The sequence below is a fragment of the Lagenorhynchus albirostris genome, chromosome X (genome assembly GCF_949774975.1).
Source record: "Lagenorhynchus albirostris chromosome X, mLagAlb1.1, whole genome shotgun sequence".
Taxonomy (NCBI): domain Eukaryota; kingdom Metazoa; phylum Chordata; class Mammalia; order Artiodactyla; family Delphinidae; genus Lagenorhynchus; species Lagenorhynchus albirostris.
This window is the reverse complement of record NC_083116.1, coordinates 130,151,908-130,296,086: the sequence shown is the minus strand read 5'-3', so window position 1 is coordinate 130,296,086 and position 144,179 is coordinate 130,151,908. Positions and strand designations below refer to the sequence as shown.

General features: G+C 47.4%; 1 protein-coding gene across 5 annotated transcripts; it reads right to left on the bottom strand.

The window, feature by feature from the left end:
- Positions 1 to 31,417: 31,417 nt before the first annotated feature.
- PRKX (protein kinase cAMP-dependent X-linked catalytic subunit) lies at positions 31,418 to 114,675 on the bottom strand. Of its 5 annotated transcripts, none has more exons than XM_060137438.1 (9): positions 114,457 to 114,673; positions 82,898 to 83,066; positions 65,733 to 65,996; positions 57,036 to 57,155; positions 50,401 to 50,496; positions 45,227 to 45,284; positions 41,795 to 41,872; positions 37,965 to 38,112; positions 31,418 to 32,280 (listed from the first exon to the last, which is right to left on the bottom strand). In XM_060137438.1, the coding sequence occupies exons 1-8, from the start codon at positions 114,620 to 114,622 to the stop codon at positions 37,987 to 37,989; spliced, it is 1,077 nt and encodes a 358-aa protein (XP_059993421.1). In that variant the 5' UTR covers positions 114,623 to 114,673; the 3' UTR covers positions 31,418 to 32,280; positions 37,965 to 37,986. The 5 variants fall into 5 exon arrangements, with proteins under 5 accessions (XP_059993421.1, XP_059993419.1, XP_059993424.1 ...); XM_060137436.1 differs by lacking the exon at positions 31,418 to 32,280 and adding an exon at positions 35,312 to 35,446 and having other exon boundaries at positions 114,457 to 114,672; XM_060137439.1 differs by lacking the exon at positions 31,418 to 32,280 and adding an exon at positions 35,916 to 36,185.
- Between the last annotated feature and the right edge of the window lie 29,504 nt (positions 114,676 to 144,179).

The following is a 144,179-nucleotide window of genomic DNA, read 5'->3' as shown; positions in this document are numbered from 1 at the left end:
ATGGAAGCCACCTAAGTGTCCACCAACAAGTGGATGGTTAAAGAAGATGTGGTACATGTATACAATGGAATACTACTCAGCCATAAAAAAGAATGAAATCATGCCATTGGCAGCAACGTGGATGGACTTGGAGGGCATGATGCTCAAACAAGTCAAAGACAAATACTGTATGATCTCACTTATACATGGAATCTAAAAACTACACCAAACTCGTGAATATAACGAAACAGAGGCAGACTCACACATACAGAGAACAAATGAGCGGTTCCCAGTGGGGAGAGGGAAGGGGGAGGGGCAGGAAAGGGGGAGGGGAGTAAGAGGTGCAAACTATTATGTAGAAAATAAATAAGCTACAGGGATCTGTCGTACAGCACAGGGAATACAGCCAATATTTTGTAATAACTGTAAGGAGAAAGTAACCTTCAAAAATTATATAAAATTTAAAAAAATTATTAGAATAAAAAGTGAGGTATTCAAGGGCATTTAGCGCGCTCACAGTATTGTTCAGCCACCACCTCTTTCTGGTTCCTGAACGTTCTCATTCCCCCAAAGGAGACCCCATCCCCGGGAGCCGTCACTCCCCGTTCCCCTGCCCCCAGCCCCTGGCAGCACAAACCCACTTCCTGTGTCTGTGGACTGGCCCGTTCTGGACGTTTCCGGTCAATGGAATCGCACACTGTGTGTCCTTCTGGGTCTGGCTTCTCTCACTAAGCATCATGGGTTTGAGGCTCACCCACATGGGAACACAGATCCCAGCTTCATTCTTTCTGTTTACGGGGCTTCGTAGGGAAAGGGGCGCTGGCTGCTCTGAGCCTTCCAGGGGAGCGTCTCTGGATCCCTCTGTGGACCTATCATCCCCACATGGCTTGACTTAACGTGGATGGTGAAAAGACTCTCATCTCCACTTTGGAACCATGGATTCACGTCTCCACCCACTCATGACAATGAACAGAAAGGAGGAAGCTCTCGTCAGATCATAGAACACTCTGCTCCTTTCCCCTAAATATATCTGGAGGTTTGAACTGGTTTCAGCACATCGTTACATGTTTCCCTTACACACGCCCATCTGTTCTCTGCATATTTTCCCTTAACCTGCCACATAATAAATTATAGGACTCTTGAAAACTTAGGAAACAGAGGGAAGCACATGTGTGAAACCTCTGTGTGAAACCTGATTTTGCATTACGTATTGCTGGGAAGGGAGAGGCTGGAAACCAACCGAACCAACAGACTTGCAGTCTTCCCAGGTTAAGGGAAAAGTGGGAAAATACATGCAATATCTTCCCCCAGTGATGATCTGATTGCCAGAGGGTTTATAGGAACATACAGAGAGAAGCTCAGAAACGTGAGGAATTTCTGTAAGGATGTCAAGGCAGGTGTCTGGAGTTCTCATAATATTAGGATTCTGCGTCTACACAAAAAAGCATCGAGGAAAATGCAATGTTTTCACTCTCTTTTCACTCCGATTTCGTTATCCTACTTTGGAGGAAATTAACCACGTTTTAGGGGAAAAAAGTATTTCCAAAAATAGGGGCCACGAATGGCTATCTGTGCCTTCAGCGCTGCCCTGAAGATGAGCGGCAGTGCTTTTAGGGGTGAGGATGGTGGAGGATGTCATGGAAACAACTGGCGAGGACAAAGCAGCTGGGGCAGGTTTCCGGATTGTCAGAGTTACGGTAGAAACTCATCTACCCCCTGTTTTATTGTTGTTTGCCATGTACTGGAAAGGAGATGTTTTAGATAGATAGATAATAGATATAGATAGATAGGTAATCGATGAATAGATAGATAGATAGATGGTAGAGATGACAGATTGATAGATGGGTAGGTAGATAGATGATAGGTAGGTAGATAGATGATAGATAGATAGATAGATGGTAGATAGATAGGTGATAGATATAGACAGACGATAGATAGATATAGATAGATGATAGATACATAGGTGATAGATAGATGATAGATATATAGACAGATAGATATAGATAGGTGATAGATGAATAGATAGATGGTAGAGATGACAGATTGATAGATGGGTAGGTAGATAGATGATAGGTAGGTAGATAGATGATAGATAGATAGATGGTAGATAGATAGGTGATAGATATAGATAGACGATAGATATAGATAGATGATAGATACATAGGTGATAGATAGATGATAGATACATAGACAGATAGATATAGATAGGTGGTAGATGAATAGATAGATGGTAGAGATGATAGATTGATAGATGGGTAGGTAGATAGATAGATGATAGATAGGTACATAGATAGATGATAGATATAGACAGATGATAGACAGAGGATAGATAGGTGATTTAGATGATAGATACATATAGATAGATAACAGATAGATGATAGAGATAAATGATAGATAGAGATAAATGATAGATGATAGATATAGATAGACAATAGATATAGATAGATGATAGATAAACAGATAAGTGATAGATAGATGATAGATAGACAGATAGATATAGACAGACAGGTGATAGATGAATAGATGGTAGATGACAGACTGATAGATACATAGATTGATAAATACATATAGATAGGTGATAGATGAATAGGTAGATACATACATACATAGATATATAGATGACAGAGATGACAGATAGAGAGATATTTACATGTATAGCTAACACTTTATCCCCTGTGGCAATGGCAGAGGTATCAGCCTGCTTATTTTCTCTCTCAGTATAGAAGCTGACGGTAACATGGGCACATTGCTATGGTGGTAACTTCCATGTGTTAATAACACACCGCAAGGCACCTGCACAAGACAAGCACACACTGCGTCTTCCTTCCTGAGTTTAAGAGAATTTCTCTCTTTTTTTTACTTTTACTTCACTGTGGTAAGAACACAACTTGAGACTCACCCTCTTTAACACATTTTTAAGCATACGATTCGTCAGTATTGACCACAGCCATGACGTTGAATAGCAGATCTGTAGAACCCAGTCATCTTCCTAATTTTCCCCAAAGTCAGCGGTTTGGAAACCTAATTAATAGGTCACCAAAATATATATACAATGGAATACCACTCAGCCATAAAAAAGAATGAGATTACGCCATTTGCAGCAACATGGATGGACCTAGAGGTGATCATACTAAGTGACAAGTCAGACAAAGACACATATCCTATGATATCGCTTATATGTGGAATTAAAAAAAATGATACATACGAACTTATTTACAAAACAGAAACAGACTCACAGACATAGAAAACAAACTTATGGTACCAAAGTGGAAAGCGGCGGGGGGGGGACAAATTAGGAGTTTGGGATGAACAGACACACACTACTATGTGTAAAACAGATAATCGATAAGGACCTACTGTGCAGCACAGGGAAATACAGTCAATATCTTGTAATAAACTATGATGGAAAGAATCTGAAAAAGAATATATATACATAACTGAATCACTGTGCCGTGCACCAGAAACTACCGCAACATTATAAACCAACTATGCTTCAATTAAAAAAAATAATTTAGAAAAAGGTCGCCAAAGACCATATCCTTCAAGGTGGCCTCCACCATGGTTTTGTGTCAGTGAATAACCTAACAAAAACGCAAATGATATCCACCCGACTGTATTCATTCTGCATTAGTCATAACTACATTCTTCAGCTGCATCTGTCGGGGAGAAAACAGTGTTTTATGACCTAAAGGGTTCATCAAGGAGTGGTCTCCAAAGAGGGGTGATTGTTTTCACCAGCGGACACTCTGCAATGTCTGCAGACATTTTTAGTTGTCGCGCTGGGGGGAGGGGTGCTCCTGGCACCTGGCGGGTGGAGACCAGGGAAGCTGCTCTGCGCCCCACAGGGCACAGCACGCCTGCCAACAAGGAGTTCCCTGGCCCCAAATGTCCACAGCACTGAGACTGAGAAACCGTGACCTGAAGAATACATTTAGAAATAACCGGAGCGTGACATTTATGCAAAGGACGTTAACAGGATGGGCAGCCTTAAAACTTCCTTTATTTTTTGAAGTGAATGTTATTCTCAGAAAGGCATCTCAGATTTCTCTGCAAACGTACCTCAATTCTGGAGAGTTAAAAGCAGAAGTTAAGTACTCAAAGGAAATGAAAACAAGATCTTGAAGAGACAGCTGCACCCCGATGTTCATGGCGGCCTTATTTATGCACAGTAGCCGAGATATGGAAACCACCTAAGCGTCTGTCTCGAATGAATGGATAAAGAAGATGTGGTCTGTATACAATGGAATAACACTTGAGCCATTAGCAAGAAGGATATTCTGCCATTGGTGACACCACGGATGGACCTCGAAGTCATTATGCTAAGTAAGATAAGTTAGGGAGAGAAAGACAAATACTATCTGATCTCACTTACGTATGGAATCTCAAAAAGAGCTGACCTTGTAAACATACACAGTACAACGGCGGTCATGAAGAGCTGGGAGGGTGGGTGAATTGGGGAGATGGTTAAGAGAATAAATGTCTGACCAGGAGATCAATAACTCCCGGAGACCTAATGCAAAACGTAGTGATTACAGACAATACGGTGTTATAAACATCAAACTTGCTAAGAGACTAGATCTTAGTATTTCCATCACATTATATGATGTGATAAAGTCACTAACTGCCTACACGGGCAGAACGTGCGATACATGTGTCAGGTCAACATGTTACACACCTGAAATTCACACAATGTTACCTGTCAAATATATTTCAATTTAAAAAGTGTGAGTTGAAAGGCGGGAATGAAAGCATCCTGGTCACCAACCTGGAATATTAGGGAATTTGGGGCATGGTACACAGCAGGCAGCACGTTCCTTCTTAGAGAAAACTGAGAAAGTTATGACAGACACATCTGATGGCGCAGGGAGGGTCCCTCGGACCCATGCAGGTCCCCATCATTTCCAGAAGGAAGCTGGGTTTCTCACCCAGACCCCGTCTGTCCCCGCAGGCCACAGCCCCACCATTGATTGCAGCCCTCAGAACGGCTGCCTCTGACCTGCCCCATCTTCTCGTCCCCTCCTTCCTGGCCTCACGTCAATGCTCCAAAAGCCAGTTCATCAGAGGATCGATTCCTAGGAACGATCTGTTTTACTGGCTTACCAAAAACATGTTCCTAGGGTAGCCCTCACCCCCGGGAAGCAGAGCTGCAGGCTGGGCTGGGCGCTCATTCACCTGACTGTCTGTCTTTCCTGGGGCAGAGGGACGGTCTGCCCCAGCTCACTGCTTGGTAGCAGCTGACAGCTGGGACACAGATAATCAGACATCCCTTAGAGAGCTTTTAGGAAAATAAAATAAAACCGGTCAAGGAACAGCTACTGGGCTTCTTTATCTTAAATCATCCGATGTGATAGGAATTGCCGTACACTTCATGAACAGTAAAAATGCTCAAACATTCACCAGAATCTTTGCGAGCTGTTAAAATCATCTATCTATCTATCTATCTATCTATCTTATTATGCATCTATCTACCTATCTACTTGTTTCTATTATCTAGGTAACTAGACAGCTTGCTACCTAGCTAAAATCTGTCACCAATCTGCTATATATCTATGACTATCTACCTATCTACAATTTATCTAACCTAGCTACTCTCTTTCATATGATATATTATGATCTATCTATTCTATTTAACCTTATTTATTTTTCAATTATATATATTTATAGATAGGTAGATAGATAGATAGATAATTTGTAAAACGTACAAGTACTTAAAATGCAACATTTTTGGGGGGTGAAATGGGTGGCTTGGTAATTGCCGAAACGGCTCTTGGAGGACTTAGTGATGCGTCTGATTCCCTTTTGATTCACTCCTGCACCCAGCCCTGCTGGGGGCATGCCTGGGACGCCTCCCCCACTCGCTCTGCCCACCTCAGCCTCCCACCCCTGCACCCTGGCCAGCCTGGCTTTGCAGAGCCCCTGCTCCCTCCCTGTCCCCCCAACACCTCTGGCTCCATCCCTTATCCTGTCCACTCTGGTTGGTGGTCGTCTGTCCATCCCTCCCAAGCCCCTGGAAAGCACCCCAGAGGCACACGGGTTTTCCTCAACTTGTTTTCCCCATACCGGGCCCGACGTTGTCAACAACGACCACGCCGTAAACGTCCAAGTAAATGCTCTCACTGCTTAGTTCTTTCTACAACTGCCACTGAAGGAGTCATAAACGACGGTGCTAATTTTTAACTCCTATGATCCAATCCACAATACACAGGGAGTATACTTCCAGTTCCAGAAAGTGGCTTTCAGGCAGTCCACTCCTAAAAGTCCCTTGAGCATAATGTGCAATAAAATATAAGTCCTGCAGTGTTTTTTCAGCCAGACCTTCCCCCACCATGAATTCAGTGCATCTGGTTCTATTTCAGGGCGAAGGAATTTAAGTGTGCTTTGTTAGAAGGCTTCACGGCACACATGTGCACGTATCAGGGTGCTTTGGGGGACTTTTCTGATATTTGCTAGTGGAGGGGGGGGGAACAATTTGTGTCCCTGATTCCGCAGGTCTCCCCCATTGACATATGTGTAAAGAACTGGATGTAAATTTCATTTTCATATCTCTGTTTTTCCTTATTTTGTTCAATTCCTACTTTCTCATTGGAAGAAACATGATCCAATTTTCCTGAAAAATCATCACGAGATTTAAATCCTATATATCTTTTAAGTATCTGCTTACGTCTGGGGGAAAAAAAACCCTGAAAATTATGATTGAGATTATTTACATATTTTTGAATGTTTTAATGAGGTTACACATGATTGGTAGGAAAAATCAATGCCTCTTGTAACAGGGAATCATATGCAGATTTTTGGGAAAAAAAAGCGTGTACATTTCGTGCAACGCCAGGGAGTCCAAATCTGACTTTCTCCTAAAATAAAAGAGACTCCAGAAATTCTTTTCTCCAAGTTTAGAAACCATTCTAAAACTTCATGAGTTTGCTGTTTTGATCATAATTTAAATTTCTTCCAGATTTGTACCCTTAGAAAAAAAAAATATGGCTTCATGCTTTTAGTGGAGAAAGATCAAAATAGTACATTAAATGCTCTCAGAAGACTTTCTGTACAGAGAAAAAATATTCAGTGAGTTAATATAAAATAAATTAGAAACAGATTGATTCTCCCCGAGATTACACAAGCATTTCAGTGTTAAGAAGACGAAGGATAAAAATGAGAAGATTAATGAAAAAATATCAATTAACCAAGAGGAACATTTAAAAAGCTTTAATTACGGTTCAGACACCCAACTCCCAATGAAAGCCAAAACGTCGCGACTCTGTTCTTTACATAAGGTGGAATCTTAACCAGGTACATTTTCAGTGCTTGGTTGGAAAGCCTAATGCGGGGGAAATTGGCTGGGTCACCACCTTGGATTAGGCAGCAAAGTCATTTTACAAATTCCAAGTAATAAACAAAATCTTGTCTAAAACAAATACTTTCTTTTCCCTCTGTCCAACTTCCCCTATTCTAAGGGAATTCCCTTCAGAAACCCAAGCTGACCTTGGTCCAGCTTTGCAACTGAGCCACTCTGGAGGGATGTGCCCACCCGTGAATGTACAGCAACTAAAACGAGCTTCCACCTGCCCCAAATCTCCCCTTGACCCTCGTGGCATTTCCAACCCCACGAGATCCAAGGGTGGCTTCTCCTCCATCTTGGAATTAATTATAAACAGAAGGCATGAGAGCTCCCAGGCTTCCATGAAACTAGCTGCTTGTTCGTTAAGGATCCTTATGAGATCACCGGGTAACAACCAACCCCAATGCTTTGTCACCAAAGATGACCCACCATTTTCCTTGCTCACGTTTCTATGGGTTGGCCGTTTAGACTGGGCTCAACTGGGTTGCCTCTCTCTTGGTCTTGTCTAGGGTGTGTCACATGGCCATAGTCACCCGGCAGTTTTAACCAACGATGGATGACCCAAGCTGGAGCCCCTTGTCTGGCTGACGGATGGAATCACCCAATAGGCGTATGGGCGCATCTACTCTAGACCATCCATTCCCATCCAGACCATCCAGAGGATGGCAGCTCCAAAACTGACCCCAGTCCGACCAACACAAGGGCGTCCCGGGGGAGCCCAGACCCAGCGGCTGATTCACTGCATTACAAGCAAGTCCAGGATTTGTTATATTGAGCAAACTGGTGCTCAGGGAATTTAAGTAAGTGGCCCACACTCACCAAGACCAGAAGCGATATTAGCTTCTCAGAGCTGCTGTGAGAAATGACCCCAAACTTTGTGAGTTTAAGCAACACAGAATTATTACTCTGCAACTGCAGAGGTCAGAGGTCCGGGACAGATGTCACGGCGCTAAAATCAAGGTGCGGGGAGGGTTGCATTCCTTCTGGGGGATCCAGGGATCTGTTCCCTTGTCTTTTCCAGCTCCTGGAGGCTGCTGGCTGCTTGCTTTCGGGCCCCTTCCTCTGTCCTCAAACGCAGCAGTGGGGAGTTGAGCCCTTCTCACCTAGACTCACTCTGGTCTCCTGTCTCCCTCTTGCCCTTTTAGGAAGTGGTTCCGCCGAGCCCACCGGCATGATCCGTGATCATCTTCCTATTTTAAGGGCCAGTTAATGAACAACCTTCATCCCATCAGCAGCCTTTATCTGGCCACATAACCAGATATATTCACAGGTTCTGGGGACAAAAGGAGGTAGACAAGTTCGGTGGGGAAAACCATCACCGCACCCACCACAAAAGCAAAGGAACGCAACAAACCACCAGACCGTGAGCTGTGTTATTGGCAGGCAGGGCAGGGGCAGGGATTCGGGTTACAGCTGGGAGAACCAAGGGTGCCCATCTGTCCCCAGCTCCCTGTTCCATGACGTCACGTGGGTATCCTGGAGTTGGCCATGGTGCAGGGAAATTGGCATGAGCTCTCGACCCCAGTTCCCCAGTACCGGCTGAGAACAGCTCCTAGGATATATCCGCACATGACTGGGTGTGATACAGAACAGGAGAGCAGTGTAGTGTTCCGGGGAAAGGTTTTATCAGAAAGATGAGACTTGCTAAAGAAACCCAAGGGAGGCTTCCAGCCATGCACTGGGAGGCTTGGTGGAAGAAGACAAGAGCGGAAGGAGGGCAAGGGGTGAGACAGGTGGAGGGGTTTGTCCAGACAGGAGATGAGAACACTGCACATTTGGAAACACGGTTCATAGATGACAGAAGTGGCTGGTAAACGGGGAGCAGAGGGGGAACAGGTAAAGTCGCCCTCTTGAGGAGTCTGGGATGAATGAGCTGGAAGTATGCACTTTCGTCACGGTGACCTGAACGCATGTATCTTAAGAACTCATGGATACAACATTAGATCAAGTGTCCTGCAAAAAGGAGGCAGGAAAACCCAAAGGTAGTCGATTACGTCTTGTGGTTTTTCCATTAAGATGTGACAGCTCATCGCGCCAACTCTATTCAATTCACGACGGTCCTGAACACGAAGGCAGCGTGGTTCCCCGTGAAGAATTCGATTTTGCTCAAGATACAGAAGATGCACACAGAGTCTGGTCTAGATTTTAGTCCACTTTTTCTTGACCCTGAGATTCATGATGCCACAAAAAAAGGAGAAAAATCCCACAACTAAATCTAACACAAAAGCCAGAAAGCTCTTGAAAGAGAAAGGAGAAGGGGTGTTGTATGTTTTGTCAATACAGAGGGTGCTTCTTCTTGACAGGAGGCTTGTCTGGGTCTGTCAGGGAAAGGGCCCCAACAGGGCAGAGGAGGAATCCAGCGGCCGCTCTGCCGTTCTCATGGCTTGGGCGGGACACGTAATGGATCAAATCGCCTCTCTACATGGTTGAACCCACACTGTTGGCGACAAACAGGCTCCCCCTACGTTTCAACCGTCTGAACGTTCATCTCTGCCATGAAAGCAAGTTTTAAAAATGGAAGTTCAAGGTGCTGCATCTGGACCCCACGTGTCCAGAAGAATGACTGTTCTTAGAGATGAGTTATGTCTTCAACGGCTTCAGCTGGTGGAATGTTTGTCCCAATACTCAGGTACCTTTGGGATTCACAGTCCACTGGGAAATAAGGTACTAGAAGTTGGCAGGTGATAACCTGGGTACAAGCTATATAAACCACGCATGACGGGAAAAGGAGAGAGCTTCCTAGGAACCCAAGATGGGTCTATGGAGGAAAACCCATTTGTACCCGGTGTTGAAAAATAGATTTTATTTGCGCACAAGACACGGAGAATCAGTACTCTGAGGAAACTCATGGGAACAAAGCAAGGAATGAAGCATGTGTACAGAAAAGCAAAAACATCGAATTCAGGTGTCATGGAGGGCTGGTTACTGGAATAATAAGTCAATAATAATGATGAATGGATAAAGATGTGGTGTATATATACAATGGAATAGTACTCAACCATAAACAAAGAATGAAATAATGACATTTACAGCAACATGCATGGATTTGGAGGGCATTATGCTAAGTGAAATAAGTCAGACAGAACCTAAAAAATAAAACAAACTAGTGAATATAACAAAAAAGAAGCAGACTCACAGATAGAGAACAAATTAGTGGTTACCAGTGGGGAGAGGGCAGGGGGGAGGGGCAAGATAGGGGAAGGGGATTAAGAGATACAAACTACTATGTATAAAATACGTAAGCCACAAGGATACATTGTACAGCACAGGAGATACAGCCAATGTTTTCTAATAACTACAAGTGAAGTATAACCTTTAAAAATTGTGAATCACTACATCGTACACCAACTATACCTCCACTGAAAAATAATAAAAAATTTAAAAATAATTTTAAAAGAAAAAATAAGTCAATAATAATACGTGTAGGAAGGGACCCATTTTCGAAGGCTTTGTCACTGAAACTAAGAGGTACATACTCGATTCTGTTGAAACCAGAAGCGATTGACGCATCTGGACGGAAACCTTGTCTTGATCATGTGAACTTCTGAGAGATGAAACTCTTTCCACTGTTTCTCACACTGAATATGTGGGAACATATGTGTATGTATAGCTGATTCACTTTGTTATAAAGCAGAAACTAACACACCACTGTAAAGCAATTATACTCCAATAAAGATGTTTAAAAAAAAAGTATTTTAATTTTAATTCCACTCCAGATGTTAACGTACTGCAGGTGGGTTTTTTTTTGTCTTGTGTTTTGACCGTTAACAGGATTGTCCCTGATGCATGAGATGTCATTTGAAGGAGGAAGGAGGTTACAGCACATCCAAGTCCCCAGAGGAAGTTTTAGGTCCACATCATCCTTATGATGCCTGATGTTCAAAGCATGGTAGCATTCATGCCTATATGCCTGCACAGAATTAAGGAAGAGATTCCTCAGCTGGAGATTCTTTCAGATCCTATAAAGTGATGCAACTATATTCGATGTTATGATTTTAGGGCAAACCCAATCTCCAATGAGGGATTCACAGCTCACGCCCACGCTGATTTTAGTGAACGTTGCTAGAGAACCTTGCAAGATTCTTGGCCACACGTTGGCTGAATGGCCCTCCAGCCCTATGGCTCGAGAAGTTGATGGACCCATAGCAGAAAATGCAGGCTGCCCTTCCTGTGTCGGGCGTGGCGTGCTTTGTGGGCTAAGGAAAGGGCCGTGTGTGTTCCCTGTGGCTGAGCCGGACTTCTGGTTTCCACCGGCCTCGGGGAATGAGACTCAGAGGGTCATATCTCAAGCATTCCAGCTGAGGGGTTTAATACATCATATATTAACATTGTGCTATCACGCGAGAGATGATGTGGAAGGAAAACAATAGTATTCCAAGGAAATCTGATGCCCACATACAACCCTGTTCGAGTCCGTTCTCCTTTGTGAAACCCATACCCTACACATTCGTTGGTGCAGACGGATCGTGTGACTGTCAGTCCCAAACGCACACACTCTATAGAGATGAGGCAAAGCGCAATTCGTATCAGCTTCTTAAATACATTTTTTTTTCCTGCGGTACGCGGGCCTCTCACTGCTGTGGCCTCTCCCACCGCGGAGCACAGGCTCCGGACGCGCAGGCTCAGCGGCCATGGCTCACGGGCCCAGCCGCTCCGCGGCAGGTGGGATCCTCCCGGACCGGGGCACGAGCCCGCGTCCCCTGCATCGGCAGGCGGACTCTCAACCACTGCGCCACCAGGGAAGCCCTTAAATACATTTTTAATATGTCAAAGTCTTCAGCAAATGTTACCTTCTCGAAAGCAGTGAGAAATGCGCTGTGAATATCTCCAGCATGACCGATAAGGGGGTTATCGGATCCTTGTGCAATCTGCCCCTTGAAATCTTTTAGGGGATGCTGTCTAGCCACGCGTGTTTCTCTCTGCAGAAGGGGATCCACATTTTCCAGAGACGAGGATCAACTCGGGTTTTCTGTGCAATGTGGAGCCTCCTTGAGCATCAGACGAAGACGCCTGTGGGATTCACGCCCGGATGTTGCAGCTGATGGGGAAACAGATGGTGGGACTCAAGCCGTCCTTTGGAAAATATCGGTACAATCGCTGCAAACACCACAAAGCGAAGTCGGAGAGATGTCTGCAATCTGTGTCAGATACTGGGTCCTTCTAGCTCCATATGGCCTTTGCCTTTTCCCAAGAATAGTTTATAATGAAGTCAGCACGATGCCTTTTTTCTGGACCAACCACACCTAACATTTGCAAACTGATGACCACCGCCCAGTGGTCTGAAAAAGGACAGCTGTTTGCGGTTAAAGGCATCAACGGCATTTCCCCGGGGGGCATCATTTTCCCCGGGCTCCCTCCCTGCAGCTCATTTTCTCAAGTTTAGGGACCCAGCCTTTATGTTTCAGGTCCCAGCCCACACAGGTCGCCCCGTCGGACACGAAAAATTACATTAACATGGGATCAATTTTGAGAAAAGAATACTCTTTCAAAAAAAAAAAAGACTTTTGATTTTACTCTTTCTTTAGCAAATGTCTTACTTGAGGTAATCCACCCTCCCCTACCCCCCTTGCTTTTGTTCACATCAGCAACTTTTCACCCAGAAGGATCTCATCAAGAACGTGCTGCATTTTCTCGAGTGCAAGGATGAAGTGGAACATCTGGCTGGGTTTTTGTTTGCCTGCTGTTAACAAGAAAATTAGTCTTTTCTAAGCCAAATTTAGAGACAAATAATTATTTTTTTCTCTTTTTAAGAAATTTTTTATTGCAGTACAGTTGATTTACAATGCTGTTCGTTTCTACGGTACAGCAAAGTGAATCAGTTATACATATATATCCACTTTTTTAAAAGATTCTTTTCCCATATAGACCATTACAGAGTATTGAGTAGAGTTCCCTGTGCTGTACAGTAGGTCCTTATTAGTTATCTATTCTATATATAGTAGTGTGTATGTGTCAGTCCCAATCTCCCCGTTTATCCCTCCCCCGCCCTTACCCACAGTAACCATAAGTTTGTTTTCTACGTCTGTGACTCTATTTCTGTTTTGTAGATAAGTTCAAGAGACGAACAATGATTAAGCCTTGCCTTATCTTGGGCACAGTGTGGAATCAACTTAAAAATAGCAGAATGCTATTATGTTAACACATAAATATGGAATCTAAAAAAAAAAAAGGTTCTCAAGAACCTAGGGGCAGGACAGGAATAAAGACGCAGAGAATGGACTTGAGGACACGGGGAGGGTGAAGGGTAAGCTGGGACGAAGTGAGAGAGTGGCATGGACATATATACACTACCAAACGTAAAATAGATAGCCAGTGGGAAGCAGCCGCATAGCACAGGGAGATCAGCTCGGTGCTTTGTGACCACCTAGAGGGGTGGGATAGGGACGGTAGGAGGGAGACGCAAGAGGGAGGGGATATGGGAACATATATATACGTATAGCCGATTCACTTTGTTATACAGCAGAAACTAACACACCATTGTAAAGCAATTATACTCCAATAAAGATGTTTAAAAAAAAAAAGCTTTTAAGACCTCATCCTGTAGCTGAAACTCCGTAGCATGCGTCTACCGTGTTTTACGAGCTTCACGGGGTGATGACCACCTAGGACAGCCTGGAATGCCCTAAACCACAGGAAATACCCGCGAGGCGTCACCTTACACACTTCTGTAAGAATTCCTCTGGGATTTACACCTACAACGGATAGGGCTGGGTCATGAGATGTCCACGTACTCAGTGAGCACCTAACGTCTGGCCAGACGCTCTTCACAAGGGCAGCTACAGAAACTCAGTATCCTGCTGGCCCCCAGTGGTGGTCGTCTCACACAGGCGAGCGTTTCATACTATTCTGTACTGTGGCATCACCCCCCCACACACACACACACACGATGAAACATACAATATATGCACGGTTGCTAACATTGTAATTAAACCTTTCATTCGTTTTTTCAGTCATTTTGAAACTATACCATCCCTTCCACCCATATATGAACTTACGCTGCGCCATCTCTCTTCACAACGTATTTCCCAAAAGGGTAGAGACGTAATATTATTATTACCTTCCTCCCGCAATAGAGGTTTTCTGTGGCATGTATGTTGGGTACCGATGGTCACGATGGCATCGTCTCAGACCAGCAAAGGAACGAAAAGGAAAAGGTGGGGTTCACTAAACTAGGGCGGGGCAACCTCCCCACCTGCTCCTCTGTGGGACTCATGGCTTCTGTCCACCTTTCTCTGTCTTTCCTCCTTGGCTTCCTAAAAACGTGCTTCTTTTCTGGGCTCACGGCTCCCCCTGCACATAAGGTACCGTAATATAAATCCTCGAAAACCCGGTGTCCTCTGGTCCTGAAATAGCAAGAATCTAAGGTAACCAAAAGGAGGACGGATCCCATTACCCCTGGTTCAAGCTTCCTTTCCATCAATTAAAACCACGTGTGTGTGTTCCAGCCATGAGCTCCAGATGTCCCTGCGGGAGGGGATCTCTGTAAGAGCCACGCAATCCGCTATAGTCCCCGACGTGGTATTGCAGTGCATCCGTGTCTACACAAAACCGCCACAGGGGATGGTCAGCTGGGAGGACTTTGTATGAACACGGAGCCGTGCCCTGGACGCAAGGTTCCAGTGTCCTGAACCCATAAAGGCAAGTTCTCTCAGTGGTGACCCAAATGCCCCCTTAGCCCATTCACCTGACACTTCGTCTGTCCATCCGATGACTTTTGGAAGTCTGTGAACCACCATCATCCCGCCAACTGGACCCTGAATACGTCACACCAATATTCATCTCCTTTCCATCTTTTTTTAAGAGCAGGAAAGCACGCGACAGTGGGAAGACACGTACTATGGCTTGCCTTCTCTCTTTTCTAGAATCTCGAGGAAAATCTGGTTGTCCCCGAAGTCCCGTGGATACACACATTTTAAACCGTTGTAACGATTTTGTCTGCAAAGCACACTTCACCCAGGTGTCCTACGTGAAACAGGAGCCAGTGCCTAGTGCGCATCCACTGTGTTGGTAGCCACTGCGCTAGCTTCTCGTTTCAAGGAAAAACGTTAAAGCACTTGGATTACATGTGGACTTTTGCTTTCTAGGTCATTGTTTCATGAAAATAAAATGTCACAGAAGACAGAAAGCCGCTGTATGCATTCTTTCAAAATGTTTTCCTCTGCCCAGAGAAACAAGCTCCACCTGTATAAATATTAGGCGGCCAGGAAGTAGCTGTTTACTTATTATTATAAAGCCTTAAAGGCAGCAGGAAGAAGAATGTCGTGTTTATTTTTCCAGACGAAATAACATTTAAAGCCACTGCAATGGCAAGGGGAGATGGGAGAATCTAAGTTGATAGGAATAGTTATGAAACTGTTACAATCGCCCAGATGTATCATCTGGGAGTTATTTTGCATAACGTTGATTTCACTTAGGGCTTCTCATGGGTAGACGGTCAGTTCAGGCACAAACTGAAGCCCAAAATATTTTTTCTCTCCAAGGCTCACAGCGTTGCCAACCGGGATGAATGCCAACCCGAAGAAGAGGATGACGTTCTTAGCAAAGAACCACGACGGCATCCTGGGCGGACTGACGGACGGTGTCATTCTTCAAGCTATTTCAGACGATCGTTTCTTTTTCTGCCAAGCCTCTCCCTTTCGTGAAGGAGAGCCTTGTTCTCTTATTTGTTAAGGTTTGTTTTCTTTAAGTCGACCCTATTTAGACTTCTTTCTGAGTGAAAGCATCTGGGGATCGCTAGATGATTATCCCTCTGTCACAAACAATTTGCAACAGTGCCCTTTATGGACGGCTGCTGCTTTAGCAAACCAAATTACAGGACGCCCGCAAGTATAAGGATGTCCCAAATACTGCGTTGGACACACTTAACAGTTACCACTCGTCTATTTACCAGCTACATTTGAAGCTGGGGCAAACAATGAATAGTTTTTTTAAGTACGTACGTTAATTGGGGACATGCTGATGCTTTAAATAATCATTCAGCATTTACCCCAACTTCAAATGTAACTGGGCTTCCTGTATTTTATTGGGCTACCCTGCCTTTATAAGCCCTTTCTGGGGGCGGTGGGATGTGCATAGCAGATGGTACTATAATAATACCATTTTGGTCTTGAGGAAATAGTTAATCCTGGTCCTTCCAAAGCTACTTTTGCAAGTCAGCCAGGATGCTGCATTAACTATCTTTTACTTTCTAGCAGCGATAATTTGCTCGGGGCGTGGATGCGGGGGGGTCACCCGCAGCTTTGAACGTTCACGCCAATCACCTGTAACTAAACCAATGACCATCTGAGCGTGGAGTACAACCTGCAGCTGTTTGAAGTCCCTGAGACAGGAGACGATGGGCAACAATAAATCTTTCGAGGCCGTCCACGGGCTGTCCCGATGCGTACGGAAATCCTGCCCTGCATTCCTGATACCTTCCTTCCCAAGATGTCCACGGCTCCGCCCCCCGCCCCCCAATCCACCAGCAACCTCTTCGCAAGCTTGCCTACGCGGGTCCCAGACAACAGCAGGCTCAGAACATCGAGTTGTTCTACCGCGGAAAGAAAAACGGGTGCTGGACTCAGACCCAAGGTTAACAGCCGACCGGGTCCCATCCTCACGCTTTGGGGGCGTCACCTTCATTCTCTGCGACTGGATAAAGGTTTGTGCCCTTTCCAGAGCGGGCGCTGGTTACCGGGGATGCTGCAAACAGGCGAAAAGAACCTTGCTGGGAGTGTGGGCACTGCTGAGGCTGTGGACTGCAGCCAGCTTGGCGACCTAAGCTACACATAAACGCCAGTCGGGTAACAGTCCCTACCCGAGAGGTTCCTGGTTGGGGCAGGGGGCTGTGACGCAAGAATAAGGAATTTAGAAAATGCCTTGCCCGCCCCCCCTGAGCTCGGAGGCCGTGGCTACCCACTCACAGCGGAGGCGTATTTGAGGCATAAAAGTGGCCCGAAGCCAGCCTGACATGGGACAAGAGAAAACAGAGCTACTTCACGGGTTGGTTCTGACTTCTCTTCTTGGGTCCGGACACGTTAAATGACTTTGTTTCCGTCTGTGGCAGATCAATGAAATGCAAGCGATACACCTAATAAGGTTCTCACCCCAGAATGGTGAAAATTGGTTCTGGCATTCGAAGGGCGAGCTTTCCAGAACTGGATCCGATGAGGAAGCGGCACCTTTTCGAATAAAACAGGAGAAATGAGGCTTCGGTTCCTGCTTTACATTCTCGGATAACAGCACGGGCAAGGCGGTGGGTACGTGCGTGCCCTGCGTGACATTAGTGACCATACAATCGCTAATGGACGAAATATGACTCTTTTATGGATCCCCAAAGGCACCGGAAATACCAACATTCCGCCGCCATTATAAATAATTATAGGATGTACTGGTGATGCTGAAATTACTTATTTACAAGTCATCCTAGCAGCCTGGGAGTGTCCGTTCCTGGTCATGGCTAATACTTTAAAAATTTACTACAGAGACCTCTTCGGACCAGCCCTGTCTGTGAACTACACATACAGTACGGTGTTTTGTTGTTTTAATAATTATGGTTCTGGTCTCTGTGATTGATGTTTGGTCTTTATTCTCTGGTATCCATTGTTTTTCAATGAATAGGGCAGAAGAGAATTTCAGTTAGGAAGGTCTTTTACCTAATGAGAGATGAGAAATGCAATCGTGGAAGGGTTTGCCTATTCCTTTCGCTGGTAAATACTCTTTTGAAGTTGTGTTCATTGTCTATTAACTGTTAAATTGCTCAGCTGGGTTCGGCTTAAAAATTAAGGCTTTACTATCTACTTCCCTAACGAGAGACACTGTGGCCCAATTAAATACTGAGAGTCTTACATTTCAGCCCATTTCTCCAGAAACAGTAGCTCACAGTGTGATCTCACGTTTTTTGGTTTTTGACACCTGAACAGTGTGTTCCCCTCATTTGCAGGAAGGATGGAATTTAGGATCCGCTCCAGCCCAAACCCATGTCAATTTTTAACTCAAATCTCTGTTGGCTGGCCTAACCACTGTGAAAAGAACACATCTTTGAAACACACGAGTGCATACTTAGGATGGAATCACAATGTGTTTTAGAAACACACATTGCCTTCAAGTCCCAGAAGTTTCTGAAATAAATTCAAACATGAGTTTGTCAGATGCCACAGACACCACATTATAACCCCAAAATAGATCCTACAACGATCTGGCATGAGGCATTTATGAAATAATGAACAGACCTCAGATCTGATAGCCCTATAAAAAAAAGATATCGTAAAAACCGATAATAATAATCATAATAATAAGCATTCTCCCTTTTCATGAGCCAAAATCAGGATGGAATCACCCCTGATCATCTGTAATGAGCTGGTTATAGAGCAAAATGTTACAAACTTTATACTGTTGCTCGGAATCTGTAATTATTTGGACTGAAATGTTTAATAATAGTCATTTTCCAATGATTCTGATTTAAGAGGAGTCCTATGCCTACGTGTAAGGATTGTAATTTATCCTTTTCCTCAATAATTCCCCTGCGTCTGCATGATTATAATGCTTAACACGTGTGCCTCTCGCCCAGTGACGAAGACAGGGCCGTAAAAAAAAGTAGGCATTCCATCTAAACTCTGCTGACATCAAACAAACAAACCATCAAAGTGAACGCACAGGGTATTTTTAGAACGCACAAGGGGTTCACAGCACCAGGCGGGGGCCACACAGCTAAAGAGCAGGTGTGATATCTTCCTGTAAAAAGTCTGCAAGATCCCTCCACCCAACTGGAGACCGCCTGGCATGATGGTGATAAGGGAGGGGCAAAAGGCAGGGGAGGTGTTTCAAGGCGAAGAGAGGCTTCATCGAAAGGCGCTACCAAGCAAGCTACCTACCCAGATGGCCACGCATGGGCAGAGCTGCACGTTGGAATCCGACACGCCAAGACAAAGGGAGCCACCAGATAAAAACAGATGTGAAACCTCGGGCACTGCGAACGCTACGGTCGTTTCAATTCTGCCAGTCATATTTAATTCGGGGCTTGGTTTCAAAACTCAAACCATGGAGGAATAAAAGGGAATAAATCCAAAGTTCTTCTTTACAATCTCCCTCAATTTCCCTCAGCTGTTATCTGTTTGATGTGTATCTTTCTAGACCTTTTCTATGGATTTGGGTCCATAAACATATGAACATGCTGAAAAATGTGTAGTTTCCCGAGGTGCATCATTTCACCCCCCAAACGAAACACAACGGATTCGCCTGAGTGAATTCTGAATTCACTTTTCCACGTACCAATATATCTTAGAAATCTTCCCTTGACCCAAAATACAGGCCTTCCACAGCTTTTTGGTTTTTTTTTTAAACTCCTGAAGCTTATTCTGTACATTGGCTGTACTCTGGTTTATTTTCAAATCTTGCCCTAGTTTTATGATTCTTTCTCAGGCCACTTTTTTCTTGCTTTGGTTGTTAGTTTATTTCTTAGTACTTTAATACAAAAGACTCAAAGAACCCAAACTATCTGGTAATTCCAGCACACAGAAATGTGTGTTGCCATTCTCTAACATAAGTTATGTACGCCCATGGCAAGAAAACTCAAACCACATGGAATTCCCACTTTATCGTATGTTTTGCATATATAAATTATTAGGAAAAGATAACCGATGGAAGGGGCAGATGGTATAAGTTATCTCACCCATTTCAAAGCAACATGAAGAAAATAACATATAACAGATGGTCAACTTGGTTCATTTAAAAATGCACATCACTGACTTGGAGGGCACTGTGCTTGGGGAGATAAGTCAGACAAAGGGAAATTCTGTATGACACCCCTTACACGTGGAATCTAAAAAAATACAAGAAACTAGTGAATATAACAAAAAAGAAACAGACTCGCAGATACAGAGAACAAACCAGTGGTTCCCAGCAGAGAGAGGGAAGTGGGGAGGGGCAAGATAGAAGGAGGGGATTAAGAGGTACAAACTAGTAGGTATAAAATAAATGAGCCACAAGGATGTATGGTACAGCACAGGGAATACAGCCAAGATTTTGTAATAACTGCAAATGGGTGTAACCATTAAAAATGGTATAAAAAATAAAAATTGAAAAAAGAAAACCAAAGAGTTCACCCAACAAAAAACATTTTTAGGGCTTCCCTGGTGGCGCAGTGGTTGAGAGTCCGCCTGCCGATGCAGGGGACACGGGTTCGTGCCCCGGTCCGGGAAGATCCCACATGCCGCGGAGCGGCTGGGCCCGTGAGCCATGGCCGCTGAGCCTGCGCGTCTGGAGCCTGTGCTCTGCAATAGGAGGGGCCACAATGGTGAGAGGCCCACGTACCGCAAAAAAACAAAACAAAACAAAAAAACAAACAAAAATTTTGAGATGCATATCACGGTGAAATAGATTTTACCTATATAGCTAGCAAAAAAACCCTTAAAAGTAACTTTAAAGTACGCGGCAGTAAAGATCTGAAGAAAAGTATTTTTTTAAATGACTGAATGAGTAGAAACAGGAAGAATATTTTCTGAAGGCCAATTTGCCAAGCTGTACCAGAATTTAACATGTAGGTAAGCAGGAAGTTTGGAGGAGAGATGAAGAGTGAGGCGTTTTTCTATTTCCCATTCGTGTGTTCATGGTTCAAATTAAAATCCTAGAGGTAGAAAGAGAAAGAAAGGGTGGGAAAGCCACATTTCTGCCCCAGCCCTGGGGCTCCTGCACTGGGGGGGGGGAAGGTGCAGACTGGCTCTGCCGCCCAGCAGGTGGGACATCTCCTCCATGGGGGGAGCAGGCAGACCCTACGTGGAGCCTCAGGAGCTCCTAGACCCACCAGGAGGACAAGCAGAGGAAGACAAGTGTGGATGGAGGTTCCTCTTCCCTCCAGAGACTCGAAGCCAATCCAGGACGCCTCCTTCTTGGAGCACTTGTGCCGGAGACAGTAAGAGCTGGCTTCTTCCAGCTCTGGGAAGTCCACCTTCCCCCCCAGTTGCCACCATCCGGACAGTAAGAGCTGGCTTCTTCCAGCTCTGAGAAGGGGACTTAAATTCTGAAGAACTCTGTGAGCCAGCTCTTCCACCGTCAGCAGCTTGAAATCAGTCACGGCGGGATTAAGTACTGACACCATGGACGTCGGCAGAAGCTACGCGTCGGGGCCTTATTTCCCCCGGGAGAACTGGTTTACAAAGCACACCACCACCTAAGACCTTCTAAGCCTCTGCGGCACTGACACGGAGCAAGACCCTACGTGGCCTTCTCAGGACAGACACTCCCCCACCCAATGTCCTCCACCTGCCTCTTTTCTGTAGAAAAACTTTAGCCAGAGAATAACTTTAACCAGAGAAGTGAGAAAATGCAGAAGCAAAGGAAAGCAGTCAAACAAAACCAAATAATAACAGTTGAGCCATTACACAAAGTCAAGGACGCTTAGTCCCTCCTCAGGGACTCTCGATCGTATTCTGAGCCACGTCCTGTGAGCTGCTCTGCAGATACTGAAGACCCCGCCAGGTGGAAGAAGTGAACTGCACGGTGACCGGGCTGTAGCCATGTCATAAGCTGCCACCATTCTGAGAACTGGCCTCAAGGAAATGGGAACCAACTGACCTCGGAAGCGAAGACCAACCGTACTGAAAACAATCAAGAGGATACAGATCAGACCATCACAGGACCAATTTCAAGACGACGATCACAGCTGACTGTGCTGTTTCTGCATGTAGCCCCGTCCCTCCGCCTTGACACTCCCCTCCATTTTTTTTTTTTTTTTTTTGCGGTACGCGGGCCTCTCACTGCTGTGGCCTCTCCCGTTGCGGAGCACAGGCTCCGGACGCGCAGGCTCAGCGGCCACGGCTCACGGGCCCAGCCGCTCCGCGGCATGTGGGATCTTCCCGGACCGGGGCACGAACCCGCGTCCCCTGCGTCGGCAGGTGGACTCTCAATCACTGCGCCACCAGGGAAGCCTGAAACTCCCCTTTGAAAGCTCCTGTCCACTGATCAGCAGGGGAGAGGTGCCTTTTAGACACGAGTCCACCTTCTCCCCCCAGTTGCCACCATCCGGGATAAAGCACACTTTCCTTTCTACCAATGCCTGCCTCTCGAGTATTGGCTTGAGAGCGGCGAGCAGCGAGACCCGAGTTCGGTAACATGCCGACAGCTGAATTCTGTGTTCTTGGTCTCAAGGGATTAGAGCAGCAGGCTATATATGGGATTCATTACGCCTGGCAAAGCCACTAAACGGTTTTCTAAGTGTGATCAGGATACCGATGATGGTGGGGATTGACGGGAAAACAGATGTGGAATGAAAATCCAGAAAGGTATATTCTGAGCTACTACATGGTGCTTAGAGCAAACGAAAAGACCCAGGAGCCTAGGTGCAAATTTAGGAGACAACTGCCTTCCACTGGCAGCTTTCGGTTAAACAGAAAGCAGAGTAAATTTGAGAACAGGAATATTCTCAGTGCAGAAGCAGAATAGGCTGCAACCCCCTAATGTTCAGAACAACTGGCCAGAAGAACAATCACAGGCTTCAAAACCCGTTAGGGCTTCCCTCGTGGCGCAGCGGTTGAGAGTCCGCCTGCCGAGGCAGGGGACGCGGGTTCGTGCCCCGGTCCGGGAAGATCCCACGTGCCGCGGAGCGGCTGGGCCCGCGAGCCATGACCGCTGAGCCTGCGCGTCCGGAGCCTGTGCTCCGCAACGGGAGAGGCCACAGCAGTGAGAGGCCCGCATACCGTAGGAAAAAACCCAACAAAACCAAAAAACCCTGTTAATTTACTTTCAGATGTTAGAGAAACATTGTAGATCTACATCTGCTAATGTATACGCAAACACTACACATCGATGGTAAAACAAAGTATACAGTGGGCGCTAATAAAAAAATAAAATGAATACAAGTTTCATGTGGCCTTACCAGCCTAAAATAATAAGAAAACCCCTTTCAATGGGATTATTTGCTGAGTTCAGAGGTTGAAGAAATGGTGCAGGGTGATTTATAATGGTTTGCTAAAAATTAAGCAAAGGACAGGCAATTCAGAAAAAAAGAAATGTGAAAGTCCAAAACATGTGGCTATGTGCAAAACCTCACTCATAAATGTGGACTGAAAATACTGAGATATGACTTCTTTAAACCAATCCAGGTACCAAACACTATAAAAGCTGGCCTGTCCACTTGCTGTGGACAAGGCTGTGAGAAACTTCTCTTCTCTGTTGATGGGTATAAATTTATAAAAGTGTTTCTGGGTTGCAACGGGCAGTGTCTGATCATAATTTAATTGAGCAAATCCTTTGGATCCAGCATTTTGTTTCTAGATCCTTTTCTAGAAACGACTGCTACACACACACACACACACACACACACACACACACCAGATACACACACACAGACCCCAGATATACACACACATACACACACCAGATACACATCCCACACCAGCGGTCCCCAACCTTTCTGGCACCAGGGACCGGTTTCGTGGAAGACAATTTCTCCATGGACCAGGGGTCGGGGGTGGGGGGCGATGGTTTCAGGATGATTCCAGTACATTACGTTTATTGTGCACTTTACTATTATTATTACGTTGTAATATATAATGAAATAACGATAACAACTCACCATAATGCAGAATCAGTGGGAGCACTGAGCTTGTTTTCCTGCAACTAGATGGTCCCATCTGGGGGGTGATGGGAGACAGTGACACCCGACGTGAGGGCTTATGTCCAGTCTACTCCGTAAGACGCAGCTTAACTGTCACTTGCCACTCACTGATAGGGTTTTGAGATGAGTCTGCAAGCAATTGATTTATGATGGTCTCTGCGCCATCAAACCTCTCTGCTAATGATAATGTGTATTATCACATTAGCGCTCCCCAGCGCTAGCATCACCGTCTCAGCTCCGCCTCAGATCACCAGGCATTAGATTCTCACAAGGAGCGCGCAACCTAGATGCCTCGCATGCGCAGTTCACAGTGGCGTTCGCGCTCCCGTGAGAATCTAATGCCGCCGCTGATTTGGCACGAGGCGGAGCTCAGGCAGTAATGCGAGCGACGGGAGCGGCTGTAAATACAGGTGGAGCTTTGCTCACTTGCCCTCCACTCACCTCCTGCTGTGCGGCCCGTTTGCTAACAAGACACGGACCAGAACCGGTCCATGGCCCAGGGGATGGGGACCCCTGCCCCACAACACACACACAAAGATGCAACCACATGGGTATATACATGTACACTATTTTATATAAAGCATGGTTTGCGTTGTACAAAATGCAAAACAATTCTCTTCTTTTCAGCAATTCAATACATAAATTACGTAAGGGCACCTTGCCTACAGTAGGAGACCATCTCCTCATTGCAAAGGAAAGTGCAGTAAGTTTCTCTACACTTAGTGGCAGAGAAACTACACATAACAGAGTTTTACATGAGGATGTCCTTGCATGTCCTGAGAACTGTTCCAGGCACCAGACATACAACAGTGAACAAAACCAGAGACCAACTTCCCTGCCTCCATGGAATTTGCATTATAACGGGGAGAGACAGACCATAAATATAAGTAAGAAAAGTGGACATAACCCATTAGAAAGTGCTCAGTGCTATGGAGAAAAATAAATGAAGGAAGGGGTTGGTGAGTAGGGGCAGGAGAAATGAGTTGAAATTTTAAATACGATGCAGGAGGGACCCCTTTATGAGAAGATAGTTGAGCAAAGTCTTTAAAGAAACGGTGCAAATGATGGATAGACAGACATAGATAGACAGACAGATATAGATAGATAGGTGGATGGACAGTCTTATGCTAAGGTCCAGGGTCTCCGAACTTCAGTGCTACTGACATTTGGGGCTGGAGGACTCTGATGTGCGGCGTCCTGTACCCCATCGAGTGTGGAGAGCACACCTCTCCCCTGAGAGATCAGCACACCTTTCTTTATTACATTTATACTCTTAATGAAATGTTGCACGATCTAAATACTACAATTCCAAAACTGTTTTAAATAATTGCTTTACATATGCAACATTACCCATTTGAGGGGTTAAACAGACGCCTCGAAAAGTGGTGAAAATCTTTTTAAAGTGGGTTATCAAATTTATCTTGCCTGGGTAGAAACAGTACATCTATCGGGAGCTTGGAAAGAGGATTATCTGTCACGACTGAAAGAATATTTTTACAGGGGCAGAAAATGAAGCCGATTTTCAGTGAAAACCAGTAGAAAATGTCAAAGGTAAGAACCAAATGAGAACAAGGAAATAAAGTGAAAACTGGGGGATGGACACATAGGAAATGGTTACACATGTCGGGGTCTTCCACACCTGACGAGGACACGCTGAATCCTGGAGCCAGCTTTGAGAGAGCTGAGAGCTTTGAGAGCTGACAGAGCACCGGTAAGCATGCTGTAAACCGCACAGATGAAGACAGAGCACCGGTAAGCACGCTGTAAACCGCACAGATGAGGACACAGCACCGGTAAGCATGCTGTAAACCGCACAGATGAGGACAGAGCACCGGTAAGCACGCTGTAAACCGCACAGATGAGGACAGAGCACCGGTAAGCATGCTGTAAACCGCACCAATGAGGACAGGGCACCAGTAAGCACGCTGTAAACCGCACAGATGAGGACAGGGCACCGGTAAGCACGCTGTAAACCGCACAGATGAGGACAGAGCACCGGTAAGCATGCTGTAAACCGCACAGATGAAGAGACAGCACCGGTAAGCACGCTGTAAATCGCACAGATGAGAACAGAGCACCGGTAAGCACGCTGTAAACCGCACAGATGAGGACAGAGCACCGGTAAGCATGCTGTAAACCGCACAGATGAGGACAGAGCACCGGTAAGCATGCTGTAAACCGCACCGATGAGCCAGAAGGCTGGTGTGCACCGTGGTGAACGACGGAAATGAAGGGGTAGAAAAGAGGATCACCTTTTAAGTTCACAGACGTGATGGGAAAGAGAGCCGCAGCTTTCTTCTAACCCCTCCCTAGTATTCGGTCCCCTGTGAAATCAGCAACACAGAGCTTGGAGTTCATGTGAGGAAAAAAAAAGCGGGATTCAGAGCAGTCACCTATGGGCTTCCCACAAAAGACCCAAGCCTGAAATGTGGTTTCATTTCTGGATGGTTCTGCTAAATATGCCAAATAGGTTTCCCACCATGACCACAGTAAAGGCTTGAAAAGCACGAATTAGGGGATCTCTGCTAAAGCCCCAATTCTTTAAGATGACATTCTGAAAGTGGCATAAATTCCCCCGAATAGGTCACGGGGGCTCCCTCCCTTAGGAAGGAAAAGACAACAGATTCCCAAGAAAAAGCCAAGGATCTAAACATCTGGCCAGGGACTTCCTGGTGGTGCAGTGGTTAAGCATCCGCCCGCCAATGCAGGGGACACGGGTGCGAGCCCTGGTTGGGGAAGATCCCACATGCCGCGGAGCCACTAAGCCCGTGCACCACGACTACTGAGCCTGTGCTCTAGAGCCCGCGAGCCACAACTACTGAGCCCACGAGCCACAACTACTGAAGCCCGTGCTCCGCAACAAGAGAAGCCACCGCAATGAGAAGCCCGTGCGCAGCAACGAAGACCCAACGTAGCCAAAAATAAATAATAAATTTTTTTTTTAATAAAAGGATATCAGTTTAAGAAAATAAACAAGCATCTGGCCACCGGGAAATGGAGAGTTCTCGGGTATTAGAATGTACTCTGCACAAGGTCAATCCTCCCCCTTTGCCTTTTAGGCATTGGGTCGTGCTTCTCCACCTTGACAAAAATAAGCACAGTGGATAAGAACTGCCCAAATTCAGACCTCCGTGGGCCAAATTAACCTTTGTTCTTTCCCACTCACTGGAAGGACGTCGCTTTAAAAACTCTGCCTTTTGTGGATTTTTTATTTTTCGCTTTCTCTAAGGCACTGGTTTTAAACAGCCTGCACACAAATTCTGATTCATGAGAAAGAAGCATTGTTCAGCCAGTGGCTTTCCGAGACATCGCCCTCCCTGGGGGACTATAAAAGCTGACTGTGCAGCGGGTTCCAAGCCAGACCTTTCTAACCAGATACCAAAGCCAGTCTATTCTCCAGGATGTTCTTGAGAACTGGAAACATTTCGGGTGAAATTCGAGACCCAGCCCCAAAGGCGGCTGCCAGGGGCCAAGGGCAGTGGGGACAGGGGAGCGGTGGGAGGCAGTCACTCACTGTTCAACGGGGATAGAGTTCGGTTACGTGAGAGCAATACATCCTAGGGAGCTGCTGTACTTGACGGTGCCTACGTAACAGGGGAAACCAGTTACCTGTTCCTTTGACCTTTGTGCTCTGTCGCCTGTGCTCAGTGATGCTGGCTCTGCACCTTTTGTAAAAGAATGTTGCCTGTGGCCTGAAATATACATAACGGCACATGCTCCGGGCTCTGACCTTTACCAGTAAAACACTTTTCGGTTCACATAGAGATAAAAGGTTGCAGAACAGAGAATAACGTGTGTCTTGTTGGAGGTTTACGTGAACGCGGTGACCTGACCTACATGGACAGATGGAAGAGCAAAGGATTCCAGCATCCAGAAGGTGCCACAACCCCAGCCCGCCCTCCCCATGCCTTTAAAAATGCTTTGCTGAAACCCTTCAGGGAGTATGGGATTTTCTGAGCACGGCCTCCTGGCAAGCCCTGCAATAAGCCTTTCTCTGCCGCAAACGCCGACGTTCCGGTTTGTTTCGCCTCACTGTATGTCGGGCACACAAACTTGCGTCCAGTAACACCTATACTTGACGATACTGTACTTCGCACTTAAAATTTTATTGAGGGTAGATCTCCTGTGATGCACTTTTTAACCACCATTTAAAAATAAAAGTTTATCTGTGCTCGTAGCTTCACAGGTCTACAGAAGAGTCTCTCGCCTGCATTTCTGGAAGGTAATTTGCCTGTTAATAACTCTGACTTTCAAAAGGGTTCAAGTAGATCATGGTTTCCTGCCTTAAGACAAAGCAAGGCATCCAGTTGTCAATGCTCTTATCAATCCACTGACTGGAGCTCTTCAGCATTTGACAGTTTGCCCGGCATCCAATGTTTTCCTCCAAATATAGAGAATCTGGTTCTTTCTTTCTTCAATGACGGTCCTAATATTTTTATTACTGAAATGTCATGTGGTGCACTGGAATGAGCAGGAGTCAGGTGGAGTGTGAATCTCAGCTCCATGATTTATTAACTAGGAGACTCTGGGTGAATCACTTAGTTTTTCTCGGCCTCAATTTTGTTACCTTTAAAGGAGGGGGCGGATATCTCCTATTTTTAAATGTTAAATGGTAGCCGCGCCCAGGAGTGGGATTGCTGGATCATTTGGTAATTCTGCTTTTAATTTCTGAGGAACCTCACCTCCATGTGGCTTTCCATAGTGGCTGCACCAGTTTATATCCCACCCACAGTGTAGGAGGGTTCTCTCTTCTCCACACCCTCTCCGGCATTTGTTGTTTATCTTTTTGATAATAGCCATTCTGACAGGTGTGAGGTCGTATCTCACTGTGGTTCTGATTTGCATTTTGAAGAGGTATCTGCACCCCCAGATTCACGGCATCATTACTCACGACAGTCGAGACACGGAAACCACCTCAGTGTCTGTCAACAGAGGAATGAATAAAGGAGATGTGGCGTACAGATACATACGACGGAATATTACTTGGCCATCAAAGAGGAAATCCTGCCATTCTTGACAACACAGATGGGCCGAGAGGGTATTATGCTTAGTGAAATAAGCCAGACAGAGAAAGACAAACAGGGTATGGTATCACTTATCTGCAGAATCTAAGAAAGTCACGTTCATAGAAACAGAGTTAAAAGGTGGTTACTGGGGCTGCGGGGTGGAGGGGTAACAGGAGAGATGTTGATCAGGGTATAAAGTTGCAACTAGTAGGTAAATAAGTCCTGGAGATTTAATGCAGAGCACGGTGATTACAGACAATAATATTGTGTACTAAACGTCACCCTCACTAAGAGACTAGTGCTTAACTATCCCCACCACATACACACACACACAAAAATGATAATTAGGTAACCTGATAGAGACGACAGCTGTCGCTACAAGGGCAATCCTACTGCAATATATAAATGTATCAACCAACACGTGGAACACCTATCAGAATGTTATATGCCAACTATATTACAATAATAATTTAAAAAACAAACCCTGTAAAGCAGGTATCTTACTGTCCTGTATGGAGGGGAGCTCCAAAAACAGAAGAAAGATTTTTTTTCTGCAGGCAATACCTGAGGCAGCCTCGGACTGAGACCACACCTGTTCTTCCTTAACTTCTTGAGACAAGGTTGTTGGATTCTTTAACAAGAATGCAAAATGAGACTGGCTTCCAGACTTCCATGAACAGAGTATGGTTACGGAAAAAAAAGGAGAAAGAAAAGAAAAGAAGCCAATGAGGGCAACCAAAACGGCAGAGGAGACAGAAGAACTTAGCTGCTTCGCAACACAGACTCCGTGGACCATCTCCAGCAGTCCCTCAAAAACCCTTTCTCATTTTCTCCCGAAATATGCATGGATGTGCACGTGCATGTACACACACACGTACACCACACACACACGTCCACGCACGTACACACACACACACACTCTCTCTCTCTCTCCCAAACCAGAATGTCACCCCCTAAGCACCTACTCTATAGAAATTCTAGACCGTCACTCCCAGAAGGTTTGCAGCCAGACCCTAAGTTGCCGTGCCTGTCTGTGGAGACGCTCCCAAAGGAATTCCATGAGCAGAGGTGGACAAGGGTGGCCACCAAGTAATAAACAGGCTCGTACGGGACCCTCGTTTTGGTGTGATGCTTTGCTACCTGGCTGTAGCAGTGACCTGAATGCTATAAATCACACACACGGGTTGACTTACAGTGAGGAAGGGCGCATGTTTCAGCAAACTGCAGAGGTAGCATGGAAAGCCGGGTGCCAAGCTACGTGAGGGATGAGAATGAAATTTTAAAATAGTTCAGTTTTTGATGACAATGATGGAGGTACATTTTGAACAAACCGCAAAGGCGACTGGCAAAGACACCCTCGGGTACTAGATGAGAGGTGGGCAAAGCTTGGCCAAATCCAGCCGCCCAGCCTCTCTTTATAAATAAAACTTTATTGGAACACAGCCACGCCCCTTCATTTACATATAGTCTAGGGCTGCTTTTGCACACAGCTTGTCCTGCAGTGCCAAAAATATTAACCACCTGGCCCTCTGCAGAAGAAAATACTGTATAATAATAAAATAATACTGTATCATATGTTTGAAACTTGTTTTAAGGGAGAATTTGAAAGTTCTCAGCACAAGAAAAACATTTTATAACTATGTAAGGGGATGGATGTTAAATAGATATACTGGGGTGTTTTTCTGCTATGTATACATATATAGAATCATTATGCTGTAAACCTGAAACAAACATAATGTTTTGGTCAATTATATCTCAGTAAAATATAAAAAATTAAAAAGGAAAAGAAAGACTTCCGACACCTAGGCTCGATGAAAGCAGAAAAGCTACAGCTTTCCCTGTGACCAAAGAACCAGACCGGAGACAGACTTTATCTTAAAAGATACAAAGTTTTATTAAACAAACCTGGAATCAATAGTATTATTCCATAAATTAGACAGCAGTAAAATTTTCCTAGGGTATATATACAAATCACAGTGATTTTCATTGTGCAAGGAATTGACAGGGTTTTTTAATCCACATGAGAAGCTGGGATGACCCGGCGGGGCTCCCAGTGTGACTCACTGGGGATGTGCCACACTGGCCCAGGAACTTCATCCCGCAAGAAAGAAGGAAGCTCTGACGGCCCTGCAGAGCTGGAAAAGCATCTCAGGGAACCAGGAAAGACGGCCTGCGAGCAGAAAGGCTTCACATCCCAGTTGCAAAAACAAACATGTAATGACTTGTACTTAAATAACAAAAGTCCACCATGGAAGATCAACAGAACATCTTAAGACACAATAATTTAGAGGAAACCGTTACAGAGTATTTCCTTTTGATTATGAAGCACTGCTCCTTGGATGCAACCCCACAGGGTCTGCAAAAACAAGCTTGATATGAAAACATTATGCTTGGTGAAAGCATCCCCCCCCATTCCACCTCCAACAGGACAGACAGACAGACACACACACACACACACACACACACACACAACTACTCAAACATATTAAGACAACTGTGCCTGTGTTTTTCTCTTTGTTTTTGGTAACTCAACAACATCCAGGGAAGTGGAACTCATTAGTCAGAAACAGGGCTAGAGGGTACATACAGTACGTAGGATGTGCCCAACAGGTGTAAAATACATGCCAGGGAGACGGACCCCTGGAGAAAGAATAATGCAGGCATGTGTCCCTTCAAATCTTAATTGGGAGCCATCAAGGGCTCCTGTGATGGTGTAAATTTCGTGATGCAAAATCAAAGGGCTGGAAAAAAAAAAAAAATCCAATCTTTCCTGCACCTGCAGCTAACGTGAGGATTTTGATGTTCTGATGGGACCTGCTGCAGCCTGCAGCGTTCACCTGGGTGGGCGGCCCTCGGTGCCTACAGGGCGGTGCGTCGGGGTCTCGCGGGAACAGGATGGAGCTGTATTTCACAGTTCAAGTGGTTCCGAACTGAGAGGCAACTTAGGTTGTACGTAGACAGGGCAAATGTGTGTCACATCACCCAGCTGCTCAGCGCTACTGGTGACGCTGTGGCTGGCAGCAGGGGAGTCCCGACATACAGACGGACAGAAGGAAACAAAACACTGCACGAGACCTTTATAAACAGCTGATGGTTCAGCTGCCCCAGGAGCACAACAGGACGTGGTGTTTTAAAGCATCGTGACGGTGTGACGTGGACACCTGTTACCTAGTGACTGGAGTTTCTTTTGCGTATTTTGACATGTGGAGAGCATAAATCACGACTTTTCCATTGCTGGCAAACGATACATTTCTGCTGAGGGGGATTCCAGCTTCTGTGACCATGAACATTATGCCGTATGGTCAGCTGCGATTTCGTCTCCTTCTCAGCTTTACAGATGCCTATCAAAGCAGGCTGGCGACAATCCCCTTAGGAAAACAAGACCCGCCTCAATCCACCTCTTGCAATACATGTGTGTCCTAAAGACTTTTTAAATAGCATTGTCATTTACCAACTTGTCAAAATTGCAGAAAACAAAAATCAATCTGTCCTTTTCCGGCTCTGAATGTTGTGCTGATGGATGTGAATTTTCTCCAAAACTTTGCACCCTGATTATTTTTGATCCGATATGTGAACGCGGCAGAAGGCCTCCAGGGAGGGAACAATTTTTCGGTCATACACGGGGAGCATGCCATGTGCTTAAGACTCACTTTGATCACACCCATCTTTGCATTACGTCAGACCATGTAACTTATGCCCTGGTCACCGGCAGGTAACGCTTTGTATAATTAAATGGGCCCGAGGGTCTGGAAGGTGAGACAAACACCATGTGGTACTCTTGGAATTCCTCTTCACTTTCAATGTTCTGCGTGGCTGACGGTCAGTGACAATGTTTTTAAAGAACCAAGTCATCAATGCATTTGAACTTTTGTCTTCCCTGCATATTTGTTCACAATTAAGGCAGTGTGTTTTCATGCATTCTTGGACTCTTTTCGTCTCATAAATTAAATCCTGGACAGGAAGAGCGAACCCAAAAAAACACGCATAGGGATCGTGTGTGTGTACCATTCTGCATTGTGTTCAAGAAAGGTGTTTCATTTATTGTGTATTTTTTTAAGCATAAGCCTCCAAATAATAATTTTTTTTTTCTTTTTTGCAGCACGCGGGCCTCTCACTGTTGCGGCCTCTCCCGTTGCGGAGCACAGGCTCCGGACGCGCAGGCCCAGCGGCCATGGCTCACGGGCCCAGCCGCTCCACAGCACATGGGATCCTCCCGGAGCGGGGCACGAACCCGCGTCCCCTGCATCGGCAGGCGGACTCCCAACCACTGCGCCACCAGGGAAGCCCTAATTGTTTATCTTTATAGTCGGAAGACACAAGACCTGTTTTTCCTTGTGGGTCTGCATCTCCGTGCAGGTTTGCTTTGCTCATTTAACCTTCTGACATTCAACGATGAAACAGTGCAGAAATTACATGGTAAAATTTTAGCCCCTGCTGGCCCATGGCTTCATCCAAAGAGCACGGCGCCTGAAAAGTACAGACTGAAAACACAGTTCTGTGGGAACATTTATCCAAGCGCACCCTTGGAAAATAAATTTTTATTGAGCTACTCCTTGTAACGGGTTTCTTTTACTAAATTTTGGACTCACTCTCACCTATGGAGTTGGTTTTTGAAGACGAGGTCATTTATGAGAAGGGGGTGATTTAGTGTCTTCAATTTAAAGCTCTTATAGGTGTAAGCTAGCTGCCTTCATGTCACCTTCAGATACACACAGCCCTCGTCTTTGGATTCGTGAGTGGAAACTGGCCAAATGGGAGAGGTGACTGCATCTCCTTGGACCTTTTTTGCTACGGTAAAAAAAATGTATGAGTTTTTGCAAATGGCAGCTCTCCACAACCCCAGATGTACCTGCAGAAGAGACAGAGGTAGGCAGGGGCTATAGGAAGAAAAGCCTTCCTGGCCCAGCCCAGGAAAAACAGTGTTGATGGCCAAGAACCTGCCCGGTAACCCAAGAACACATGAGCTGCAGAGGCCTGGGAGGGGGCCGAGAGCTCAGGGGGCACCCAACACTTGACACCAACACACCTGTGGGGCACACTCTGCCCCATGCCGGCTGCCCAAGGAGCTGGACCTGTCTTGGCAGGAAAAGGGAGGATGCAGGAGAGGCGATCTCGGAGATCTATCGGGTGCATCCCTGCCGCCACTGAAGGCTCTGGAACCTACTTCTTAAACGCACAGACCTCCACGGAGAAGGCCGTGGTTGGGCCCTACGATCGGATACGTGACAGGTTTGAGCGATGCTGTGTTTTCAGCTGACTCACAGCCAACAGAGTATGGGCGGCGCCTTCAGATTTTCACAGCAAAGTTTGGAATCGGAAAGCAGAAGCAGAGAGGAGAGGAGGAAATGCACGAGGGACCAGACAGACACCGAGGACCTCCGCCCGGGCACTGCTTCTGGGAAGACCCATATTTACACAGCAACACACTCATGGCGACCCACTCAGCACGTGGCTTTCAAGATCAGTGCTAAGGGGAAGGCACAGCAGAGCACTCCTCAGGGGACCCTCACCATCACGTCCAAAGAGAAACGAATCTCACCCAACAGGTGAGACTCTGCACAAGCCAACCAGGTCTATGACACCAGATGGACTGAACATTGACAAGAAGAAGCAAAACTAAGCAGAAACGAGGGAGGTTCAAACACTTCCATCGTACCCGTTTTGTTTCTTACTTTTCCTAAAACCAAAGGGGAAAGAAAACATTTGCGTAAGTTCATTGAGCCAATACAGAAAGCTACGAGTTTGCTTTGGGAGATGCAGTTTGGTCCACGGATTTAACCTGGAATATTAATAGATAGCCATCCCCCTACAGAGTATGAGATTTTTTAATGCAATAGAGAAAATTCCTTGAATAGCAGTCATGGCCAATGGCTAGCCTTGCACTAAAGTCCAAACCCACATCTCCTTCCCTGTCGTCCTGGATTCATGACCCAAGGCTACCAGACACAAAGCATTGAAGATATTGGATATAGACCGTCGTATGATACTTTCTTCACATATAACCATAAAAGGCATATAAGATGGTAAAAAATGCACATATCATACTTTTAAAATTTGTCCCCAAGAGAATAGATGCTTGAAAAAAAATCAGAAACGTGAAACACCATAGGCTCTGGAAAGTAGGAACATTTACTTCACTGCACAATTTCCCTGATCCAGGCACACCGTCCTTTTTATACACACACAGACACACGCACAGGCTCACACACGCAATTTGTGGTTGTATCTGAACAAGTTCAGCTCAAACTTATAAAGTCGATGAGAAAAAAACCCCCAGGATATCCCAGTAGGAACACAAGCCTAAAAAGAAGATAAAATCTACAACCAAACGATTTTTCAAAACGTCCTACTGTGCAGTCGATTTCCAGTTGCTTAAATAATTCTAGGTCCACAAATGTCAACGGCTCTGCAATCTCTTTATACACATCCGGGTGTATATAAATGTGGAAAAGTCCTTATCCCATTAAGAAGATGCTTCTTCAGGTCTGCCTGGGGGCAGCCATCTGTCCCAGGCAGGCTCAAATCACCCTGTTTCTGGCATGAAATTAGACAAAGGATTTCGTTAGTTTTTAAACACCTGGGTAAAGTTTGTCATCCTAAGAACAACAACAACAATAATAGCACGAAAGAAACCCAACTTTCCTTTGGAATTCTTACTGCAAAGACCCACAAGCCTGAATTCTAAGGAGAGAAGATGCCTAATAAGAGACATGGAACAATATTTGAAAGGTGGGTTTTTAATGTTCTACGGTGTTGACATGCACAGAACTAGCCTCTCCTCACCCACGATGAGAAGGGAGATTCATCACTCAAGCAAAAACAGATCCTAGGGCTTCCCTGGTGGCACAGCGGTTGAGAGTCCGCCTGCCGATGCAGGGGACACGGGTTCGTGCCCCGGTCCCGGAGGATCCCACATGCCGCGGAGCGCCTGGGCCCGTGAGCCATGGCCGCTGAGCCTGCGCGTCCGGAGCCTGTGCTCCGCAGCGGGAGAGGCCACAACGGTGAGAGGCCCGCGTACCGCAAACAAAACAGAACAAAACAAAAACAGATCCTAGTTTCAATGTGCTTTGCTGTGGGATTATACAACCAGAAAAAACATTTTATGATGAAGAGAACTACAAGGCACAGAGAGCTGAGAGGTCCCCTGCCAGCTGTCTTAACATCCATCTCCACCTGCTGAGAAGCAGGAGTCCACACACAGATGCACGAGTAAGTCCCACAGCTGCAGAACAGAGCTCCGGAATCCTGTAACGAAGCTGAACTCGGGTCTCACCTGTGGGATGAGATTTCGCTTCATGGAAGAGTATCTTTTCGCATAGCATCATCACACCTAATCGCTCAGCGGAAAACACCAGCCGGTAAAATGACTGAGAGAGATTCAAATATGAATGTGTCTGGCTTTTAGAAGAGCAAAATGCAAGCTGGTTGCATGAACAGGAAGCAATGAGATCATGAAATGGTCTCCTGACTCCCAAAGGGTCACCAAGAATGTCATCAAATACGGCCCCTGCCATTGGCCAAAGTACATTAAAAATAACTCGACTATAAATCTGGAAAAAAAAATTGATACAAATGAACTTCTTTACAAAACGGAAACAGACTCACAGACACAGAAAACAAACTTATGGTTACCGAAGGGGAAAAACGGGGAGGGAATATATTAGGAGTTCGGGGTGAACAGATTCACATTACTAGGTATAAAATAGACAAACAACAAGGACCTACTGTACAGCACAGGGAACTATACTCAGTATATTGCAAAAACCTACAATGGAAAACAATCTGAAAAAATACATATACATATATACAATGGAATCACTTTGCTACCCCTGAAACTAACACAATATTGCAAATCAACTACACTTCAATAAAAAATAAAAATGAAGAAAATAAAAACCAACCCCTAGATACCAGAGAGAAAAATAAAAGGCAATTAAACTAACTCAATAACTAACTAAATAAACTAGACCTTCAAAGTCAGACAGTCATATAGACCTTCAAAGGTTCGTGGAAATAAGAGACTCAAAGTCATTTCTTTTCAATCTCAAATTAACTTTAGCAAATTTCCTACAAGGTGTTCTCAGATGATTCCTTTCTAACAAAAAGAGACCCAAGAGCCCTTCTGAAAATACTTGGGAAGTATTGTGGTCTGGACCTCGGGGATTCCAGGAAGCAGCCACAAGAGCTATGCTTCTCAAATGTGTAGGCGCACCGGTCTCCTAGGAGCCGTATGTATTGGTACAGACCCTGCCCCGGCAGGTCGGTCCGGGGAGTGAGATCCTGGTGGTGAGGCTGGTGCTCTGGCCGTGCGGCCCACACACACCGGCTGTTTCTTCTGCTGCCCTGGAAGGGACTAGGGCTGGTTCTGCTCCATCGCTCGTGCCCGAAGGGGGGAGAGAAGCCCCACTCGGTCTATGCAAGACCTCCTGCACATGAGGTTCTGTCAACCTCGCTGATTTTTTTTTTTTTTTTTTTGCGGTACGCGGGCCTCTCACTGCTGCGGCCTCTCCCGTTGCGGAGCACAGGCTCCGGACGCGCAGGCTCAGCGGCCATGGCTCACGGGCCCAGCCGCTCCGCGGCATGTGGGATCTTCCCGGACCGGGGCACGAACCCGTGTCCCCTGCATCGGCAGGCGGACTCTCAACCGCTGCGCCACCAGGGAAGCCCCCTCGCCGATTTTTAACTACTAAAAATAAAGATACACCTTGTCGTTTACCCATTTTAAATACAGCAGTGTGTACGTATCAATCCCGAACTCCCAATGTATCCCTCCCCCCTCCCCCCGACCCTCCCCGCCTCGTAACCATAAGTTCGTTCTCTGAGTCTATGAGTCTGTTTCTGTTTTGTAAATAAGTTCAACCAACGAGGACCTTCTGTAGAGCACAGGGAACTGGGCACAGTGTTATGTAACAACCTAAATGGGAAAAGAATTTGAAAAAGAATAGCTACATGTATATGTTAAAAAAAAAGAAAGAAAGAAACAGAATTCAACTGATAAAATTAAGGCATGAAATGAGATTCCTTGATATTAACAAAAAAAAAAAGGATATACCTTCCAGGTGGGGAGCCCATGCTCAGAAATTCTTGAAGACTTCCAGATCTTTCTGTGACACCGGAGGGGCCATGTTCCAGTCGTTCTCGGGATAAGCTTCGAAGTTGGAGGTGTCGCCCTCGCTGCACACTTTGGGTACGATGGGAGGCTGGGGGATCAACAAGACCCAACACCGTGTTACAGAGGAACAGCGCGCGCCAGGATGTTATTACGCTCAGGGCACATTACTGCACTTTGCAAAGACTGTGTTTTTTACAAACGGAAGCTTTGCAGCAACCCTACCCTGAGCAAGTCTACTGGGATCCTTTTTCCAACCACACTGGCTCCCTTCGGGTCTGTGTCACATTTTGACAATTCTCACAGTTCAAACTTTTCCACTATGATTATATCTGTTATGTTGATCTGTGACCAGGGATCTTTGATGTTACTACTGAAATTGTGTTTGTTTTGTTTTCTTTTGTACTTTGGAATTAAGGTACGGACACTTATTTTTAGACACAGTGTGACTGTATGCTTAATAGATTACAGGATAGTATATATTGTACATAACTTAATTTTTCTTTTTTTCTTTTTTAATTTTTGGCCACGCCTTGGGTTGCGGGAATCTTAGCTCCCGGACCAGGGGTCGAACCCTCACCCTTGGTAGGGAAAGCACACAGTCCTAACCACTGGACCACCAGGGAATTCCCTATACATAACTTTTATATGTGCTGCGAAACCAAAAAATTAGTGTGACTCGCTTTATTGTGGCACTCTGGAACCAAGCTTACAGTGTCTCCGAGGTCTACCCATACATCCCTCTATGTCTACAGCTTTCTGTGAAAATGTAAAAAGAACTGGAAAACAACAGAGCTGCTTTTCTTTGTTTACGAACAGGGAAAGCTTGGAATTAAAGATATTGCAAGTGAGGTGTCAACTATCAGATTGATGAATGCTTACACAGTTTGAAGAATTTAGGGAAGAAGGAAGGTACCCAGCACTTGCTTCTTAAATTCTAGAATTGAGGACCACCTGGACTGCTTGTTAAATTGAGATTCCCAGGCCGGGGACTTTCTGATGTAGCTGGTCCTGTAGCCATACTTTGGAAAATTCCAGAAAGATGGAAGGAACTCCAGACTTGGGTTTTATTATCTCAAGAGGCCATACCACAATCCTGCATTGATAAAAATGAAGGCATTGGGATTGAGAAGAGGGTCAGCAAACTTTTCCCATAAAGGGCCAGTTAGTAAAACATTTTGTTTTTCAGGCCATACAACTTCTGTTGCGACTACTCAGTGCTGCCATTGCAGTGGGAAAGCAGCCATCGACAATCTTTAAACAAATGGATGTGGCTATGTGCCAATAAAACTTTATTTATAAAAACAAGCAAGGGGACAGATTTGGCCCACAGGTTGTACTTTGCTGATTCCTGCATGCATCCAACTCCAAGATTCTGTAACACACACAGACACCAACTAGTTTTCTCTAATCCTATGAAACTGTTACGCTTTGTCCAGAGCCTTTAACACACGTGGTGAGCACCACCCCTCTCTCCCTTCCTCTGCAGGATGGATCCTAACCTGGATGTTTCACAAGACACTTGAGGCTCATGATGCTCGAATCCTCAAGTCAAGTCCAGGACGAGGACCTAGATTTGTCCCTGTCCCAAAGCTCCGTGCTTCCTAACAGACCACAGCAAAGCAGATGCAGCTGGAGAATCCTGACAGAGCATGCGCTCATACGTGGATCCCAGGGGGAACATTTTAACTGCTATGTGGACACAGAAATGAGTCAAGTAAGTTAAAAATTATTCATGTAAAAAAAAAAGAAAAGAAAACCCTCTTGTCACTTGTATATTTCGGTGAGTGTATCAAAGTGCAAAGAGCATGGAGTGGTCAGCATCTCAGAAACATCAAGGAACTTCAGGTGAAGGTGCCACGTTCCTCATCTGACTCAGAAGTCTAATTAGTGAGGTTCACGCTTTATACGCACAGCAGACAACTCCCATCCCCAAATGCGCCAAGCCACACGTGAATAGATCATAGGTTGGCTCCATAAAAGAGGCTGAGGATTTACAAAGATTTTAAAAGTCACAGAGTAAGTTTAATGGTGACTTTTCCTTCATTCTTTCTCACTGCATTCAATAAATGAGCTATTTCTATAAACCAGGCACCACGTGGACAGAAGGTGCATGATTCTGGCTTTCAGAAACCTTCCAGCCCAGTCAATGGCTCCAGGGGAGTATCTCTATCTGGGTGGCATATTTGGAGTCACTTGATGAGCTTTTAAAAAGCTATAAAAATAAAGTTGCACAGAGATACCTCTTTTTAACCATCAGTTAGGCAAAACTGCAAAAGTTGTATAACTCACCACTCTTGAGCTGGGGGAAAAGAGGCATTTTTCAGAACAAGTCCCCTGGGAGCACAAAAGGATGCCATTTCTACAGAGGAGTATGCTGCAAAAGTACCTAGATTTCAAACGCATTTACCCTCTGACCCAAGGATCTCACTTCTGGAAAGTCATCTTCAACACAAAAGAAATGTACGCAATTATTCCTTTTAGGAGACTGGAATCGGCATTAAGGGTCTGTCAGTTGAGGTCTGGTTAAGTAAACGATGGTAGAGACATGTAAAGGAGTTCCATGCGGTTTAAAAAGAATGAGAAAGCTATTCAGGCATATGGGAAGATCTCGAGGTTGTATCGTTAAATGAAAAAAGCAAAATTAGAATAGTGCACGTATAACTGTAGGTTTTCTGTTTTTAAAAAAGGAAGAAGGACTTCCCCGGTGGTCCAGTGGCTAAGCATCTGCCTTCCAATGCAGGGGACATGGGTTCGAGCCCTGGTCAGGGAACTAAGATCCCATGTCCCCAATGCAGGGGACATGGGTTCGAGCCCTGGTCAGGGAACTAAGATCCCACGTGCCACGGGGCAACTAAGCCCGTGTGCTCTAGAGCCTGCGTGCCACAACTAGAGAGCCCGCGTGCCACAACTACTGAGCCCAAGTGCTCTGGAGCCCTCGCACCACAACTAGAGAGCCTGCGTGCCACAACTAAAGACCCGACACAGCCAAATAAATAAATAAAAACAAATACATTTTTTAAAAAAGGGAGAAAACAAGAATATGTGTATCCACCTGGGTTTACATTAACCTAAAGAAACTTTTAAAGGATACACAGAAGAATCTAATAAAAGTGGTTACCTATAGCCAGCTGGGAGGGGACAGCCTGGCCATGTATACCTATTAATATTGATTTGGTTTTTGAACAATGCGAATATGTTACTTAGGCAATTTTGTAAGTCAGTGTAATAGAATAAAATACATAAAAGTTAAAACCTTGAACAAAATGAATATCGGTTCCACCCCTAGAGTCTGGGCTGGGGGCGAGGCATTAGCATTTTTTAAGTCTCTCCACTGGCGTCCAAGTGCAACGTTGAAAACATTGCTGTTGAGGATACCCGTCAATCACATATTAAATTCAAAGATGGGCCTCAGAATACTTTCCATCTAAGCTACCACCATCACTGTGCCATATCCGTCCATAAGTATGAGACATGCGTCCTACCTGTGTTATTCCCCCTTAGAAAGGGAACAGATGAGATTCATCATCGTCTCAGAGCCAGGGACGGATGGAGCCAGTTCTCCAAAAACCCAACTGCAAAAGTGGGGTCTGAAGCCCCCATTAGGTGACTCTTTAGCTGAGCTCCCCCCTGAATAGGGAACTTGGCTTGTTAATGATTTGGGATGGTTGCTTGTACCGAATCAATTCATTATGTGTCCATCCTAAGTGAATGAGAGCTCAGGAGAGCTCCAGGCTGCCCAGGGACGAACTGCCCATTTAAATATGTTGTACCTTCAGTTTCCTTTCTGGGACAGTCTCCCAGTCCATGGTCCGGAACCACCGATGCCGTTTCACATCCTCTGCTCCATTCTGCAAAAGAAACATGCATCATCAGTGAACAGAAGGTGGACAGGATAGGAAAAGAAAATATTCCAAGAGAACCTCTACGTGATGCCCTACGGAGAAAAACAAGAGTTTGCTATGTTTGCAATCACTGTGCCCAGAGTGTGAGCTATTAGGGAAAACGACAGATGAAGGCATCTGAGTTTCATTTGCTTTCTTTTGTCGTAGAAAGAAATCCGGTCACGAGGTTCACGTGTATGCCGCTCTGGACCAAAGACCGAAGTATAATTATGATTCAGCCTCTTGACATAAAACTAGACTGACGCGCGGTCAGGTCTGAGTTTGACACCTGTTTTCATCTTGATAATTTCCTCAGGTGAAATTACGCTCATTTTAGAAATGTATAAACTGAGATTCATTAAATGATGTCATTTGCTCTGTACTGCCCAGCGAGTAAGTCTGTAACTCAAACTGAGCATGTCAAACTTCAGAGACTTTAACAACTACCCAACGTTGCCTCTCAATTAACAATGTGTACAGCACAGGGAATGCTACCCTATACTCCGTCATAACCTATATGGGAATAGAATCTAAAAAAGAGTGGATACATGCATATGCGCTCACTTTGCCGTACAACTGAAACTAACACAACACTGTAAATCAACTCTACCCCCCAAAAAATTTTAAAAAAACAAAACACAAAAACCAATGTGTACTAAGGTCTGTCTAATTCATCCTCAGCTGTGGTGTCAATAGCTGGACGGAGGCACCACCAGTACCAGGGCCTCTGAAAATCCCTTCCAAGTTCTCAGCCTTCAGCTGCACCCTTCTTCTCCTTTTTTACGACACTTGTAGCAACTTTTTAATCAACTAAATGCGTGAAGTTATAAGACAGAAACATGTGATGTCTGTGACACAGGAGCCAGTGCATCTGAAGTTAACTTTTTAAAACGTGTATCAGTTCATATTTTTTAAAGTTTTAAATGATTTATCCTCAAAAAAGAAAATTCTCTGTAACCATATCTCCAAAAGGTAGGAGATGGGGTGTCAATGTTTTCTACTTTTTTCCAGTCCTATTATTTTGAAAACTCTTTTTCTTTTCCTATGTCTTACCATCCATATGTAAGTCAAATAATGACATCTGATGAGTGTTACCTTGAGGGATGCTGAGAGAAGGTAAATGGGACTGAAAGTTTACTCCCTAAAAGTTCAAACTCAGTATGGATACTAAGGTTTTATGGTATCTAGATAGATGACAGAGAGAGAGATGTAGATGACGGTAGAGGACAGAGGATGAGCTATTTAGATAGATACATTTATAGATGATAGATGAAAGTTAGGTAGATAGGTGTTCAATAGATAACAGACAGATGATAGATGACGGAAGATAACAGATGATAGGTGATAGGTACATAGGCAGATAGATGATAGATAAATTGACAGATAATGGAGAGATAGATGGATGAGATATCTAGATAGATGATTGATAGATGACGGATATATAGGTAGATAGATGATGGAATATGACAGACATATAGATATAGATGATAGACAGATAGATACAACAAATAGACAAAGAAGTGAAGGAGAAAGTAAGTGCTAGAAACTTTCCAAGTGTGGAGGACAGAGCAGTGTCCACAGAGGATGAAGGAGTTAAACACAATGGTCTGTTTGGGAAATAAAAAGAGAAACACTGCAAGTGAGGGAGCGCCAGGAGGAGAAACACAGCCCGTTACTGGATGAACAACCATGCTGTTTCACAGATCTGTTCCTTTCACCAGTGATATCCAACCACTTAGCGTTTACTCCCCTCCCTTAAGGACCTCAACACATGAGCCAGTCTCCATGAGTAGCCTTAACTAGCCAACCAATTTAACTCGTTATGTATTGAGCTGTGCTCCCCACGAAAGGACATGTTGAGGCCCTAGTCCTCAGCACCTGTGAATGTAACTTTATTTGGAAACAAGGTTTCTGTAGATGTAAACAAGTCAAGATGAAGTCATTGGGGTGGACCCTAAATGCAATGACAGTGTCCTTACAAGACACAGAAGAGGAGAGACACGGACACAGAGGAGAAGCCCCGGGAAGACAGAGGCTGAGACAGGAGGGAGGCGGCCACAAGCACAGGGACGCCTGGAGCCCCCAGGAGCTGGAAGGGGCAGGAAGGACCCTCCCCTGGAGCCTCTGGAGGAAGCACGGCTCTGGGACACCTGGACCTCAGACGTCTGGTCTCCAGGATGGGGGAGGATGGATTCCTGTGGTTTTAAGCTCATGGTTTGTGGTCCTTTGTTACAGCCGCCCCAGGAAATGAACACACCCACATAAACAGAGGGCCCCACGAGACCTGCGGGGTTCAAGTCTCACACACAGGTCTCCTTTGTCCCTCAAGACTGCAACTGACAGGGTCAATGCACTGGTCCGCGTCTAAGTTTATCCACAGACGTCCAGAGCTAGAAACAGCTAAGAAAATGTCCCTGGTTTGTCTCAAATTCAGCAGTGCCAAAACAGAACCAAGACAGGCATATACAATATCACAGTTTATACAAGTCAGTTCCTTCCACGTGTTTCCCTCCAGATGAAAAGTTTGACAAAAGCACACATGGTGTACAGCTTCTAAAATGACGATGAATTCACACACCAACCTGCACATGCATGCTTACAGCAGCACTATTCATAACAGCCAAAAAGGGGTAACAGCCCAAGTGTCCGTGGACGGATGGACGGATACACAGCACGGGGTCCATCCACACAGTAGAAGAGGACTCAGCCAGGACAAGGAGAAAAGCTCTGACCCAGGCTACCACGTGGATGGACCCTGAACACACGATGCTCAGTGAGAGAAGCAGACACAAAAGGTCATGTTGTGTATGATTCCATTTTCATGAGAGCTCAGAATAAGACAATCTATAGCGACAGAAAGTAGCCCAGCGGTTGCCTACCACCAGGAGGGCTAGAAGGATAGAGAGGTGGTAGACACAGGATACAGGATATGGGTTTCTTTTGGAAAGGATGAGCATGTGCTTTACAACGGTGGTGATGGTCGCACAATTTTGCAAATACATTACAAGCCATCGGACCGTCCACTTTAAAACGGGGAAACTGGATGGTATGTGAATTATACCTCAACAACGTTGTTTAAAAATACAAAAGTAAATAAAGTCATGATTCGTAACCTACAGATCACTGCTGAGTCACTGGCTCCTTTGGAGAGACAAGGAGATGGGGTGTAGACCCAGTTTGGTTCTGCAGGCCCCAGAAACCCAGATTTGGAATCTGACCAATGACTGAACACGAATGTTCTGCCTTTGCTGAAGGGTGTGAAGTCAAATGACAGGCACTTATAACGAATACCACTTAACATATACGGACGGAAACACTCACCTTCATGTTTCCCAATCTCCTGGTTCTGTCGACAACAAGCAATTTCTTAATGAGGTCTCTGTTTGGGAGACGGAGACAAAAACACAGACGTGTTGATACGGACCCAGGCAAACACAGCAGGTCAACAGTAGTAAAATCCACACCGTACAACGTGGACAACGGGCGCAGCGGTTCACACTGGCTGAACGCTTTCTGACGCTTCTTTCTAACCATGATCTGTTCCTCAATAATTTCTGCGGCGCAGAGCTGCGAGAGGGACCTAGCTAAGGGGAAGAGGTTGATTAAATCATCGTAGAGAAGAACAGCCCCGGAGCGAGAGAAAATGTGCCTGGGGATGGGGAGGCTTCATTTCAGACATACGAGTCAGGCCATCCCCGCCGACCACACGACATGCGCTTTCACCAAAATCGACGGTCTCGCTTTGCCCTGTGGGTCTGTTTATCTGTGAGATTCTTGTCTGGCCATCCTTGCCTTCCCGTAAGCACGTAAACTTACTGGATCCCTTTCGTGTGTGCCGGTTCACTGAGATCCTCCCTCTACATAGCAGACGGGGGACTTCCCTGGTGGTCCAGTGGTAAAGAATCCACCTTCCAGTGCAGGGGACACGGGTTTGATCCCTGGTCAGGGAACTAAGATCCCACATGCCGCGGAGCAACTAAGCCTGCGTGCCGCAACTACGGAGCTCACACGCCTCAACTAGAGAGCCTACACCCTTTGGAACCCGCGCGCTACAACGACAGAGCCCACGCGCCCTGGAGCCTGCACGCCACAACTAGAGAAGAGGAAATCCGCACGCCACAACTAGAGAGAAGCCTGCACGCTGCAACGAAGAGCCCGTGCACTTCAACAAAAGATCCCGCGTGACGCAACTAAGACCCGACACAGCCAAAAATAAATTAAATAATAAATAAATAAATCTCGTTTAAAAATAAATAAATAAATGGCAGGCAGTATCAGAATACAGCAGGACGGTCAACTATGATGGCAAACTGGAGATGGTTTTCAAGACTTCCAGAAGATGGGCTAGCTCTCAGAGTAACAGTTAAGGAAATAAAAAGTATAATGTGTGTGTCTAAGTATCTAATACGCTGACTATGTTGTGTGTAAATTAGTATCCAGGGACTTCAAGCATATAAGGATGTTTTCCAGGACAATCAAACACCCCCGACTCAGCTTTAAGCATCTCAGCTTTCCTGAATCCAACGATGCCCCGGGGTAAGCAGCACAAACCCAGGCTCCAGCTACGCCCTGGGCGCTGTGGGACCCGCTAAGGAGGCTCAGATGCGTCAGGTGATAAATGAGGGACCGGGGACCCAGGGCTCCTCACATCTGCACTGTGAAATCCCCCAGGTTCCTACTGATCCAACTCTGTTAAGGTATAACTGTAACACAGTTTCCCCACACTGTGTATCCTTAAGTAGCACTGGAGTCCTTCTAGACGTTCTCCCAAATCCATCTCAAAGAGAAAACCCAAGAACACTGGCTCACCTAAGGCTAGGATGTAGCCTTAAGGCTAGGATTTTGATGTGTCCATCGAAAACAGAGGAAATGTACTCTTGTGCAAGGCAGAGGGATACAAGAGCACTGAGAAATGAAGGTACCTTTCCCATACTTAGTGAGTCCCCCCTTCATTATTTTGACATACCAAAGAAACACACTAAAAAAAACAAGGTCACCAAACACCACACTCCCCAAACATCCCCAAATCCATGTGTTTTTTTCTTCTTCTTCCCTATTATTTACAGCACCCTCAGGCCTATGAGTGCATATCCTTAAAGCTGCCAGTCCCAGGATTACAAGAAAATCAAAGATTTATTTAATATATAAAATCAGATCTTCGCGGAACAGTTCGATCCTGAAGGCAGAAGGTGCAAAGGAAAAGGGGCCACCCGATACGGCAACGCCACACAGGAACTCTGCAGGCATCCAAGACGCGGCAGGTGGGCACCTCCATCCTGGAATGCCTGTGAGTCCACTGGCAGGCCCTTCATTCACCGAGGCTGAAACTCTGAATCCTGCTGACTCCCCGGATGCCAGCTGGCTTCTCCTCAACACTTTCAGACACAGAGAAACACTTGTAAATAAATACGAGTTCTACCAAGTCGGCACCAAGCCCCCAAGCTTCTACTTCCTTTTCCATTAAACATACTCCTGCAAGGAAACCCGAAGCTTCATCCAAAGAGACATTTGCCCAGGCCAACATGCCGACACGGTCCAACGCTGAGGTTGCAGGAACCCACAAAGGACCTGAACAACTTCAGTCAAAATTCTACCCTCAGGGCCACCTGGTGACAGCCACTTGGGTAGGAAATCACTCCCTCGGGCTCTGCTTCTCAGCCAGCTCATGAAGATCTAGGCAAAAACGTGAAGAAGTAAAGCTTTACTCAACTATGGTCTGCCATCACCAAGGGCAGCAAAGGGTCCCAGGTTCCTGCCCTTGCTGAGCCCCTCACGGGGGACGTGAGAGCAAACGCCTGGAGCTGCGCACGTGAGCCCTCGCCCTCGCCCTCACCCTAACCAAGGATTCCAGAACAGCCTCTGCTGCTTCTCTCCTGAAAGTAAACTAGGAGAAAAAGACGGGGAGTTGGCAGGAGACCGGACGGAGATTACGCTTAGGTCTGTTCTCTTTCTATAACATCTTCTTGTTCACGAAACGTTGGAAACGTACTCTATATACGAACGTGAGTGTAAAAAAGAATGAAATTGTGCCGTTTGCAGGAACGTGGATGGACCTGGAGGGGATCATACTAAGTGACGTCAGTCAGAAGAGAAAGACAAATATCATACGATGTCACATGTATGTGGCATCTAAAAAATGATACAGGGACTTCCCTTTCAGTGGTGAGGGCTCCGCACTTCCAATGCAGGGGGCATGGGTTCAATCCCTGGTCGGGGAACTAAGATCCTACATGCTGCGCTCATGGCCAGAAAAAAAAAAAAAAAGACACAAGTGAACTTATCTGTGAAACAGAAACAGACTCACAGACACAGAAAGCAGACTTATTGGGAAAGGGGGTGGGGGGAGATAAATTAGGAGTTTGGGATTAGCAGATACACACTACTGTATATAAAATAAACAACAAGGACCTACTATATAGCATAGGGAATTATATTCAATATCTTGTAATAACCTATAATGGGAAAGAATCTGAAAAAGAATTTATATGTATATATAATATACATATATATAATATATATACACATATATGTACATATGTATATGTATATATAATATATATATACACATATATATATATGTACATACATGTGTATATGTATAACCTAATCACTGCTGTACACCTGAAACTAACACAATACTGTGAAGCAACTACGCTTCAATAAAACAAAATGGATAAAAAAATGGGGGTAAAATAGAAATAAAATTTACTATTTTAACCATTACAAATACATACATTAACATAAGCAAATAAATGACCTAAGATTTATGGATCTTCCCTTCTCCTGGGGAAACACCTCCTGGAAGAATTTAAGTCCTTCCTTGAAAGAGGAAGGGGATCCAGTCTGATGATGTGTGTTGCCTGAGACCGTCACAAGTTTACAAAAGAAAGCAGCAGGCTATGAGGACACAGGAGATAGTTCATATTTTTATCTGGCTTGGAGCACGCGCACCCACGGCAGCAGCGAAGTCACACCCATCGCAGGCAGGTCCCACCAACAGGCAGCAGGTGTTTACAAGCCGCAGGTGTACCAGGAGAATTCCAGGGAGTCTACAGGGGCCATCGAGTAGCAGCGCCCATGGGTGTGAGTAGGCGCTAATCTGACCATATCATCGGTCAATCGTTGATACATTTATAACTCAACTTTATTTTTTTCTCTTTATTTTGTCTTCTCTTAATACCCTCCCCCGATCCTTCCTCATCCCTCCCCACCCCTCCCCTATAACTCACTTTTTAAAGTGTTTTGCCATCCATTCGAAACATTGTTTCGAATGGATGGCAAATCTCAATGATCAAAAATAATTGGCAAATCTCAATGATCAAAAATAATTCTCGTGCTGATTCCAAATCAACTCCTCACATCAACACTGATGGGATCTGGAGCCTGGGAGAGAAATCCTAGACCATATTTCTTCATTTCTTTCTAGAGCAATAGACTTTTGAGTGCTGTATGCATTCCCCTTGTCACCTTACTGTTGGACCATTCAGGACTCAGAAGTCTCCCGGATAATTTACGTCTAACTGGAGCCTCCTTTTCTTGCTAAAATCTTTTGAAACCTAGCTGGTGGGTCAAACGCGACACAAGCTCCAGCCCACAGGAACCAAGAAGAACACCATCCTTGGTCCATACGGAGCATCGCTGTTTAAGGTGAAACAAAACTAGATGCAGCCAGTGGCCCCAGGATCACAGCTGATCACTGTCATGAAATAAGTTTTCCCTGAACTTAACAGGTTCCTTTAAAAATACGTAGCAAAAAAAAAGAGAGAAAAGTGTAGTTGTCAACTAAACACAATGCAACCCCATTTGGGGATCAGAAGGGGTTTGAAGCACCTATCAATGTATCTGGGAAATACAGTAAAACAGCTAGAAATTAGGACTCACGACGGTGCCGGTGGCTAAAAGCTGACACACAGAGCAAGGTCGTTGGAAAAATCGTTGGAAAACCTAAAGCATTCTTATCTTTTAAAAAATTTAGCTTTTCCTCCCACTGACACAAAAATGCACACCCAAAGTTTAACGCTGAAGCAATGCAACAGTTCTTGAAACAACGAGGGCGTAACTCAAAATTCTAGCAGGAGAAAGGACCTTAAGAATGAAAATAATTCAAGCAGGAGAGAAAAGATAAACTCTGCTAAAGCCATCAACACTTGTGCCAACCGCAACACTAGCTGGGAGGAAGGACACCCTTCTTGTCAAATAACAAAACGGCTCTCGTATTAAATATGATAACAAACGCCTTTATTCGCTAACTGTAAGTGTCATTTATTTTCAACGGTATAAAATAGGGCTGAGAGTCGTTAAAAGGTGAAGTCTCATCCCAGCAGAGTCATGAAAACCTCTTCCCTTTTGGTGGAAAAAAATGACCGGTCAAAACGGCTTCAGCCCAGCACAGAGAATAACACAGGATGGTACCCCGCTCGGCAGATGCCATAACTGGGGTTTCTTAGATGCTTTAAAAATAAACACACCCGATGAGGAGGGAACGGTTTACTTACTTGACACTGAAGTCCAAATGCCTGGGGAAATCGATCTTGCCTGCGAGAATTTTTTGGTAAATGCCAAATGCGTTGTCATCAAAAAACGGAGGAAACCTGTTAGAAACATAAACATCTATTTTTAGTGCCGAGCAAGTGTGGAAAACATCCCTGCTGGGTAAGGATGACTCTTTCCGCCTGACCCGGGCAGAACAGAATTTATTTCACGGCCGCTCTTTCCTCGCATCCTGGAGTCCACGGATGGCTCGAGACCAGCTTCGAAGACATGGTTGCAAGAGGCCAAGCGTGAAGCACTGCAGCTCGAGGACAGAGGATGGGCCGGCAAAGAAAAGGCAATGACCGTGAGGCCATCTGACCAACTCTGAGGTCACTAGGGTGCCATTAAAAATGTCTCCCCAACTTGACCATGAGTGGACCTCTTTGTATCCCTCCTGCGTACGGGAGTGTGGAGCATACAGTAGGTGCTCAATAAGTGTACACAGGCCAAATGTAAGAGGAGAGGTTACACTGTATCATACTTTTTTGGCTCAAGTACTTCATAACTTTACAGAAGCCAATATGTAAATCTCCACGGTCGATGAATTCACCTCCATCCTACTTTGGGAGGTGAGTGACAGCAAGGCTGGTTTCCAGTTTGCGATTTTAGGCACAAAGATCTACACTAGGGGTTGGCCAATGATGGCCCACAGCCTCTTTTTGTCAAGAAAGTTGTACTGGTACACGCATGCCATACACGTATGTATCCTCTGCGGCAGTGTTACCACAATTAAAGACTATAGTCTAGTTAGAGAAACTAACAGACCTATCCTTTCTAACATCTGGAAACAGAAAAACAACACAACGTGACATAAGCTAAAGAAGAAATATACTTCCAACTGTGAGGACCACGAAAAATCCAAGAAACTCTAGAAGTAAACCACTAAATGCGTACCAGATAGCCACATGTCCCTGGGCACAAGGTATACTTCTGATACTTCCTCAGAGTGTTCAAGGCAAAGACCTTCTACTCGAAAGCAAAACCTCTATTTAGTCTCTTTAGAAGGAGGTCTTCTAATTCAGTAGAATAAGCAATGGAAATATGAAGGGGAGGTTTCAAATGATGGTCTGATTGATGGCAAAGCTCAATGATCAACAATAATTCTCGTGCTGATTCCAAATCAACTCCTCATGTTTTTTTAAAGAGAAACAGTGTATCACGGGTGGAATGGTGGCCTCCAGAGTTACACCCGTGTCCTCACCCCGACTACCTAAGTGGGACCTTATACGGAAACAGAGTTTTTGCAGATGTGATGAAGTGAAGGGTCTGAGATGAGGTCCTCAGGGAGAAAATGTGTCATACACCCACGTGCGTGGAGAATGTGGCACGCAGTACTCTGGGGGAGCTGGCATTACACGACACTATCATGGGAAAGGCATGTTAGCAGTAGTTTAGCGAGCGGAAAAAACAATAATAAGGGAGAGCACTAACACATCTTGCCTGAAGGAAAAAGCACGGAGAGGGCGTATCGGAGAACTCGGCGTGTGCAAAGCGGCCAGAGGAAGTGCCCTCAAGTCTCTGCCTTTAATCCAACAGAATCCTTCCAATTCTTAATAAACGGGTGCTTGTCATACAGAAGTGGGTGTTATGTGCACCTTGCGTTGTCCATGGTGAGATGTAGTCAGAAGGACAAGCTGCCCATCCCCGTGAAGGCAGGCTCGAGACTTTCGTCTGAAAAATTCATGCCAATTTTGTCATTTTCTCCATCATCTATCTGGATTCTTTGTATAGATACCGTCGACCTACCTAAATGTCCCAGTAAAAAAAATGGATTGTCCAGAAACAGGCGCCATTGTTGTGACCTTGCGTTTCTCATCAGACCCCAGAGACCCGTTACAAAATGATGCTCCTGGGACGGCCCCAGTGGTCCAGTGCTTAAGACTCCATGCTTTGGACTTCCCTGGTGGCGCAGTGGTTAAGAATCCACCTGCCAATGCAGGGGACACGGGTTCGAGCCCTGGTCCGGGAAGATCCCTCATGCCGCGGAGCCACGAAGCCCGTGCGCCACAACTACTGAGCCTGCGCTCTAGAGCCCGTGAGTCACAAGTACTGAGCCTGCAAACCTACAGGCCGTGCTCCCAACAAGAGAAGCCACCGCAACGAGAAGCCCGCGCACCACAACCAAGAGTAGCCCCCGCTAGCCGCAACTAGAGAAAGCCCGCGCACCGCAACGAAGACCCAACGCAGCCACAAATAAACAAACAAATACACAAATTTATCTCAAAAAAAAAAAAAAAAGACTCCGTGCTTTCACTGCAGGGGGCACGGGGGGTTTGATCCCCGGTCCGGGAAGTTCCGCATGCCACAGGATGTGGCCAGAAAACAAAAACAAAATGATGGTCCCACACTATGAGCCCATTGTAACAGGGAAAGTACCTTGGAAGGCAGGTACTTTGGAAATGGCTTCAAGGAAAAGAAGAGTTTCTGGAGAGAGAAGTGAGAGATGGCCTGCTATAGTATCGCCCTATTTTGACTTCTCCCTCCAAGGTCCTCGGCCTCATACGTTCCTATAAGACAAATACCTGAGATCCTCAGAAAAAGGGGCAAGAACAAAGTACTGGGCCAGGAAACACCCGGGCAGACTGGAGCGTGAGAGAGAGCCCCGGGGCACCCTATCTTTGGCATGGCAGCCGTGATTCTCAAAGTGGGGTCCCAGGGAACCCTCGGGTTCCTCGAGGCCTTTTCAGGAGATCTGTGACACCCTTTTTCTGTCTATAAATCTGAATGTGGCTGCATTTTCGTCATACACCTCAATCTAAACAACGAATCACACCAGACAGAGTGTGAGAGAAGGGAAGAACGCAGTGGCCCGCAACGAAGCCGGACATAAAAGAGACTAGTGAACATGTGTACAACGTCACTGTTTTCTCTAACTATTTTTAATACTAGGAAATAGTTATTTTTTTCCATTAAAAATTTGATTTACGTTCATCATTAGTTTATCACCTTCTGCTTTTACGTATAAACTTACATACTTATATATATCATCTCAGTTTACTTTCCAAATGTGGTAAACGTTGACAGATAGAACCTGCATCCCTGAGAGCTCTTTGGGGTCGATACTAACATTTAGGGGCGTTTTCATAACTTTTAGGAAGGGAGTCACTTTTAGGACAGATGGTTACTGAAAACTTTTAGGGTCCTGCGGCTGAAATGTTTTGAGAACCACTGCACCGCAGCTAACGTTCTACACGGACGCAGCTCCAAATGCAGACTAGTTCCATCTTCCTGAAAAACAGGCGTGCGACTGAAACTCTCCACATGGGTGGATATGAAAGGAACAGATGATGGAAGACATCAGGGCTGAGTTGGGCGCTCCTGGAAAAGCCCATGAATGGGCCACCTGTTTTCAATCCAACCGAAACATTTCTCACTCGATGAAAATAAAATCCCAGTTAGGACATGCTCTCATACCTAATCACGTGGCTGGTTGTACCCAGCAAATGTACTTCCTGTACTTCATGAAACATTTCACCCACCAATGAAAGCAGTAAGCAAACAGACAAGGCAGAGTCTAGCCTGATCTTGCTAAAGGTGCCAAAACAGAAAATGGAAATCCAACAGGCACGCGGGAGACGGGAACCTGGAAGAAAAGGCCACCTCCGCCATCTATATGAGAACTCCCTCCCACTGGCCACCAAAGGCGTCTGGGTTCAAGGGGGTGAGAAGAGCAGCTTGCACCATCCAGTGATCTCGTGGGCAACGAACACACGGAACCAGATGGTTTCAGACCCACTGAGCGCTCCAGAGAGAACAGAAAGGGGTGCTAGGGCGGAGCGTGGCTGGAAGCAGCGGAGGAGGGCTCTGAGGGCAGGTTACAGGTGAGCCTGAATCGGAGGACCGGAAGAGAAGGGAGCGGCCGGGGGGATGCCCTCAGGCGGCTGGCAGAGAGAGGGGCAGCAATGCCGCATCGGGCGCTGGAGGCGCAGCAGGAAGGCCCGCGATCCCAGGAGAGCGGCCAGGCCTCCGTCTAAGGTGGGCAGATCTTCTACAGACCGACTCAGAGCCTCCTATAACGAGGAGCTCCGGGTCTGTCCCCTCGAGGGCTGCTAGGGAGAAGGACGTGGCCTGGCGGGTGTCGGTGAGGGACCCCTCCGGTGGCTGCCAGGGGAACGTGCCACGGGCAGGGGCAGCTGGAGGAGACGTGAGGACACTCGGGACGGGTCCAGGCGAGAGCAGAGGCTGGCCAGACTTCAGGGGCAGCCCCGGGGCAGCCAGGCGTGCGGTGTGGGCAAGGACGGGTGTCTCTGGAAATACCACCCAGACAAGCCTGACTCTAACTGAAATGTGGAAAACAAAAATATGCCGACTGTGAACTAACAGTTCCCTTTTATGAAACGCAAAGTTCAGCTTACGGGGTTCTGGGTTAGGAGAGGGTTTGAATTATTAACCTCCAATTATTCTAATAATAGGACCTAGTAATAGATTCTAATTACACTATTTTCTACTGAATTCCTAATATTCTCTGAGAATACTAGAACTACCGTATGGCTAACCTTCTACTGGAACAGAATATTTTCTCTTTTCTAATATTCTAATATACTACATCCCAATAGTAATGAGAATATTATTTTAATATATTATATCCTAATAGTATCTTAGTTACTATTAAAATAGCATATTAAATTATTAGAATTCTAATAATTATGTTTATATAATAACCCTCATAATAATTCTAGTATATCCTAATATTATATTCTAATTCTACCCTATCCTACTCTATTTTAATAATTTTCTATTGTAGTCTATCCACACCGTGTTCTAACAGTGTATTATATTCCAACCTTGCCTCTCCTAATGATATTCCGCACTACTGTGTTCTGTACTATTAGAGTCCAACCGAACAATAAAGACAAAACAGAGGACACGTGGACCCCATTCTGCTCAACATGACTGGGCGCCGGGATTCAATTCTCCTCGGACAAGGCTGCCCTCTCGTGGTCAGCAATGCACAGGAGGGAAGGTATGTTGCTGGCTTGAGCGTCGAAGCTGGTCAAGTACAGGTGCAGAAAGATGTACAGTTTCTATACCTTCTTGGTGGATCGACCGTACATGCCATTTATTTCAGCGTGCTGCTTTGATGAGGACTTCCTGGGCTAGGGTGCATATGAAGAAACTTGGGTCTATGTGATTTGCTAGAGGTGTTTGACTAAAGAGCAATGGAAAACTGAAAAGATTTGATAGATTGATAGACACTGATCTATGATTGATAGATGTTGATCTATGACTGACAGATATTGATCTATGATTGACAAATATTGATCTATGATTGATAGAAAGGCAGATAGCTAAAAATTAATAGATATACAGTTAGAGATAGATATAAATAGACGATAGGTAGATAAAAATAAATAGAGAGTTAGAGATCGACACAGGTAGATGATAGAACAGGTAGATGACAGATGATAGATACATAGAATAGATGACATACAGATGATAGATAGCAGATATACAGTTAGAGATAAATAGGTACAGATAGTAAGACAGACAAATAGGTAGATAGATGATGGATAAAAATGACAACCTAGATGATAGGTAAATATGATGATAAACAGGTGACAAGAGTGGGCAGATAGGTATATTATGTAAATAGATACCAGAGCTGACAACAGATACAATAGAGAAGATATACAAAGACGACAGATAGATACAGATGACAGACAAACAGACGATAACTAGATATAAACGACAGACAGATCAGATCATAGGTAGACGATGAAGAGAGGGACGACTGATAGATGAATACGGACAGGTTTGCAGAGATTCCCCCCTGGTTGCTCACACACTCAATGCAGGAGAAGGCCTCTTTCCATCTTTCTCTCCAACTGAAAGCTGTGGACCAGCCCTGCAGGGAATCACACAGGCATGGAACAGGCTCCGGGTTTTATTAAAACCAGAGCAAACTCAGTGTCTGCAAAACTTACCAGCAAAAAGCACAGCCGCCAAAGAAGGCAGGACACAGGGAAGGGGCGGGAGTGTGGACGGAGCCTCGCGTTCACAGGACGGGGGAGAATCCCCAGGTCCACGGTTTCTACGAGGGGGAGGCCCGCTTTGTGTGTCCATCCTGCACGTCTCAGGCAGAAGCCACACACTTCACTATTTAATCATGCCGACCCCGAGAAACAGTCCGACTCTCGGCTCTCTGGACGAGGGGCAGCGTGACTCCTAACCTCCCCCGAGGCACGTTTGGGATTCCAGGGGAGAACACCCTCTTTCCCCTCCGGCACACTCTCCGTTCATAGCGTCCTCAGTTGCGTGTTCCAACACGTACGTTACCCAGCTCCGGGAATCACTCCAGAGCGTCCGTGCGGGAGACGAACAGCATTTTCTTGGGAGACAGGGACACTTACAGACAGGACGGAAGACCTCGACAGCTGTGCCCTGCTGGTCCTTCAAGCCTCCGCTTTCGCTCTTTGGAAATCAAGCCGGACGGTCCGTTCATATCACCGTCACCAGCAGCGGGAAACTGCCGTGCGACCCGACCCCGAGAAGCTGCCCCCGACCCCCAGTGCCCCATCCTGGGGGCGGGCTGAGCACCCCAGGGCCAGCGAGGGGGGCAGGGACTCGCCGCAGACTTCTCCGCGGAAACCCGACTCACCCCGAGAGCATCTCGAATATGAGGATGCCGAGCGCCCACCAGTCCACGGCTCTCCCGTGGCCCTTGCTCTGGATGACTTCGGGGGCCAGGTACTCGGGGGTCCCGCAAAGGGTCCACGTCCTGTGGGCAGAGAAGGGGGTCCACAAAACTCAGCTGTGCTTGGCCAGTGCGTGCGTCTCAGAAGCACTGAAGGTTAGTCACTGAATTGATCGACAAGATGCCTTAAACCCTCGCCCGGTAAATAAAGACAGTAACCTCGTCTTCCCTGACTTTTGTCCTTTATAATAAACACTCTGTAACCAAGAAAGAATCTGAGTAACGGCCGTGTTATCACGGCTGTGTCTTCTTCTTGGTGCTTACCTTTGCTGCTCAGAAGCAAAACCCCCAGTCCCTGTTTTCCCATAAAATGATGGAAAAAAGGATTCAAGGATTGACTCAAGGGAACGAACCTCAGAAACCCAGACGTCTGCTTTATGAATAAGTGAGCTGGTTCTGTGCCCCCAGAGGAAACACCAAGCGACAGCTAAGTGCCTTTTCCACCTGCTCTGTAAAAGGCCTGAAGTGCTTTTGTGGGTTCGCGGTCATTTTAGTATCCGTGGTGGCTTTTGGAAATCCTCAGGTTAAGGGGCTCTGGGATGTTTGGGGTTTAAACGGGGCGGACAGCTTGGGAAAGGATTTTCTCCCCAGGAGTTGAGACTTGCAAAATAGTTAGCTTTTAGCGCCACCTAGAGGACAGCTGGCTGAAAGCAAGAGATTCCAGCCAGGCAAGCCGGACCCAGCTCAGAAAGCGGAGATTTCTGATCGCGTGGGAGGTTGTTTTTTATTCGGGTCGTCCCTTCCCTGTGCTGCCTTAGATCTGTCTTTTTCACAACAGATGGGAGAAGCAGTCTTCTTCTCCTTTTAAGAGAATTCTATTTATACTTTAAAAAGCCCCATGTTTAATTAAAACTTATAATTTGTAACATTTCTGCTGAAATATCTAAATTTTTGTGCCCTATGGAAAATAAAGACTGATTTTCCTAATTTTCTCTTTATTTGTATATCTCAGTATGGAGGATTTTGCTAACAAAAGTTCACCCGTGAAAAGATAAAAACAATACAAACTTCCAGCTGAAAGATTAGGTCCTGGGGTTGTAACATATGTCGTGGTGACTATATAGTTAATAATACTGTATTGTACATTTGGAAGTTGCTAAGAGAATAGATGTTAAAAGTTCTCATCAAGAGTAAAAAATTGTAGGGCTTCCCTGGTGGCGCAGTGGTTGACAGTCCGCCTGCCGATGCAGGGGACGCGGGTTCGTGCCCCGGTCCGGGAAGATCCCACATGCCGCGGAGCGGCTGGGCCCGTGAGCCATGGCCGCCGAGCCTGCGCGTCCGGAGCCTGTGCTCCGCATCGGGAGAGGCCACAGCAGTGAGAGGCCCGCGTACCGCAAAAACAAAACAAAACAAAACCAAACCCTGTGTCCAAAGCATAGGAAAATAACACGCTATGGCCATGTTCACGTTTTATATGACAGATCAGCGATAGTGATTAATATCCAAAAGGGAAACCACGGACTTCCCTGGCGGCCCAGTGGTTCTTTGCCTTCCTATGCAGGGGGCGCAGGTTCCATCCCCGGTCGGGGAGCTAAGATCCCACAGGCCTGGTGGCCAAAAATACCAAAACATAAACCAGAAGCAATATTGTAACAAATGCAATGAAGACTTCAAAAAGGGTCCACGTCAAAAAAACTTAAAAAAAAAAAAAAAGGGCAACCAAAGGAGATGCCAGGGAAAACGCTGCTGTGACACGTGAGCTATGAGCTCCATCGGCGCCTTTAGGCAAAGTCTGAATGGTGACTTTCTCTTCCCCAAAGCGCAACTGACACAGCTAGGCTGTTAAACCACTAAGAAGATCTGGAAACCGCCTGGTTCCAGCCCATGTTCTTACGTTGGGTAAAAGTCCAAGGCAATCAATGTCATCTGCCTGTTTTGTGTTTTTGGTGTGTGTTTGTCATCATGATATACGCTAAATCCCCAGAACATATTTATCATATAACTGGAAGTTTGTACCTTCACCCATTTCCCCTTCCGCTCATCCCCTGCCCCTGGCAACCACCATGCTACCCTCTGGTTCTATGAGTTCAGCTGTTTTTTTAAAAAATTAAAGTATAGTTGATTCACAATGCTGTGTTTGTTTCAGGTGTACAGCAAAGTGATCCAATTAAACACATATTTTTTTCAGATTCTTTTCCATTATGGTTTATCATAGGATATCGGATATAGTTCCCTGTGCTCTACAGGAGGTCCTTGTTGGTTATCTATTTTATATACAGTAGCGTGTATCTGTTAATCCCAAACTCCTAATTTATCCCTCCCCCACCCTTTCCCCTTTGGTAATCATACGTTTGTTTTCTAAGTCTGTGAGTCCGTTTCTGTTTTGTAAATAAGATCATTTGTATTATTTATTTAGATTCCACATATAAGTGATATCATATGACATCTGTCTTTCTCTGTCTGACTTACTTTGCTTAGTATGATAATCTCTAGGTCCATCCATGTTGCTGCAAATGGCATTATTTCATTCTTTTTCATGGCTGAGTAATATTCCATTGTATACATGTACCACATCTTCTTTATCCATTCATCTGTCAATGGACACTGAGGTTGCTTCCATGTCTTGGCTATTGTAAATAGTGCTGCTAGTAACACAGGGGCACATGTATCTTCTCAAATAAGAGTTTTTGTCTTTTCTGGATATATGCCCAGGATTGGGATCTCCAATTCAGCTTTTTTAGATTCCACACGTAAGTGAGATGCTACAGTATGCGTCCTTCTGTGACTGACTTATCTCACTTTAATGCCCCCAAGGTCCAACCACGTTGTCCCAAATGGCAAGATTTCCTTCTTTTTTATGGCCGAATAATATTCCATTTTTTACACATCTCCTAGCTTCTTTATCTACAAGCCAAGAAACACGTGAGGCTACTACCGAAAGCTAGGAGAGGGGCACAGAACAGATGGTTTTCTAGAGCCTTTACAAGGAACATTGCCCTGGCAACACCTTGATTTCCTACGCTGGCCCCCAGAACTGTGAGGCCGTAACATTCTGTTGGGTTAAGCCCCTTCGTTTGTGGTACTTTGTTATGGCGGTCTCAGAAGCCAAACGCCCACCCCATGTGGGCCATATCACATCAGCCCTCACCCAGTTCACCTCTGCTTCTAAAGCACCTGGGGTTTTCACTCCCCACACTGGGTATTATAACTTGTGCTACGTGACGGGCTACAAGCTAAATGATGGCCAGGGAAACAAAACATTTGGAAACACAGCTTTGGAGGTCCAGAAAATTGTCATAATGATGTCCATGTTTATCTCTTTAAAGAGGCTGACCACCCAGTTGCCCCCTCAGGCTTGGAGAGATGACATCATGTCACGCAGACAAGGAGCTACAGCTCAGAAAGGGGATGCGATGGGGCTTCCGTGAGGAAGAACTTCAGGTTCTCCTTGTGACTTTGCCCTGGGATCGGCGAGAGGAAAGAGTCGAAAGTGCAGAGGCGACCACTTCACCCCACGCAGATGGCTACCATCAAAAAAACAGAGAACAAGTGGTGACGGGATGTGGAGAGAAGGGAGCCCCCCTGCACTGTAGGTGGGAATGTAAAATGGTGCGGCCACTGTGGAGGGGCCTCAAAAAACTAAAAATAGAACCACCGTTACGATCCAGCAATCCCACTCCTGGGCATATACCCACGGGACATGAAAGCAGGGTCTTGAAGAGGTATCTGCACACGTGTGTTCATTACAGCACTGTTCACAACAGCCAAAAGGGAGAAGCAACCCCAGTGGCCCTCACGGATGAATAAACAAAAAGGAATATATCCAGACTATGGAGTATTCTTCGGCCTTGAAAAGGAAGGGGACTCTGACACCTGCTACAACATGGAAGAACCCTGAAGACATTATGCTCAGTGAAAAGGAAAACTACCTAATGATTCCACTTACATGAGGCCCCTAGAGGAGTCATGTTCATAGAGACAGAAAGTAGACGGTGGGTCCAGGGGCTGCGGGTGAGGAAGTAGGGGGGCTAGCACGTTTTAACGGGGACAGAGTTTCAGTTCTGCAAGAAGAAAAGAGTTCTGGAGATGGATGCTTGGGGATGGCTGTACCACGTACTGAATGTACTTCATACGCTGAATTTCACGCTTAAAATTGGTTAAGGTGGTATCGTGGATGCTATCTGTATTTTGCCACAATTAAAATTTTACAAAGTGCAGAGACAGAAGAGGCTAAGAAAGGAGGGTGTCCCCGTGGGCGGGAGATCCAGGAACAGGTGTCTGATACCCAGAGTCAAGGTAAGGTAGCCAGGACGTCGGCAGAAGCTGGACCAAGGGCGGGTTTGGAAAGGCTCCGGGACCAGTAAGTCCAGACAGAGCTGTGTGGGAGCCACGTCCAGCTGGCATGCTTCTGCCAAGGAGCATGTCTCTGGGGCAGCCACTTAAAAACTCTGGGCTGCAGCCCAGGGCCAGACCACGTGTGCCCGGGTTGCCTAGTGTTGCCGTTCTGTCCGGCACCTGTCTGTAGACGGGTAGAAAGGAACGGCATCTTAGGAGGGAGAAAATATCCTTTGCAAAGAACTCCTCCAACAAGAGATGCAATGATGAAGCACTGATAGAAGAAACCCCTATCTTGCAGGTTTAATGTAAAGAAAGTAACAGTGTCTGCTCACTGATACGTTTGTCCACTCTCTCTGTTTCTCTGCCCATCATCGAGCTCACGCTGACCCTGCTGTGTAAGCAGTGCATCTGGTCCGAGCCCTCCCCAGGTCCACTGGAGTGTCGGGGGTCTTGGGCGCGAGTGTTCAGCTCTCTCCAGGAACCCACCCAAAGGTGCTCTTGGGTCCCTGCTTCCCTTCTCCACGACACCTCTCCATTCCCAATCTCTGATTCTTTTTTCACACGACAGACTCTTTCCCATTTCCCTAGAACCCCCTGTGATACAAAGTACCATTCCACTTTCAAATCCTATGGAAGGAATGGAAGGTCACGTTACGCTGGTGCAGATAGAAATTGTATGGCCTGGTAACCAGCCAGGAATTTGGGTGCAGAAGGTGGCCGTAAGTTCAAGGAAGGAAAGGAGGTGGGAGACGTGGGTTCTTCCCACACGGAGTCGAGCGGGAAGGGGCTCACACTACCTGCTGGGCTTTTTCAAGTGACAACCCGTCAGGGTGCACAGAACCACCTGGCGGTCCAGCTGGGAGTTTCTTGTCCCCAAGACTTAAGCTTAGGAGCATCTTTCTTCCCGCCACACCCAGCTGAGTCAACTCAAAGTCAACCGTCGTTGCTTTGGCTCATGAAATTCTTGAATTCTGCTGAGAGATCCAGGTACTGGCCCGTGAATGCTGTATTCCCAGGTGGGGCACATCCACGGTGGCCTGAATCTAGCTGGAAGCCTGGCGCCTAGCTGATGTCCTCACCAGGTGCAGGTGGGTGCAGATAATTGTATCTGTGTTAGGTGTGGTGTCTCCGCTTACATGTGGAAAGGTGAGTCTCTCCCTGGCTTCATCCTGGGGTATGGGGCACAGATGGAAGGCTGTACGACTTTCCAGTTTCTCAGTAAACTCAGGTAGCCTGACCCCCTCATTCAAGGAAAAGCTTTCTCCGAAAAGCCCCCAGGCTTCTTGGATGTAGAGAGGCATAAACGGCTAGAAAGAGCTTCAGACTGCAGTAAACGTCCTTAAAGCCTTAGATTTCAAACAGTACTGCAGTTCCCTAAAAAGTTAAAGAGAATTTCCGTAAGTCCCAGAAACTTCAGTCCTTGGTTAAGGCCCCCAAAGAACTGAAAGCAGGGACTCTAACAGACATTTGTACACCCAGGTGCATAGCAGATGATTACTGTGCAAGCTGGAAGCAGTCTTCTCCTTTCAAGAGAATTCTCTTTATACTTAAAAAAGCTTCCTGCAAAAAGCCCCCAGGCTTCTTGGATGTAGGGAGTCACAGATTGCTAGAAAGAGCTTCAGACTGCAGTAAATGTGTTAAGACAAGACAGACAGTGGGGGATGTTACTGGGAGAGTGTGCCGGTCCAGGCTGTGAATTATCGATGCCCCTGGTCTTATCGTTTCTGCTCACTGGCTCTTGAAGAGAGGGCCAAGTGACACCCGCCGTTCTCAGTTTTCTCACTGTTATCAGGTCCACCACAACTGGGGGTGGGAGACCGTTATCCAAGTATGCTCTGTGAAACAGACGTCCAATTGCTCATGTGTTCCGACTCCCCCACTGCCTTCCATGGCATCCCCACTGAGTTGAATTGCGTTCCCCCCCAAAAGTCCTAGACTCCGGTACCTGTGAATGTATTTGGAAATAGGGTCTTGCAGATGTAATCAGGTTAAGGCTGGGACTAATCCAATGACTCGTGTCCTTAAAAGAAGAGGAAGAGAGAGAGAGATCTCTCTACTGTATTAGAAGGAGGCCATCTACAAGCCAGGAAGAGGCCTCACCGGGAACCAACTCAGCCAGCATCCTGACCATGGACTTCCAGAACTGGGAGAAATACATTTCTCATAAGGTCACCAATCCTATGGGATTAGGACGCCCCTGTCATGACCTCATTTGACCTTAATTACTTCTTAACAACATGATCTCCAAATACAGCCACACAGTGGGGGTTGGAGCTTCAAGACGTGAATTTTGGAGGAATACAAGTTCAGTCCAGAGCAATGAAGGTGATGGTGATGGTGGTGATGGAGGTGATAATTATGGAGATGATGGTGGTGATGATGATGATAGTGGTGATGATGGTGATGATGATAATGGTGATAATGAGGGTGATAATGAGGGTGATGATGATGGTGGTGATGGTGATGAAGGTGATATCTATGGGATGATGATGGTGATGACAGTGGTGGCGATGGTGGTGGTGACGACGATGTGAGGGTGGGCATGATAAAGTGAGAAGCACCTACTGTCTACTCAATGCTTACTACATGAGAGGAACCGTTCTTAGGAAATACTTTCCATTGAGCAGACCCATCCACTGTTACCAATCACCCTACAGGGTAGGAACAATTCTCATTACACAGACGAGCAAAACCAAGGCACACGGGGTGACGACAACATACAACGTACTCAATCTCTCCAGCTGGAGAGTGGCAGACACAGGGGTCCAGCAGAGGCAAGTGGTCCCCATATCCACTCTTCATTCCTAACTGCCCCTCTGAGGTGCTTCCGTGAACAGAGGCTCTTGGTAAGGGAAATAAATTTAACCTGGAAGCCATAAGGTACTACCACTTGGCAATTGTGGGGATACACGCAAACTGCCTTACCTCTCAGGGCCTCAGATTTCTCAGCTGTAAAATGATGGCAGTTGGCCAAACTTATCACCGAGTGAATTTGTGAAACATTTTATTGGTTGTTTGTTTGAATCAGGGCTTCCAAATAAAATGATTAAAAAAAACCCCCCAAAAAACTAGCAGGTGGACTATATACCACATGTTACCAATAGGGGGCAGCACCAATGCCATAAACCAATTTTTAAAACTATATAAAGTCTTCTCACCCTTCTACGTAAAACCTTCCCATTTTATTCTTAGCCGTGAAATAGATGAAATTCTATAGGGGAAAATCAGACTGCATTTAACAGCAGCCTAGAACGAAACTGGGTCATTTGTAGAGACATGGATGGACCTAGAGACTCATACAGAGTGAAGAAAGTCAGAAAAACAAACATCGTATATTAACGCATATATGTGGAACCTAGAAAAATGGTACAGATGAACTTACCTGCAAAGCAGAAATAGAGACACAGACGTAGAGAACAAATGTATGGATACCAAGGAGGAAGGAGGGGTAGTGGGATGAATTGGGAGATTGGGATGGACATATATACACTATTGATACTATGTATAAAATAGGTAACTGGGCTTCCCTGGTGGCGCAGTGGTTGGGAGTCCGCCTGCCGATGCAGGGGACACGGGTTCGTGCCCCTGTCCGGGAGGATCCCATGTGCCGCGGAGCGGCTGGGCCCGTGAGCCATGGCCGCTGAGCCTGCGCGTCCGGAGCCTGTGCTCCGCCACGGGAGAGGCCGCAGCAGTGAGAGGCCCGCGTACCGCAAAAAATAAAAATAAAAAAGAAAGACAAGCCGTAATATGAGTTGGTGACGGTGTGGAGAAAAGGGAAAGCACGTCCACTGTTGGTGGGAATGTAAACTGGTGCAGCCACTATGGAGAACAGGATGGAGGGTCCTCAAAAAACTAAAAATAGAGCTACCATGTGATCCAGCAATCCCACTCCTGGGTATATATCTGGAGAAAACTCTAATTCGAAAAGATACATGCACCCCAATGTTCATTGCAGCACTATTTACAATAGCCAGGACATGGAAGCAACCTAAGTGTCCATTGACAGAGGAATGGATAAAGATGTGGTGTGTGTGTGTGTGTGTGTGTGTGTGTGTGTGTGTGTGTGTGTGTGTGTGTGTAGACACACAATGGAATATTACGCAGCCATCAAAATGAATGCAATCATGCCATCTGCAGCACCGTGGATGGACCTGGAGATTGTCATACTGAGTGAAGTGAGTCAGACAGAGAGAGACAAATACCATACGATGTCACTTCTGTGTGGAATCTAAAGAAAAAGGAGGTCACAGCGCAGAGGACGCAGAGCACGCTGCCAGAGGCAGGGGGCGGGAAGATGGGAAAACGGGGGAAACGCTCACGTACTTGTCCACCAGTTTCTTGGCGAACCCGAAGTCAGTGAGCTTGATGTGACCGTCTCTATCCAGCAGGATGTTCTCCGGCTTCAGGTCCCTGTAGACGATCTCCTTGGAGTGCAGGTACTCAATGGCACAGACGATCTCCGCGGCGTAGAAGAGCCCGGTGGAGCTAGAGAAGCGGCCCTGGTTGCGCAGGTAGCTGAAGAGCTCACCACCCGGCACGAACTCCATCAGCATGTACAGGAAGCGGTCATCGTGCCCCGTCCAGAACCTGCGGGACCAGAGCGGGAGTGAGGGCTGCGCCTCGGAGGGACAGGAAGGGACAGGGACGGACGGATGCTGGGATGGCACTTAGACGGAGGTCGCGTTACATGAACAGGTCATGTTAAGATATATCTCTCGGTAAGACATGATCATACGAAGTGAAGTAAGTCAGACAGAGAAAGACAAATACCATATCACTTATATGTGGAATCTAAAATGAGACACAAATGCACTTATCTACAAAACAGACACAGACTCACAGACACAGAGAACAGACTGGTGGTTGCCAAGGGGGAGGGGGTGGGGGACGGATGGAGTGGGAGTTTGGGGTGAGCAGACGCCAACTATTATATAGAGAATGGATAAACAACAAGGTCCTACTGTAGAGCACAGGGAACTGTATTCACTCTCCTGCGATAAACCATATGGAAAAGAATATGATAAAGAATGCATATATACGTATAAGGGAATAACTTTGCTGTGCAGCAGAAATTAACACGACATTGTAAATCAACTATACTTCAATTAAATCTTAAAAAAAACGATATATCTCTAGGTCCATGTTAGGATACTCATATACACGGACAGGTGCAAGACGTGTGTGGACAGATGTTAAGATTTGGTAGAGGGCTTCCCTGGTGGCGCAGTGGTTGGGAGTCCACCTGCCGATGCAGGGGACACGGGTTCGTGCCCCGGTCTGGGAAGATCCCACGTGCCGTGGAGCGGCTGGGCCCGTGAGCCATGGCCGCTGAGCCTGCACGTCCGGAGCCTGTGCTCCGCAACGGGAGAGGCCACAACAGTGAGAGGCCCGCGTACCGCAAAAAAACAAAACAAAACAAAAAAACAAAAAACACGATTTGGTAGAGATCGATGTTAAGATATGTCTATAGGTATTAGAACAGAAAAACCAACACATAAGCAGATGATTATTTTGTAAGAAAAGATACATCCCTAGGTAGATGTTAAGATACTCATACAGATGGACCAATGCCCACATTTGTGTGTGCGGCGATGCTAAGATTTGGTAGAGAGCGATGTTATTGGTACAGATACATGTTAAGACATGGCATAGACAGATGTCACGTTATGTGTATAAATACACGTTAAGATCGATCTCTAGGTGGATGTTAAGATACTCGTATAGGTGAACAGATGTCGAGATATGTGTGTGGACACATGTTAAGGTTTGGCAGAGATCCATGTTATGGGTACAGGTACCCATTCGATGTGCTAAGATGTGGCACAGATGATGTTAACGTTACGTGTACAGACACACGTTTGGACACGTATAGGTAGACGTTAAGATTCAGGTGCACGCAGATGTTAGGGTACAGGGAGACACAATGCTAAGGGATGGCTATCCTGTCGACGTGCAAAGGTCTCAGAATGGCCAAGAGTAAATACCAACTTCTGACGATAAACTGGTGAACAGCTTGTTATGGGCTGAACTGTGTCCCCAACCCCCAAATTCCCAGGACCTCAGGAGGTGATTCGATTAAGAAATACGGTCTTTAAAGAGGGGATGAAGGTAAATGAGGTCACTAGGGTGGGCCCTGATCCCATAGGACAGGTGTCCCTATAAGAAGAGGAGATCAGGAGACACAGACACACACAGAGGGACGACCCTGGGAGGACACAGGGAGGAGAGACGGCCGTCTCCACAGTCTCAAAGGGCACCCACAAGGCCGACATCCTGACCTCAGACTTGCAACCTCCCCAAACATGCGCTAATAACTCTGCTGCTACAGCCGTGCCATCTGGGGCGCTTGTCTCACAGCCCCAGCAGTCTCACACGGGGTGGGCACACCTCAGGGATCACACCTGGTTCAGTGGCCCCAGGGTCGTCATCAAGACTGCAAATTTCCAGTCCATTCATGATGGCCTCCCAGACACCTGCTGGGAAAGGTGGCCATTAACAAAACCCCAAAGCAAGAGACTTCTAAGCAACGACGGGTAGGAGACGTCCCCAGAGAGTCAGAAGAGACGCATCCCCTTTAGAAAGGCGCTGACTGGCTCTGTTCACGGGAGAAAAGGCAGCAGCGAGAAACTGAGGAGAAAAGAAGAATCTAGATGCGAGAAGAGGCAGAGTCCTGAATGAATTTTAGAGGTCACGGCAAAGAGGGAAAGCAACAACTACATCCTGGGGAGATAAGCACTGATGGAGAAGAAAGTTTGCCTGTAAAGGAGATGTGGCTACGTATGGCTGATTCACTCTGTGATACAGCAGAGACTCATACACCACTGTAAAGCAACTGTACTCCAATAAAGATGTTAGGGAAAAAAAAGATGTAGAAAAAAAGAGAAACGCTCTTTGGAAGTAAGGGCTCTGTTTCTGAGCGGACTTAGGACACAGAAGTGTGACTCACGCACAAGCATATAAAGGTCCCCCCGCAGGATCGGGACACACAGACGACGATGTGAAGCAACGCGAGGCTACCGTGCCGGCGGTGCCCGATCCCCGAACCCCCGGCCCGGGCATCTTCTCTGCTCAGGACACTGTGCTCCCCGCCAAGGCTGGTCCCAAGGGGCTGCGTCCCTCTGGGCTTCCATGAAAACAAAGGATGCTCGGAGGAGCCGGCGTCCTTGGGTGAGGATGCGCAGGGCACCACGCACCGGATGGTCCTGGCTGCTGGGAGGGGCTGTTCCAACAAAATAAAGAAAAATACAGGAACGCCTCGTTTCACTGTGCTTTGCACACACCGCATTGGTAACAAATGGAAGGTCTGTCACAACCCTGTTTTGCAAGCAACGCTACGGGCACCATTTTCGCCACAGCATTTGCTCACTTCGTGTGTCTGGGTCCCCTTTTGGCAATTCTCGCGATACTTCAAACCTTTTCGTTATTGTGGCGATCTGTGATTTGGGGTGTTTCTATTGCAAAAAAGCAAGTCACGGAAGGCTCCGAGGTTGGTGAGCAATTTTAACCAATAAAGCGTTTTTCACTGTGGCACCCACATTGCTTTTCTTTAGACATAATGGTACTGCACACTTAACAGACTACAGTCCAGCGTAAACGTAACTTTTAGATGCGCTGGGAAGCCAAAAGCTTCGTGTGACTCGCTTTACGGCGATATTTACTTTACTGTGGTGCTCTGGAACGGAACCCACCGTTCTCTCTGAGATCTGCCTGTAATCAACCGTATCGATATATACACAAAGCACTGGAGGAGATAGTTTGCAATGACCCAAAAAGTAGCTGGAAGGAAAATCATGAAGCAATAACCAAGTGTGGCAGTGGTCAGGAAGGTGTAAGTTTATGCAATAACTAAAAAGATGGGGGACTTCCCGGGCGGTCCGGTGGTCAGGACTTGGTGCTTTCACTGCCGAGGGCACGGATTCAATTCCTGGTTGGGGAACTAAGATCTCCGTAAGCCTTGCGGTGCGTGCGGTCAAATTTGAAAAAAAAAAAAAAAAAAAAGATGGGCTGCAGAGAGGAAAAACGCCCCCCCGTCGTGGATGTGAAAAACTTTTCTATGCCCAAGGGAAGCCTTTTAAAAAGAAAAAAGGACAACATACTCTTCTGATGTTCAAATGAATGGCTTTTTTGTTCAGCCCTATGGTTTATATGTCTTCGCACAATATGGGCCACGCGTTACGAAAGGGTTTCTCTACATGCGCGTTTCCACGTGCAGACTCTTTGCACGACGGGTGCGGTTGGGGGATGACGGCTACCCTCCGATAGGGGTGCCATACATGCCATTCTTTCTCGGTGTTCCCCGTTGATTTCTGTCTCTCAGAGTGAGAGACGGCCCGGGGTCCTGTCTGTAAGAAGCACAGTGGCAGCCCCGTCTAGGCGTTGCTTTTCCCCCAGTTCCCGATAGCCGTGCATCTCTGGCCTGTTCCCCTTCTCACATCTGACAGTTCAAAGGCTCGAGATTTGCAGTGTTGAAACTTGAGGGCACACAGGACGCAGGAAGAGTGCTTTGGGGTTGTGGGTTGTGGCTATTGCTACTGGAGTGGAACACAACTTTGCTCCCCCCCCCCCCGCAAAGTATCTCTTGGCATGCGGATTATTTCGACCTGAAAACAATCAAAGACTCAAAAGAGAAACTTTGACCTTCTCGCTAATAGCCTAAAAGAATTTAGACGGAGGAGCTGTTCCTGGGACCCCTATCCTCACCAGAGATGTCTGCCCGTGATATGGGCCACCCGTGGTGGGGAAACAGCAGGGCCTGGAGATCAGGGTCCACTCTGTGTCCCACTGTCTCTGCAGGCTCAGCAAACACTTGTCTACCAACTTTTTCTTTTCCGTCTCCATGTCGACGGCGTTCCTCCCCTTTGAAGTCCCAAGCCACTACCCCAACAGGCTCTTTTGTCTTTAGCTGAAGATGATAGCATTTAAGATGAGGATTTGGACCATGTTTGTGAGTGACTCCGTTTTCCTGGGTCTCTCCCGTGTGTCCAGGGGATTCAACTTTCGTGTGACTTTCTCCTGTTCCTCTGTCTCACGTCCATTTCATTCTCAGACCAGCCAGAAGAGCCTGGAAGGATAAGGAAACTGTCTTCCTCCCCGACATGGCTTTCTGGAGAAATCGTCTGAGCAGACGCCCATCCTCCTTCCATCATTTAAAATCGAGATGAGTCTTTATCTTTGGGCCGCCCGCCCTCCTCCTCCGGTCCACATACCTACGTGTATGGCAAGGACGTTCCGTGCCGTGACGCTTGCATAGAAGCGCACGGTACCCCAAACGCGTGACAGCCTCGCTGTGTTTTGCGGGCGAGCTTAGAACCCAGCAAGGGCTTTGCGGTTCTGATGGGGAGATGTGTTCTAGGGCAGGGGTCCCCAACCCCCAGGCCACGGTACTGGTCCGCGTCCAGTTAGGAACCGGGTCGCACAGCAGGCGATGAGCCGCCGTTCCGCCCCGCCCCCCCCCCACCGCTCGCATTACCACCTGAAGCCCACCATAGACACACACCTTCCGTGGAAAAACTGTCTTCCACAAAACCGGTTCCCGGGGCCAAAAAGCTTGGGGACCGCTGTTCTAGGATCCTGACACCTGACTGGTGAACTTGTACACCGAACCTCTGCGTAAACTGGTGACTTGCTGAATTTCTCTGGGGCAGGGCGGATGGCCAATCTAGCTAGCACTCATCTGGGAAGGCCTGGTATTCTGGGATTTCGGGGCCGAACTGAGCCCTTAAGAAGACGTGAAACAGTCAATAATATCTAAGCAAGGGCACGACCATTTTCTACAGCTGTGAATTGGGTTGAAAAGGTAGGAGAAATATATATAAGCCTATCTCTCTGCTGCTCCAATGCACGCACGCACGCACACACACACACACACACACGCACCTGGAGGGCATCAGTGAGCTGCTAGGCAACTCACTCTTTGCGTAACTTCTGTAACTGCTCCCACAGACCCACTACCAGGCTAAGAAGCTGCCCTGACGTATTCCCAGCTCCGGCAAACAATGGATCACAAGGTTCCAAGGCAAACTCATCTCAAGTCTCAGGAGCATCAGATAATGAACAACGTGGGGAGGTGAGGACAGAACCCAGATGGGGTTAGGAGCGAGGAATGAGACGACTTTCAGGGTTGAGCAAGTAGGTGGAGTGCGTCAGTCCCCAAAAATAGCGTGGCTGGACACCAGGTGATTCGGGAAGGAGGCCGGGGTCACAGTCTCTCTTTCCGTCCCCTGGGCTCCAGGGGAACTGCAGTTTCATCCACGGGTAGGTCGACCGACACAGGAAGCAACTGAGGGTGAAGTGTCTGTTATCCGGCTCCCAATTCCTCACACGTCAAGCCCTTCTCGGATACCAGCTGGGTGTCCTGGAATTCAACTCAGTTCTGGTACTATGCACCCAGAGGTAGCATCAGACCCCACGGGGTAAGGGCTCAGTCCCACAAGACCCCAACGGCAAGTCCAGGGGGCCACCTGTGCTTCTGACCGACCGGCTGTAGGTGGAAGGTTGCCACGACCTCTCCTTGGGTTTCATCTGCTAGAACGGCTCACAGAAGTCAGGAACGTTTACGCGCTAGATCGCCTGTTTATTATAAGAGGAGCTAACTCAGGAACAGCCAGATGGGACCAATGCAGAGGGTGAGATTTGGGGAGGGGGCAGGCTGCACTCTCCCCAAATCTCTACATGTTCACCGACACGGAAGCTCTCTGAACCCTACCTTCTTGGGGTTTTATAGAGGCTTCATTACGTAGGTCTGATGAACTCACTGGCCACTGGGAAGTGAACTCAACCTCCAGCCCCCCTCCGCTTCCCAAGGTCAGGGTGGGACTGACAGTTCCAACCCTCTAAGGGTTGGTTCCCCTATAACCAGCCCCCAGCCACAGGTGACCCGGGGGCTTTCCAAGACACCTTTATGGCTCTCGACACTTAGGAAACTGCAAGCGTTTTAGGAACTCTGTGCCAGGAACTGAGAAGAAGACCAGATAAATATTTCCTAGGGTAAATCACCGTATCACAATCTCAAATGTCACAAACAAGGGATCGAGTGGGGAGAACTATACCGACCGACCAAGCTGGATGAAGATGTTCGTTCCACAAATATCTAGCGAAATCAAACAAACCTTCAACCAACCGCCATACCTACGAAAGCCACCGTATATTAAGCGGGTAAGTCATTTTTGCCTTTGTAGATCACACGCAGAAGTGATCCGTCATCAGCTTGCTTAAGAAGCAATACTTTTCAAATAAAGGCCCCCATAACGAATAGAACTTACGGCTATAAAACAAACAAAAGTCCTGAGGGCCCTGACGCCACTTTCCTCCTCCAAATCACGAAAATCAGATACATTATCGAAAGGAAGAAAAGAAATTCCTCCGATACATCTTTGCTTCAAAGCTCCACCAGTTAAGAGGTTTCTTGTATGGAAAGAAGTTGTAAAGAGTTGGGTATTATTAACGATCGGAAGTAAACGAATATTCAAACAGTTCCTGACATCACGATTCCAAGAACAGTTACAGTCATCGCTTGGTGCTTGTGGCTGACAGGAGGCAGTCCACGTGACCACAGAGGAATTCAACTCTTGAGTTTAGAGAATCAGAAGCGGGATGAACTGCAGGAGCTAATCTGTTCATCCCGTCATTCTCATCAACTGCAGGACCGAGTCTATAAAAAAAATAGAAGTTCGAGGGCCAAAAGCAAGGTTTATCACGTCGCTACGAGAAAAGCACGCATGCAGTGGATCTAAAAGGCGTGGGACCCACGGTTAGCATCACCAAGCAGCATCTCCAGTAACTCATGATCGCCCGTCTTTATTGACCTCACCACCCACTGGTTTTCTCTGTTTAATGGATACATCTGGACAAGGACCCACTTCGGGGACTTCCCTGGTGGTCCAGTGGTTGAGACTTCGCCTTCCAGTGCAGGGGGTGCGGGTTCGAGCCCTGGTCGGGGAAACTAAGATCCCACATGCCTCACAGCCGAAACACCAAAACACATAAAGCAGAAGCAATATTGTCACAAACTCAATAACGACTTAAAAAATGGTCCACATCAAAAAAAAAAAAAAAAAAAGAAATCTTAAAAAAAACCAAACGAAGGACCCACTTCAAACCTGGCAATGTCCTATCTTGGACACACTGGAAAGGGCATCTCCCGTTTGGCCTGTCATGAGCCTTGTGGGAAGCAGGGGAACCAGCTCTAAACACCGAACACAGAAGGGGGTGTGTGTCCCAGCAAGATGGGAAGGGTTGCCCAGGTGTATCCGTGGTCGAAGGAGGCTGGGGACAGACATACAGGGAAGTTGGAAACTGAGGCACCAGTCAAACCCTAGAGCTGTGGATGCACCGTAGGGAGTCTGCATTTTGTTGACGGCAGGAAGGAAAGTCATTGACGGGACTGGAAAACAAAGGATGACAGTTGGGTTTTCATGTCAGAAAGAAGCCCCCGTCTCCAATCAAGAGTGGACAAGCCCTGGGGAGGTGACTGAGAAGAAAGAGAGGGGACCCAGATGAACAAAGGTGGACGGACTTTGGAGATGTGACTTACAAGAGGAAAGGGCAGGTCTGGAAAAGATGAAAACTCTAACTCGAAAAGATCCATGCACCCCTGTGTGCACAGCAGCAGTAGTCGCTACAGCCAAGACATGGAAGCAACAGAAGTGCCCATCGGCAGAGGCCTGGATAAAGAAGATGTGGTACGTGTACACACAGTGGAATACCACTGAGCCATGAAAAAGAATGAAACAATGCCGCCTGCAGCGGCATGGATGGACCTGGAGATGATCATGCTACGTGAGGTCAGTCAGACAGAGAAAGACAAACGTTATACAGTATCACTCCTATGTGAAATCTAAAAAGTAACAGGAATGCATCTACGTACAAAACAGAAACAGACTCACAGACACAGAAGCATGGATGGACCTAGAGATTATCATATTGAGTGAAGTAAGCCAGAAAGAGAAAGACAAATGCCATACGATGTCACTTAGATGCGGAATCTAAAATATGATACAAACGAACTTACTTACACAACAGAAGTAGACTCACTGACACAGAAAACAAACTTACGGTCACCCAAGGGGAAGCGGGGGGGGGGGTTAAAAACTAGGGGTTTGGGGTTAACATATACACACCACTACATATAAAATAACCAACAAGGACCTACTGTACAGCACAGGGAACTGTGCTCAATAGCTTATAATAATCTATAATGGAAAAGAATAGGAAAAAAGTTTTATATAAATATATAAAACTGAATCACTTTGCTGTACACATGAAACGAGCACAATATTGTAGATCAACTATAGTTCAAAGAATTAAAAAAAAGGAAGAGGAAAGGGCAGAAGCCCTGGTGAGAGTGAACACAGCAGCAAAGAAAAGGAAATCAAAAACAGTGCCCGGGGGGTGGGGGGGGACCCAGGAGCTGGAAGGGCCATTTGGGGGGAGTCCAAAGGAGGAACTGATTGGAGGTGTGGGGCAAAGAGGAAGGTCAAGAATTCCTTTCCAACATGAGGACCCTGAACTGCCTGCAGAGACATCCGGGCAGAAGGGACCAGACGCCAGGTGGGTGGATGAGTCTAGCTTGGAAGGAGCAGGTGTGAGTGAGAAGCTGAGCTTAGGAGTCTAGAGGGTCTAGTGTGCAGCAAGTATGACTACAGTGCATGGTTTTGGGAGCACGTGCACACGTTCACACACGTCCGTCCCCTATACCACGTCCGCTCCCTGGTCCTCCCACCTCTACCTTGCATGGCCCATGGCCCAGCCTCTCTCCAAGGAAAAGCTAAGAGACCTCCCTCCCTTTCTGTACGCCCTCACGCCTGCCCGGCCTCCTGGAAAGCGTCCACCCAAAATGCCCAGGAGGGATCTCTACGAAGCAGAGTTAAAAACAGTGAGAGGCAAAAAAAATAATATGCTGTAAGAATGCCACACTCTGCATGTGTGTGTGCGCGCATGCCCAGAGCTCTTTAAGCACGGGGAGAAGGACAGAAGGCATCATAGCAAACTGTCCACGTGGTGACCTGGTGATGATGGAGGGACAAAGGAAGAAAGAAAAGGGAATGAGGCAAGCTGAGAAAAAAAAAATAAAAAAGAAAGAAAAGCAGAGAAGAGAAGAGAAAATGCTTAAGCACTCTCCACGGGCAGGAAAGAGAAAGAGACGTCGAAAATGCACTCAAGGAGTTGAGGCTGGGACTGAGACGCCTGTACACCTGTGTTCACAGCAGCATTACAACAGCCAAGAGGTGGAGGCAGACCAAGTGTCCGTGGATGCATGATGGATATAAACAAATGTGTTCCAGTCACACAATGGAATATTACTCAGCCATGATAAAGGAAGGACCTTGTGATACAGGCTACAATGTGGATGCGCCTTGAGAACATGATGCTTGGTGAGAGAAGCCAGACCCAAAAGGACACACAGTGTGGGATTCCACTCAGAGGAGGTCCCTGGGGTTGTCACACTCATCAGAAAGTAGATGGTGGGGCTGGGGGAGGGGGACGCAGTGTTTCATGGGCACCATGAGTTCCAACTTTGCAAGATGAAAAGGTTCTGGAGATGATGGTTGGGATGGCTGCACGATGTGGATGGACTTAATGTCACTGAATTATACACTTAAAAATGGTCAAGATGGCAGACGAATGGATAAAGAAGATGTGGCACATGTATACAATGTAATATTACTCGGCCATAAAAAGAAACGAAGTTAAGTTAGTTGTAGTGAGGTGGATGGACCTAGAGTCTGTCATACAGAGTGAAGTAAGTCAGAAAGAGAAAAACAAATACCGTATGCTAACACGTATATATGGAATCTAAAAAAAAAAAAAAAAAAGGTTCTGAAGAACCCAGGGGCAGGACAGGAATAAAGACACAGATGTAGAGAATGGACTTGAGGACACGGGGAGGGGGAAGGGTAAGCTGGGACGAAGTGAGAGAGAGGCATGGACATATATACACTCCCAAATGTAAAATAGATAGCTAGTGGGAAGCAGCCGCATAGCACAGGGAGATCAGCTCGGTGCTTTGTGACCACCTAGAGGGGTGGGATAGGGAGGGTGGGAAGGAGAGACGCAAGAGGGAAGAGATATGGAGATATATGTATACGTATGGCTGGTTCACTTTGTTATAAAGCAGAAACTAACACACCATTGTAAAGCAATTATACTCCAATAAAGATGTTTAAAAAGAAAAGTCAAGATGGTAAATTTTATGTGAGGTACATTTTACCACGATTAAAAAATTAAAATTGAAAAAATGCATTGGAGAGAACATATTAAACAATTATTCCATAAACAGCAAAAAAAAAAAAAAGTGGCCGTCATTGACAATGAGTAGGAACACACTGGCAGAGACGTCAGCTCTGAGCTCAAAGAAGCACTTTGCACCTTTGATTATTGTCTTTTATTTGCAAAGTCCGCAGTGAGCAGCTCCCTTGTGGCATTTTAATTAACTTAAACGTCAGCCTCATCTAGCTGGCGACACCTAACTTTAAAGTTGGTCACAATTTCTCCAGATGCTGCCGTAAAGCTGGACTCTGCCATTCAAAAGGAGAAAACAGAAAGCCACTCACGTCACCCTGAGCCCCATCGCACGGCGCAATCTGAGGTTCTGGAACAGCCCTTCCAGTTTCCGAACCGGCTCCACGGTAACCAGTGCCCCCCGCCCGCCCCGCCGAGGGGACCTGAACTTGTTTCCCCGTCCCCAGCCCAGGCTCCCCCTGTTGTGGACCCCAGGGGCCCCAACGCTCGGTGGCTACATCTGATGCCTTCCCAAGGACGACCGTTCGCTCTCTCTCTCTTCCCAGATGGCTCCCTGGAAACTGCCCCACCTGGAACCCTGTCTCTCCCGTCCAACTTCCCAGGCGTGTGCCATGCCAGTACGCCGCTGTGGAAGGCGGGGACGGGGTGACCTCGTGCTCCGTCCTCGCACCCAAGTCCCCAGCTGAACGCACAGGGCAGCGCACCCTCCGAGGTGCCCGGGCGCACAGCGTGTCCATCTAACCTCCCCAGAAGCGCCCTGGGGGCCCGTTCCCATCTCCTACCCCCGCTCCTGAGTTACACACCAGCATCGATGCTGGAGCTGCCCCCCACGTCCAGCCTTGCGTCCAAGGCGGACTCAGATCCCTCCCCACGTCCCAGCCTCCTGGCTGACCCGTGGCCCCTGCACCAGGCATTCCCCCCACCTGTCAGCCACCAAATGCCTTCTCCTTCTGCGAGATTCCGCTGCAGCATCCTCAGCGGCTTAGGATCTCCGGCCCCAGAGGGCTGACGATTGCGTCCTTACCAACCACGCTGGGACCTACCAGAGCCTCATCGGGAACTTCACAGTTTCCCTCCATCAGGAGAATTCAAACCTCCCTTTTATAAGCATCCACCTTGCCAGACCCCCCAAAATTCAAAATGGACATTTCGTTACGTTCGGACAAAGCACAGAACAAGGAATTGGGAAGTGGCCGTGTTCCTTCTGTCACAGCCGTCCCTTGCAGGCGATGGTGAAAGAGGAAGGAGAGCTATTTCTGGAGTTTTGCTTCTGAAACTCAAGTGCAGAGGGGTCAAGGGAAGTCAGAACAGGGTGTTCTTTCCTCCTTAACTACCAGAAAAGCCAAGGAACAGTTTTACTAACTACCCGTCCATGTGCCATGGAGATGCACACGAGACTCAAGTCTGTGGGCAGGAAGAAAGACCTTTCCTTTAGGCTATGGGCTCGTCCTCTCCAGACTAAGACCCAAGTTCCTCTACGTGGAGATCCAAGCTGTCACTTCGCCAATAATGAGAAGGATGTGCCCCATGCGTGATGGACCTCTGAGCTCTTTCATACCCAGATCTGTAGCGGAAAGCCAATGAAACATGGCTGGCTAGCTGGGTCTTCTACTGCGCAATGAGCGACACGGCACTGGGACTGTTATTGGGTCCACAGGCTCATCACCAAGACGAAATGATGGAACTCCACGTGCAGGGGCTGGGACAGGAAAGTGAGAATGCACCCACACCCACCTAATCTCTGTGTGTGCCCCTGTCACAGGTGTTATCAACCAACCATCCATCCATCATTCAACCCATCCATCCATCCGTCAACCTATCTAATCATTTGTCTACCATCTGTGTATCCATCCATCCATCCACCCACCCATCCATCTACCTAAATATCTACCTATCAATCTATTTATCTCACTATTTCTATATCACCTGCCTATTCATCCTGTCTTCCTTTCTTCCTTCCATCCATCCATCCACGCATTCTTTCTTTCTATCTATCTATCTATCTATCTATCTATCTATCTATCTATCTATCTATCTAGGCAGTGGTCTGTAATCAGGACTATTTCACTCCCTGGGACATTTTCTGTCAACGTCTAAAGACATTTTTTGCCATCACACCCCGGAGGGAGTGTGCTCCTGGCATCGAGTGGGTAGACACCAGGGATGCTGCTAGACCTCTCTACTACACAGAAGAGCCACCACCACAAAGAATTTCCCGTTCCCAAAAATCAGTGGCGCCCAGGTGAGAACGCCTGTCCTGGATCCCCCCAACTCTAAGACGCCAGCGATTTCTATACGCACAAAGGGCAGGGAGCAGTCACAGGGTCCTGGTCTAGGGGCGGGACACAAGCCTTCCTCCCCGGGACACCTTGACTGTAACACAATCCTTCTACACTGAGTTTGTCAGCCCTTCTGAAATTATCTCTACGCTGGCTGAACCGGCCTTCAGGATGGCTTTATCCCAGAACAGAATGCATTCTCTGATGTGGACGTAATGAACGTCCTGGCCGACTTTCAACAACGCACCCAGTAGCACTTCAAATACCGCACGCTAATGACACCGTGGGCGAACGTGCCACACCGTTCACGTGGAAGTTGAAACTTGAGTCTTTGTGCGGCGTGATACCCGGGATCACCGGTATTCCACGTGGCTTCACGGGAAGGCGAGTAAGGCTCACTCAACACTTCTGGACGGTATGAAAGGCAGATGTTGGGAGAAGCAACTCATTTCCAAGAGAAACTGCACAGCTGGGGGGATTCGGTACCTGCTTCCCTCGTGGTCTCTTCCCACTAAATCTGGTGCCCCATCCAGTGGCCCTGGGCACCCCACTCCCCCCGTTCGCGGGGCTGGTCAGATACAGCGCTCTTCCCATTACGTGTGGGGCACCTCTAGAGTCTGCTGACCCTGGATCAATTTAATCCCAGTTTTCAAACACCGCCGGGTCCCTCAAGTGATAGTGCACAGAAAACTTCCAAAGGCTACAAGTACTTTATAATAAGACCCCTGTGCACTGAAAGACCTGCACTTAGCAAGTCACTAAGTAGTAGTGTCCACCCCAAAATCTATATGCTGAAGTCCTAACCCCCAGGACCTCAGCATGTGGCTGGATTTAGAGATGGGGTCTTTAAAAAGGGGATGAACGTGAAATGAGGTCACTAGGCTGGGTCCTGATCCCGTAGGGCTGGGGTCCTTATAGGAAGACGAGGCCAGGACACAGACATGCAGAGGACAGCCTTGCGGACTAAGGGACCAGGAAACGTTCCTGCCTGCTGGCCGTAGCACAGTTGGACCTGACATATAAAAGGACTACACTGAGGTGTGCCCGCACCCAGTGAGCTGTACGGCAACAGGAGTATCAAGGTAGCAAAGAGACTGTCAGATTACAGAGCCGCCACAGTGCAGAGAGATCCCACTCTTTAAAATTAGAGAAAACCCGATTTAGATAACCTGGGGTCAAATTCCATCCCACTGAAACTAGGGCTTACAGCCTTTGTGATGGAAACAATTCAGGTACTCATCCAAAAGCACGGAACGTCGGAATACACAGTCTGCGTCCCTCTGGATTCGGCAGTCTACCCTACCTGAGGAGGAGACCGCCTGATTAGCTGTCCAGGAGTCAAGGAAGCAGAGTTGTCTGACTAAAGCTCTGTTTTTCACGGTCCTCCTTTTCCCTACTCCCTTTTAACTTCCCAAAGCTCAAGGATTCTATCCTGGGGACTCCTCTGACGTAGTTAGAAAGCAACCCCTAGGCTGGTGCCCACCCCAGGAGACGACGGGGTGCGTGGTACTTTGCTGGGGCCGCCGTAACAGAAGACCACAAACTGGGTGGGGCTTAAACAACAGAAATGCATCCTGTCATAGTTCTGGAGTCTAGAAGTGCAAGATCAGGGTGTTGGTGGTTCCTTCTAGAATCTCCAGGGAAGGATCTGTCCTAGCTTCTTCTACAGCTTCTGGTGGTTGCCAGCAATCCCTGGGGCTCCTCGGCTTATGGCCGCATCACCCCAATCTCCACCTCCGTCTTCACGTGGCCGTCTCCTCTCTGTGTGTCTTCTCCGCTTGGTACGAGGGCACCCATCACATCGGATGGAGAACCCACCTTACTCCTATAGGACCTCGACCTACATCTTGATGACACCTACAAAGCCCCAACTTCCAAATAAGGTCACATTCACGGGTACTGGGGGTCAGGACATCAACGTATCTTTTGCAGGGGTGGGGGGGGACACGACACACAATTCAACCCACAAGGTGGAGTTCCCAGAATGGAAGCCATCCCCCAAGGTTCCCTATAGCATCACCTTAATGTTTCCAGGGGGACATGCCTGATCCCAGAACATATGCGTTGAGGTGACCTCAGCAACCCCGCCAGCCGCCGGGCGGCATGCCCACCACCCACGCACAGCCCTGGGAAGCACTCCTCCCGCTGCCTTCTTCCCTCTTCTCCAAACTTGTGTCTTCTCGACGCCAATGTCTCAGACTTTTCGTTTTCACCATCAATTCCACCTGCTTCTCTTCCGTGTTCTCCTAATTTCACTGCAGACACGTAACCGATCACGCCACTTGGTTTCCAGAGCAACCCGGAACCCAGCGGCCAGGTGCCCCGTCTTCCTGGGAAAACTCAGCCGCAAAGCACCCTCGGGGACACACCCTGGGGTCCTGGCTTGAGACTTCCTGTATTTGGTAAAAGCCCAAGACCGTTCTCCCAAATCACGTGAGGATGACTTGGCAACAGATGAAGGCGTCCATATCTCCTGTACAGAACGTGTACTGAACACCCGAGCCAACTGAAGTCGTCATCCAGAATCACTATTTCAGTTTCTAGAAGAGACACCAGAAGTAGAAGCTCTTCTTCTTTCCAGAAGAAGATCTACACGCATGAGATTTTCTACCCATCTTCCCACCACCTCCCAGCGAAGAGGAGACTCAGACCTGAACAGGGAGGGGTGGTGGCTCTGCTGTACCGGCTAAGTTCTTTTTTTGTTTCGATTTTAATGACTCAACAGCATGAGACTCTACTGACCCGTCCACACTGGCCCAACACAGCCACTGGGCTTCATAAAAGGAAAGTAAGACAAGAAGTCAGCTGCTTCCCTTCTGTCACCCGTCAAACATGCCGCCCGTCCCTGCTCCGAGTGACACGCTGTTTCGGGCTCTGGGGACACTGCTCCGGTGGCTGTGAGCCGACAGGTGTTATCTCCCTGCACTGGGGCGCATGCAAGGTGCTCCAAGAGCAGGGTGCAGGCGCCTGTCTCTGTGAACAGGCAGGTGTATCGCAGAAGAAAGGCAGGTGAGGGTGAGGGGGGAGAGGCAGGGGGTGGGGAGAGGCAGATGAAGGGGGCACCATGGGGGGGCGGGTGGCCCTGCGGTGACAACATAGATGGTACCTCCCACCTCCTCCTGCAGGTCACTTTCCTGGGATGGAGGCAAGAGCGTCTGAAAAGAGCCAGAGGCAGAGGCAGAGCCCGGGATGAGCCGTTTCTAGGCCACTGAGCCCCTGGGGTCATTCCCTGAGGATGTGTCAGCAGAGACGCAGGTCATCGGAGGGCCGTGCGGGTGAAGGGATCACTACGGCTGTAGTGAAAGCAAAGAACGCCTTGAAAGAGGCATGTCTGGGAGGCCAAGAACAGCTGGGCACTCAGGCCAGAGAGGGGGGCCCACACCAGGCTGGGCTGGGAGGGGTCGGGGGCTGCGAAGGGGCGTGAGGAAGGCGGCGGAAGGGGCAGGCCCCCGGGGATGGCGACGGAGAGCCCTCTGTGGACGCCCACACCTGAGGCACCTGAGTGGGAAACGGCCTTACCCTCCGCCAGCAAAGAGCGTGGCAGAAAGAGGGATCCATTTGGTCCACATTGGGCACCTTCAACTGGAAGGTTCTATGAGGCATCGACATGGGGCCACTGAACGGCCAGCTAGAAACCCAAGGAACGATGTGAGTGAGCAGAGGTGAGCAGGTGACTGAGGTCCCAGGAAGACCGACTGGACAGGCTGTCCAGGGGGCTGGGGGTGGGAGGAGGGGACAGAGCCTCTGGCGGGCCCCAGGTGGCCCTGTGGACACGCGGCTGGTGCAGGGGGGGCAGCGCCAGGCGTGCCACCCTGGCAGGCACTCGTGGGAACGGCGCCTTTCTCCGCGAGACCGGGAGCTGAGATGTCTCAGCAGAGGGTGACCCGCTATGACCGCACCCCATCCCACCTCCCGCAGGAAAATCCACCTGGGGGCCGGGAGGGTGGGGCCCCGGCGAAGGGGACTCACAGCTTGACCAGGAACGGGTGGCTGACTTCCTTCAGCACGGATTTCTCGTTGTGCACGTGCTGTTCCTGCTTCAGGCGGATGACGTCCGGGATACTCATCACCTTCAGGGCGAAGAAACGTGTGCTCTGCTTCTCGCGGACCAGCTGCACGCGACCGAACGTCCCCGTACCTGCAGTGGGGAGACGCGGTGTCAGCAGCCATGGCCCCCAGGACGGGAGACCAGCACCCCGACCTCAAGGCAACCTGGAGGCTCGGACAGCTCAGTAATGGGCGATGCACCTGGTGCGAGGGCTGGGTGACGGGCACCCGTCTGGAACGGTCAACTGAACTGACACACACACAGGATCACTTGCCCCCGTTAATAGGGGCAACTGGCCATCCTTTCTGCAAATGAGTCGTCCCAGAGGAAACGCGCGCGCACACACACACACAGGGAAAGGCAGAATGGAAAAGGATGCTAAATACATTCCTTCGACGTGTCTTTTTCTTTAGGTTTTCTAAATCAAGACAAGACATAGAAAATAAACTTACGGTTACCGGAGGGGATAGCAGGGGGTGGGGAGAGATAAATTAGGAGTTTGGGATTAGCAGAGACACACTACTATATATAAAACAGGTGAACAACAAGGACCTACTGTAGAGCACAGGGAACTCTACTCAACACCTTATAATAACCTAGAATAGGAAAGAATCTGAAAAAGAATAGATAAGCATATATATAACCGCATCACTCTGCTGTGCGCCTGAAGCTAACACAACATCGCGAATTAACTCTACTTCAATTAAAACATTGGATTAAAAAATAAAAAATCAGAAGATAACTCTTGCCATGAACACTTGTGAGTATCCCTGCCAGGTTCCTCTTTATCCCACAAAGCACTGTATGAGAGGCTAACGAACTCAAAACTCTAGTACACGTGTTGGTGATGGCCACCGTCCTGTTAAAACAAAACAAAACAAAAAAGGCTAAGTGGAACACACCCCTCCTCACAAGCTGCTGCCTTTAAGCCATTAACGCCAGCTAAACGCACTCAGTGTTTCTGTGAACACTTGCCAAGGGTTAGAACCAAGTGATGCAGATACTCACAGAGAGAAAAATTTAAAAAGTGCAACCACTGCAAACATGAAAGGAAATCAACAGCATAAATGTAAAAGGAAATCAAACCCTCCTGTGTACCATAGGCTGTGACACTGTCAACCCAATGTCTCCTCCTCTGTGGTCTCCCACCAGCCCTTCTTCATCCTCTGAGCCTCACTGTGGGGTGGGGTCCAGCTGCTACCCCTCCCCCCGGCCGGCAATCACTTAGGGCACCTCTGAGATTAAAGCTCCGAAGGCATTTTACCTACGGCCAGAGAAAAGGTAAAGTTGGGGGCAGAAAAATGACATCTGTCTGTGTGAGCCTCTGGAAGCTTACCCAAGACGGCTGTCCTTTCCGCCCCTGTTTATCGAAGAAATAACGCAGAGGAAGGGCTCTCCCAGGGGAAGGAGGTGTGGAAAACGGCCAACGAACTGGGGCTCCCTGGCTGGAAAAATGGCCATCAACATGATGAGAAAGCAGGAAGAAAGGAATTCAAGGATGGCTCGAAGACGAAAAAGACCTTCAACGCAACCACGCAGCCACCTTCTCCTCTTTTTCACAGAGTTGGGAACGCCATTTACGGCACATGGTAACATGGAGAGGAAAACAAAGTTACACCTAAGCAACACACTTGGGGGGAGGGCCTCTTCTACAAATCGAAATTCTCAAGCTGCAAAATAAGTGAGTGCCTCTACTGGCTTACGCAGCTGGGGTGAGGGACATGGCTACGTCACCTTGGCTTTTAAAGCAAGTTCCCGATCGTGACTATTTTATTACTGCGCAAGTAGAAAGCGATGTACACACATGAAGGAAAGAAACCATGCCAGAAGAAACCAATGATGAGCCCCAGTACAGGTTTTAAAAGTCCGTCCTCATCAAAAGATGATTCAGAAGTAGAACCAGAATTGTGTCACAGTGAGGCAGCGCTGACAAAGTTCTGCGCAAGCAGGTTCACAGAGAGGCAAGTAGGGGAAGGGCCCCGAGGAGAGGGAACGGACACAGGTTAGGGGTTTTCAGGAGATCGCTTGGTAAAGGGCGCAGGAACGGGAACTGAGGACACTGGCATGGCTTCTAGTGCAAGTTGTGCCTTCGACTTGTTCTGTGAACCCAAGGCCAACAAATGAACCCGTCTGGACTCATACTGTTTTCATCTCTCTGGTAGAACAGGTAGATGACTAGATCGACGTGATCAACGGTCTCGCCACACGCTAAAATTCTAACGATGAAAAGAAAGACAACACGGCTATGACTCAACAGATTTTTTTTTTTTTTTTTTTACCTTTCTGCCTGCCACATCTTTTAAGCTTTGCTCTGAGCTGTGTGTGCTGTAAACACTGAGAACTCAAAGCAGAGTGCTTGCAGTGCAGAGATGGGGGAACTCCCTCGGCACCACGGTCAGATTACAGGATGATACGGGGAAACCGTCTTGTTGACGGCAGGTGAAACCAGCATGCTGTAATTTTTAAGGTGACCGGCTTTAACGCGCTAAAGACCAAACCAACATTCAACGGTGCTGGTATGAAGTCGTTATTGCAGTGGAAAGAAAAAGGACAAACATCTTTTCCTGCTCGCTGTTGGCAGGCTCTCCAATACACATCCCCAGCTCTCCATATCTCCCGTTGGAAAGTAGAAAAGTCCCCCTTTTAGCTTTGCTGCAGGTAAGGATGGTTACATGACCCACCTCCGCCCAATAAGAGACGAAATGGAATATTATTCAGCGTAAAAATGAAGGAAAGCCTTGTTGATTATCTATTTTATATATACTAGTATGTGTATGTTAATCCCAGGTTCCTGACTGATTCCTCCCCCTCACGTTTCCCCTCTGGTAAACATAAGTTTGTTTTCGAAATCTGTGAGTCTGTTTCTGTTTTGTAAGTAAGTTCATTTGTATCATTTTTAATTAGATGCCACAGATGAGTGACAGCATACGATCTTTGTCTAACTTACTTCACTTAGTGTGATAATCAACTATACTCCAATAAAATTAAAAAACGAAGGAAATCCTGCCACTTGGGACATCACGGATGAGCCCCGAGAGCATTAGGCTAAGTGAAATAAGTCCAACAGAGAAAAACGCACACTCTATGATCTCATATATATGAGGAATTTAAAAAAGGGCAAACTCATAGAAACAGAGTCGACGGTGGTCGCCAGAGGTGAAGGGTGAGCGATCGGGGGAATGGATGAAGGGGGTTAAAAGGTAGAAGGTTACAGTTACAAAATAAATAAGTCCTGGGAATGTCAAGTACGGCATGGTGACTACAGTTAGTAACACTGTATTGTTTACTTGAAAGCCGCGAAGAGAGTAGATCTTAAAAGTTCTCATCACGAGAAAAAAATATGTAACTATGTGAGGTGATGGATGTTAACTAGATAGACTGTGGTGATCAGTTTGCAATATATACGAATATCCAGTCATTGCGTTGCACACCCAAAACTAATACAGCGTTATACATCAAACACATCTCAAAAAAACGGGGAAAAAAACAAACAAACCTATTTCTCAACTACACTCCGGTAAAGATTTAAAAAATAAATAAAGGGGTCACCTTGAACACAAGGTATCACTTTACTGTGAAGTCACAACAGAGGGGGAAAAAAAAAAGAACTGCAGAGTGAGGTGTGGGAAAGCACAGAAAATGCATTTCGCAGGGTCAGGAGGGACTGACCTGCCGTCTTCCTCAGCCCCAAACCCACAAACTGTCCCGAGAGGAGGGAGGTCACACAGGGACCATGGCAAAGCCTTTGCCCTGCAGACGCCAGGTAAAAAAAAGCGACCACCTTATTTTGTCTTTGAAAACCCATAATGTAAATGAAACAGGTGGAAAATCAAAGCTACTAGGATTTAAGTTTGTGTGGGTCATTGTAAGTTTGCTGGAACTGAAAACACTTGGGGGGAAATCCACACAGAATGGGGACCGTAAGAGCAGCGCGGAAGGCCAGGGAATTACAAAAGGAGAAAACGGAAACCACTCTGGGTTTTATCTCGGGGTATGGGGATCACAGGGGTAATGACAGAAATGATAGGGAGGCCACTCCCTCTGATTTCACCCTCCATCCCCCTCTGGTCTCCCCCCTTTTCCCGCACCACGTGCTGCAGAAAAAATCCACTAATGGACCAACACACCAGAACACCGACATCACCCATGTGGACCCTACGCAACCTCTGTCCTGGGAGGGGACCCACAGTGGGCCTGGTCCTGCTTGGCTCACCTACACACAGTTTTTCTAACCCTCCTCCCACCAGTTGAGGGTTGAATTGTGTCCCACAAGAGACAGATTCAATTCCTAACCCTGGAACCTGGGAACGGGAGCTTATTTGGAAACAGGGTCTTTGCAGAGGTGATGAAGGGAAGGGTCTGAGATGAGGTCCTCCTGGATGAGGGTGGCCCTAAATCCAATGACAGGGTCCTCAAGAGACAGAAGAGAAGAGACCCAGACACAGAGGAGAAGCCCCGTGAAGACAGAGGAAGAGACGGGAGGGACGCCTGGAGCCCCCAGAAGCTGGAAGAGACAGGAAGGACCCTCCCCTGGAGCCTCTGGAGGGAGCGTGGCCCTGGGGCACCTTGACTTCAGACATCTGGTGTCCAGGATTCAGAGAGGATGAATGCCTATGGTTTTAAGCTTCCCAGTTTGGTGGTAATTTGTTACGGCAGCTCCAGGGGTACAAATTCAACCAAGCAATGCAAGGATTCTTCTAGCATCCTTATTATCTAATCACCTAATACTATGTGTTCATGTTTCTGCATACAGAACCTAACAGGATTTTTACTTATCTTCCTCCTGTTTGAGAACACGTCTGGAAAGGAAAATTTACGTTTTTCAAACACCCCAACAGGGATCTGCTCAAGTCTTTCGAGACACTGATGTGGTTTGGGAAATCCGGGGAAATTTAAGGGCCAGCACTGAGGACACCACACTCAACTGTCTTTGTCCAGACAGTTGATGAGGAGATACTCAACGAAAACTCTAAAATTCATAAAATGAAAAGCCGGTCTGTTCTGGAAAAGTGATGAACTTTCCAAAAGCTTATCAAAGGAAGCATGCAGGGGCTTCCCTGGTGGCGCAGTGGTTGAGAGTCCGTCCGCCTGCCGATGCAGGGGACACGGGTTCGTGCCCCGGTCCCGGAGGATCCCACATGCCGCGGAGCGGCTGGGCCCGTGAGCCATGGCCGCTGAGCCTGCGCGTCCGGAGCCTGTGCTCCGCAACGGGAGAGGCCACAGCGGCGAGAGGCCCGCGTACCGCAAAAAAAAAAAAAAAAAAAAGAAGCACGCAAACCAGGAGTCTGCTTCAAGACAGAATAGGATGCTAGCTAATAATAGCAACATTTTCTGGGCAAAGGAAACACTGCTGGGTTTCTGCTCCGGTGGGGTAAGCCCCGTGGCTGTCCTCACCAGGAACACGCCCCCGCCAGAAAAGGGAATTTCTCCTGGAGACTCTGACACAGGCAGTTTCGCCAGAAAGACAGCCAAATTCCACATTCCCTTTCATGAACTGCATTTTCATTTCATGTTTTAATTACTGGAAGTGAGAAGATTCCTCCTCTTACAAAGGATTTTGTAAAAGTGTATACGCATAATGTCTCCTGCGAAAAATGCACATACTTAAGCTTACCGTTATGACACAGAAGTCTGGCTTCCCAATGACGGTTTTTTTAATCCTTGAGACTGCAGCAATCCAATGATATATACAATACCCCTCTATCTATTTCTAGATACCTTACAAAATTTAACCTTTAAGAAACACACTGCTTTTTTATTACTTCACATCGTGGAGACCATCGGCAGTGACTTTATGTTACACGCTTCCGTCTTGTGCTTTAAGGAAAAAAGACTCCACAAGAAAGGACGTATCCACGCTTTGATGATGAAAGGAGTAGAAACAAACGCTTTGAGGACACGTTTAAGGAGAACATTTATTTCACAAATAAAGGAAAAGACAACGTGAAATAACAAGATCATTGTAACAACGCGTGGAGCAGAATTAAGATAGAAATTCCACCAAGGTAGAAACTAACAAAGCCTGGTTAAACGTGCAAAGGGAGTCCTGTACATAAAAACCGTATTTCCTGTGTTCTGTTGAAAATTAGGGAACTGAACCAGTTTTTAACCTGACGAGAAATCACCTTTTCGTTTCTTCCTGTTTCAGAGATTCAGAAATAGTACTGGTTCCCTAAAAATGACTGAGTTCATGCTTTGAAGGGTCTGCTCTAAACAGGATGAGCTCTGGGGGGAGGGATAAATGGGGAGGTTGGGATTGACACACACACACTATTATATATAAAATAGATAACTAATAAGGACATGCTGTAGAGCACAGGGAACTCTACTCAATACTCTGTAATGGCCTATATGGGAAAAGAACCTAAAAAAGAGTAGATATATGTGTATGTATAACTGACTCACTTTGCTGTACACCTGAAACTAACACAACACTGTAAATCAACTAGACTCCCATAAAAATTTCAAACAATAGGGGCTTCTCTGGTGGCGCAGTGGTTGAGAGTCCGCCTGCCGATGCAGGGGACGCGGGTTCGTGCCCCGGTCCGGGAAGATCCCACATGCCGCGGAGCGGCTGGGCCCGTGAGCCATGGCCGCTGAGCCTGCGCGTCCGGAGCCTGTGCTCCGCAACGGGAGAGGCCACGGCAGTGAGAGGTCCTCATACCGCAAAAAAAAAAAAAAAAAATTCAAACAATAAATCAATGAATAGGATGATGTCGTCCACACAGCAAGGGAGGGGCAGTTATCTGAATATGCAAACAATTCTTAAACACACACACACATTTTCCATTTTGGGTCCATGCTGGGGATGAAACAGTTCTGAACAGGAGGTACCACGGCTGTGGGGATGGATTCGGGGGTCTGAGATGTCAAGGCCTGTCTTTCACATCTGTGGGCCTAATCCAGCAACGAAAGACATCAGCTTCATCCTTCTAATCCATTCTTTACCCAAAGATCCCAGGGTGGCCTCCCGGGTGTTACCTTCTTACAAGGGACCCAGAATCAAAGCTCAGATTTCGTGCAGAGAGTCTCTCAGTTGCCTCCACTCTTACCAAAGGAGGCCCACTCGGCAGATTCTGTAAAGCCAGGTCTTGGTTTTAACTTCGTCCTGGGTTTACGGAGGATGTTATCACTGGGGGTCCCGGAGGAGGACTCAGGGGGACTCCCCCCTGTGGGCTATTCTACAACTTCTCCTGCGTCTTCAACTGCTGAATGAATCGTCTTCAACTAGTTCATCATAAAAAGTTCTTGTAAAAAATCGCGTCTGTCGTACACCCTGGAGGATCCTATGCCCCACGAGATCATCTTCAAGAAGCCCTGTGTCCGAAATCCATAGATTCCAGGTTCGACCAGAGACACTTTGCTAAAGGCATCGGTAGAGAAGGACCGACTGTACCAGCTCACCTGCCTTCTTTTTCTTAACCTGACTGTATCCCCCCCACCCCTGTCAAAAACAGGAAGGAACGGATACACAGATACGTGGACAGATAGAAAGAATGGAGAGATGGACGAAGGAGAGACAGATGACAGATAGATACGGGCTTTGTAAGCCTATTTCCAAGAGAGGAGACAAAACCTCATCACAGTCCACCTGACAATTACCTGTAATCTCCACCTTCATTTAGTAACAGCCGACGCAACTTTAGGACAGTCCAAACCACTCCATCAAACCTTAAAGCACAGAGAGCTGGGAAAAGGATTAAATACACCCGTCACCCAGCTTCTGACGTCAAGAAACCTCACTCCCGAAGACTCCTGGGATCCAGACGCCAACTAATTTCAACTCACTTCCCACAGCCGTCTGATACAGAGAAAGCTTTTTTTGCTTAATATTTATTTTACTTATTTTATTTTTGGCTGCGTCAGGTCTTAGTTGCGGCATGCGGCGGGCTCCTTCGCTGCGGCATGCGGGCCTCTCTCTAGTTGTGGTGTGAGGGCTCAGTAGTTGTGGCGCGCGGGCTTAGTTGCTCCGCGGCATGGGGGATCTTAGTTCCCCAACCAGGATCGAACCCACGTCCCGTGCACTGGAAGGCGGATTCTTAACTACTGGACCACCAGGGAAGTCCAGAGAGAACTATTTTTTTTAATGGAACTATAGGTAATTTACAATGTTGTGTTAGTTTCAGTTTACAGCAAGTGATTCAGTTCTTTATATATATATATTCTTTTTCAGATTCTTTTCCATTATAGGTTATTACAAGATATTGAGTACAGTTCCCTGTGCTCTACAGTAGGTCCTTGTTGTTTATCTATTTCATATATAGTAGTGTGTACCTGTTAATCCCAAACTCCTAATTTATCTCTCCCTCCCACGACCCACTATCCCCTCTGGTAACCAGAAGTTTGTTAGAGGTAAAGCTTTTTCAGGGGAGCATCTCAGGATCACAAAGAGACCAACTGCAAGAGTTCTCAGTACGTATCCACCCCATCCTGAAACAGTCTGCACCCGCCCCTTGTATATAGAGCATAATCATACCTGTTTATACTGGCAGGAAGGGAGCTGAACCAGAGCTCAGAAAGAGGTGACCCAACCATCTCTAAAGAAAGACCTGCCTTACCGGCCATCCCATCCCCTGCACCCTCCACCTCTCTGTAACCTGCGATCTCTCTTGAAGTTACGATGCTCAGTGTGCCTTGCACTGGTGTATCCCAGATGCTAACAAAACAGAACCAGGCATGGCCAAGGGGACAGAGAGTGTGGGTGGAGGAGACCCAACCTGCCCTGAAATGCAGGAGAAAAGACAGCCGACAGGCCAGTGCGGGGGGGGGGGGTGGGTGGGTAAAAATGCCACAGGAGCAGCGCTTCCAAGAAAGCACGGCATCTCTTCCCTGTAGCGCTGGGAAAGAGGATGCGGCGGAAAAGGCGCTTCAACCCAGGTCCCCTCAGCGGGAGCAGAATCCCCACACCCTGTGTGTCACCTGCTGGGCCAGGGGGTTGAGCTCTGCGTTGGGTTTCGAGGGAACACTCTTCTTCCTCACACTTCTATATGGTCGAGGTAGGTTAAGGTACAGAGGCTAACACAGGATGTATATCATATTAAGGGCTGCAACTGGGAGACTTCTGAGCGACCCAGCGACCCTCAAGGGGCTACAGAGGGGTGTGGACCACGCTTCAGAGCCGAGGCTGCCTGAGGATCACACACCCCCGGCCTCGTTGTGCCGTGGCCTCTGATGCAGCCGTTCTGCAAGATGGGGGCCGGACAGAGGGTGACATACCCCCAATGCGCTAGCATGCCCAGACGTGGGAAGAATTCAGCGGACCCGGAGGTGAGCCTGGGACACGGCAGGCAGCCTCAGCCTCAGCAGCGTCACCTGGCCACCCGGGGGTCCCTTCCAACTCCCTTCCACCACCCGTGCCCACACCCCAAGTGTCATCAGCAGTCACCCCCTTTGCCTGGAACCCCGCCTGCAAGGTGTCAGGAATCACTTGTCTCCTCCACCCAACGGGAGCAAAGGTTTTATCTCCTCAACTGTTTAGACAAGTGAAATTAGTCTGCAGATGTTTAAACCAATTGAAAAAAGGATCTATAATTTCTAAGGAGGCTGAAAGAAGGCAGTATATGAAGAAAACGTCAGTCCACTCTTGATAGTGATATGTGCTCCTCTATGTTGAAAAGACTTTTTTTAAAAAAAAAATAAATTTATTTATTTATGGCCGCGTTGGGTCTTCGTTGCTGCGCGCGGACTTTGTCTAGTTGCGGCGAGTGGGGACTATGCTTTGTTGCGATGAGCGGGCTTCTCACTGAGGGGGCTTCTTTTGTTGCGGAGCACAGGCTCTAGCCACACGGGCTTCAGTAGTTGTGGCCTGCGGGCTCAGTAGTTGTGGCTCACAGGCTCTAGAGCGCAGGCTCAGTAGTTGTGGCGCACGGGCTTAGTTGCTCCGCGGCATGTGGGATCTTCCCGGACCAGGGCTCGAACCCGCGTCCCCCTGCACTGGCAGGTGGACTCCCAACCACTGCACCACCAGGGAAGTCCCTGAAAGGGGCTTCTGCAGAAAGATACAAGATACTAAGCTGGGTACCTGGAGTTGGCTAGGGGATGTGGTGATGGAGGCAGATGGGGGCCAAAAACAGGGATGCATTTCCATGTATAATTTTCATTTTTTAAATCTGTGAGCTGTAGAAATGTTTCAGGTACATGATAGTTAAATCTATGTTCAATTGATCAATTCAATAAACATACATTATATAATTATTGCAAGATAATTACTACACCATAATGAAAGAATGTATCATTGTAAAACCCAGTTCTTTTCTTTGAGGTTTCTCCCCTTTAAGGTAACATCAGAAAAGCTTATAAACTATGATACATGACATCATGTGTCCCAAGCCTACAGTTCTCCTTTTCAAAGTTGGCTTTTGGAAATTACGGCTGCAAACTAGTACAAACTTCTGTTTTACAGGCGAAAAAAAAAACCTTTAGAAGGTGTTTATTAAAGAATGTGTGCTAACTCAGATTAAACTTAGAACTGTGGAACTGTACACTTTGAAAGGGTGAATTTTACGGTTTGTGAATTATCTCTTAATAAGCAAAATTTACCCCCAAAAATGTGTGCTTTGGATAAAGCTCTGAGGATTTTTTTTTTTTAAACTTGGAACCTTCAAAGATCAGCTGATTAAACCGGACACAATTCAGCTGAGCCCTGGGTGGGAGGGGTTAGAGTTGTGAGTTCACTAGTCTAGACAGATTTAAAAAAAACAATCAGTTCTCTCAAAATGTTGCTGGGTCAAGCCACATTCCCTTTCACAGAGCCCTCCTGTAGAACAGATATTTCAGACACACAATTCTTCTATTTACAGATTAATTACTAAGCTACACTCTCTCTTAAGAAAGATACAAAGTGTATAATCACGCAAGAAAAAAGGAACACAGGAAGTCCCTCACACCAACCCCAACGCTAAGGAATGTAACACAAGGAAACGCCTGGAATCCCTGGCCCTGCACTGGGCTCCCCAGGAGCAGATGTGAGGGACCTGGAATCGCGCTGGGTGACTCTTCACCCAGGAGCACAAAGGCTGGTCTTTGTATTCTGACAACACCATCCGGGCAGGTTAAAAGTCACAGCCTGGTACTGCATCCAGGGTGGGATGTGATGATGTCATAGCACCCCGCAAAGTTACGAACAATGCCCCTCAGCGTAATTGACACTCTGGGTTAGATAATTCGGGGGTTGGGGGGGGAGGGCGTGTGCTGGGCACTGTGGGCTGTGGAGCACGATCCCTGGTCTCCACCCACCACATGTCAGTAGACACCCCCCCCCGCATGTGTGACACCCCAAATGCCTCCAGACATTGTCAAGTGTCCCCCCGAGGAGCAGAATCCCCTTGGTTGAAGACCACTGGTATAGACAGATGGATGACAGATGGACGACAGATAGAAGATAGATAATAGGTAGGTGGTAGATGATAAGTAAGAGTGATGACAGATGACAGCTAGATAGAAAAAGGTAGTAAATGGATGGATGGATGGATACATGGATAGAAAGATACAGAAGACAGATGATAAATGGATGGGTGATATAGGTATAGATGGATACATACATACATAATAGAGAAATACAGAGATGGTAGATAGATGATAGAGAAATATAGACAGACAGTAGATGGATAAATAGATAATAGAGTGGTAGATGACAGATGGATAGATAGATATGCATAGATGAAAGATTTATAGTTTTGATAGATGGTGCATAGATATAATAATGATAGGTGGATGGATAGATGACTGATAGACAGACAGACAGACAGACAGGGTCTCTCATGTCAACGCAGAGTTTCTCTGCCTCAGCACTACTGACACTGGGGCTGGATGAATCTCAGATGCGGGGCGTGCTGGGCCCAGCTTCCCTGGTCTCCATCCCCCCAGGTGTAACCATCAATAATGTCTCCAGACTCTGCCAAGTGTCCACTGGGGGCAGCATTGCCCCCAGTTCAGAAGCACCAACTTGGAGCAAGACAGCCCAGTCGAACTTTCTGTGGTGACAGAAACAGTCTACGTCCGTGCCGTCCAACCCGTGGCCACAAGCTCACAGTGGCTCCAGAGACTGGGCGACTGGCTTTGATCGTCTTTCACGTGGCCAGCAGCTGTCATACCGGACAGCCTTCGAGGTGCCGCAACTCAGCTCACGCTCAATTCTTGCGTCAAGTGTCAACCTGCCCCTCTGGAAATGTAGAGAATGCTGTTCCTCTGACAACAGATGGTTTGTGTGGCCCACGCTGTGAAGACCACCTAGCCCTCTAAGCAAAAACGGGGTCCGGGACTTCCCTGGTGGTGCAGTGCTTAAGACTCCGCACTCCTAGTGCAGGGGGCCCAGGTTCGATATCTGGTCAGGGAACTAGATGCCACGTGCATGCCACAACTAAGAGTTCGCACGCTGCAACCAAGGAGCCCGCGAGCCGCAACTAAGACCCAGTGCAACCAGATAAATAAGTATTAAAAAAAAAACTACTGAAATATTGCTGTGTGTTGGACGCTCTGCACGATTCAGAAACAGCCACAATCCACACAAGGCTGGTCCCTGATATCTTAGTTTTGTTACCATCGTGCGGGAAAGGCTGACAGTAAACGTTAATGACAACAGCCATCCTGACTCTGATGCGCTCATCTGTGTTTCAGGGGCTTCTAAGGCTGCAGGACTTCAGGACACAGGTGTGCTGAGGTACATACGGATGGACCTCACCTTGGGGTGAAGGTCGGGACAGACGTTCGTTTTTGAGGAAGGGAAGTTTCCAGTGGAAATTGGAGGGTGGGGTGGACTGGAAAGTAGAGGCTCACTGAAGTTAAGGACGGGTGGGACTTCCCTGGTGGCGCAGAGGCTAAGAATCTGCCTACCAATGCAGGGGACACAGGTTCGAGCCCTGGTCCGGGAAGATCCCACATGCCGCGGAGCAACTAAGCCCATGCTCGACAACTACTGAGGCTGTGCTCTAGAGCCTGCGAGCCACGACTACTGAGCCCATGTACCACAACTACTGAGCCCATGTGCCACAACTAGAGCCCACGTGCCACAACTACTGAAGCCCTTGCGCCTAGAGTCCGTGCTCCGCAACAAGAGAAGCCACCGCAATGAGAAGCCTGCGCACCGCAAGGAAGAGCAGCCCCCACTCGCCGCAACTAGAGAAAGCCCGCACGCAGCAACGAAGACCCAATGCAGCCAAAAAACTAAACTAAACTAAAATAATTAAATATTTAAAAAAAAAGGAAATTAAGGATAGCAAAGGCCACAGAGACAATGGAGATTTGTGAGGATGGAGGAAACAGGGCAAGAGAAGGCAGGGATTCTGAAATCCTTCCACTGCGTTCTTTAGGCAACGGATTACAGGAACTCACGCGGTGGGCAGGGGGAAGTGACTGACTCCTCTGAGTTCAGCGTGCTTTCCGTTTTGTTTCAGAGATTTCCCTGCGGTTGCAGAAGCCAGTAGGAAGGACGAAAGACTAGTGTGGAGCGAAAGAACAGATCCTGCATGAGGCTGGAGGGGATGGGCTGGGAGAGGGAGGGAGGAGATGCCCACAGGGTAGCACTGAGGCATCTGAGAAGGTCGTGATTTAAAACTTGAAAAAAGAGCCTGTACTATTATGAAGATGTATTTTATATAACAACGCTAAAATATAGTAAGATCTTTTGAGAATGTTATTGTAATATGTTATTGTTTGCACAGACTTTTATGCATAATTCACTCTAGAAGTATACAGTGTATGGTCTAAGAAAGAAAGAAAAAAAAAAGACAGGAAACAGGAAACCCTGGCAGGCGTCCAAAGGGTCCACTGAGTTGTTCTGTTTTGGGGAGGGTGGTAACAAGTTCCACGTTGGACCCTGCGGATGTCTGGAGGAGCAGGGATGTACTGGGTTCAATCGAGCCCCCAAAGATTCATGCCCACCCAGAACCTTAGGATGGGACGTTATTTGGAAACAGGGTCTCTGCAGATGTGATGAAGTGAAAAGTCTGAGATGAGGTCCCCCTGGACGAGGGTGGCCCTACATCCAATGACAGGGTCCTTCTAAGACGCAGAAGAGGAGAGACCCAGACACAGAGGAGAAGCCCCGTGAAGACAGAGGAAGAGACGGGAGGGAGGCGGCCACAAGTCCAGGGACGCCTGGAGCCCCCAGAAGCTGGAGGAGGCAGGAGGGACCCTCCCCCGGAGCCTCTGGAGGGACCGCGGCCCTGGGACACCTTGACCTCACACGTCTGGTCTCCAGGACTGGGGGAGGATGGATTCCTGTTTCTGTTGGTCACCTGGTTTGTAACGATTTGTAACAAGAGCCCCGGGAAATTAATATAAGGGGCCCCCTGGATGTCGGGGAGAGAGAGACAAACCCACCCAACAGGGTCTGCCTTGGAGACCACCCTGCAGCTCGCAAGAGCAAGGTGCAGGTGACGGCTGTGCCTTTGGCCACCAGCTCCAGGATGATAACTACAGTCACAAGCATGGATCAGATCACCCTTTAGACTTTAGAAAATTCTCCTTTGTAATATCCAGCCATCCTGTTGGAAACTCTTTTGTTTCTCTTTTATTGGAACTTCCTATTATTGTTGATGGATACAGTATCTTGTCAAACTTCTCTGAAAATGACTCAAAGTGAGACTTTTAACAAAATTCCCTATGTTCCCTTGTTTTCACCTTCTCTTAGGTTCCCTGAATTATTGGCTTTCTCTGGGATCTCAAGTCTTCTGCTATCTTGATGTCTCAGACTGTGTAAACCTATCCAACAAGGCGAGTTTGGTGGCTGTTTCCTGTTAAGAATGAGGGTCTTCAGAGGAAACTCAAGTTTCCACGTGTGAGTGAGGCTGGGACCCTCAGCATGAGAGCATTAGGAGAACGTTACCCTTAGAGGGCAACCACTGCCTTCCGTCTCTTTACTGAATAAACTGTTCCAACAGCGCTGATGGTTTTCTGGGCACCGTGCTCATCACAAGAGCTGTGGAGTTCTCCAGGGATCCCTGTGCTTCCTTACTCAAGCCTTACTTTTTTTTTTGGCCCCGCCGTGCGGCTTGCGGGGATCCCTGTTCTGCGACCAGGGATCGAACCCGGGCCCTTGGCAGTGAGAGCACCGAGTCCTAACCCCTGGGCCGCCCGGGAAGGCCCACTCAATGCTCACTCTTGTCACAGCTCGTCTGGGGTCTGGCGTGTCCCGCCCTCCCCACGCTGCTTCGTCCACACTGTCCTACACGCTGGCGTGTGCTCTGGGCTGCCCCGAAGTCTGATGCAACTTCTAACCTGTGCGTGACACCTGCAGCTCCTTCGTGACGACTGTCTGTAGCTATGTTATTCCTGTGTTCCTGAAAATAAACTGCATTATCAGTTTAATGGAAACTTGGGAGACAAGTTGGGTTCCAGACCAACTCACTAAAGCAAATATGGCAATAAATCGAGTCACAGGAATTTTTCTGGTTTTCCAGGGCGTATAAAAGTGATCTTTCCCAGTTGATAGACTCCCCTGTAGTCTGTTAAGTGTGCAATAGCATTCTGTCTAAAAAAACAATGTACAGACCTTCGCTTTACAATAGCTTCTTGCTAAAAACTGCACACCATCCTCCGAGCCTTCAGGGACTCGTTGCAGTAACATCCAAGTTCCCCGGTCACAGATACCACGACACATATCATCACAATGAAAACGTTTGAAATATGGCGAGAACGACCACAATGTGACCCAGAGACACAAAGGGAGCAAGTGCTGTTGGAAAAGTGGCACCAACAGGCTTGCTCGAGGCGGGGCTGCTACACCGTCAATTTGTAAAAAAACGCGGCATCTGCGAAGTGCGATAAAGTGAACTATGCCTGTGTGTAAATATATTTAAAACTGTAACTTTCGCTACATCTTCTCAAGGAAGATGTAGCTTGTCTTCTGCTGACAAACTCCATCTTCCCATCAGTGAAGGTGTTTTGCCCGTTTGAAAGTGTTTTGTTATGAAATCCTCAAGTAACCACAAGAATGTGGTTCATATAGAAACAGAAGAGATGCTATAAGGGGTCCGTGTGGAACGTGCAACCAGAGATGTTTAGAAAATGGCATCTGGTATTCAATCACTTTTGGAAAATACACGTATGCCTCTGGACATTCACTTATACGAGGGAAAGGAGGTCTTTTTGACGTGTCATTTATCCCAGGTATCGTAATGAATCAGGGGACAGCCGAGAATTTTATTAAAGAGCTGTTTCCACTGGTATCCCTAACACTGTCTGAGAAATCACTTGAAAACGATCCTGAGGTAGTGGCACCCCAGAAGGAAGGAATTCTGACGTCTGATTTTGTTGACCTATACGACTGCTGAGATTCTTAGGTGTGTAAGCTGTGCTGTCCAATGAGGTAGTCACCAGACACATGTGGCTTATTTTAAGTCCAATGAAGTGAGGTTGAGTCAAATAAGGAAGTTGATGATGACCCAGCAATCCCACTCCTGGGCATATATCCAGACAAAACTGTAATCCGGAAAGACATATGCACCCCTATGTTCATAGCAGCACTGTTCATAACAGCCAAGACATAGAAGCCTAAATGCCCATCGACAGAGAAATAGATAAAGAAGATGTGGTACATGTATACACTGGAATATTACTCAGCCATGAAAAAGAATGAAATAATGCCACTGGCAGCAACATGCATGGACCTAGAGATGATCATACTAAGTGAAGTAAGTCAGAAAGAGAAAGACAAATATCATATGATACCACTTATATGTGAAATCTAAAATACAACACAGATGAACTTATTTACAAAACAGAAATAGGCTCACAGACATAGAAAACAGACCTGTGGTTGCCAAGGGGGAGGGGAGGTGGGGGAGGGATGGAGTGGGAGTTTGGGGTTAGCGGATGCAAACTATTATGTATAGGATGGATAGATGACAAGGTCCTGCTGTAGAGCACAGGGAACTCTATTCAATATCCTGTGACAAACCATCATGGAAAAGAATGTTACACATGTATCACCGAATCACTTTGCTTTGCTGTACACCTGAAACGAACACAATACTGTACATCAACTATACTTCAATAAAATAAATTTAAAAAAAGAAGCTGGTACCTCAGCTGGTCACCATAGCAACATAGATTCTAGGACATGGTCCTCACGGCACCCGGTTCTCTTGGACCGCGCTGCTCTAAAGAATCCAAGAACAGGAGAAGTTTGCCATGAGAGAATCCAGGAGAGGCAGACGACTCAAGAACGAGGCACGCGAACTTGCTGAACTAGTCCTGCGGAGTCTACTCGGGAGCCTGGCTCATTTGCGTGATAGCGCTGAGGCCGCCATGCTGCTCCCAAACTACTGAGAATCACCCTTATGATAGGGGAGGGTCAGGCTTCAGCCCTAGACTTATTCTTGGTAACAGAAAACTGTACTAACGTTGCATAATAGTCTTTACAATGTGTAGACCGTTCACGTGATGGTTAATGGAAAGCACGGATCCTGCTGAAATATCCCCCAGCTGAGCAACCGCTGGGTTCCCGGAGCACAAGAAGCTTTCTTCTTCTAAAGCCCCGACCCCGATCCTCGTCTCTTCTCTCTGTTGCTGATCACATCCCTGAGAGGTGACCCTTCCATTCTTCCAACTGACCTCAGGCTCTGAACTCTCGCCAGGGTAACTGACAGCCAGCGACACATCCATTCTTCCAGTGTCTGGCTGGACAAATCTTCTGGGGTCCCTACTGTGCCCCAGGGTACAGAGTGATACACACACTGTGTGGTAGACATAGACCCAGGGCACCTGCAAGCCCGTCAATGTCCACTTCAGAGCCCCCCACGCTCAAAGCAGCACCTCTCAGACTCTCTGATCTCAGGATTTCTGGATGCGCTAGAAATCTATCGAGATCCCTGAGGAGCGTTTGTTGGTGTGGGGCTTGGGGGTGCCTCTCGATAGCAGCCACAGTAACAAGTAAAACAAAAATACAGAAAACGCAAGAGCCCTCAAGGATGCATTTCACTGGTGGTCAAAGAGGCAACCATGATCCCACGTCAGGCGGCCACTGGAAACGCCACCCAACACTCATGCGAGGAGAGAGGAAAAAAAAGCAAATAATGCTTTCGTATTCTTACGAAAGTCATAGTGACCTCAGAGTCCCACAAGGAACTCCCATGGGCCCCAGGACCCCACTTTGAGAACCACTTGCATCTCAGCTATGGACCGACCGTAGCAACCCATCGCGTAACCGATGCGGTCGTTCAAGAGGCATTTCATTCTGCCTCTTAAACAGACTATTTTGCAAGAGCCAGCATTTTCCAAACTGGATAAAGAAATATTTTTACAGTCTTTTTAGTTTAGGCTCTGCAAAGCAGACACATTTTGAGTTGAGTCTGTTAGGTTATTACGATCCGCCCTTTTCATTCTCATTTAGTATCTATTTTGTGATCATTTAAGAGCTCACGGCACTAAATACGGGCATTCTGAAAACCTGAACAAACGACACATAATCAAATATAACTGTCTCCCATTCAAAGTCTTTCTGATGATTCCTACTTCAAACCACAACCTTCTCACCTAGATCAAAGGTGTCATTTGAGAATGTGACGAAGACCCACTTTCCCTCAACCATCTTCCTCCAGGATTTCCTACCTGTCAAGGATACCCAATTCCCACAGCATAACCCTCATTCCCCAAAGACTAAGGACGGAGACCAGGGGGTCTGGGAGGGAGCGACCTAAGGGTCCCCAGGAGTCATCTTAAAAGTCCCCCGTGGCCCCAGGTTGGGGTAAGCGTCCACCCTTCATCTTTGCACGACACAGGCGAACCACGTCCTGGGAAAGCACATGGAATCCAAACATCTACTAAGAAGACAGAAACGAGTGTCTCCCAATGCCCGTGCCTGAGCCTTGCCCAGCTGGAGCCAGAGAACATGTTCATAGCCCAAAGTACACTGCTCTACAAGCCCGGGCACGGCCAGTCCATGCAAAGTCAGGACAGCCAGAGCCCTGTTTCATGCCAGCCACTTGGCAAGTCAAGTTTAATGCTGGCAACAAATAAAATCGATAGAAAGACAATGTCTCCAATTCCTCCAGAGCCTTGATAAAAGCTGCTCACTCCATCTCGATGGCCCCCCTGCAAATCTGTGGTCTTTCAGGAATCCACATGCAAGACTCCTGCTGTCTGTGCTACTGAGCGATCCCTGGGCTGGGCTGGCGTCCTCATTTTAGACTAATCCTGCCTTCTACTTTCCTATCACTGTGTGATGTCTGTCACGATTCATTGCTCTTTTCTAGGCTGCAAAAGAAGCAGCCTGGAACCTGGACCGCCAATGAAGCAGCCTGGAACCTGGACCGCCAATGAAGCAGCCTGGAACCTGGACCGTCAGAGGTTGCACTGTTTCCAGAACAAAAATATTCTGAAGGGACAATTCAGAAACCACCTTCTGGTGCAGACTCGGGACTGTCTACCTAGGAACGACCTGCCCTGCTGACTTGACAGGAAGGCTAGGCAGCGGGCCTGGCAACAGGAGATGGCTCTTCCCATCCAAAGAGGTGGCCGGTCTCGGGTTTCATCAGAGTATTTGGCAACGTCCGAAGAACTGGAGCGTTTTCAACAGCCAGAAGGGTTCTCACCCCCTCAGCCAAAAACCTCCCAGTGTACGTGGGTGTGTGCACACCTGTGGATGCAGTCATGCAGGGAGAAACAGCAGCATGGAAAGTCACTGGACAACTAAAGAAAGAAGTCGGTTTCCCCTTTTACAAAGGGAGAAGATCTCCCGCTGATAACCCAGGAGGTGAAAAACCCAGTCCACACCCCCACCCCCCACCCTTCCCACGGACGGTTTTGCCAATGGCATCCCCAGTTCTAGACGGGGATTGTAAAGCTGACGTCTAAAGCTGACGGCGCCCTCGTTTTACTTTTGCTTCTAAGGAAGCCGAGCGGCTGTCCTGAAATGCACTGCGCTCAGAAACAGGCTGGAGCAGGTGGCCGCCAACTCGTTGTTCTCCCTGCTTATTTCTGTGGCTGGTTCTCCCCAGGGAAGCAGCTGGGGGTTTTCATTCGTGGAGGGGGAACTGTAAGGAAAGCAGCAGCAGCTGGGAGAGGGAAACAGACCTGCAAGAGGGTCCACCAGCCACAGTGCACAGAACACAAGACTCCCCCAACGACCAAGGTGCTCTGGGATGGTGGGAAAAGATGACGCAGGCTTAGCAGTTCTCCTGGGTCACGATTCCCTTTCTTCCATGGCCCTCTGGGAGGCTCAGAGGAGTAGCCCAGAATCTCAATCACAATACAACATGTTACTACCAGGAAAAGTAAATAAAGACCCAGAAAAGAAAGAAAGAAAAAAAAAAAAAGCCTACCCAAAGAAGAGTAACAAAAACCAAAAGCAAGCAGAAATAAAGACCTAACCGCGTCTCTGTGTTAGGTCTTTACTGACTTTACAAGCAGAAAACAATGAACTTGAAAACAAAAGAGACTTCCCTGGTGGTCCAGTGGTTAAGACTCCACGCTTCCACTGCAGGGGGCACGGATCTGATCCCTGGTCAAGGAACTAGATGCCCCGTGCCGCGACTAAGACGCAGCGCAATGAAATAAATAATAATAATAAAAGAAAACAAGAAATCAATAGAGAAAAAATAATCGAGGCAACGAGAAGCTGCGGCTTTGACCCAAATCAATACAACGGACACCTCAGAATCTGTTACCAAAAGGACGTGCTAACTCATCTTTCGGAGGATCAACTAAATGAACGTCTTCATGAGTATAATCACTGCCAACAATGACTATATTCAAGGAGCCAATACTCTGACTCACTGGTGTTTGGTTTTTTTCTGGGTAAATGTTTTTTTCCCCTACGGTGTGAGGATAAATGGAAACTAGCACCCAGGCAGAATTTCCACAAGAGGAAACTCTAGATAGCTGGCCTTCTGGGTGCCCGTTCGATTTAGGGGGGCGGAGGGGGGTAACCCTCCAAGCGAGAGTTTTCAATCTGTGCTGAATGATTTCTTTTGGAATTGTCCGCAAACACCAGCTGGCTAACTACCCACCTCTCCTCGCTCCCTGCTAGCCGTCCCCCCCTTCACTGCACACACCCAGGCACAAGCAGGCGTGGGCACACGAGCCCTGCTTCTGTCTGCCCCTGCAACCTCAGACCCCAGGTGCCCTCGGCGTTACAAAGGCCGTCCTGTGAGCAGCGGAGCCCTGCCCGCCACACCCAGCCCTCAGATCTGCCCGGTCTGGTCCTTTGTTCAGTGAACTGGCTGCCGAGATAATGAGGCAGCAGGGTGACATCATCAACCCAATTCACTGTCAACTGTGTTACAGGAACCCTGGGGAGGCTGCCCTCCAAACGCCTTCCATGAGCCCGCCTCATCAAAACCGCGTCCAAAGGAGCCACGTCCAGAGGATGCGTATAGAGAGCAGCGCACGACGTGGGAGCGCTGGGTGCAACGATTTTCAGGAACTCCCGCGTTTGAGCAGGGACTCCGGGAGACGGTTTGTTTTTCCTGTAACTGGAGGGAAAGCCAGCGTGAATTTCCAAATGGTAACTGGGGTGAACAGATGTGCAAGGGGCCGAAGGCGGATCTTTTTTTCAAGCATGGAATCACCCAGTGGGAGGGGACCTCGGACGCCCAGAGTATAGTCTTGACAGACCTCCTAGACTAAGCGGGAGGCACTGGGCCAAGCAGGCGCTGGGGAGGCCACGGCAGCACCTGGCGCGAAATAAAGGCTGGAAGGACGGCCCAGAGGGGTCCGACGGGAGCTCCTACATGGGGACAAGGTGACTCACAGGACGGGTGACAGCCACCCACACGGAGAATGTCCCCTTCACGTTCCTACGCCCCAGGGCAGCAGGACGGCCCGTGCCGGTGGAGGAAAGGACCTGCATCGTAGAACACACGCGCCCACTCCATCCGCGGCCTTGGCGGATACGGGGCGTTCCAATGGGACGAGCCTCGGGGACACTCAGGATGCGTGACTGGAGTCCTCCACGGCTAACTCCAAAGGCACTGAAGAGCTATTTGTAACATATGCTCTTATTTGGAGACGCAACCCAGATGCCAAGCGGACGTTTACTGGAGTGCCGTAGGGGTGTAGCGAGAGATGCAGCACCCTGTGCACCCAACCCAGCGCAGTATCGCAGATCCGTCCTCCCCGTGAAACGCAGGCGGGGCAGGACGCTGCTGGATTTAGGAGCTGCTTAGACGCATTCGTAGTGTTGCTTTTATTATTCTTCCAAGGGGAACCTCGGGGAGGCGGGGGGAGAGCCTGCCAAGTTCCTCAAAAAAAAAAGATAAATAAACGTCCCCGTGTTGTCCAGTCAATGAACACGCTCAAGCCTCCTTAAGAAACCGCCCGCCGCCGCCGTTACCTCCCGCCCCCGCGTGGACACAAGCTTGGTGTCTGGGATTCCACGTGGCTAACCACACCTGCCTCCGCACGGGTCACAGCCGTGTGTCTGAAGGTCCATCCCGGGGCCAGAAGCTCCTCGAAGGTCTGAGGCTTTGTCATCTCATCTTGGAGCAGTCCCGTCACTGGCCTTTCTCTTGCAACACGAGAATTGGTGCTGCTTGGCCGGGGACGTGGCAGTCAGTGGTGACACCATTCCAGCCCCTCAAAAGAGGGCAAAGATGTGACAGCCTCAGGTAACTCATGAATCCCTTCCCCAGCGTGCACGGGCACGCGCACACACACACCCAATGTCCAGCCCCATCTGTCGGTCAGTGGATCTCCCATCTCTCCTCCCAGGTAGTAACTGAAGAGCTTTTTATTGTTAACTGCGGTCCCTCCGTTTGTGGAAGTCAAGGCCGTCAGACCAGGGCTGAGGCCAGGCTGGGCGCAGCCATCCACCCGCCACGTCCTCCAAAGCGGTGCTGCGTCTCGCGTGAGGCGCACACAGAAGAGTAGAAGCATCGGTGCACAATACACAGAGTAAGATGTCCTTGTCGTCATCCCCAGAACCTGGGGACGCGTTCGTTTACGTGGCCGAGGGGAACTGAGTTTCAAGGAGCTAACCACAGAGGTGAATCAGCAGAGCCTTAATAGCGAGATGCCCCTGGGTTAGTTGGGTGAATCCAGCGACATCACCAGGGTCCTTAGAAGGAGCCGAGAGAAGCAGGAGAGAAACGGCACGAGAAGGGTTTGACCCGGCAATGCCGTCTTCAATGACGAAGGAAGATTATCGTAAACAAAGGAATGCGGGCGGCTTCTAGAAGCTGCAAAAGGCCAGGAAAGAATTCTCCCCTGGAGCCTCCCCAAGGCACACAGCCTTGCCCACGCCTTGGTTTTTAACCCAGCCATGCTGGGAATTCCCTGGCGGACCAGTGGTTAGGGCTGGGGGCTTTCACTGCCGAGAGCACTGGAGAACTGAGATCCTGCGAGCTGCACAGCACGGCCGAAAAAGAAAGAAAGAAAGGAAAAAAAACAACCAGTAATACCATTTCCAGACTCCTAACCCTTGGAACTGCAGGTTAATCAGTGCATGTTGTTTTAAGTCACTGAGTTTGAGGTCATTTGTTCCAGTAGCCCACAGGTGGGAAAGGCCACGCAAGAGATCCCAACAGGAGACCACGGGAAGTGGAGCTTGCACTGGGCTCCCTGTGCGGGCCCTGCCCGCCCCCCTCCCCTCTCCGGCTCCCTGACTCCCCGGTCAGAAGAAGGAGGTGCTCTGAGCACCGGAGGGGTGGACGCACGACAGGTGTGCTGAGAGGAGTCAGCGCCAAATCCACGCAAAGACACTACCGCATGTCCTGGAACACGAGATGAGCCTGTGTTCGGAAAAGGTGACGCTGGTGATGATGAGGGTGATGATATTATGGTGCCTACCCTGGATGCAATGAGCCAAGTCCACCTGGGGTGAGGCTCAACTAGTGCATCATGGGAACGCCAAGGAGGCTGAGGTACCACAAGATGCACTGAAAGGTTCATGGTGTCATGGGCTGAATTGCGTCCCTCCACCCAAAGGATTTCATCTTGAAGTCCTGACCCCCAGCACCTCAGGATGCGGCTGTATTTGGAGATGGGGTCTTTAGGTAAAATGAGGTCATTGGGGTGGGCCCTGATCCCAGAGCACTGGTTCCTTATAAGAAGAGGAGATCAGGACACAGACGCGCAGAGAGAGGCGACCCCATGAGGACACAGGGAGGAGATGGCCGTCTACACGCCCAGGAGAGAGGCCTCGGGAGGAACCCAGCCCTGCCCACGCCTGGATCTCAGATTCCAGCCTCCAGGGCTGTGTGAAAATAAATTTCTATTGTTTAAGCCGCCCAGGCTGTGGTACATTGTTTCTCTAAGCAAATGAATGCAACAGGAGAAACAAAATGGGGTCCATCCAGCACAATGAAACATGACTCAGCCACAGAAAGGAATGAGGTCCTCACACAGGCTACCAGGATAAAATTCAAGAATGTGAAGCTCGGTGAGAAGCCGGACACGAAAGGCCAGACAGCGCAGGATTCCACTGACGTGAAACGTCCGCACACGCAAAGCCACAGAGACGTGGGTTAGCGTTCGCCAGGGGCCGGGGAGTGACTGCCTAACGGGTAGAGAGTGTCCTTTGGGGGATGACGAAAATGTTTTAGAACCAGATAGAGGCGGTGGTTGCACAGCACTGTGCCACTGAATTGTTCACGTTACAACAACCTTCCGTGAGTTTCCATTAAACGCAAGTTCCCCGAGGGTCAGAAGTGATGCAGGTGATGCTGGTGGAGGGTGGCAGGACGTGGCAGCAGGTGGCGGAAGGGGATGGAGACGATGTAGATAACGACAAAGACACCTCCCAGGCAGATCAAACTAACCATGTCCCGAACGGTACCCCTGGGCTTTTCCCCCCAACACTGCTCCATCCCTAACCCCCTCAGTGTCTCCAAGGGGTGGTACAGCTTTCCAATCATGTAAACCCCAAACCTTGGATTTACCCCTGATTCTTTTCTGCTAGGTTCTCTAAAGAACCTTCCTGTCTCAGTTCTTTACTGTTCTTCCCAGCAAGAAAGAGCATTTGTAGTTTTCAAAGAAAAGGGGAAACGTTTTAAATGGTGTGAAGGTGGTGACATGTGGGTGTTTGAAAATAAGCAAACAAACTTGGGGGAAAATACCAAGAAAGCCCCAAGAAGTTGCTCCTGAGACTGAAGGAGGCACTGAGAATCCTGAACACGTGTTTCTCAAGAAGAACATCGTGCTCACAAGCTTCAAGTGACCCCGGAAAGGGGAAGCGTGTGTCTGTGTCACGGGGTGCTTCTGCCCTTTTCTTGCAGTGACAGACAAGGCCTCCATGGTGGTCCCCAACTGTGGAGAGACCCATCCCGGAAGCAGGTCTGAGACCAGCATCATGGCGTCATGTCCTCGTCCCCATGCATGAGCCAGGTCAGGACAAGGAGGGTCGTCCCCAGATCCAGGGAGAGAGGTGTCCTCCTGTAAGGAATCCAGGACGTGGCAAGGTGAGGCTGTTGCTTGGACAGCCACCTGCACCCCAAAGGCAGAAGCTCAGGAGAAAGAAGCCAGGGTGACATGTAAGGAGGAGTCAACCCAGTGTTATGGACTGGATGTCTGTGCCCCCCCAAATTCCCACGCTGAAGCCCTATCCCCTCCCCACCAATGTGACGGTATCCGGAGGTGGGTCTCTGTGAAGTAATTAGGACGAGATGAGGTCATGAGAGTGGGGTTCCCAGGATGGGATTAGCGTCCTTGTAAGAGCTTTCCGCTCTCCACCATCTGAGCACACAGCAAGAAGACAGCCAGTGCGACCCAGCAGAGAAACTCTCACCAAAACCCAACCACGCTGGTACCCTGATCTCGAACTTGCGGCCTCCAGAGCTGGGAGAAATCCATCTGCATTGTGGTAAGACACCCAGGGGACGGTATGCTGTCATGGCAGCTGGTACCAATCAAGACAACAAGGTCGGGACGGATTCAAGATGGCGAAGCTTGGCCTGGCCACATGGGAACTAACTCTGCCCCATCCAGCTCGGGGGATGACCTCTGTCAAACAGTGAGCTCTGCTTTAGCCACACCCACATGCTGCGTGGGATGAGGACGCCCTCGGAAGACACATGTAACCTGGTGTCCTCCACCTCCAAGGATGTGAGGAAACTGCCTTATGGACCAAGCTGTAAGGCCACACAGAAATCAACTCTGCAGTCCTCTCTGGCAGGTGTATTAGTTTCCTGGGGCTCCCACAAACTGTGAGCTTAAAGCCACAGGCATCCGTCCTCCCCCAGTCCTGGGGACCAGACGTCTGAGGTCAAGGTGTCCCAGGGCCATGCTCCCTCCAGAGGCTCCCGGGGAGGGTCCTTCCCGCCTCTTCCAGCTTCTGGGGGCTCCAGGCGTCCCTGGGCTTGTGGCCGCCTCCCTCCTGTCTCTTCCTCTGTCTTCCTGGGGCTTCTCCTCTGTGTCTGGGTCTCTCCTCTTCTGTCTCTTAGAAGGACCCTGCCATTGGATGTAGGGCCACCCTCCTCCAGGAGGACCTCATCTCAGACCCTTCACTGCATCCCATCTGCAGAGACCCTGTTTCCAAACGAGGTCCCGGTTCCCAGGTTCTGAGAGGACATGAACTTCGGGGGAGAAGGGGACTCGATCCGACCCAGGTCAGCAGGTTCTGTGTGCACGTGTCTGTGACTCGTTGGCTCACCCCTGCCTCTCTCACTGACTGCACGTTTCTCCTCCTGGCTGGTCTTCACCCGACCGCCCCCCCCATCCCACACTTTCTATCCTCTGGTGTATTTTCCTTTTCTCCTCCTGAGCAGGGAACTATTGGCTGTGTATCTCCTAAGCTTCTCTTCCCAAAGTCCCACCCCGCCGTCCCCTTGGAGACGCAAAGTAAGAAAGCAGAGTGTGTAAGATGAAGACGACACGAGACAGACCGATCCACGGAGACAGAGAGCAGATGGGGGTTCCCAGCGGCCGGAGGAAATAGGGGGTGACTGCTCACAGATCTGGGGTCGCCCTGCGGAGGCAGCAGACCAAAACGTTCTGGAATCTCACAGAGATGAGGGTCGTGCGACTTCGTGAACGTGTAAAGCGCCACGGCACGGTTCCCTTTGAAATGGTTCCTTGTGTGTTACGTGAATTTCACTGCCATTTTTTAAAAATGAGAAGGAACAGGGGCTTCCCCGGCGGTCCAGTGGTTAAGACTCCGCGCTTCCACTGCCAGGCGGCCAGGGTTCCATCCCTGGTCAGGGAACTGACATCCCACATGCCACTGGGAGTGGCCAAAAAACAAGTAAAAGTTTTTTTTAAATGAGGAGGAACAGCCTGCAGGACTTCTGTAAGACGAAATATTCTTTTCTAGTATTTTCCGTAATTTTATAAAAAGAAATATTCTTTTCTCGTATTTTACCTAACTTTCGAAGTTCCTCTGATGCTCTTAAGTTGAAACTACCATTCACGCCCACTCAAAGTAAATCAGATTAAAAGGTGAACACAATTTTCTGGGTATCGCTACACAGTAAGCAACATTCCCTCCTAAAGGCTTCTGTCAACATCGCCCCGGGAGAAGCTATTCACATGCAGTGGGAAATCTCCCCCGTGCGGATTCCACCCGCCTCCAGGGCGTGCTGCTCCCGGTGATGCTTTGGGAGTCCAGGTGGGAGGGAGAAAAATTAGGGCTGGTTCTGGGGAACCAAGGGTGCATGAGACAATCTTATCAGCAGGGAGGAAAATGAAAGTAAGAGACAACAGTGCAGGTTTAATTACTCACTACGGAAGGTCTTCTCGGTCTAAAGAAAATACAACTTTCTGACAGTGTGACGTGATAGTAAAAAAATACAAGTGTCAGGCGTGAGCGCGTTTCTGTGGTCAGGGAATGAGCTTTGTGCCTCGATCTCGGGGCTGGTGGCTGCCCAGACGGATGTACAGGATAAAACTGCACAAAACCAAACGCATGCCCGCTCCTCACAAGCTCAAAGGAGTTCCCATGAAAGGTGGGAGCACTGATGAAGGTCTGTGGTCTCTTAGCAGGATGGACCCCACGACGGCGTGCGTCCTGGTTTTGATATTGTGTGACACCTACAGAAGACATCACGGGGGAAAACTTCATGAAGGGTGCATGGGACTAGGTGCAGGTTTTGGAATCCCCCGGGCACCTATCATTATTTCAAAACATTTATCTTTAATAGCACCATTGTTCGTGCTCATAGCGAGAAATCAAGCTTGGTTACCTGGACCAGGAATGTGGACCGGGGGCTGCACACCATTCCTTCTGTAACTGGGCCTGTTTTTCAATCTATGAAATCAGTTTGGCCAAGACAGGACCCAAGGTCCCTTCCACGCTCTTTAAAAAATGCCCATGTTGGGGCTTCTCTGGTGGCGCAGTGGTTGAGAATCTGCCTGCTAATGCAGGGGACACAGGTTCGAGCCCTGGTCTGGGAGGATCCCACATGCCGCGGAGCAACTAGGCCCGTGAGCCACAACTACTGAGCCTGCGCGTCTGGAGCCTGTGCTCCGCAATAAGAGAGGCCGCGATAGTGAGAGGCCCGCGCACCGCGACGAAGAGCAGCCCCCGCTTGCCACAACTAGAGAAAGCCCTCGCACAGAAACGAAGACCCAACACAGCAAAAATAAATGAATAAACTAATAAACTCCTACCCCCAACAACAACAACACCAAAATGCCCGTGAGATTTTTCACCAACATAAGTTAAGCTTTCTTCCAAGCCGTCTGAATTTGCGGAGGGCTAATCAACCTAGAACACGGACAACTTCCCATAGACAGTTTATTCAGGAGCACAGAATACGAGCATCTGAGACCTTACTGGTCACTGACTTTCCTCCTTATTCTATCTCCAAGGTGTCATGGCCGCCCCGTGAACTGGGCCGTCGGCTTCCAGCTGGGTCTCGGTATCCTGGTGCCAACCCTCCTGGGGGGTCCTGCCATCTGAACAGCCACTGCCGGTTTTGCTAAATCATGGAGAAGCACATCTGTGCCCACCTGCTGCGTTCCACCTGCGCTGATCGTCACAACCGTCCTTGGGGGATTGTGAGTCAGCAATTCTGTCCCACAGGCGCCTCCCCCGGGGCCCAGCTCACAGGCAAAAGAAAAGGATGAAAAAAAACACCTGTTGGTGAGAAAAAGAAGAGCTCACACACCGGAGTGGAGATCAGACCAGGTGAAAATGCACAACTGTGTGAGGCCAGAACTTCAGGGTGGAGGAGAAGCCCAGCTGGCCCGGTCCTTCCACCCTGACTCATTCTGGAAGGTTCCAAGGGCGTGGGGATTGTGGTTATGTTAAGAAAGGCTGAGAGGTTTGTCAGGATGTTTTTTTTGTCTTCTGTTTTGTGTGTGGGTTCGTTTCAAGTTGTGGAAGACAGCCTTGCTCAGCTGGAGAAATGCATACAGATGGCCTCAGACGATTCAGAGCCACTGGGGGTGCCTGTTTGCGATGGGGGACAGTTAGGGATGGGTCCGGGGCAGTCAAAAGGGAACTTAAAGTTTCCTGGGCCCGAAGCTTAGGATGAAGAGGCACCATGCTGGCCCCAACTGCGTTCTAACTGTGGGTAAAGAGCCCAACATAGCCCCTCACTTTTGTCCATGACACCTCATGGTCTAACGTTACTGGAAACTCTAACACCTCTGATGGGTTTGGGATTTTTTAAAAGCTTATTCTTACTTTCTTAGATTAACCATGCGCAGATACATCTGGAATATTAAAGAAAGTTCTGGCAAAAGGTGATTTTAAAAAGCCACCCAAACTGCAAAGCCACACACACACACACACACACACACACACACCCGGGGTCCCAGGCCCCTGCTGGTCCAACATCCTGAACACGTGTGACCTGGCTCTCCCTTCACACCCTTGGAACCCACAGGAAGTTATCCTTGAAGAGCAAGTATCTTCTTCATTAAGAAAGGGAAAGACAACTGGAGAGCTCATTTCCCCCCCACCCGGCCCTGCTCGGTCCCCAGAGCCAGTGACTTTCTATTTTTAAGGACAAGATGACTCACTGGGCACCCTATGCCCACTAGGCAGCGCCCAAAGGGCCCCCAGGCAGCTGCAGACACCGGGCTACGCCACGTCCGCAGCCCACCCACCAGCCCACGCCCCGCCTGATGCCCTGGCACCTTTCACAATAGACTTGCTTAAGTGCCCAAAGCAGATCCAGTTGCCAGCGCTGTGTGCCAAGGGCCGCCGGGTCCTCCACCAACTTTCCATTGTTGAATTGTGTTTCCACCTACCGCTGTGACTGCACTGGTCTAGGTTTCTATCCTCGTCTCCTGCCCTGCAAAACACAGCCAGCTTTTAAAGCGGCCCTGCAGAGCGCCCCAGAGGGAGGGAGGGAGGGAGGGAGAGACAGAGAAAAAGAAAGGGAGAGAGAGAGAAGATGGAGAAGATGAGACAGAGAGACACACAGAGAGAGAGAAAAACAGGAAAGGGAGGGAGAGATGGACAGAGGGAGAGAAAGAAGATGAAGGAGGAGATGGACAAGAAGGCTTGGAGGGAGAGGAGGAGAGAAACAGGAGAGAGGGAGGGTGCCTCCTGTCCCCTCCGTCCCAAACGAGGCTTCCTGGGCACCCCTTCCTCACAGCCAACTACATACGGGCAAAAGGCTACTGACGGAAAAGGGAAGGTTTCAAGGCCACTCTGAGTGGTTTTAATGCCACTCTGGCTGTGCCCCTTGGTCATATGAAACCCCAAGCCATGCCCTTGAGGCCAATGCTTCCTCCCTTCCAAGAGAGGGTGGGGAAGGGCCCGAAGAAGTACCTGGGTACCCCTGCTCCAGGGTCATTTACGGTATGTGCCCCCTTCCCCACTGATTCTTTCCTGACAGGTTGGGACAACTCCCTTAGCAACAAAGGGTTGCTAAGAAGCCACAGGCTGGCTTGAGCCCACAGCCTGAAGGCAGCGCCCTCGCGGAGTCGGGATATTCTGACCCACTCAGGGCGGGCTCCATACACCAACACGTTTTGGGATCCAGGCACTCATGGGACTGGAGACTTCACGTTTCCAGCTGCCTAGGAGTGGTCAGGTTCAAAGGAGGACGACAAAAAGGAAATCAGTGCCGGATAAAAGAAATGCCCAGTTCCGGATACACAGACGGAAAATACGGCAGGATAAGGAAATGCGTAATTCACCCCCAACGCCGCCCCGCGCCCCTAAAACGCCACGGGACACCTGACCTCCCAGTTCCAGATACGCTCTCAAGTCCAGGCGGGAGCATCCTGACGCGGGGGAGAGGGGGAGCCTGGCCAAGGTGAGGTCTGCAAGGGTCTCCGCGGCCGCCGCCGCCCTCAATGTGACGTGACCCCAGCAAGTTCTGTGACGTCGGGGGGGGCCCAGACACCGGGGAGGTTGCTGGGGGGCGGGAGGGAAGGTCTAAAACAGGAGACTTCGGAGGTGCGGGGCAGAGCGCCCGCAGGTGGGGAGGCTCTCTCGGGGGCCGGAAGGAAGCCCTCCAAGTCTCGGGGCGTTCGGCGGACCCAGGGCGCACGGGGAGCCCCGCGCGGAGATCCCGAGCAGGCGGGACCAGGCAGGGCCCTCCCCGGGCGGCGGCCGGGCGACCGCACACAAGCCTTTTGTCTGACGCCGGCTTCCCGGGCGGCGCCGAGCGCCCCAGCGGGCCGGGACCCCGCGCGTCGCACTCACCCACGGTGGCCAGCGTGTCGAAGTCCTGCGGGCGGTAGGCGGGCGGCTCCGGCGAGGGCGCCCCGGGGCCGGGGAAGTGCGCGGGCGCGCCGTCGGGGGTCTCCCCCGAGCTCTCTCGGGCGTCGGCGTCCGCCGCGGCCGCCTTGGCCAGCCCGGGCGCCTCCATGGGGGCGCGCTCAGGTCCGGGGCGCCGGGCCGGGCCGGGGGGCGCGGGGGGCCGGGCTTCCCGGGACGCAGCCTCGGAGGGCGGCGCGGCGGCGGCGGCGGCGGCGGCATCAGCGGCGCCCACCCATGCGCGGCCCCCGCCTCCCGGTCGGCGGCCGGGCGCAGCAGGCGGCGCGGCGGGGACAATGGCTGGGCGCGGGGCGGCGCTCAGGGCAGGAGCGGCGGCGGCAGCCGGTGGGAGTAGCCAGCGGCCTCTGAGGGCGGGCGCGGCGTGGCCTGGGCGGGGGACGCGGCCCGGGCGGGCGGGCGCGAGGCGGGGTCCTGGCCGCGGCCGCCCGGCCGCCTGTTCATTCCTCTCGTCCCGCACCCGCCGCCGCCGCGCGGGCGCTGCGTGCGCGCTGCTGGGGGGGCCGGGCGGAAGCGGCCTGGGCGGGGCCGCGCGCTCCCTCCGCCCGCCCGGGCGCCGGCCCGGACTCAGCCCGCCCGGCTGGGGGTGTGGCCCGCGCCGCCGCGCCCCGCCCCCCCCGCGCCCCAGCCCTGGGACCTCAGGGCCCGGGCGCCAGGAGCCTCTCCCGCCATTCTGGGGCGGGCGCTGGCGCGGGCGCGGGCGGCGAGGTTGCTCGCGCGGCCTCCGCGCCCCGGGGCGCCCCAGGGATGGGGTCTCGGCCGAGCTCCCCCGGGAGACGCGCAGGCCTGTCTCCGCGCCCCCTGCGCCCCAGCCCGGAAGGCTGGGGGAAGGCGGGACCGGCTGGGGAGCGGGAAGGCGTGGCTTAAAGAAAAGTAAAGTTAAAAAATAAAGCTGGAGTTGGATGCGGATGGGGCGCGCTCCGCCGACCGCGCGGTGCCCGCGAGTCCCGGCGGGCGGCCGCCACGTCTGGCGAATAAACATCGGGACCAAGGCCGCTCCCAGCGCTGGCTTGTTGGACTGCAGTCATGTAAGATACGCACCATGGGGGAGGCGCGGAGCCGCGCTCCCGGAGCGTTTCTTGACAGCTTCCGATAAATCTTTAATTATTTAAAAAGAACCATTTCTTAAAATACTAAGAGGCAGGTAACAATCAGACAACTACCAAATGCGGCGCATGCAACTTGACGGGCAGCTGGTGTAAACACACCAGGGACGATTTCGGAAAAGAAACGCAGTACGGTCACAGACAACTACACAACGGTAGCGTTAGGTTTTTCCTAATGGGAAGTGTGTCCCAGGCCATCTTTGGTTATAGTTATACCCCCAAAATGTCGGGGCTGTATCTGAAATGCAAATGTAACTAGACGGATGCGGCCACTGTTTTTCCGGGGATCTGGTTAAAGTGCTCCTTGGACCACAGCGGGCCGGGCAAGGAACGCCTGGAATCGGTCTTTCAGAGCAGCCCCCAGGGCTATCCGGGCCGCAGGTCCGCGGACCACAGTTTGAGCAGCGAGAGGCACCGAGCCTGCCCTATTGTTTGGCGGGATTCCAGCGATTCCGCCCTTGAAAGGGAGGGTCCTGCCCCTGAGTCTTCTAGTCGGCGTGGGGACGGTCTGTCGCAGAGGCCAGAACTACAGAAAGGAGGCGTTTTACGGGGGACTAGGCCGGGCCTGCCTCGCTTGGCCAGCTGGGAGGGGGTGACAGGAAATCAGAACCGGCTCTGGGTGTGGTGCTCTGGCCCCCGGCTGCCAGCCGCGCCCCTGCCCTCCTCTGCACACTGTGGGTGGCTTTTTCCCCGGGCGAGACGCCTGCTCTCTGCTGGTTGCCAGATCTTGAGCTGGAATGCGAAAAATGCGCTCCAGGAGCGGGCCGCGTGCGCCCCAGCGGCTGCTTAGACAAGGACTGGTCCCCCGCGCTCAGGCCACCAGGCCGTGCCCCACGGAGGGGCGACCGGGACGGTCCACGCCGGGTAAGGGCGCGACTCCACGCGGAGCGCGCGCCCGCTCCCCGCGGACGCGACCTTGTGACTGCGGTCGGGCTGGCTAATTAAGGTCGATGGTCAAGGCTAGGGTTTCACGCCCAGTGAAAGGCACGCCTTGCCCTTCTAATGGCAGCCGGGGAGGAAAAAGTAACAGAGACGCTTGCAGAGTTAAACTCTGGGTGGCGGAGTGGATCTGACCCTTCCTCGCCCGCCCGGAGTTTCACCGCATACCTACCTGTTCCTATAAATATCCCGGCGGGTTTCACAACACCTTGATGAACAAAGCCGCTTTCATCTGGAAGGCTCATAAAAATTCTTCAGAAACCACAGCATATTTCTTGAAAGGCAAAAAAGAAAAAAAAAAGCCGTGCAAGCGAGGCATTACAGGGGCATTTGTACCGCCTTTGGGATGAGCATTCGGTGGTGATGGGGCAGGGAAATACCGAACTCTGTAACCCAGCGGACTAAACGCTCCCCGTACGCAGAATGAGCTCTAAAGTCAACGCCGAAACAGGTGTAGGCGGTGTTCAATGAGGGAGAGAGAAAAAGGGTGGTCCGTGAGGGCAGCTGGACACTTCTTTTGGAATTGCATGTATTTGTAAATGTGTATGTCTATAAGTAGATAGGTAGATATGTGTGCGTGTGTATACTGAGTTAAAATAAAAAGCGTACAGTTGCCTTCACAAAGTTTACAATCTCTCTATATTATTATATATATATATTACATTCCAATGTGTTCTGATATATATTCTAAAGTGTTTACCAGCCTTCACAGACTTAACAATTTATATGTGTATAACAGATACTGAATATCACATATTATATTCTAATCTATTCTGTGATACATATGTTTTACAGTATATATTCTATCTGATTATGTTCCAATATATATATTCCAAAAGAAGTGTTCAGCTGCCCTCACAGACTTTATATATATTAGATATTATTATATCACATATATTCTATTCTGAATATATATTCTAATATGTTTTATTATATGTTCTAATATATATATTCCAAGAGGTTTTCAGCTGCCCTCACAGACTTTACAGTTTTTAATGTATATAATATGAGATACTATTTATACCCCACATATTCTAATCTATTCTGAGATATATATTCTCATGTTTTATTATATGTCCTAATATATATATTCCAAAAGAAGTTTTCAGCTGCCTTCAGACGCTACAATTTATATATAATATTAGGTATTATTTATGTGATATTACTACATTCTAATATATTCTGGAATATACATTCTAATATATTTTATTATATATTCTGATTCAGAGAAGCGTCCAGTTACAGGAATACGGTTTCCGACTTCCGTGGTCAGACTTTACTGTCATTCAGATGAAGCCGTGGTTTACTAGGAATAGCCTAGGTCATGTCTCATGCTCAGTGATTTTGTTCCCATTTCTCAGGTGAGCTGCTGCATAGCCCCGTAGGGGGGTTTTGTGCTTTCATTCGGCACCAGTGAATGTTTTCCTGGCAAGGAGTGATCCAAGCATTTATAAGCGCTCACTTTTAGTAGGTTTGCAACCCTCTGCTGCTTCTTTTTCCCTTGTCCAGACGGCCCTATGGTGGGTTTGCGTTGGTTTCATGCGCTAGAAATTCACGATAACCTAGTTAGTTGGCTACGTTCTATTACAATCCTGGGCACTTCTGCCTCCACGGATGGACTGCTGCTGGCATGATGAGTCACAGATGATGGTACTTATTTTATCATTACGATCAGTACACCCACAGTCATCAGAGGCCTGCCCCGGTGGGAGCCCAGCTGAATCCCCACCACTCACAAAGCGTCCCCACGCACCCCAAGGCTGTATTTTGGCGCCTGGCTCTCTAGAGATATTTTATGCAAAGCGGACCCCCTTTTCCAACAGCTTCAATTTCACTTGTTGAATAAGTGTTTGACCCAACATACGTGGATAAGTTTTGACCTAGCAATGGCCTTCCTGCTGATGGAAATGAAGTTTTCACCATGGAGATGTCACACACACTGCCCTGGTTGCGGAGGTCATGAACTCCAAATGGGCTGAGTAGCAATGAACTCATCCAAGGTAGAATCCTGGATGGTTAAATATGTGCACATTTGGGTAAAATGAAGCAATCCACCATCACTAACATAAAACAAAACCCTAAGCCACCCTCTCTACAAACTGAACTTTAAAAATCCGAAAAAGTACAAGGACATTTGACTGTCACACTGCTCTTATTCATGTATGGAGCTCCAACGTCTATGAATAATGGTTTTGTTTTGTTTCTGTTGTTTTTTGCGGTACACGGGCCTCTCACTGTTGTGGCCTCTCCCGTTGCGGAGCACAGGCTCCGGATGCGCAGGCTCAGCGGCCATGGCTCACGGGCCCAGCCGCTCCGCGCCATGTGGGATCCTCCCGGACCGGGGCACGAACCCGCGTCCCCTGCACTGGCAGGCGGACTCTCAACCGCTGCGCCACCAGGGAAGGCCTGAATAATGTTTTTATACGTGTCTATTTACTCGGAGGCTTTTCTTGAGAGATTTCAAAGGAAACTGTAGAGGAACGTGTTGAGAATAGACACATTGCCTGGGATAGACCAGCCTGTAATTAGAAGAAGGTGCATTTACTCATCACCGAAGATATGCAGGGAAGTTTTTACTTGTCAGATGCTGAAGAGATTCATGGAAAATCTAAGCTGTGATGCTGGAGGAACACAGGTGGGTTCATGCTTCCCGAAACGTGAATACATATGGTGGATAGAGGCATCCTTCATCCGAAAGGGAGGTTCACGTTCGATGCCCCCGTGACTGCTGTGTAACTGGACTTCTGAACTTGAACTTCAGAAGGTACATTTTACCCAAGGAACCATAGCGATGATTAGAAAGCAAAGATGATTAGGAAGTAAATATGATGACTTAAGAGCGATTTCACCAAGGGCATCGATCATTCTGTTCCATCATACGTTAACGCAGTTTCCTTTCCCTACCTAAAATCTCAAGTTGTGAAAATGAATGAGTGGGGTGGCCCCCATGAGCCACGGTGACCTGCATCCTAGAATCCACAAACCAGACCTTGTCACTTGGGTCAGGCTGTCCTTTTAGCTCATGTGCTAGTGTCTGGAGCTTTCCATGAATTCCAAGTACCACAAAGGAACATGAGAAAAATTATACCAGATCAAGTCGTGTATGTCTCTAGACATTATAAATAATATTCTAGTACCAGCTGTTATCTACTTTGGATTAAAAGCGTCTTTAGATTTTTAGATTCTCACCTTGTATGCTATTAAAAAGTACCACAAAGACATTACCACGAAAGAAAACTAAAATCCATTTCAGAAGGACTAGATTTAAAGATAGGGGGAAAGTACAAGACAGGTTCAAGGTTGTATTGTACAACACAGGGAATACAGCTAATATTTTATAATAACTGCAAATGGAAAGTAACCTTTAAAAATTGTACAAACATTTAAATTTTTTAAATTAAATAAATAAAAAATTTTAAATAAAGAAGTGGGAAAACAAACAACACAATGAGACTAGGGACTTCCCTGGTGGTCCAGTGGTTAGGAGTCTGCGCTTCCACTGCAGGGGGCACAGGTTCAATCCCTGGTCAGGGAACTAAGATCCCCCAAGCCGTGTGGCATGGCCAAAAAAAATAAAACAACAAGACTAGAACATGATAGTGGAGTGGGGTCAGTTTTCCAATCCCTGGATGGTCATAGGAGGACCTCCTAAACTTGACAGAGACAGAATCACAGGGGTAAACAGATAAACAGATCTGACAGCCTAAAAATGTAAGAACATTATGGAATTATAAACAAAATAAAAACACATTTACAACAAGAATGCAAAGTGCCTAAGAAAAGTACATGAACCAAACTGATATACGTTCAATGGGCATTAACAGACAATTAACCCAAAAAAGGGCACAGCTATGGGTCATTCACACAGGGAGGAAACAAAAAATCTTTAAAGTAACTAATAATCAAAGAAACTGGACTGAGAACCAACGTGACGGCTTTTTTCTTTTTGTTTTTAAATCCACCTGACATGGTACAGGTGAAATGTTCCATGCTAATGAGGGAATTCTTATACACTTTTGGTTGTAATGTTACAAAATGATCATATGTTTTGGTGCAGTCATTCTATGTCTAGAAATGTATTTCAGAATTAAATTTTGGAGAATATCAAAAGCCTCATGATCAGAGTTACCCATGATTATGGGATGAAGTGTCTGCAATCTCACACAAATTCAGATGTTGAAGTCCCCACCCCCAGGACCTCAGAAAATGTGGCTGGATTTGGAGATGGGGTCTTTAAAGAGGGGATGAGGGTACAATGAGGTCACTAGGGTGGGTCCTGATCCCGTAGCACTGGTGTCCTTATAAGAAGAGGAGATCAGGACACAGACACACACAGAGGGACGACCCTGTGAGGACACAGGGAGGAGACGGCCGTCTACACTCCCAGGAGAGAGGCCTCGGGAGGGACCAGCCCTGCCCACACCGGGATCTCAGATTCCAGCCTCCAGGACTGGAGACCATAAATTTCTGCTGTTTAAGCCGCCCAGTCAGTGATATTCTGTTTTAGTGACATGATCTGACAATGACACCAATGATTCAAGGCAGTTTTTATTATAGAGAAATAAATAGACATACTTTCAACACCCAGAAATATGGGAAAGTATACTGGTCTGTTTACGTAAGGGGATTTTCAAACTCTTCAGAATGGGAGCATTATGACCACATTTTAAGTATCATGGGCAGCCGTCCAAATTTTGTAACACACTCTGATCTTCACTATATAACAAGACGATGCCTCCCCCGCCCCAGAAAGGGAAGGAAATGTCCCAAAAGGCTGTGTCTGGAGTAGGAGAATCTTTACAAAGATTTTTCTAATGCTGTACGCCAATTTTTTTTTCATAAGGACAGAGACCTCAGAACACACAAGATTTCACAGGAGATACAGATTGAGAGTTATCTTAGGGCTTGCCTAGAAACTGTGGTTCTGTAGTTTATCTTAACTTCCAGGAGGGACGTAAGAAAACATTAATTCTTATCGGAGAAACAGATTGCTGCAGTTGGTCATCAGTATTTATCGGTAGGAAGAGGGAAGTTGAAAACTCGTGAAGGACGTGAGGAGGATGTGACTATAAGTAGAAACACACCCCCTGATCTTGGAGGAAGGCATTTGTGGCTGGAATTCTTCCTTGATGGAGGATTCAGGCCAGCCTCACAGCATCATCCCCTCCGAGGCGTGGTGGCGGGGCTCTAAAAATCCCGAAAAATAAGACTGGGAATGAGGTGGCAACTAGCTTTTCTCTTGATAAAGCCAGGATTTAAAAAAAATAGTTTCCTATTGCAGAGGAAAGAAAGAGATTGAGAAATGCATTTCACAGGAGTCCAGAATGCGTATGCCGTTTTAACAGGGCAAAGAACGTGGGTCACCCAGTAAACGTTATTCAGAAAACTGCAGGGTGACTTAAACGTAAATAAAGCCGGCCTCTTGGTCCGCTCTTGACGCGGAAATTAGTTCTTCACGTGTCAAAAGGCATGTGCAACAATAAAGCCCTGGAGCGTTAGATCAGAATATGGATTTTAAAATACGACAGTCGTAATAAATACATTTGTATAATCTGTATAACGTATACGTTTTCCATAGTGTATATGTAAGTTATACTGGGGTGGCCAAAAAGTTTGTTCAGGTTTTTCCCTAAGATCTTTTTTTTTTAATTAATTAATTTATTTTTATTTACTCGGCTGCATGTATCTTTTCGAATTAGGGAAAAGGGGGTGGGAGGGATAAATTAGGAGTTTGGGATTAGCAGATATATAAAATAGATAGACAACAAGGACCTACTGTACAACACAGGGCTCTGTACTCAATATCTTGTAATAATCTATAATGGAAAAGAATCTGAAAAAGAATACACACACACACACACACACACACACACACACACACACACACACACATATAACTGAATCGCTTTGCTGTCCACCTGAAACCAAAACATTGTAAATCAACAAAACTTCAATTTAAAAGTACATAAGTAAAGGGGAAAGAAAGAAGTGCTGTTCAGAACAGTCTTAGAAAATGTGGACAGACTTGACTAGAAACAGGCAATACTGGACATATCCAAATGGAGCCCTAAAACATCCCATCCCATAACCTTGAAAGAGCAGATTCCACCCATCCCCAGAAAGCAAGGATGCCACCAACACCTCATGCCTGGACTTAACATCAAACACCTGTCCACAGGATAAAAGGCACAACAGGTAGTATCCATCACGCATACATGGGGTATATTTGGGGTTACCACCACCAAGAACAACAACACAACCATGTGTTTGTATAATGAACAGTGGAACTTTATAAGAAAACGAGGGTTTGGTATCACTTGTTTTGAATTTTGCTGAATTCGTGGCTGCCCTCTCGGGCAAAAAGAAAGATGATACAAGTGTGACAGATAAGCTTGAGGTTAAATACAAAAAGACCTTCATGGGATAGGAATGTTCTGTGGTGTGAAATCTTTGAGGGACACAGAACTGAGAACAATTTAGAAACAAATTTAATCTGCTGTGTGGGCACACACAGAACTGGAGTTCACTGAATATCAGATACAGCGCTTCAGGTTTTAAAAGGGGGGCAGTAGGTGTGGGCTTGTCTAGAGACAGTACAAAGAGTTTCAGATTTCCAGAAGAAACTATATTCAATATCCTGGGATAAACCATAATGGAAAAGAATATTAAAAAGAATGTATATATATATGTATAACTGAGTCGCTTTGCTGTATAGCAGAAATGAACACAGCATTGTAAATCAAATATAGTTAGTTCAATAAAAAAATAAATTAAAAAAATTTTCCAAAAGATTCACAACAGAGTGTTCAATGGATGAAACTGTATAGTTTGGGGGAAAATTGATCCCTCAATGGGCCCAGCCTTGTGTGGGGCATTTTAATACAGACCGTGAAGTCATTTAGGCTGGAGTCTGTGGGTCTAAATTTTAGGATTTGAAAATGTCAATCAGTCTAATATTTCTACCGTGTGATCACTAAGGAATCTGAAGGTACCTGGATAAATGTGAATTCCTGGTAGGGGATTCCACAATCTTTGGCCAAAATGTTGAGATTCCACCATATTCTTAAAAAGCCAATGGCCAAGAAGCTTAGAGGCTGTCTTTCATGGACCAGGTACTGGGTTCCATGGTGGCCCCCCCTCTCTCCCCCCCGCAAAAAATGATATGTCCTCTTACAATCCATCAATGGGATGTTATTTGGAAAAAGAGTCTTTGTGGATGTGACTGAGGATCTCGAAATGAGATCAGCCTGGATGAACCAGGTGAGCCTTAAATCCAGTGATGCATGGACACATGTCCCTACATGAAAAGGAAACACAAGAGGAGAAAGCATTGTTTACAAGGAGGTAGAGATTGGGGTCATGCATCTACAAGCCCAGGACCACCAGAAGCTGGGAGAGGGGATGGGACAGCTTCTCCCTCAGAGCCTCCAGAACTAACCAGCCCTGCCCACACCTTCCTCTCACACTTCTGGTCTCCAGAACGCAGGATACATTTCTGTTGCCCTAAGTCGCCCCAGTTGGGGGTAATTTGTTACAGTAACCCCAGGAATCCAACACATCAGCTTGTCTTATTTTAGATCCCCATGAGAATTTGATGAACTGGAGGTCGTACTGTGGACGGTCTGTTTCTGTAGACACTCCCATTTGTTGCCCCAAGGGCACGGGATAAACCTTTTACAGAAAAACTCTAAAAATATGTATACATCTGTCTACCTTTAGCCAGTTGGCAGGTTGCCTTCCTCTTTGCAAAATGATGAGGTTGTACCGGTGGGGGGGTCTGTCAATGTGTCACATCCCAGACTGATGGTGCAAGAATGTTCCACAGTCCAGCCCACCCAAGATAAACTGTGCGCTTGCCACAGATGATGGCTTCAATTGGCGAGGGTGTGGAGAAAAGGGAACCCTCGTGCACTGTTGGTGGGATTGTAAATTGGTGCAGCTACTATGGAGAACAATATGGAGGTTCCTTAAAAAACTGAAAATAGAGCTACCATGTGATTCAGCAATCCCACTCCTGGGCATATACCCAGAAAGGATGAAAACTAATTGGAAAAGGTACATGCACCCCAGTGTTCATAGCAGCACTATCTACAATAGCCAGGACATGGAAGCAACCTAAATGTCCATCAAACAGAGGAATGGATAAAGAAGATGTGCTATATATATATATATATACAATGGAATATTACTCAGCCATAAAAAAGAATAAAATAATTCTATTTGTAACCACATGGATGGACCTAGAGATGATCAGACTAAATGAAATAAGCCAGACAGAGAAAGAGAAATACTGTATGTTATCACTTATATGTGGAATGTAAAAAACATAAGAAACTAGTGACTATAACAGAAAAGAAGCAGACTCACAGATGTAGAGAATGCATTAGTGGTTACCAGTGGGGAGAGGGAAGTGGGGAGGGGCAGTATAGGGGGAGGGGAGTAAGAGGTACAAACTATTAGGGATAAAATAAGCTACAAGAAAATAGATAGCTAGTGGGAAGCAGCCGCATAGCACAGGGAGATCAGCTCGGTGCTTTGTGACCACCTAGAGGGGTGGGATAGGGAGGGTGGGAGGGAGATGCAAGAGGGAGGGGATATGGGGATATATGTATACGTATAGCTGATTCACTTCGTTATACAGCAGAAACTAACACACCATTGTAAAGCAATTTTACTCCAATAAAGACGTTAAAAAAAAAAAAAGCTACAAGAATACATTATACAGCACAGGGAACATAGCCAATATTTTATAATACCTGTAAGTGGAGTACAACCTATAAAAATCGTGAATCACTATATTGTACACCTGTAACTTCAGCAACTATACTTCAATAAAAAAATTTAAATTAAAAAAAAAAAGAATGACAGCTTCAAAACTCTGACCTCCTTTTGGAACTATTGCTACCGATTTTCTTGCTCTCAAAGATCTTTCCAGAATTTTGCAAGGAGCAGTGAGAACAAGACACAGAGGACAGAAGCAGCGTCCCTCATACTAGCTGCCAGTGTTCATAAGAGGCGCGTGTTATTATTTCCTGACTCGGGGGTGTGAGATGGCTGCAGGCTTTTGTGGTTGCAGGCTGGGTGTTTGTTCTTCTGAGCTCCTGCCGTGTGAGCCGGGATGCTTGCAGGTAGAGCCTACGCGTCAGAGCTCTGTGGGGCCACAGGGAGCCGTCTGTCTCAAGGCTACATCTGGTGCAACTCCAGCTTGTCAAAAGTAAAGTAAAGGCTGCCGGGAAATGGAATCTCGGAAGGAGGTGAATGCAGTTATTTCAGAAACAGACTGGATTTCTGGCTCCCTCCTGCATAATGAATACGAATGAAATAGCACAACTTCTGCCCTCTCTCTTCCCAATCTGCAGGTTTCCTTCATGGTTTTCATTAAATGGGATGAGGTCGGTTGCATATTTAGGTGGATGGGGTGCTATTCTGGAATGAGCACGCAGCGGTCATCAAATCGAGAGCTGAGGAGCGGTGACTTGAAGCTGGGTTCCGCTGGGGCTGTCCGCAGGACCACGTCCACGGGGCTTCGGTTTCCTCCCAGCCCTGGGAGCATCCCTGGAGAAATGGGACGAAGCTACAGGGGCTTTCCTAACCTCTTACAAGTGTCCCTTCCACCCCCATTCTGTGGTGACATGGACTGAATTGCGTGCCTTTAAAATCCATATGTTGAAGTCCCAACCCCCAGGACCTCAGGATGGGGCTGTGTTTGGACACGGGGTCTTTAAAGACGGGATGAGGGTACAATGAGATCACTAGGGTAGGTCCTGATCCCTTATAAGAAGAGGCGATCAAGACACAGATGCGCAGAGAGGAACGACCCTGTGAGGACACAGGGAGGAGATGGCCGTCTACACGCCCAGGAGAGAGGCCTCTGGAGGAACCAGACCTGCCCACACCTGGATCTCAGATTCCAACCTCCAGGACTGGGAGAGATACATGTCTGATGTTTAAGCCCCAGTCGCACGGCGATTGGGTGCAGCCCCAGTGCATCACCCAATCAGTGGTGCATTGTTTTGGCAGCTCTAGGGAACTAAGACATGTGAGACATAGTAAGTTTATCTCGGATGCAAGGGGGAGGAATTTAGGCTCCACTTCTTGGGGGAAGGGCAAGATAAGAACCTGTGGAAGGGAGATGTCAGGTCACCTCTGGGGCTGCGCCATCTTTAAGGTGCTTGTTTTGCGGGGACGGTGGGAAAAGGTGATGTCATTCGTTTGAAGTACCGTGACTGCACTCTGACACGCACCGGATCAGCTGCCGCAGAGCGGTGAAGCAAGAATCTTCATCTGATACCCCCCCCCTTTTTTTTTTAAATACCCTTTTCTTAATACCATCTTCTTGACTTCTCAAACCACTTTGGCCACCGAGCCGGGGCCCCACCCTTAACACTTCCTGCTTCAGTTTGCAGTCAAAAGCCATCTGAGTGTTTTACTAAACCTTGGTCGTAAACAATTCATGCTCTGACGTTGGAGGGGTTCCGGAGAGGTTCTTTAACACTTTTATGCCGCCATAAAGAAACAACAAACTTTTGCCATTTGCAACAACGTGGATGGACCTGGAAGATATTACGCTCAGCAAGACACGTCAGGCAGAGAAAGACAGATACTGTAGGATCTCACTTATATGTGGAATCTAAAAAACAAAGCAAACTAGTGAATATAGCAAAAAAAGCAGACTCACAGATACAGAGAAGAAACTAGCGGTTACCAGTGGGGAGAGGGAAGGGGGGAGGGACGAGATAGGGGGAGGGGATTAAAAGACACAAAGTATTACGTATAAAATAAATAAGATACAAGGGTATATTGTACAGCACAGGGAATAGAGCCATTGTATCTTGTAATAACCTATAATGGAGTTTAATCTGGAAAAATTGTGAATCACCATGTTGTACCCCTGAGACATATAATATTGTATATGTATATCAACTCTATTTCAATTTAAAAACAAACCCCCAAAAGCCCTGGCTCATCCAACCCCCCAAAAAAAAGACACTGTAAAAGAAAATACATAATTTACTGGAAAATACATTAAAAATTGTTTAGGGACTTTCTATTTTATTTCTCTTCTAGAATAGGTGGTACCTGGAGTTATGTTCAACTCCATGTATAGGGCATGCCACCGGGTACAAAGACCAGAGATGCCAGGTGAGAAGGACACTAATCAGATCCTTCTACAGCGTTTGTGTTGCTCTGTCCATCACTCTGTGGGCACCCTTCCCTGGTGTGCACATTTCACGGGTCCCGCTGAATAGTTCCTAATCTATAGCCCAGGGTTTTTCTTCCCTGGCACTGGGGATATTTAGACCAGATAATTCTTTGCTGTAGGGGAGCTGTCCTGGGCACTGCGGGCTGTGGAGTAGCATCCCTGGTCACCGCTCACCCCATGCCAGGACCATGTCCTTTTCCCCAGTGGTGACAACCAAAAATGTCTGCAGACATTGCCTCTCTGCAGAAGGAGGGCACTGTCTGTGGTAGAGAATCACTGTCTTAGCACCACGTATAGTTGCTATTCCACACAGACGATAGATATAATTTTTGTACGTGGGTGTGTATATATACGTTTAGATAGATAGATAGGTAGATAGATAGATGCTAGATGGATAGGTGGACAGATAGATAGAAACTATGTACCAGACATTTATTATATAATAGACAAATTAGATAGATAGATAGGCTCACATTTGTCTTTTTAAATTTGGCTACAATTTTCATTTAAAGAAAACATCCCTAAAATTGATTTGTCTCCATTTAATCTTTTTTTTTAATTAATTAATTTATTTGTTCTTATTTTTGGTTGTGTTGGGTCTTCGTTGCGGTGTGTGGGCTTCTCACTGCAGCGACTTCTCTTTTTGCGGAGCACGGGCTCTAGGCATGCGGGCTTCAGTAGTTGTGGCACGCGGGCTCAGTAGTTGTGGCTCGCGGGCTCTAGAGCGCAGGCTCGGTAGTTGTGGCGCACAAGCTCAGCTGCTCCACGGCATGTGGGATCTTCCCGGACCAGGGCTCGAACCTGTGTCCCCTGCCTTGAAAGGCAGATTCTTAACCACTGCACCACCAGGGAAGCCCAGTCTCCGTTTAATCTTAAATAATACTTCTACAAACTTAGCTACTTTCCTGGTATCTGTTCCATGACAATACTACTCAACCAATTTATCATGACAGCGTAGGGGGAAGCAAGTTTCACATGCTTTGTGAAAGTCTCCAGTTTGAAAGAAACTCCTTTCAGGGAAGCTGAAATGATATTTGTATAGAAAACAGTGCAGCAAGAAATCCAATGCGGAAATCACAGTGACCAAAAGAAATAAACAAATTGTTGCGTTTGTATTTTTTGAAGTTTTTAAGTTTTTCTTCAGTAAAGGTCTATAAGCATAAAGAGCTTTTTTTTTTTAGACCTATTTTTGTTCGCACCTACGTGGGTAGCGTAATCCCAACACAGCATATGCGGGAATTATTCACATTTGCAAAGCTTTCTCAGAGAATCTGAAGACACATTAGCTTGATACTTCTAAAGCTCTCTCAAGCTCATTTCATTAATTCCTTAAAATGTCACTGGGCTAGTGCAAAAACTAGAACGCAACTTTGAGAAAACATCACCAAATGCAGCTTTTCTCTGGAAACTGCAGCTTCCAAATGTAAAAAGTCCTCTTTCCGACATAACTCCTTCCAAACGAATCTTGCCTCAGTGGTGAAATTACTTTGTATAAAAGAACAGCTTAAAATTAGGTTGAAGCCAGGTAATGATTACTCTTAAGAAAATATTTAGACGCTGATGCTGAAATTTTAGGTATTTTTAAATGTTTGAGCTGATCACCCCTAAGGCATCTGTGGACACATCCATATTCTTTTCCTCGTGGGTGTTTGTTTTAAATTGAGCAATCTGGGCTTCGAGGGGAGAAACTGTGTTCATCCCGTGGAATTTTGATCTTGTCTGTCTAATCAGATGTCACTGGGAGAGTCTGTCCAGTTCCTGGGGGTTGAGGGGGTTTACGTCAGCAGACCTCACTCTTCCAGACATTATTGCTTATCTCAGTGCCTCAGACGGGAAAATCTGGGGTCAGGAATCTCACTCATCTGTCTTTTATTGACCTGGAGCTCCTTTTAACACCCGGACCAAAAAAAAAAAAAAAAAAAAAAAACCAAATGAAGAAAGCACCCCCAACTTCTATGAACAAAGAGATGTCGCCGCCTATATTCATTTAACGTTTTGGTTAAACATAGTTTTTAAAAGGAAGAAGATGCAGACATAAGTTATGTTGATTATTTTAATAAAGGATTTTAAAAATATAAAACAATCTATCGTTACGTCTGTACTATTTAAGTAGACTTTTATGAAGACATGGGGGAGGTGGGTGTTTTCCTAAGCATAGAATTAGCAGCTAGAATGAATACTCCTTCCTTGATTTAAGATGGAATTGAAACACGTTGTAGTTTTAATGCTGAGTTTAGCTTTCATCCCCCCAGTTTTCCCGAGATTTCTGGGACCGCGGTGTTCCTTCAATCGCTTCTGAAATACCCTCTGATTCTAATAAGAAGTCTGATCTTCTGTTTTTTTACCTAGAGAAATACAATCGTGAGCTCTATTCCAGAGGCACTTATCCGTATTACAAAAACACATTTGCAAACCCAAATGCCTTTCCTAAAATACGGTTTGGATATTGGAGTGGAATAAAATGCTTCAAACGAATCAAGCCAAAAAAAAAAAAAAAAGTCTAAAGTGTACATCCTTAAGAATTAAAATTTTAAGTATTTTTTTGTACGGTCCCTTCGAAAGGCGTTTTATGATTCAAATGTTGTCCTTGTCCTCTGGCAAGCGATCGAGAAAATTGCACAAACATTTTATCTCTGGACAAGAAGATCTAAAACACAGCAGTTACTCAAGAGACGAGACGTGAGCCCAGAGAAATTGCACGTGGTTCACTTCCCCGCAAAGGACGCTCATTTTACTGTGTGGGAAATCACTGTCTTCTAGCCTCAGTGCCACTGACTTTTGGGGCTGTGTGACTCTGTGATGCGGGGCGTGCTGGGCACTGTGGGCTGTGGAGCAGCATCCCTGGTCTCCACCCACCACGCACCAGCAGCATCCCCTCCCCTATAGCTGTCAGAGCCAAAATGTCTCCAGACACTGCCAAGTGTCCCTGGGGAGGCAAAATAACCCCCAGGTTGTGAATCACGACTCAAGAGACATGAGGACGATACACAAACGAACTGGAAATCGTGAACACTGATCTTAGCGGGACTGACTTGGGATCTGCTCGGCTGGACCCCAAGTTTCTGGTTGGGTGACTATCTTCCCCATGGGTCTTCATGCTGGGGTGCAGGCCAAGGGGCAGCGGGTACTTGGGGTGTCCCACTCTTCTGGCAGAGAATGGGAGCTAAGAAGATTAAACAAACGAGGCTGCCTCATTTAGAGCCCATATTTTGGTCACCTGTTACTGATGCATTGGCCAGTAACATGTTTGAACCCAATACAATGGTGCAGGAATAGTTCCTGTGCTATAAAAATGATTCTAGTACCAATTCCAAGGTGTATGTGTGTGTGGGGGGAGGGTTCCCCACATCAGTGCTTGCACACCAGTTGGGTGTCCTACAGTTCAACTCAATTCTGACACATCTACCTGGAGAAAAGGTCGGACCCCACAGGTGAAGGGCTCAAGTCCTGCAAGACTTCCTCCACTTCAGATGCCAATCCAAAATCCAGGGTGACACCTGTGTTTCTGAGCGACCACCTATTCTGGGATTCTATTAATTTGCTAGAGTGGTTCACAGAATTCAGGAAACCTGTTTATTCTCTAGATTACCGGTTTGTGACAAAGGATATTAAAAGGTACAAATTCACAGCCAGACGGAGAGGTCCCAAACAAAGGAGCTTCTGTGCCTGTGGAGTGTGGGGTCTGGCATCATGTCACATGGAACTGACCTCGCTCCCCAACTTGGAAGCTCTCTGAATTCCACCCTTCTGGGTCTGTAGGGAAGCTTCATTACTTAAGCACGACAGATTCACTCATTGGCCATGGATGACTGATTCAACCTCCAGCCCCTCTCCTCTCCCTGGAAATCAGGGGGGTGGGACTGAAAATTCCAACCTCTAATCACAGGGTTGGTTCCCCGGGCCCCCATCCTTAGGCAAGTTAACAAAAGTCACCTCATTAGCATAACAAAAGACACCTTGGTCTTTCTCCTCATGAAATTCCAAAGGTTTGGGGAGCTCCATGCCACAAAGGGGGGTGAGGACCAAAGACATATTTCTTATAAATCACAATATCACACCTACTTTTGTGGGAGACTCTACAAAGTCCCTGAGTCTCTGAGTCTCTTGTTTCTGCCTTTTACCATCTTCCTTAATATCTGGGCAGCCTAGTGCTAAAATTACAGGATGCTGCCTTTGGCTTTTTTTTTTTTTCCACATCTTTATTGGAGTATAATTGCTTTACAATGGTGTTAGTTTCTGCTGTATAACAAAGTGAATCAGCTATATGTGTACATAAATCCCCATATCCCCTCCCTCTTGCATCCCCCTCCCACCTCCCTATCCCACCCCTCTAGGTGGTCACAGAGCACCGAGCCGATCTCCCTGTGCTATGCGGCTCCTTCCCACTAGCTATCTGTTTTACATTTGGTAGTGTATCTATGTCCATGCCACTCTCTCACTTCGTCCCAGCTTACCCTTCCCCCTCCCCGTGTCCTCAAGTCCATTCTCTACGTCTGCGTCTTTATTCCTGTCCTGCCCCTAGGTTCTTCAGAACCTTTTTTTTTTTAAGATTCCATACGTATGTGTTAGCATACGGTATTTGTTTCTCTTTCTGACTTACTTCACTCTGTATGACAGACTCTGGGTCCATCCACCTCACTACAAATAACTCAATTTCGTTTCTTTTTATGGCTGAGTAATACTCCATTGTATATATGTGCCACATCTTCTTTATCCATTCATCTCTCGATGGACACTTAGGTTGCTTCCATATCCTGGCTTCAGCTTTGGTTTCTCGCTGAAAGACTACACATTCCTTTCGGTGATGAATCCCACACAGAACTTCCCTCTTCCGATAATCAGTGGTCCTCAAAGCCAGCCTGCACCAGCAGTGCTGCATCATCTGGGGATTTTCTGGACATGCAGAATCTGGGGTCCCTCCCAGATGGGATGAACAGAAAGCTCTGGGGGTGTGGCTGTGTTGAACGAGCCTTCTGGGAAATTCCCAAGCACGCACCAGGCTAAGAGGAGAAGGCTGCTTCTTCCCAGAGACGCCCAAGCTTCACCACCTGAATCCCTGGGGAGGATGGGACCCTTCTTCTGGAGCAGCATCCTGGGGGTGGATATACGATGGGCAAGACACCTGACAGTATGGAAGACGCTGGAGCGTACCCACCCCTCCCCGGTGATGGCTGTGGGCTGGGCACCAAGTCCTGGGGTCATGCAGAATCTCACTCCTTTCTCGGGTCAGCTCACGTGAGGGCAGGGGACGCTGTCCAGGCTAGTGAGACTCAGTGAGGCTTCTGCTTCTTGGCAGAAAACGTGGAGCTCATTTCTGTTGGACTCAAACCTGGACTGTTGTAGGCTTAGAGTCGGGCTTCTCAACCAGGGGTGATCCTGCCTCCTGGGGGACCACTGGCAATGCCTGCAGGTGTTTTTGACTGTTATAATTAGAGGCCAGGGGTGCCACTGTATGAGATGTCCTAGGGCTGCCTTCACAAATGACCCAAACCAGATGGCTTAAAACAACAGAAATTTATCCTCTGTCAGTCCTGGGGACCAGATGTCAGAGGTCAAGGTGCCCCAGGGCCGCGCCCCCTCCAGAGGCTCCAGGCGAGGGTCCTTCCCGCCTCTTCCAGCTTCTGGGAGCTCCAGGCATCTCTGGGCTCGTGGCCGCGTCCCTCCCGTCTCTGTCTCCGTCTTCATGTGGCTTCTCCTGTGTCTGTGTCTCTCCTCGTCTGTGTCTTGTAAGGACGCTGTCACTGGATTTAGGGCCACCCTCCTCCAGGAGGATCTCATCTCAGACCCTTCCCTTCATCACGTCTGCAGAGAGACCCAATTTCCAAACGAATTCCTATTTGCAGGTTCTGGGTAGACATACATTTTGGACCCACTGAACCCACAACTGGGCCCATCTTAGGATTCTACCCACCACACTCACGATTTTCAATATATTTCCTAACAAGGAAACACAAAAGTGTATCTGAAACATTCCCTTCCTGTTAAAGAATAAAATACACGAATACGTTCTTCAAATAGCCTTCAATCAAGTCCAACCTCTGAAATATTGACAGTTGGCCTTTTTCCAACCAACCAAACATTAAAAATACGCAAAACTCTCCTGCATCTGCCGGTCTGATTCTCTCTCATTCTATGCTCTACCAGGAAAGGCGCCTCTGAGCTACCGTTCAATGCTTTTTACACGGTTGCTTTTTCTGAAACAACCATGTTTGAACTGAACTTTCAGTGGACACGGGGGAGGATTTATTTAGCATCTATGTTTTCCAAGGAGCATCAGCTCTGTTCTGTGTCACCCAGCCCCACCAAACAATTACATGGTTTTAATACAGATCGAAACGGTGACCATAATTATGCTGCCCATCTAATCCAACGCACGATGAAAGTGCTATTACAAGCCTAATTACTATATAGTTATATATGATCAGAAGTTTTCCAGCTAATAGGAGCACATTCTTTGCAAGGAAAGGAGTGTGTGTGTGTGTGTGTGTGTGTGTGTGTGTGTGTATTTGCATTAGTAATTATAGTGCTGTCGCAGTGCTTTGAAAAAGAAAAGTGGCTTTGGCTTTGCTTTGTTTTACTCCAGGTACCCTTTATTAAATAAAGTCTGAGGTGTGTATGTCACAAAGAGAAGTGAAGAGTCATCCCAACTTGTTTTTTATGATTACATGAATATTATTTGCTGTGAGCCAAGTTGTAGGATGAGAATCCTAAATTGGAAAATAATTACATTTTCCAAGTTCAAGGGTTTACATTGTTTATTCCTTGGAAACATCAGGAGTGAGATGTCTTTCACAGAAATGTTTTGAGGCTTAAGCAACATATATGAAAACATTTTGTCAACCAATGATCAGGTGGAATTGTTATTAGAGTATGAAGTGTTGCAATAAGTAAAAACCAGGAGATCTAATCCAGCTGGGCAAATGTCTCATGATGGCGTCAGGCTTGAATTGGGCTGAGGTGCTAGGAAAAAAAAAAGATTGCCCTTGCATGGTGCCTGAAATGACCTTCTTTGTGGAGACCCTTGGGATTCCATCATCTTCCAGAAGGTCCCAGTTGAAATACAAACAAAACTGAGAAAGGAGATAGGTGAAACCAGCAGAATTCACTCTTTTTATTTTATTATTTTGTATCATTTTAATTTTAGCTACGGTCTGCAGATGGGAAGAAGAAAATTCTAGCGCTTTTCAGTTTTTAACAGCTTTTGGAGATACTATTCACATAGCTTTCAATTCACCCAAGGTGTACACTGGGATGCCCTCAGTCCATGCACAGAGTTGTGCAACCAGCACCTCTATTTAATTCCAGAACATTTTCATCACCCCAAATAGAAAGCCCGTCCCCACGAACATTCAGTCCTCACCCTCTCCCTGGTAAACACAAACCCACTTTCTGTCTGTCTGGATCTACCTGTTCTGGACGTTTCCTATCAATGGAATCACACTGTGTGTCCTTCCGCATCTGGCTTCTCTCACTGAGCATCGTGTGTTCAAGGTCCATCCACGCTGTAGCCTGTGTCAGGGCTTCACTCCTTTTCACGGCTGAGTAATATTCCACGCGTGGATGGATCCCATTCTGTTTATCCATCCGTCCCTCCTTCCCTCCATCCGTCCATCCAGGCATCCACGGACACTTGGGTGGTTTCCACCTTCTGGTGGTTGTGAACAGTGCTGTGAACGTGTGTGTACAGATGTTTTTATTTCTCACCCTGCCACTTACGTCAAGCAAGTGCGTGTGAACATCTTTCAAAACAGATGGTGCCACGTGTATAGAGGCTCTCCCCGCTGAGACCCACCGTGGTTCAGATAAAGTCTGAGAGGGCAGCAGGGTGGGCTGGGGGGTCAGCCCGGAGTGTCAGGTGACTTGCCAAAGAGCAGGGACATTTATTATCCACCCGTCACCACTGTCGCCTTCATAGATTTGATGGTGTCTTCACGGTCACCTGCTTTTTCACCACCTGACCCTGAACAGGCCACGCGGTCTCAGCAATGCCAGCAAGTGTAAAATACATGTGGGTACCACCTTGGGTAGGATTCACTTCCTCTGCAGGGAACAGAAAGCCCAGTGCACAGTGATGCAGAAGAGATGGATATTTTCTCTTCCTAGGAAGGAGAAAGTCCACCCGGATGCAGCCCAACGCCCGTGGGGTGCTCTGCCCGCTTGCAGGCTGGTCTGTACCCGGATAGCCCAGGACGGTGGCATCTGGCTTCTCAGAGGGAGGCTGGAGATGTCAGAGAAGAAGGTGACAGACACCCAGCTCTTCCGAAGAGGCTCATGGGAGCTGCCCCCGGGGGCTTCTTGCTTTCATTATGCCCAACCAACTGTCATCCTACGCCCCTCCAGCGGCAAGGAAGCCTGGGGTCGTTGTCCTGAATCCGAGAGGCCTTGTGCCGGGTTCCAGACCCTTCGTGGCGGAAGGAGAGTGGAGTGAATACTGCAAGCGCCCCCAGGCGGCTGTCCCACGGCAGGGGCTGCATTTTGGTCTCTTGTATGTGTGTTTTGGGCGAATAGAAAAAAAGAAATTATGTTGCAGAAACTAGACGAGTGCGGGAACAGTTGAAGCTTGAAAGACGCAGTGCTCGGGCGGTAGGGAAAGAATAACAGAAGAGAAAAGAAAAAGCCAGCCGTTATAACGGAATCGATGTGAAAAATCAGTGAAAGGATGGACGAGGCAGACAGGTGGGTGACTGCGGCTGGTGAGAGGGCAGAATTCCCTGTCGTGGTTACTAGACTTGAGATCAGTGATTCTCACCTGGGGCTGACCTTTTCCCTCCACCCCCAGGGGACACTTGGCAACGTGTCCGGAGACACATTTGGTTGTCACCATTTGTGGAGGGGGGGAAAGAGGGAGAGGGAGAGAGAGACACAGAGACACAGAGAGAGACTGTGATAGCACCCACAAGGTTTCCCACTTGCTGTTTTAACAATCGTAAAACATACAACTCAGGGGCAGTCAGCACATGCACAATGCTGTGCACCCCCCATTTCACCACCCCAAAAAGAGACCTCGTACCCATCAAGCGGTCACTCTCTGTTCCCCTCCTGCAGCCCCTGAGGATCTGCGTCCATCATCCCATGGTTTTTTTCCCTGTGTCTCCACTGGACCATCCTGTCATCAAAACACCGCCCACTCCACTAGGACCTGACGTTAACTTGATTCTACCTGCCAAGCCCCTATTTCCAAGGACGGTCCCGTTCTGAGATACTGGGGTTAGGATTTCAGGGTATCTTTGGGGGAGGTTGGGGGTATAATTGAGCCCACCGGAGTGCTCAAAACTCAGTAATGACGATCCATGCATTTTTTAAAAGGGAAATGATATTAAACTTTTATTTATATTTGGTGTACTTATTGAAATTAAACTCTTCCAGCAGGTCAGAACAGTTTACAGTTTACAGTTCATGGCATTTACAGATGGTTTCTTTTGTTTTAACTGAACTCAAAGGGAAAAGAGGGGACGTCCCTGGCGGTCCAGTGGTTAAGACTCCACACTGCCAAGGCAGGGGGTGAGGGTTTGATCCCTGGTCGGGGAGTTAAGATCCCACGTGCCGTGCAGAGCGGCCAAAAGATTAAAAAGGTAATAATATTAATTGTTTTAAAAAAGGGACACGAAGCTTAAAGAAAATACCTGAGAAGGAAGTACAGATGGACGTGTATATGCTATGTCATGAATCAGGCCTGGGTAGGCGTGTGTAAATGTGATATTAGGGTTAGCAAGACTTCAACCAGTGTTGGCCAAGAGGCAACTAGGGATGCAAGGCTGGGCTCAAGGGTCATGAAAAATACAACACGTGGTGCGCGTTCTAAACAAAAAGAAAACCCAATTCCTGGCACGATTCTACGTGATGCGGCAGCAGTCAGCTCCCATGGACACCTCAGGAGCTGACAAAGGTGACACGCAGCCAGGCCAGTTAATCCTCCCCCTGCGTCCCGCCTGGGGAAGCGCACCAGGTAAGAGGACACCCTTCCCTCAGCATCATCGAAAAGGCGCAAGGGATACAGCACCAGGGATGGACCTGGAGGGTATGATGCCTAATGAAATAAGCCAGAGAGACACAAATACTGTAGGATATCGCTTACATGTCGAACTTACAAAATACAACAAAGCAGTGACTAAAACAAAAACAGAAGCACACTCACAGACCTAGAGATCTATAGTGACTATAACAGAAACAGACTCATAGATCTAGAGAACTTCCCAGTGGGGAGAGGGAAGGGGGAGGGGCAAGATAGGGGGAGGGGAGTAAGAGATACAAATTGCTGTGTACAAAATAAATAAGCCCTGGGACTTCCCTGGCGGGCCAGTGGTTAAGACTGCGCTTCCACTACAGGGGACGCAGGTTCTATCCCCGGTGAGGGAACTAAGATCCCACAGGCCGCGCGGCACAGCCAAAAATAAAATAAAATAAATAAGGTAAAAGGGTATATTGTACAGCACAGAGAATATAGTCAATATTCTATAATAATAATAAATGAAGTATAATCCGTAAAAATTATGAATCATTATATTGTACACCTGAAACATAACATGGTACATCAAATATACCTCAATTTAAAAAATTTTTTTGAAGAAAAGGAAAGATGCAGGGAGCTTGGGAGGGGCCCCCTACATGACCCTCCCTCTTCAAAACCAGCACAAAGCAAGTACCCATCTCCTCCACCCAGAAGATGGTGGAGCACATGAAGCATCGGCCACGAATCATCTAATCTACCTGCGAAGACACAGGCACGAAGGCTAATTCCCTTTTGTGCTTTCCCACACGGGTCTCGTTTGTGCTATTTTGGGTCACCCAGTCATGCGGTCACGGATGCTTTCAGCACAGGCTAAAGGCACGGGGAATCCATCTGCCTACTTCTTTTGTTCCAAGGACAAAAGTCTCCCCTAAGGGGCTCAGGGAATCTTGTCGCTGCTTCCAGCTCCCGGACAGGGAGCTTTGCTAAAAACGCAACAAAGTGTCCGTTCTTTCCAAATTCACGGAGGAGTAGGTAGCACAGAGTGACCTTCACATGGGGCAAATGTTTATCTTTGAAACTCGACTGCGCCCTTGTATTTACACAGACGGTCTCCATTTCCTGAGCAAACATTGGCGAGTTCCATTTGGGGCTACCTGGTACTCTTCAACAGTTCAGAGGCTGTGGGATGCAGGGAGGTTGCATTGAAGGGTACAGTGTTTGTGTCAGGAAAGGAGAGAAGGCACCAGATTAAAAGCGCACAGAGTCCGACCTGGGAGGTTAGAAAGAGTACAGCAGTTGAACACACACAAAGGAAAGAGGAAGAAAGAAAAGGGAAACAGCAGGGTTCGTTACATAGAAAAAGAAAGAAAGAAAAGAAGCAGAAGATCCACGTAGTCAAAATCAAAAGCATGGAAAACTTTTAAATAAAATCCATTTGAAGTTAAAATTGAATTTTAGTAAAATTAGTGTTATTTAAAAATTTACATTTGGAATTCCCTGGCAGTCCAGGGGTTAGCGCCCCGTGCTTCCACGGCAGGGGGCACAGGTTCGATCCGTGGTCGGGAATCTAAGATCCTGTAAGCCAGGACACGTGGCCAAAAATAAAAAAAAAATTTTTTTTCAAATTTAATTTTATTTTTCATACAGCAGGTTCTTATTGGTTATCTATTTTATACATATTAGTGTATATATGTCAATCCCCATCTCTCAATTCCAAATAAAAATTTACATTTAACACATTCAATTATTTTAATTTAAATTTTAATTTGTAATATAGCTACAAGCACACTGAAATAGAAATAGTAGAATCAGCAAAATTCTGGTAAGATTGAACATAAAAAGAAAATAGAATGTGGCAATGAATAATAAAAAGCAGATATAACTTAAGATGCAGCAGTGTTTATAACAACAACAAAAAAAAATCCAAGAAGATATCTTTTTTTTTTTTTCGGTACGCGGGCCTCTCACTGCTGCGGCCTCTCCCGTTGCGGAGCACAGGCTCCGGACGCGCAGGCTCAGCGGCCATGGCTCACGGGCCCAGCCGCTCCACGGCATGTGGGATCTTCCCGGACCGGGGCACGAACCCGTGTCCCCTGCATCGGCAGGCAGACTCTCAACCACTGCGCCACCAGGGAAGCCCAAGAAGATAACATTTTTAATAACGCTTTTCCCCGTACATTTAAGAACTTGGACACAACAGATGCATTCACACTGTACTATGAATTTGGTATTTTTTTTTTTACCAAAACTGACTCAACTACCTATGTAAGAGCTGAAAAGTATTATAGACGTTTAATAAATCGAATCAGTACTTTAAAAGCTTCCCACTGAGAAAATACTCGGCTCAGGTAGTTTTATCAAGTAGTCGAAAATTCCAGTATTATCTAAACTACTCCAGACAATAGAAAAACAAGCAACATCTTCAATGCATTTTATGAAACCAGTAATATTTCTATGCCAAAACTTAAGAAAGCATGGGAAAGAAAATCACAGATCAATCTCACTCTTTGTGAAAAAAAACTGCAAATTTCAAAGCAAAGTGTTGGCAAAACAAGTTAGGTAAGCCATTAAGTGAGTTTGTTTTATGTTGCACGTTAAATGTGAACAGATTAAAGGAAAGAACAAAATGAAGTAAAAACAAGCCCTTCTTATACCACCTGATGCAGAAAATAACTTGGGTAAAACTGAACATCCATTCTTGATTTAACAAAACAGGAATAAATAAAAACTTCCTTAATTGAATAAAGACTTTCTACAAAACAACTGATTGTACATAATACCAAAGAGTGAAACTTTGAAAGTGGTCTCCTTAAAATCAGGAACAATTCAGGGATAACATCATTTCTAGTCAACACTGTCTTGCAGGTTCTAGCCAGCACAATCAGACCAGAACAAGAAAATAATAAAGTACAAGAACTGGAAAGAAGGAGGATCATATCATTTGCAGATGGCATTTTCTACATGTATACAGAAGAAGACAAACAAACAAGTTTCTAGATAAAACATAGAATTAATGAGTTTAGCAAATTACCACTTATAAAATCGTGAAGCAAAGTCAGTCTCCTTTCAATACACTGGAACAAGAATATTTCATAATATGAAAAAATCCCATTTATAATAACAAGAAAAAATAAAGTCTTTTGGATTGTTCTACCAAAAGAAACACAAGAACAAATGAAGAAAATTGTACAGATTTAGTGTCCTGTTGACAGACATAGCTGAAGAATATAATTTGAGAAATGTATCATGTTGAAAGTTTGAAAAATTGGGTAGCATAAAGATGCAAGCAGTCTCTCTCTCTCTCTCTTTCTCATAGTTATAGCAACATTTTTTTCAAAAGTCTGACTACCTGACTTTAAAACTGATACACAGATAGCCAATATTGCTAAAATAAATGTAAAGAAGAAAAACAAGGGGGAGATGATTCTTGCAGATGTCAAGTTATCTTTAAGGATGCAATAGTAGGAATGCAGTGGTGCCTGGGTGCTGGGACTGAAAACAGTCAATGGAAGGCATGGTAGTGTGTGACAAATCCATGGGTAAACCATGACGTAATCAATATGGCGCTGGGACCACTCGTTCTCCATAAGGACCAAGCCATACTTCAAAATCAAAAGTTTCAAGTAAATCAACAATGCTTCAAAAAAAAAAAAATCAAAGGTTTTAAGATTAAGCAGTTAGGTTTAAAAGGTGAAACCTTAACACGCTTTAGAAGAAAATACAAGCAAATATATTGATGACCTTGTGGAAGAAAGAATTTTTTAACCAAGAGACAATCGGCAAAAACTCTGAAAGGAGAAGACTGCTGCATTCGATGACATGAAAACGAAGGACTTCTTTGCCTCACGACTCCTTGCCTGCCTCACGGCCAGGCAAGACACAGATTGGGGGAACTTATTTGCTATACATAATCCACAGAAGATTAGTATTCATAATACATAAAGAACTCCTACACGTCCACTTGAGAAGACCACATGATTATAGAAAAAAGGGTGAAAGACTCCAACAGGCATTTCAAAGAAAAGGAAATCTAAGTTATAAATTAAACAAAGGGAAGCAGCTCACTCAGTGGTCATCAGGGATATAAAATTAAAACCAGCACTGGTATCTCATAGTGTAACCAAGCGGGACCCTATGGGGACTTCCCAGACAGGTCTCCCCCACCTCCTCCCACCCCATGTCCTCCACCTGCCTTTTGTCTGCAGAAAAACTTTAGTCAAAGATTACATTTAATCAGAGAAGTGAGAAGATGCAGAAAGAAAACAGTCAAGCAAGACAAAATAATAATAGTTTGGCCATTAAACAAAGTCAAGGACCTTTAGTTCCTCCTCAAGGGCTATAGATCATATTCTGAGCCATGTCCTGGGAGCTGTTTTGCAGATACTGAAACCTCCACTAGGTGGGAGAAGTTACCTGCATGCTGCCCACCAGCATGGAGACTCCAGACCGCTTGGAACCAGAAGGTTGATGATGTGGACTGCCGATGACCTCACCACCAACCAATCAGAAGGTCCATGAGCTGACCACACACCCACAGACCCCCTCCCTCACTCTGTCTTGAAAAACCCTCCCCCGAAATCCATCAGGGAGTTCGGGTCTTCTGAGTACTAACTGCCCGGACTCCTTGCTTGGTGCCTTTCCTTCACCACAATCCCGTGTCAGTAGATTGGTTTTACTTCACGTGGGTGAGGGGACCCAAGTGTGGTTTGGTAACAATAGTAGCAAGAGCTGAGCACAGACATGGAAACATGGGAACACGCATACTCTGCCTGTAGATGTGCTATGGCTACTCGGAAAAACCATGTGGCATGACTAAATAAAGATGAGGAAATGCATATGACTCAGTAATTCCACAAATTACTCACCCTGGAAAGACTTCTACAAACGTGTACTAGGAAAAAAAGATGGGAAGCCCTCCAAATGGTTATCGAGAGGGGAAAAAAATAGTAAGTAAACCACGTGACATTCAGATGGTGGAATAATACACAGCGAAGAAAATGAATAAAACACAGCTAAGTACATCAACAACGTAATTCTCAGAAACAGTGTTGAAGGAAATAGGCATGTTGGAGGAGAAGACGTGTAACCCAATGCCATTTATATAAAGATCAAAAACAGGCAAACAACATACTTTACAGTTTAGAGATGAGACCCATGACAAAACTTCTCATAAAACAAAATAACGACGGGGAATTTCCTGGCTGTCCAGCAGTCAGGACTTGGTGCTTTCACTGCTGAGGGCCTGGGTTCAATCCCTGGTTGGGGAACTAAGATCTCGCAAACCGCATGGTGTGGCCCAAAACAAAAACAAGAACAAATTGATGAGGATCATACATTCAGGATATTTTAACCGTGAGGGCTTTGGAGGGACAGACAAGAAGCTTATAACATATGGGATGTGCGTCTTGCTTTATGCTACATTGTACATGCGTATTCATATTATTATTTTTTAACTCTACAAGATATTATATACTCATGCATGCGTGAAAGGAAAAGAAAACAATTCTATCGACTGGTTTATTTACACTCTGTGGTGAGAATTTATTGGTGATTCTGTAACTGCAGCACGTCAATCAGAATTTAAGACCCAGAAGAGACCAGAAATACAGAAATATGCATGGAGGAAAAAACCCTCAAAGTCGCAATTAGTGGTAGAATAGGTTGAGAACCAGCTTTTTTTCTCTCCTTCTCTCTCGTTTTACTAAGCAATATATCCCATATATGACAGGACATAGTTCCAATATGTTGACCTTAATCTTTCTCTAGGAAAGACGTCAACTAGACTTCATGTATGCAAAGCTAGTCTAAAAGTATCTTGCCCTCTTTAAAATGAAAATTATTATTTGTTCATTTTAGAAGTGTACGTTCTCATTCTTTTTATGTATTTATAAAATAACCCCCAATTGAACCAATCACCAACAGAAGGCATCTTATCTGGTTTTGGTGAAACGTGAGCGTCTTGACTATTAAAGCAAGTACATGTGCTTTGAATATGAATATGAACATGATTTTAAAGTGATGATGGAAAGATCTGTTAATTCTTATTACTTCCTTGTAAAGGCTCAGGGTCGAAAATTGATTTTCTAGAGTAAAAATAATAACAAGTGAATTCATTGCTCCCACATTTTGCCCCCATCACCCAAGCTGGTGGTTCCCTTTCTCAATATTAAAAAATACATATATACACATTTCTGTTCAATCCTGCTGGGTCCTAATTTGGACGTTATCTCTACCTTTCTTTTCTTTTTTCCAAATGCGGTCTGTCACCACATCCTGTTGACTGTGCACTTATCAGGTCCTTCAAACTGGAACCTTTCTCTCCTTATCTCCCTCATCAATCTCCCATCCAGGACTGCACGGGGCTTGTACCTGTGTGCTCACCACAGCCTTCCTCTGGGTTTCTGTTTGGACCGTCACACGCCCTGACTGTGGCAGACGGAATTATTTTGCTTAG

Excerpts from the sequence above, each read along its gene's own strand:
- PRKX (XM_060137438.1), bottom strand. The coding sequence starts at position 114,622 with ATGGAGGCGCCCGGGCTGGCCAAGGCGGCCGCGGCGGACGCCGACGCC. Across the intron at positions 83,067-114,456 it reads CGACACGCTGGCCACCGTGG|GTACGGGGACGTTCGGTCGC; the intron begins GTGAGTGCGACG and ends TCCCCACTGCAG. Across the intron at positions 65,997-82,897 it reads CACCCGTTCCTGGTCAAGCT|GTTCTGGACGGGGCACGATG; the intron begins GTGAGTCCCCTT and ends CTGGTCCCGCAG.